General features: G+C 33.7%; 4 protein-coding genes, 4 long non-coding RNA genes, 1 other non-coding gene and 3 pseudogenes across 16 annotated transcripts; 8 read left to right on the forward strand and 4 right to left on the reverse strand.

Annotated features, from left to right (window-relative positions):
- Positions 1–234: 234 nt before the first annotated feature.
- On the forward strand, positions 235–10,031 carry LOC147392036 (organic cation/carnitine transporter 4-like). 4 transcript variants are annotated; one of them, XM_086417434.1, is made up of 3 exons: positions 235–867; positions 8,126–8,432; positions 9,166–10,031. In XM_086417434.1, exons 1-3 carry the CDS (start codon positions 453–455, stop codon positions 10,028–10,030), a joined length of 1,587 nt encoding a protein of 528 aa, XP_086273560.1. In that variant the 5' UTR covers positions 235–452; the 3' UTR covers position 10,031. The 4 variants fall into 4 exon arrangements, with proteins under 4 accessions (XP_086273560.1, XP_086273562.1, XP_086273563.1 ...); XM_086417436.1 differs by having other exon boundaries at positions 9,253–10,031; XM_086417437.1 differs by having other exon boundaries at positions 236–867; positions 8,126–8,420; positions 9,253–10,031.
- Positions 10,032–10,822: 791 nt separating this feature from the next.
- On the forward strand, positions 10,823–11,311 carry LOC147392037 (organic cation/carnitine transporter 4 pseudogene; annotated as a pseudogene).
- Positions 11,312–14,723: 3,412 nt separating this feature from the next.
- LOC147392038 (organic cation/carnitine transporter 4-like) lies at positions 14,724–18,847 on the forward strand. Its single transcript, XM_086459023.1, has 3 exons — positions 14,724–15,182; positions 17,445–17,739; positions 17,853–18,847. The coding sequence occupies exons 1-3, from the start codon at positions 14,765–14,767 to the stop codon at positions 18,709–18,711; spliced, it is 1,572 nt and encodes a 523-aa protein (XP_086315149.1). The 5' UTR covers positions 14,724–14,764; the 3' UTR covers positions 18,712–18,847.
- Positions 18,848–29,244: 10,397 nt separating this feature from the next.
- LOC147392039 (organic cation/carnitine transporter 4 pseudogene) lies at positions 29,245–38,308 on the forward strand (annotated as a pseudogene).
- Positions 38,309–41,493: 3,185 nt separating this feature from the next.
- On the reverse strand, positions 41,494–44,267 carry LOC147392040 (uncharacterized). Its single transcript, XR_015183369.1, has 3 exons — positions 43,957–44,267; positions 42,186–43,871; positions 41,494–42,093 (listed from the first exon to the last, which is right to left on the reverse strand). It is a non-coding gene; the product is annotated as an uncharacterized LOC147392040 (long non-coding RNA).
- A 2,764-nt stretch (positions 44,268–47,031) lies between these two features.
- On the forward strand, positions 47,032–54,004 carry LOC147392041 (organic cation/carnitine transporter 4-like). Its single transcript, XM_086457264.1, has 3 exons — positions 47,032–47,502; positions 52,614–52,908; positions 53,013–54,004. The coding sequence occupies exons 1-3, from the start codon at positions 47,061–47,063 to the stop codon at positions 53,872–53,874; spliced, it is 1,599 nt and encodes a 532-aa protein (XP_086313390.1). The 5' UTR covers positions 47,032–47,060; the 3' UTR covers positions 53,875–54,004.
- Positions 54,005–55,527: 1,523 nt separating this feature from the next.
- LOC147392042 (uncharacterized) lies at positions 55,528–59,202 on the reverse strand. Its single transcript, XR_015170320.1, has 2 exons — positions 58,493–59,202; positions 55,528–55,779 (listed from the first exon to the last, which is right to left on the reverse strand). It is a non-coding gene; the product is annotated as an uncharacterized LOC147392042 (long non-coding RNA).
- Positions 59,203–84,272: 25,070 nt separating this feature from the next.
- On the forward strand, positions 84,273–86,230 carry LOC147392043 (scarecrow-like protein 32 pseudogene; annotated as a pseudogene).
- A 6,612-nt stretch (positions 86,231–92,842) lies between these two features.
- LOC147392044 (uncharacterized) lies at positions 92,843–95,575 on the forward strand. The gene is made up of 4 exons (XR_015183261.1): positions 92,843–93,177; positions 93,261–93,404; positions 93,583–93,612; positions 95,300–95,575. It is a non-coding gene; the product is annotated as an uncharacterized LOC147392044 (long non-coding RNA).
- Positions 95,576–97,065: 1,490 nt separating this feature from the next.
- On the reverse strand, positions 97,066–100,208 carry LOC147392045 (uncharacterized). 2 transcript variants are annotated; one of them, XR_015183263.1, is made up of 4 exons: positions 99,862–100,208; positions 99,635–99,778; positions 98,196–98,305; positions 97,066–97,359 (listed from the first exon to the last, which is right to left on the reverse strand). It is a non-coding gene; the product is annotated as an uncharacterized LOC147392045 (long non-coding RNA). The 2 variants fall into 2 exon arrangements; XR_015183262.1 differs by having other exon boundaries at positions 97,066–97,383; positions 99,862–100,207.
- Positions 100,209–100,308: 100 nt separating this feature from the next.
- Positions 100,309–100,394, reverse strand: TRNAM-CAU (transfer RNA methionine (anticodon CAU)). The gene is given in 2 exon segments: positions 100,309–100,344; positions 100,357–100,394. It is a non-coding gene; the product is annotated as a tRNA-Met (tRNA).
- Positions 100,395–108,296: 7,902 nt separating this feature from the next.
- On the forward strand, positions 108,297–111,943 carry LOC147392047 (Phototropic-responsive NPH3 family protein). Of its 4 annotated transcripts, none has more exons than XM_086459920.1 (4): positions 108,297–108,420; positions 108,510–108,933; positions 109,983–111,086; positions 111,388–111,943. In XM_086459920.1, the coding sequence occupies exons 2-4, from the start codon at positions 108,868–108,870 to the stop codon at positions 111,841–111,843; spliced, it is 1,626 nt and encodes a 541-aa protein (XP_086316046.1). In that variant the 5' UTR covers positions 108,297–108,420; positions 108,510–108,867; the 3' UTR covers positions 111,844–111,943. The 4 variants fall into 4 exon arrangements, with proteins under 4 accessions (XP_086316046.1, XP_086316048.1, XP_086316045.1 ...); XM_086459921.1 differs by having other exon boundaries at positions 108,343–108,420; positions 108,855–108,933; XM_086459922.1 differs by lacking the exon at positions 108,510–108,933 and having other exon boundaries at positions 108,299–108,420.
- The last annotated feature ends 7,229 nt before the right edge of the window (positions 111,944–119,172 follow it).

Below are 119,172 nucleotides of genomic sequence, written 5' to 3' on the forward strand. Positions count from 1 at the left end.
AGAATCTATCATTCTTTGCGCATGACACATCCATGAGTTTTGAGTCCAGCTGTCAGATTGAGTTAAAAAATCAATAGTAAAAAAAATTTACTAGTCACAACCCTCGGTTGAGGCTCTCCATCAAAGAGACGGTTGAGATAAAATAAAAAACTCGGATTTCCTAGAGATCTATTCACCTTATTTTTCATGAAAATTCTGAACATCTGAACCGTCCTTTTAATGGAGCATCTCAAACTTTCCAATCCAAAACTAACACTACGTCTGCCACGTGTACATTTGAAGATATATTTACACGTTTTCCACGACTAATACATCCAGAAAATCTAAATTAATCTCAACCGTTTTTTGTTCACAGTGTAAGTAATATCGTTGGACACTAGAGTGAAATCCTATTTATATATAACATGAAGTGTGTTGTTCACGTAGTATTACTGTTGAGTTAGACTAAAACAATGTCGGCTTCGTCGTCAGATTCCGGCGAACATGACACCACTTCTCCGCTTTTACCGGTGGAAAATTCCGACACAAATAATGAGAAAATAAGTATGGACGAGATGCTGCAGAGATACTCTGGAGAGTTTGGGTTTTGGCAATTGAGGCACTTGGTGCTCACCAGCTTGGCTTTGGCTTTGGAGGCTTTACACACCATGGTCATGATCTTCGCGGATCGTGATCTGGGTTGGCGTTGTATTGGTACGGATATGGGTTGTTCGTCCATGACACGTACCATTTGTGAGTTGAAACCCGGGACGTGGGAGTGGGTTGAAGGCCCGGGAAGCTCGACTGTGGCTGAGTGGGGGCTCGTCTGTGGAGAGAAGTATAAGGTTGGCTTGGCTCAGTCAGCTTTCTTTGCAGGCTGCATGATTGGTGAGTTACTGTTCTATGTATGTTGGACCCATATACTTTTGTCCTCTAATTAGTAAATCCTAGCCATTGGATTTGGAGCATTTCTCTGCTCCAGTGGCTAGAAATCACCAATCAAGCTTATTTTTGGTGTTGGCCCACCTTTTATCGGTCGTTGGGCTCATGATGAATACATCTCCACGTGACATCTAAAAAATGAAGGGATGCATGAGGATGTAGAGAATCTTTTTACAAAGTTCAGAAAAAAATAGAAAGTTAATTTTTTCTCCATATTGAATTTTAATTTTAAATTTGGGAGTTTGACTGTGCAGAAAAAAGTTGTTTTTTAGTGCTATTTTTAAATCTGTCATAAAAAATGAATTTGGTTGGGGTGACAAAGTTAATCCAATGTTAGAAAGGTTTATTCACCTGATCAGATTTAAATACATACAAGAGTTTGCCCACGGTATTCTCTAAGAAAGAGGAGAGAAAATATAATAAAATTGAAATTGTTGCTTTAAATACATGCGAGATTGAATCTGAATTACTCTTATTAGAGATAAGTATTGGACGATTATTCAACTCATAAATATGGGATTAGAAGTTTTAGAATTAACTGATTTTTGGTGAGGATGATCTCCTCATCATAAAGATCATCTTCACCAAAAATCAGCTCAATCTAAAACTTTTAGCCCACATAGGACTAAACACGTTGTAGATGTATGAGTAGATATGTGTGTACACAGATCTTGATCCATATATATATATATATAGGATTAAGATCTGTATGCACATAAAACTACTCATAAAGCTACAACATGTTTTGTCTTATATGGACAAAAATGTTTGGAATGGGCTGATTTTTTGTGAGGATGATCTCTATGGTGAGGAGATCATCTTTGCCAAAAATCAGCACATTATGAAACTTCTAGCCTCACGTTTACAAGTTGAAAAATTTTAAGTCGTCTAATTTTTGTAAATCATTTTTGATGGGATTAGAAGTTTTGGAATGAAATGATTTTTGGCAAGGATGATCCCCTCACCATAGAGATCATCCTCACAAAAAATCAGTTCATTTCAAACTTTTTTAATCATATAAGACAAAAATGTTGTAACTTTATGAGTAGCTTTATGTGTCTACGGAACCCGACCCATATATATATAAACCCCAAATAAGCTAAGAAAAAGTAGTCACTTTTGATAGTAAAGAAATTGATCTTCTAGTAATCTTCTTTGTTTGATAAATGCATAGTGGAAAGGGATGCTAGTTGGCTTAAGTTGGATAATCTCATACTTTCCGTGTGTCATCTCATATGTGTGGAGCTAGGTCGTTTTCGATTCTAGCCTCCCCCTCTCTAATTAATGGCCCCCTGTTGTCTTTAGCTTTCGATTCCATCATGGTCTTATAGTCGTGCAGAAGGGGATAACTACCTAACTAAGGACAAATCTCTCTCTCAAGGAGTAAAGGCATGGAGAGCTTTTTTGTAGGGCCAGACAGTTCACCAAACTTACCTCCCAATGTCTAAACATGAGCCCGGCTTAGCTCATCTGGCCCATTGATAGCTCGTCTCTCTCTCTCTCTCTCTCTCTCTCTCTCTCATATTATTATTATTTTTTAAAGGTAATTAGATCTTACTTAAAAATAGATAAAACTAAAGAAGCAGATGAGAGAATATTCGTTCAATCCAGAGCCAGTTCTTGTACATTCCATCAATCTTAACAATTGGATTTCAATCTTAATTTCTATGCCAGTTGTTTTGAAGTTTATTTTGTTCTTATTAGCTTTGTTTAATACACCCAATAAAGAAAAATTCAAGGAGAAATACTAGGTTCATACTATCTCTCTATGTTTTTCTTTTATATGTTTTCACGCTAGAACAAGAATCTGTGGATAAAGTACAGACCTAGCCACGAGTCTTAGAATTTAGCTCATGTATCTATGTTGAAGAGGAAAAATAAGAAATTTTGATATTTAATTAGCTTTGCCAAAAGAGTACTGGTAATCTGACTTAGCCATGTGGCAACTCTATCACTCACCTAACGTGACAGGTTATGGAACGGTAGATGTGCTCTCTTTGGGATATAAAACTGCAATGAGAGCTCATCTGTTGTTTTCGAGCGTGTCATGTTAGGTAAGTCAATTGAGTATGCCATATGCCTAAGTCAGATTATCACGACTCTTGCCAAAAATCTTTTATAATTTAATAAGAAGTACTTTGCCTACTTAAGTATTTATATTTATATAATGGGTCAGGTTCAAGGGCCATATGAGAAAACATATAAGAAAACTTTCGTTTTTCAAAATAAGGGTTAGAGGTTTTGGATTGAGCTGATTTTTTGCAAGGATGGTCACTATGATGAGAAGATCATCCTCACAAAAAATCAGTTCAATCAGAAACTTCTAAATCCATCAAAAGTGATTTACAAATTAGTGATAAAAAGTAGTAAAAAATCGACGGTCCACATTCTAAATCACTTTTAATGGGGTTAGAAGTTTCAGATTGGGCTGATTTTTTTTTTGGGATGATCTTCCCATCATAGAGATCATCCTCACAAAAAATCAGCTCAATCCAAAATTTCTAACTCATATTTTAAAATTTTATTAAAAACGAAAATTTTCTCATGTTTTCTCATATGGCCCTTGAACCTGACCCTTATTTAATAGACATTATCAAACAAATTATTTATGAGATTGAAAAGTACTAAAGACTAGAACAAAAGTTGTTCTAACCCAATAATACTAAAATGCGATCTTTTTTCGGAAAAGAACTTTCACTTGAGCCAATCTGCTTTCATAGGACTCTTAGGACCAGTTCTGTTGTCCTTATTTGAGAAAGTGCCTAGTGGAGAGAAGGACCACTTTATCGATGTGGCAAAATCAATAATTTACTGATCAACCCTATGCATGTGCTTGGAAGGACCATTAAAGGTTAAACTTTTCAAAAAGAACATTGATGAATGAACGCCGTTTTGGTACGCGGCTGATGTGGTAAGGGCATAGAATCATAGATCTTTTTCATATATGCAATCATCACGACTCTTTCGAAAAAGGCTGTTAGCCCTTTTTTGTTTAATCGACAAGGGAGTTAGTTTGTTGCATCTAAACAGTACTATGGTCCATCATGGTGTCAGAATATGCCATATACGGCTTTCAATGGATTAGGGCTGCCAATGGGATGTCATCCAGGTTGGATTGGATCATCGTTGAGTTTGGACCAATCTTTGTAAAGGATTGGATTGGATTTGAATTTGATCCAATAAGAATAAGATTTCCCTTGCTGTATTGGTGTATATTGGATCTGAGTGTTAGTGTACATTTGATCCATTAATAATTGGATGGGTGTAAAATGGAGAACACGTTTTGTGTCTTCTCTTTCTTGAGTAAGACGAAATAAGAACCTTTGTATATATAGAGATATTATTACATCAATTTAACTAAGATTAGAAATTCTTGATGGTCAAGAAATCCTTCAATTACATGCGTGCAATTGAAGTTCCTATGATATACAAAATATAAATAAACTTCATACATTTAAATAGAGTATATAATTTACATACCTTTTCACGTTTGAATGTGCCCACTTAGTTAAGGTGGTAAAGATGTGTAGAGTGTTATTGTTCAAATCTCATTTAACCTACCTTCACATTGATCTCTAACCCCATCTTAAAGTAGAAAAAAAAATCTCACATTTTATTAGATTGTGACCTTAATGAATCAGGGCATGGTTGATGCAGAATGAACTGATAGGCTACCAGATAGGATTTTTATTGGGTTGGATCCTTGTTGAAACAAAATCCTCAATCCAAATCCAATCCATTGACAACCCTAATGTTGATCCGATCCATTGACAACCCTAATGTTGTTATAATGGCCTTTAAAGTGTCCTCAATCTCAGTATTATTATTATTATTTTTTAAAATTTATCAATTTATTTTTATAATAAACTTCTAATTAACACTTTAGGTTGTCAGTGGATACCTGTTTAACTGAAATTGATAGGAACCAAAATCTATTCAGTTCTATTCAAGGGGTACCGATGGATACCGTGAGCCAATTTGTTTTGTCATTTCATTTTATTTTGTTGATGGTTTAAGGTTCCCTACGTTTTCATATAAAATATGTATTCCAGCTTAAGTAGGCCATTTCTCCTGGAGTTCATTACATGTAAAGAAGATGACTTTAGTTTTTATTTTTTATTTTTAACTCTTCGTATATTTCTTATATATATATATATATATATATATATATATATATATATATATAGATAGAGGATGGCGTTATTACGACCCCCTTTGCGACACACCATTTTGTCTTATATGGGCAAAAATGTTTGGAATGGGCTGATTTTTTGTGAGGATGATCTCTGTGATGAGGGGATCATCTTGGGAAAAAAAAATCATCCCATTCCAAAACTTCTAACCCCATCAAAATTGATTTATAAAAATTAGACGGTCTAAAATTTTTTAACTTGTAAACATGGGGCTAGAAGTTTCATAATGAGCTGATTTTTGTCAAGGATGATCTCCCCACCATAGAGATCATCCTCACAAAATATCAGCCCATTCCAAACATTTTTGCCCATATAAGATAAAATGGTGTGTCGCAAAGGGGGTCGTAATAACCCGACCCATATATATATATATATATATATATATATATATATATATATATATATATGGGTCCCGTTCGGCACCCTAAGTTTTACCACACACTTTAACAAACGCGTTTTGTCCTACATGGGTTAGAAGTTTCGGAATGAGCTGATTTTTGGTGAAGATGATCTCTATGATGAGGAGATCATCCTCACCAAAAATCAGCTCATTCCAAAACTTCTAACCCCAACAAAATTGATTTACAAAAAATGGACGGTCCATGATTTTTCAACGTGTAAACATGGGGCTAAACATTTCAGAATGAGCTGATTTTTGGGGAGGATGATCTTCTAATCATAGAGATCATCCTCACCAAAAATCAGCCCATTCCAAAACTTCTAACCCATGTAGGACAAAAAACGTTTGTTAAAGTGTGTGGTAAAACTTAGGGTGCTGAACATTTCCCTATATATATATATATATTTATGGAAGAAGACTTGTATATAAAGAAGATGAAATTCTACTGTCACTATATGTTTTTATTTTATTTTTTATTACTACAATCATTGAAAATTTGGAATCGATGAGCAAGGGTGAACTCAGGGAGTGAAGGAGAAACTGCTCTCGCTCAATTTTTTTGTTTTTTGGGTGATTTAGACATGCTCTTCCCACATTTTGGTAAAAATTAGAGATGCTCCCTGTGTTCCCATCCTTTTACCAATAAAATATAAGAGATGCCCCCCTCCCCTATGTTTTCAAAATGATGAATTCCCCCATGAGATAGTTCTTCTTCTCTGAAATTAAAGAAAATGATTTAAACGCCCTCATCTTCGTATTTTCCCCTACAATTGATCATGTCCAACCTTTTTTATTTCTAAACCTTATGATTCTATCTTCAACCATCAAACCTCAAGAACAAGATATAATTTTTGTTGAAGAAGAAAGATTTGTTTTGGATAAAAAAAATCAAGGGTTTCTACATGACAATGAAGATGAGTTGAAGACGAGGTTGAATAGGTTACATATAATTACTCTGGATTGTAACGAGTTGGGGATACTGGTTTTTAGGTTGAACTCATCTTCAATCTTCAAATTCTATCATCTTCAACCCTCAATTCTCAAGAACAAAATAGAAGGATGGAGTTTTAGGAGAAAATCAAGGCAAGGGGTCTTTGGCAAGAGGATGAAAATGAGGGCATTTAGGTTATTTACATTAGTCTTGTAATTGAAAAACTAGATCAAGGTGGCAAAAGTATCATCATTTTGAAAACATAGGGAATGTCTTACTATCAATTAAAATGTGGAAGGGTATGTCTAAATCACCCAAATTTTTTGAGAACTTTTATTGGCACCATAACTTTTATTTCTTCAATCCCATTTTCATTTTATTTTGTTAAGTAACTTATCCTAAGGCTTTAGCTCCTCTTTTGGTGCAGTTGTATCCTATCGATATCAACCTTTGTTTTTTGATTGTTAAGTTGGGGCTATGAGAAGACCGATCCCTATATTAATGGAGTCTAAAGTCCTTGGAAATTACAAATAAGATCTTTTACAAGGAGGGCCCAAAGCTCAGCTATAATTCTAGGATCAAGAGAAACAATAAAACCAATAGTATTAATGGCCATGTTATCTGTTTAGGATGGGGAGTGGGGACCTTTATAGCTTGCTTACCGATCAAAAAGAAGAAGAAGAAGAAAACAACACAAGGGTGCCAATGGGTTAGCTCTAGTTCGGTTCTTGTGTTAAACATTTAGACCTAGTCGTCCCATTAAATATTTTTGTTTCATTTCTTATTCTAATTAGTTTTAGTTATAAAATAATTGGAACCAAAATTACGATCATCATGAACTAGGTTACCAGTAGGGCGTAGCTAAGATTTTTTTTTAGGGAAGGTGTTGAGTGGATATTTTCCTCTACTCTCAGGTGTGTCATACCTTAGTTAATTCCTGTGACCCTCTTATATTTATAGTTCTCCCCCTTTCCAATAGATCGGTCTTTTGGAATAGTTAGAGTGATTGCATTAGCACACTCTTTTTTAGTAATATTACCAACAAATTAGAGAAAACATTCTATTTTTTTTTTTTTAAAGAAGGCACCATTGAGAAGGGAATTAAATACCCCAATAAACAAAAAGATATACAAAATGATTTTAAAAAAATAAAAAATCATTTCTCATTTAACTGGATGCGCGTTCTCAAGCTGATGCTATTATTGCTTCCAACTGGGGTGGTGAGATGGTTGTAAAGCATACTCAATCAAAGATGGTGAAATGGATTCCGCAACTTGGTTTTATTAAGCTCAACACTGATGGTGCTCTTTCAAATGAAGGTGGAGGTTTTGGATTCATTGTTAGGGATACCATGGATAACGTTAAATTTTATGGATATAGAATCCATCAAGTTGGAAGCTATTGTTGAAGGATATATTAAGAATAGCAAAATCTCAGGGTTATTCATAAATCATCGTGGCTGCTAATTCAAAGTACGTGGTTCAAAGTATTAAAGGGTAAATAAGCTCAACATGGTATCATGTTCATCTATTGCGTCAGATTCATGCGTTGTGTGCAGATATTAACATTACATTAACGGCCATGTTATTGGTTTAAATATCATTGCAATTTAGTTACATTTCTTTGAAAGCCATTGAAATTCATACATTTCGTTTTTAAATGGTCATGTTATTTGTTTAGGTACGGGAATATTCAGTCATCTCTCGGATTCCTTCCTTGGTAGGAAAGGATCTCTAACAGTCGTTTGCATAATGAACGCTGTTTTTGGTATCTTAACGGCATTATCTCCCACCTATTGGTTCTACATGGTCATTCGTTTCTTCACAGGCTTCAGCACTGGGGGTGTGGGCCTATGTGCCTTCCTCCTTGCCACCGAACCAATTGGCCCCACAAAGCGTGGCACCGCTGGAATGTCTATCTTCTACTTCTTCTCCATTGGAATTGTCCTTCTCTCTGGAGTTGCCTACATTTTCAGGTTATATTTTTGGTAAATTACTATTTCGTGATAAACTTTTGAAAAATTTACCATTCTGGCTCACTGTTCATTTTATTACCAAAACGTGAACATGTTACGAATTTAGAGGTTTTAAAGTGACAATTTCACAGGTTAAAAGCAAAATTGTCACTTTAAACTTGCTAAATAGTCACTTTTAAAACTGCCAAATTCGTTGCTTATTCACGTTTTGATAATTAAAATGAACAATGAGCCAGAATCATAAATTCGTCCAAAATTGATCACGTTTTCGTAAATATCCTTTTTTTTTTTTTTTTGTTACATTAGTGCAAATCTTTTTTTTTTTTTGGGAAAGAGAGGGAGGGGGATTCCCAAAAAGGACACGAAAATTGAGAAATTCCAAAGACAATACAATATTCATTTTAATTCTGAAAACGGTAACTTTTCATTCTCGAAATTCAAATATTTTCGTTAAACTGGAATTTTGTTTTCCTATTCTATAAAACAGTAAATACTTCCACTATTTTAATTTCAGTAAAATGGTTAAAATAAGTTCTGTATTATAAAACAATTAATTTTACCCTACTTTAACAAAAATATTTTAATTTTGAAAATAATAAATTACCGATTCCGGAATTAAAATGAACAGTATGCCATTTTGGTAATTTTTAATTTTCAGTGCATGTTGGCAAATCCCCTTTTTTTACACCACTATAATTGTGATGAGATGTACTAAAATATAATGCACCTCTATGGTCTCATATAGGTCGTGGCGTGCACTCTACATTGCCACTTCCATCCCCTCAATCCTCTTCCTCATTGTTGTAATTCCCTTTATTTCTGAATCCCCAAGGTGGTACCTTGTTCAAGGAAAAGTCGATCCAGCTATGAAAGTCATGCATACAATCACACAATCCAATGGAAAGCATCTCCCTAGAGGAATTCTCCTAACCCTTGATGACGATGATAATAACAATGACAAGAACTCAAATGACGAAGTGCCAACAACAAAAGAAGCTGTAAAGGGTTCACTCATCGATGTTGTTAAATCACCCATCACTCGCATTCGCCTAGTACTGACAGTGGCTATCAGTTTCTTGTGTTCAGTTGTGTACTATGGCCTTAGCTTGAATGTCGTCAACCTTGACACAAATCTTTATCTCAATGTCATACTTAATGCTGTAGCAGAGATGCCGACATTCACATTAACCGCATTTCTAATGGAAAAGTTTGGTCGAAAGCCATTGGTGATTAGCACATTGTGGTTCAGTGGCATATTTTGCTTTGTAGGGAGCCTACTATGGAATAATGGGGCATGGAAGATATCAAGAATGGTGTGTCAGATATTGGGATTATTTGGGATGACGGGAACTTATGATTTGTTGTTTATTTATATGGCCGAACTTTTCCCAACAGTTGTGAGGAATGGTGCACTCGGGTGTGCGACACAAGCTGGCCATATGGGATCAATATTGGCGCCCTTGGTGGTTGTATTGCGTGGTGGATTGCCATTTGGGGTGTTTGGGGCATGTGGGATTGTAGGAGGGATACTTGCATTCTACTTGCCAGAGACTTTACATTGTCATTTGTACGATACCTGGGCTGGAATTGAGAAGGTTGAAAATGCATGAAGGGTATGTTAGAGTGTTTTGAGTTCAGAGAGTGTTCGAGTTTAGAGTGTTTTGGTGATGGATTGCTGTTTGGGGTGTTTGATGCATTTGGGATTGTAGAAGGGATACTTTCATTCTACAAACCTTGGCTTGAATGGAGAAGAGTGGAAATGCATGAATTGTATGTGATTGTTTGAATTTAGAGATTAGATACGTTTTTTCTGTTAATTTTGTGAGGCTTGAAATAAATGTTGAACTTATTAATCACCATGAAGAAGACATGGCTAACTTGATCAAGACAAGGTTCTCCAAGTTACTTAATTTCTTTTCCAAATTTTGAGCTCCAAGTACAAAAATTATGGCTGAGATTTGAAACACAATTTAACATAAAAAAAACAAACTCTTGAGCGATAGCTTGATTATTCCGGACATAAGTCCTACTAATGAGTAAAAAATTATAGGGTGTTCTAAAATTTAGAACCAAGTGAACCATTGGTTTTCTGATCAATTTAAAAATTCAAAAAAAGATAAATGTACTTTTTAGAGGGGTTTTTTTTTTGTCCATGCTAACAACTAACAAATCTTCTTTTGCTATCAGTGATTAGCAAACTACTCCTATGGAGAAGTACCCACGATGAAACAAGCTGTAAAGGGTTCCCTCATCGATGTTGTTAAATCACCCATTACTTGCATTCGTCTAGTACTATCAGTGATTAGTAGTTGTATTCAGTTCTGTACTATTGCCTTAGCTTGAATGCCGTCAACCTCGAAACAAATCTTTACCTCAATGTCATACTTAACGCCGTAGCGGAGATGCCGGCATTCACGTTAACTGCGGTTTTCATGGACAAATTTGATCGGAAGCCAGTAGCAATAGGTACATTGTGGTTCAGTGGGATATTTTGCTTAGTGGGGAGCCTAATAGGGAATCATGGAGAATGGAAGATGGTAAGAATGGGGTGTGGGATATTGGGGATATTCGGGATGGGAGGAACTTATAATTTGTTGTTTATTTATATGGCCGAGCTATTTCCGACAGTAGTAAGGAATGCTGCACTTGGGTGTGCGACACAAGCTGGACATATGGGAGCAATATTGGCACCGTTTGTGGTTGTTTTGGGTGGTGGATTGTCATTTGGGGAGTTTGGGGCATGTGGGATTGTAGGAGGGATACTTGCATTCAATTGTATGATACCTTGGCTGGAATGGAGAAGGGTGAAATTGCATGAAGGGCATGAGTGTTTGAGTTCAGAGATTTTGGGGGATTGCTGTTTGGTGTGTTTAAGGCATTTGGTATTGTAGGAGAGATACTTTCATTCTACCTAACCATAGACTTTACCTTGTCTCTTGTATGATACCTTGGCATGAATGGAGTTGTGCGAAAACGGGTGGATTTAGAGTGAGGGCAATGGGGGCACTTACCCCTGTAAGAATTTTCAAACCTTCTATGGAGTAATGAGCTATTGCGACAGATAATAGTTGCGAATAAAGAAATCTGCTGCTATTGCCCTCACAAGTTATTTTACACCCTTAATTGTCCCCACAAAAAAGTTTTCATTGTTATATTGCCCCCACAAAAAAAAATTAGTCTTTGTTGCCCTCACAAAAAAATTTCCACTCTTAGGTTGCCCCCCACATGTGTAAAATCTTGGCTCCGCCCGTGTGAAAATGCATGCATTGTATGTTGAGAGTGACTTTAGAGATTAGATTTCTTTTTATTTCTTTTTTTGTTAGTTTGTGAGGCTTGGAATAAATGACGATTTGATTTTTTTTTCTTTCTAAATCCTCTTACAGGTAAAATGACGAACTTGTTAAACATCAGGAACAAGATATGGTTAAGATGAGGAAGACAAGCTTCTTCAAGTTTGTTTATTTTCCAATTTTGAGCTCCAATTACAAAAATTAAGACTGAGATTTGCAAGTACACTATAACTTAATTAAAAAAATTGCCATTGGTAGGCCAAATTGTTGGGGATAAGGAGTGGATATTACTCAAGTAACAAAGATTTTCATTTTCAAGAAGTTTGTTGTGATGATTTTGAATTATATTTTTTTTAAAGAATTGGTGAAAGAGCAACGATAACAATAAAAATGGGAACCAAGATAAAGAAAATGCAAGACAATTTACATGATTCAGCAAGTTGTCTACATCCATGAGCCACGATGAGAACCTTCTACTATTTCTGTGAACAGTTCATTCTGTCCTATAATCAACCAACAAAATACAAAAGACAAACATAACAATTCCATAAAATTTGTTGAAGCATCACACCTAGAACATATTCAGTTTTTTTTTAGTGTTTTTATAGTAGACACAATGGAATAAAATCCATTGGACATAAAATTCACTTTATGGGAACCCAGTGGAGCACTTAAAAGTGGTTCACTAACAATCAGATTAAAAAAAGAAAAAGAAATTACAAGTGCATCATGAGGATCCACCATCACTGTTAGAAATGCATGAATGATATAATCAATGAGCCAAAGAAATCAAGAACTTTTATGATGGTCAAAAGCACTTTTCTTTCTCTCCACAGGCCAAAGTGAATAGATTAGAAATAATGGAAATCCAAGAGATGACATTCGAATATAAGTTCATATTAATTTTTAAACAAAACCTAAAGAGAGATTCGAAAAATAGTACCTTAAATGAGATTCAAAGAGAACATGAGTAAAATCAGTCACCATAAAAGTAAATCAAAAGTGGAGATCATAAGGAAAGTATAACATGAGCACAAAAAAAAAAAAAATACAAACTACAGGAAGATGAATAAATTTTAAACCTAAAAGTTTAGGTATTAAAGTGCGACTTGTAGGTTAACTGAGGCTATAAAAGATAGGATTTTTTTTTTTTAAAGTTGGGTGTGCAATCAATGATTAATGATGTGCAACTAGTCGGCCCCTTTTTTGTCTTTATAAATTACCTTGAACTCATCCTCAATCCTTCCCTCAAAACTTGAAAGTTATTCACAAGAATGCTAATTGTGGATTGTACAACAGATTTAAGTTCTCCATTTTTCTCCATCATAATGTTGTTATTGGGCCTGCCCAACCCCAACTTATCTTCCAAAAAAATGTGAAAATTTTACTTGTTCTATGGTTTGAGACTCACAAGAGTACCTTGAAGGGAGAAGTGAAAAAGTGAGAGATGGGGGTAAAGAATAAGAGGTAGAGGGATCATTTTATCCAAGATTAGGCTTTGTGATCATCCTACATTAGAATGAAGTTGCTAATTTGGTAGTACCTTTTCATATGGACCTATCCATCATGTTTAACTATCTTCTTTTCTCATTCTTTTGATGGAATACATAACAATCTTTTTAGAATGGAAAATGCTGAAGTAACATTGAAATTGACTTCGTTTGGAACATTGTTGACTTGGATGTGTGTACAAACCATAGATGCTTTTCATTGAGATACAAGTGAGAAGCATCTATGGTTCTGTGCACACCAATGTTTCAAACGATGTCAATTTCAATGTTACTCTGGCATGACTCTTTTAGAATTCTCCATAAATTTTTACTATAATGGTGGGGATTGTTGACATAGGTGGTCAATCAAAACTATATTGATTTATAGAAAGAAATAATTAATTTTTTGTTCGGATTTTAAGAAAGTTAAAATGATTGTCATGTCTACATTTAGAATAAATTTGACATGAAACATTTGTTTGTTTCGTGTAGGATTGAATAATTTTTTTTTTCCTGGTACAAGTGGACCCAAACTTGAGCGAACTGTATTCCAAAATACATCTTAAACTTAGAAATTATATAAATTTTACTTCATGTATCTGTTTAAACATATAAAGTTTATGTAGATTTTGTACATCAAATCGGGTATGGTCCAATTCCAACCCAATCCGATTGTCATTGTATTAGAATTACTTATTGGATTGGTATGAAATCGACCCAGATATGATCTGAACCCAATCCATTGACAGCCCTAGTTAATCTCAATTCCTATTCGATTGAGTTGTTATTGCCCAACACCAATGTAGTATAGCAACAACATAAAAATTTCATTACTCCCTTTAGAAGCAATCATACCCATTGATTCCATCATGGATAGGGCTGTTAATTGATCAAGTCAGATTGGATCATTGTTGGATCAGTTTTTATCAGATTTCAACATTTTCTAGGATCCAATTTACATATTTTTTCACATTAATTATATCTAATACATAGTTGATTCATAACCGATCTGATAGATTATCAAATCCAATACTTAACGGACCATATCATTATTGGACTCCAAATCTTTGATCCCTATCCAAAATTATTGGATCAGGTCTCGGGTTTGATCCGATCAGTGTTGTATAATTACCAAAGAGACCAACGTTTTATTAAATTATTGGATCAGATCTCGGGTTTGATGGTTATCTAAACAGAACTACACGAGACCAACGTTTTTAGAAGGAAAAAAAAAAAAAAAAACACTTCTAACGACGTTTAATGCCAAGAATCAATTCGACGGCTGATATTGAAAGATCTTAGATGGACGAAAATCTCTAGGAATCTGAATTAGCTAGAAAAGCATATACAAACAATACAAGCTGTCACGTGGTCTCGTACGTTACTAGGTATCTTTTAATATTTTCTATATAACCGAATCCCTAGAAAAACTAAGTTCATCTCAAACTACTAGTTGGACTCTGTGTATACAAGGTCGTTGGACTCTAAAATTTCTCCTCTATCTACCTATATAAGGGAAAGAGAGCCAGACAGGTCTTGTTTCAATTAGCCTTAAAAGAAAACCATGCCGTCTTCGTCGTCAGTTTCCGGCGACCTCGACGTCAGTTCTGCTCCTCTACTTCAGGCAAAAGATTCCGACGGATATGAAGAAAAGATGGGTATCGACGAGATGCTCGAGAGATTCTCCGGTGAGTTTGGGTTTTGGCAATTAAGGCACTTTGTTCTCACCAGCTTGGCTTGGGCTTTGGAAGCTTTTCACACGATGGTCATGATCTTTTCGGATCGTGATCCTGATTGGCGATGTACAGGTGCGGGTTCGGTTTGTTCATCCATGACCCGGTCCATTTGTGAGTTGGAACCCGGATCTTGGGAGTGGGTTGGAGGCCCGGGAACCTCGATTGTGGCTGAGTGGGGGCTCGTTTGTGGAGAGAAGTATAAGATTGGCTTAGTTCAGTCGGTTTTCTTCGCAGGCTGCATGATTGGTAAGTTTAATTTCTATCCATCTGATCTCCTCTATTGGACCCACATAACGTATATTTTGATTATTAAACCATAGCCATTGGATTTAAAAATCAACAATCAAGCTGAGTACGAGATATTGAGTTGGGGGTGTTAATCAACTCCTGCAGTAATGGAAGACTTGTTTGTTTTATTACGATCTTATCTAAGCCTTCACTTTTTTAAGAGACGTATTCTAATGGATCACTGTTTGTTTCCTGTGGTCTAATGATTAATCTAAAAGAATGCAAATGTGATTTTCGGCCCAAAAATATAAAATTGGAACTTTTGGGGATAATCTATAAATATTAGTGAGTTTGAGGTTTATTTATTAATATAATCCCACGTCACTTTAATAGCTGTCATAATAAATAAAACGACTCAGGATCCAATACGGTGTCCTGTACCTATAAAAATAGGTTACGTGTCTACGTGGTGCATTTTAATTGGTGGTTAAAACACCTGGGACTCCTAATCAAACCGTTCAGCAGCCCAATGTATTTGATTCAAAATCAAATTGTGCCACGTATCTATAAAAACGGGACACCGTATGGGAAAACATGATGCTGTGATGGACGTCATCATCATAATCATCTTATTCAATCCAGGTTGGCTGATTTTGAAAGAAAAATCAAGGCTTCATGGTCATTTTCATTAGTCTTTAAGAGGAGACTAGGGTTAAGGGCTTGTAATCAGTTTTGAAGCACATGGGTATCCTAAGTGTTGGCCATGTTAATTTGGGAACTGGCGAATTTGGACTTGTCTTGCTTTTTTTTTTTTTTTTTTTTTTTTTAATGAGGATATATCCTACTTTTATTCTAAATTAAATAGAGATCCACTGAGAATATGCTGGAATCAGTATTATTAAAATTCTTTCTGACATGTACGCATGTATTAGATTGGGATATATATATATATATATAATTGAGTCGTGATAATCTGACTACCCCACGTGGCGCACTCAATCGACTCTCCCGATGTGACTAGTTTGTAATATATTCAGTTTCATTTTCAATTCATTGTTTTCAATGTCACTCTTAAGTCGTAACCCTTCTTTAAAAATCATTTTCTTTCCATTTTGTTCTCATGGTTTGAAGGTTGAAATAGATCGAACCTTACGATTAAAGATATCCAAGGTGAAGGAGGCATAGACATAAGGGTGTCTCAAATATTCTCCAAAATGTGAAAGGGGTTATGTTATTATACAACAAATTTTCCAATAGAAATCGAAAAATACAATAATAATTGTGATTAACATTAGACGAAATTATTCATGGTCTAGTGACCCAAAGTGCAATCGTGAGTTTTGACTGAAAAAGATAAAAGATTCAAGAAAGTTAAAAAAAAATAAGATGGGTTGGGACATGTGAAAGAAAGGAAAGTGTCTTAATCCAATTGGAAGAAAAAAGCAGATATCCTTGGCACTATGTATATATGTATGATTCAGAATCAATTTCACATCTTATGAGTTTGAGTCAATATAGATTTAATTTGAATATCAAATTAGTCAAGCCAAATTAGATTTTGGTGAGGCAGTGGATTAATGGGTATCCATTGTCAAATTCTGAAAAGACGTGAGCTTTATTTTTCTTATTCTATATGTTTAAAATTTTGTAAAAAATACTAAGTTTTCATTATTGATATTTAATTTCCACAAAAGGACTTTTACTTTGGACAACTACTTTATATATTGGGTTGTTGCACTAAGAGGTGTAGATGCTTTTTATAGGACTTTTAGAACCAGACCCCTTGTCCATATATGAGAAAATCCCAAGTTTACCCTCCAAAAGATAAAAATCTCAAGTCCAAAGGTGGATCATCTTATCCATACGGTCAAGCTAATACTTTATCGATCAAATAGGAGAGGTGGACCCAATCGCATGCACTCCCAAGGATTCTTAAAAGTTTTCCAAAAAGGCTGTTGATTCCAAGCAACATTTCTATGGTCATCGTGTCTTGGCATATGTCAAATAGGGCTATCAGTCGATTGGGTCTTGATTGGATTGGACCGAGGTTGATTGGAACCGATTTGACAAGGATTCAATTGGATTCAGAAAGATCCAATAAGAATTGGATCACCCTTGTTGTCGGATTGGGGTTTAATTGGATCGTAGTATTATTATCTCGAATGGGTTCAATTCCTATTTGATATAAAGCATAGATAAATTGCATATATAATATAATTTACATACTTTTTCATATTTTATTGATCGAGCCCTTTATTAATGGTCTTGTTACCCTTTCAGGTGCGGGAGTATTCGGTCATCTCTCAGATTCCTTCCTAGGAAGGAAAGGATCTCTAATGGTCGTTTGCATACTGAACGCTATTTTCGGTTGCTTAACAGCATTATCTCCTACTTATTGGGTCTACATGGTACTCCGTTTCCTCACCGGCTTAAGCACAGGTGGTGTGGGCTTATGCGCCTTTGTCCTCGCCACCGAGCCCATTGGCCCTACAAAGCGTGGTGTTGCTGGAATGTCAAGTTTCTACTTCTTCTCTTTTGGAATTGCTGTTCTATCTGGAATTGCTTACATTTTCAGGTTTTTGAAACATGATTATTATTTTTGTAGATCACCACTTCCAATATTGTAATTAATAAGATGTGTAGGTAGTGATTGATGTACTAATAATGCACTTCTATGCTGTAATACAGGTCATGGCGTGCCCTATACATTGCTTCTTCTATCCCCTCAATCCTCTTTCTCATTGCCGTAATTCCCTTTATCTCCGAATCCCCAAGGTGGTACCTCGTTCGAGGAAAGATTGATCAAGCTATGAAACTCATGCATAGAATCTCACAATCCAATGGAAAGCATCTCCCTAAAGGCATTCTCCTAGCCCTCGATGACGATAATAATGACAAGAACTCAGAAGAGGAAATGTCCATGACGAAGGATGCTATAACTGGATCCCTCATTGATGTTGTTAGATCACCCACCACTCGTACTCGTCTAATACTAACAGTGATTATCAATTTCTTGTGTTGTGTTGTGTACTATGGCCTTAGCTTGAATGTTGTCAACCTCAAAACAAATATTTACCTCAACGTCCTACTTAATGCTGTAGCGGAGATGCCAGCATTCACAATAACCGCACTTTTATTGGACAGGTTCGGTCGGAAGCCATTGGCCATAGGTACATTGTTGTTCAGTGGGGTATTTTGCTTATTAGGGAGCCTAGTAGGGAACAATGGGGTGTGGAAAGTGGTAAGAATGGTGTGTGGAATATTAGGGATATTCGGGATGGCGGGAACTTATAATTTGTTGTTTATTTATATGGCTGAGCTTTTTCCGACAGTAGTGAGGAATGCTGCAATTGGGTGTGCCACACAAGCTGGGCATATGGGAGCGATACTGGCGCCATTGATAGTGGTTTTGGGTGGTGGATTGCCATTTGTGGTGTTTGGGATATGTGGGATCGTAGGAGGGATACTTGTATTCTACCTACCGGAAACTTTAAACCGTCGATTGTATGATACCTTGGCAGGAATGGAGAATGATGAAAATGCATGAATGGTATATGAGAGTGTGTTGAGTATAGAGATCATATGTTCTTTTTCTGTTAGTGTTGTGAGGCTTTGAAATTGGTGATGAACTCTTTGAACACCATAAACAAGACATGGTTCTTCAAGTTTGATTATTTATCCAATTTTGAGTTCTATTAACACAAATTATTATTCGAGACTTGCATTACTATTTAACCAAAAGGGAAAACAAATGGCAGGGAAAATTGTTGGGTAAGGGGTGGATAAATTTGCTCATGTAACAGAGATTTTGTTGTGCAATCGTTTTAAGCAAACATTTATAGGTTTTAGAGGACATTTCTATAAAAATCTGGGGCAAGAAAAGTGCTAAAGTCAAAAGTGCAATTCTAAGTAAAAGTTACGAGTTTTCCTGGAAGATGATGAGATCCTTTGGCTATTTCGGTGGAAAATAGATTTACAATCTCTTCATAAAATTTAAAATCTCCCTCGTAGGAATCCTAAAATGAATTTACAATTTGAATCTAACTGGGAAAAAAAAAAAAAAAAAAAAAACCTTCAGTGGAGTGGTTGTGCAGTGGGCTAGTTCGCAGCCCAACAAACGTAAGTCTTTAGTGTGCCATATGTGGCACGCACGAATGCGACATAAGCTGAGGGGTCCCCACACCCACAACCACAGCACATTCCCCTTGGATCTTGGCCTAAGAGTCTCATGTGGTATGGGATAGCCAATATCCTCCATAGGGATGTTTTAAGGATACCATGCATTGACCCAGGTACAGATTGAGCCTTGAGGCCCTACAGGTGCCACAATGCAGCTGTCCTACTGATACTGTCTCGAGGCATTCTCTGGTGCACACAAAGAACTCAAGACGACCCCTACAAGTTGCCCCAAGCTGGCCCTAGGTTGGACCAGGGGATGGTCTCTTGTGGCCATGGAGAAGGAGGGGGGGGGGGGGGGGGGGGGGGGGGGGGGGCAAGTGCCTCTCCTTAAAGAGTATGTTACGTCTTTCGACCATCCCCATAAGGAAACATCAAAACATGAGGCGAGTCATACTAGGCACTTTATGGAGGTCCAAACCTGGTCCAATTTGGCCGTGACACAAAAAAATTTCGGACTTATAGAGCCACTCCAGGTCTAAAGTCCATTTTACCCGTATAACACCATCAACATTATACAAGGCACAAACATAACCATTCCATAATAGTTGTTGGAACATTACACCTGGAAACCCGTCCAAGTTTTTATACATGCTTATTGGCTATGATTATTAGATAGACACAATGGACCAAACCCCATTGGACTTAAAATCCATTTTATGGGAACCCACTGGAGTATTTGAAATAAAGTGGTAGCTCGCAAGAAATCAAAGAGGCCTCTGCAGTAAATCTTCAAAGTTTAAAGCATGGTGAGTTAAAAAAAAGAGTCAGATAGAAAGAAACACTAAAATCTAATAGGCCTTGATCATAAATAAAGGGAGAATTAATAAACTCAATGACTTGAAATTGAAGAAGGCAAGAAGAAATGTAGAATTTTCATGATTGTTGAAAGACCTTTTCTTGCACTCCACATGCTAAAGTAATTAAAGATTTCTTGATGTCAGTTTATTGTGACTTTTCAACAGAGAACTTTTATTTGTTTTTATTCACATGTCAAACCTTCTAATAGATTCTTTTATTTAGTTTTTATTAATGAATGTTCTAAAATCATTCACCACCAAAAGAAAAAGCATTCTTTGAAAAAATGATTCACTTTCCTGTTAATACTTGAGTTAGTTTTCTGTTGGGGACTTAGATTTTGGTGACAAGAATGCCCACAATGTTATAGGGAGTTGAAAGTCCAGTGAAACTAGTTAACAGCAAGATTGGCTCATTTTTTATTCCTCCTTTCAAGATTGCCTAAGTAATGATTTTTTTTTATTTGTATAAACATGAGTTTAAAAATGCACTTTACATAGATTCATTGGTGGCTCAACTGAGTTATATGTCCATTGGTGTGAATGTTATAATTTGATTTGGGTCTAACAATTTCCTAACCCTAGTTTTGGTAATGAACATGCACTTTAGGATCTTACTCTATTATGAGGGTAGTCAACCACCCCTCACAATCAACTGTTTCATGAGTTTTCTAAATTTGACACCTTTCTCTTGATAAAATCATATATATATAACACCTCAAATAAATATAAGAAAACTCAACTTTGTAAGGGGTCCAATAGCAGAAAGACTTTCTGTAGAAACCCTAATTTTTTTTTTTTTAGTTAACTGGGTTGACTCATAATTTTTTTTTAGCGGGGTTTGTTGTAAAGATCCAAATTTTTGGTCCAACTACATTGGACTTAATTTGATTTAAACTATTGAGGGGTACCTAGGGACAATTTTCAATATTTAAAGATTTATGTCAAGGCATGTAATTAAGTTAGACTAAGGAGATACAATAAATATATATATATATATATATATATATATATATATATATATATATATATATGGGTCAGGTTCAAAGGACAACCATTTCAACACACATATAGACAACGTGTTTTGTCTTACATGGGCAAAAATGTTTAGAATGGGCTGATTTTTGTGAGGATGATCTCTGTGGTGAGGAGATCATCCTTACCAAAAATCAGCTCATTATGAAACTTCTAGACCGTCCAATTTTTGTTGAAAAATTATAGACCGTCCAATTTTTGTAAATCAATTTTGATGGGGTTACAAGTTTTGGAATGGGATGATTTTTTGCCAGGATGATCCCCTCATCACAGAGATCATCCTCACAAAAAATAGCCCATTCCAAACATTTTTGCCCATATAAGACAAACACGTTGTCTATATGTGTGTTGAAATGGTTGTCCTTTGAACCTGACCCTATATGTATATATATATATATAGGTCAGGTTCAAGGGCCATATAAGAAAACATATAAGAAAACTTTCGTTTTTCAAAATAAGGGTTAGAGGTTTTGGATTGAGCTGATTTTTTGCAAGGATGGTCACTATGATGAGAAGATCATCCTCACAAAAAATCAACTCAATCAGAAACTTCTAAATCCATCAAAAGTGATTTACAAATTGGTGATAAAAATTGGTAAAAAATCGACGGTCCACATTCTAAATCACTTTTAATGGGGTTAGAAGTTTCAGATTGGGCTGATTTTTTTTTTTTTTGGATGATCTTCCCATCATAGAGATCATCCTCACAAAAAAATCAGCTCAATCCAAAATTTCTAACCCATATTTTAAAATTTTATTAACCGTCGAAAGTTTTCTTATATGGCCCTTGAACCTGACCTATATATATATATAGGGTAGCGTTCAATGGCTAACTTTTTGGCAAAACATTTTTCAAAACATGAGTTAAAAATTTTGGAATGGGCTGATTTTTGGTGAGAATGATCTCTACGGTGAGGAGATCATCCTCACCAAAAATCAGCCCATTATAAAACTTCTTACCCATGTTTACAAGTTGAAAAATCGTGGACCGTCTATGTTTTGTAAACTATTTTTTATGCGGTTAGAAGTTTTGGAATGGGCTGATATTTGGTGATGATAATCTCCTCACCATAGAGATCATCCTCACAAAAATCAGCCCATTCCAAAACTTCTAACTCATGTTTTGAAAAATGTTTTGCCAAAAAGTTTACCAAAAAGTTAGCCATTGAACGGGACCCATATATATATGTACTGTAAAATTAATTATTAATGGCATTGTGTCGTAATTAGCTTCAGAAGAAAGGGGTTTAAATCTAATTATATGTTGATTAATGAGTCATCAATCCTATTAAGAAAGGTCAAATCATTGAAAAAGAATGATCTTAATTAAGTGATTTAATGACCTCTTTTGTTAAGTTTTTAATTTTATTTATTTTATTTATTAAGGTAAGATATTTAAGTAGAATTATTTTAAGAGTTGTGGTGAAGTAACATTGAATTCACATCATTTGGGACATTGGTGTGCACCGGTGTGGTACCTATCTAACACTCTCAAATACTAAATAAGAATAGATTTCTAGTTAGTTACAAAAAATGAGGGCTAGAAAATGGTTCTCTTTCACCAAATCCTTTCCTCCATGGTTCTCTATCTTGTTTATAGGTTGACTCTTTTCCTTAACCTCCTTCTTAACCACACTATCTCTTTCCTGAAGGGGATTTGAGATTATCCTCCCACAAAATCTTAGGGTTAGATAACATAAAGTATACACAAAATTGAAAGTAATCTGCTTAGGAAAGAAAGTAATGGGCGTAGTCAATCACTCCTAGATTCCTAGGATACTCTCTCAATTCCAACTCGAAAAAAGGGGGGCTTGTCCCAGAAATCTGCTTTGCCCAACTCTTCCATGACCACATAAGAGTTGATACCCAGCTTGTCTCGACTATTCTATACTAAGCAAAGTTGCCTAGCATTTGAGGTACCATGGGTTGGGTTGGGCTGTGCTGGAAGCTACCGTACTTTGCTATGAAATCCTTATCAGATTTAGACATGTGTAGGGTGTTGTTCTTGTTTAGTTCTATGGACGTAGGTACAATGTCGAATCACGTAAATCCTTTCGTGCGGCTTTTTATCTCTTGTTGTTTCGTTTTATTTGGAGTCCAATTTCAATCTACTTCTGCTGTATGGAAAGAGCTTTTCTCACCCTATAAAAATTCCAATTTCAAAATCCTAGCCACTAGATTTGGAGCATTAATCTCTATTTCAATGTCTAGGAATCACCAATCAATTTGATTTCAGTGTTTGGCCACATATTATTTGGTCAATGGGCCCGTGTGGTTGTTGGTAATATGGAGTTGGGGTTAATCAACGCCTATATGCTCTCCCTTTAAGGTTTCAAGCCATATTAATTTTCTATTTTTGTTTTATATATAACAATCTTATTTGATCTCGCCCATATTAAAAAACGTACTGAGATGGGTAGTTCCTTTAAACTTATTTGATCTCCCCAATTAATTTTGGAATAAATGTTTCTTTGAGAGTATATCTCTATATAAAGAGGTCAGTTTGGTCAAGCAAAGACATTAAGTTTAGCTTTTTTGGAAGATGTATTTGTGTATCAAAATATATGGTTTGGGGCTAAATGGGACTATATGTTGTATCCTGAAGGTAAATACACTAGAATGGCCTAATTGCATGTTCCCTTTTCAAGCGGAGTGGGAGTGTTTGATGTCTATAGAACAATTTTTGTCAAGTTTGTGTCTTAGAACAATTTTTATTTATTAATTTTCTAATCCTTTCCCATTACCCACAATATATTTAAAGATTTTTGGGATGTAGTCCTTCCTTTCTCTTCAATCATCTTTATTTTTCTTTATATAATCATGTTCTAAACCAACAACGTCATGTCGTCGGTCAGTTTAATTATCTCAAAGGGAGAGAGAGGGGATCTAAATTATCCATTTTTGACCGAAATAGGTGTAATCAATGTAACTGCATTAAGTTGTAGCGATAGAATCAAAACGTTGGAATTATAAAATAAATTTTTTATGAAAAAAGAAATATAGAAAGGAATTCGTGGAGCCATAAAAACTTGGTCCTTGTCAATATATCACAACATCAAATCTTCCATTAAATGAAATAATTGCCGTCATGGAAGCTCTGTCAAATTTGAAATATTGTTTTCAAATGGGCACTAGTCCATATGGACGCAAATGAGGAGGATGTATAAATATAAGTTCCATTCTTATTTCTTTCTTAAAAAAGAAAAAGAAAAAAAAAACACATATGACCCTAGACCACTCTTTGATGGTAGGTTTTGTGGGTGTCTAAAAAATTTGTCTTTAGTTTTGACCGATGTCTGTCAAGAGCTTGTAGTCATGTTTTTGTTTTTTTTTTTTCAGCCAATTTTGTTCATGAAGAAATGTAATCATATCCCATTGCTAATGTTGCTCAAATGGATTACGACATTAGCAATCCAACCCCACAGTGCTGTTTGTTTTGCTGAAAAACTCAGATAAAAAATAAATAAATTAAAAAAAAAAATTTCTTTTGAGTTTGATCCAAGGTTTTGAAAATGGATGGTTAAAGAATTTCCGCATAACCATCAAACTTAAAATTGAAATTCAACAATTAAAAATAATTGTTCTTGGAAATTTTTTATATTTTAAAGTTCATAGAATTTTGTCCTCCACAAACCAAATGCATTGGATCATGTTTTTGGATGCTAGAAGGTAAGCCTAAGGACCTTTAGTAGGGTGAAATCCTTACAAACTTAGTAAGGTTAGTTGGCCTCTATAAAAATTTATAATTTTGTAACTTTGGAATATTTCAGTCAAGCCAATAAATTTTGTTTTTTTGTTTTTTAAGATTAAATCATCAAATTTGTGAGTTGTAAGTAAAACTTGTTGTGGAAATAGAATATCTCCTTTTTTTTTTTTTTTTCTTTCCCTTTTTCCTCTTCAGTTATTTTTGTAATTATTGGGTAGATTTTGTTGTAGGGAAATCCTCGAGTGACTGAAAATTGACATTGTTTCACACTTTTCTAAAGTGAATGAATGTACAAAATCATAAATGCTAGCTATTCATCGAAAAGTCGTGCTGGGGTGACACAATGACATGATGGCTCGCAAACGTCGATGTTTTTCCACAACATACGAGTAAAAAAGCATATACGGTTAAGTGCACACCACCACGTCATTTGTGTCACCCCTACGTCCCCATTTGTGTCACTCCAACATTAGGGTTCATCAAATACTTTTTGTTGTACGATCCTTTTTTAATACAACATTTAATCGGAAATTTTTACGACATTTTTAACAATTTAAGAGTTCTTTTAAAAGAAAATTATAGATTCGAGATTCGGTGGGGACAACTTCTCCTTAAATGATTATCAGCCAACCAAAATGGATGGTCGATGATTTTGTTTTTTTTACACTAATGCTGGAGTGACGCAAATGGGGACATAGGGGTGACACAAATGACTTGGTGTTGAGCACATAACCTTAGATGCTTTCTACTTGTATCTTACGGAAAAGCTTATACGGTTATGTCCACGCCACCATGTCATTGTGTCACTCTTGTGTCCTCTTTTGTGTCACCCCAGCACAACTCTTTTTTTATTATCTTCATTAATTTTTTTATTTGATTAATTATTATTTTTCATTTTGTTGATTTTTTTTATTATGTTTTTGTTGGAAAATTTTTCCAAGGAACCAACCCATCTCATGCATGTGGAGTTTTGCCAATATATACGGGGCTAAGTGAGTGTTTGTTTGCTTACAGCCCAACACCATTTTGGCATGTGGCATTGATGACATAAGTAATAATAGAAGAATTTTTCTCTCTCCTGCCTATAGTAAAAGAAAATAAAATTTACTAATAAGATCACCTTGTGACATTCAAAAACATGATCCAAAACAATAGTCCTGTAGATGATGAAATTCTATAAATTTTAAAAGAAAAAAGTTATTTTTTATCGTTGTATTTTAATTTTAAATTTGAGTGCTTGGTAGCTATCATTTTCAACACCACTGATCAAGTTTGAAAAACGTTAGTTATTTATTTTTTTTACCATGAGTTTTTTCATGAAATCTAAAAGGCTATGATGTTCGATTGTCAATATAATTATCTATATGGATCCCACGATTCTTTTTAAGATTTGAAATCTAAAAAATAAGATTTCTGAGATAGTGGATAACCACTTATTACATAAGTGATAAACCCCACATGTGAAATAGGTGTTTGGGCTGTGAGCAAATAATCACTTAGGGACGCACAATTTCAATTTTAAACTTCTTTTATTTTCATAAATTTATCTTTTGATTTAGTTGATTTATGATTCATAATTTCATATTGCACGAGCTTTCGAGTTCTCACTCACTTGGATCCTATAGCAAGTAGTAGGGTAGCAAGTTAAAAAGCTGTCATAAGAAATAAAACGACTTAGGATCGTCCTATTCTATAAAATAGGTTATTAGTCTACATGGCGCATTTTAATTGGTGTTTAAAACACCTCGGACTCCTGATCAAGCCGTTCAGAAACCCAATGCATTTGTTTCCTAATCAAATTGTGCCACGTAGTCATTTAATCTATCTATAGATACGGGACACCGTATGGGATCTCGACTCAATAAAATATGATGCTTCTTCGTTGCTGTCATGGATGTCATCATCATAATCATCTTATTCAATCCACATTGGCTGATTTTGAAAGAAAAATAAAGGCTTCATGGTCATTTTCATTAGTCTATAAGAAACGACTAGGGTCAAGGTCTTGTCATCAGTTTTAAAGCACGTGGGTATCATAAGTATTGGCCATTTTTAATTTTGTGTACTGGCGTGTTTGAACTTGTCTTGTTTTTTGTATTTTTGTTAATGAAGATATATCCTACTTTTATTCTAAATTAAATAGAGATACACATAGAATATGCTGGAATCAGTATTATTAAATTTCTTTCTGATATGTATGCATGTATTAGATATATAATTGAGTCGTGATAATCTGACTACATACCCCATGTGGCACACTCAATCAACTCTCGGGACGTGACTTGTTTGTAATATATTCAGTTTCATTTTCAATTCATTGTTTTCAAAGTCATGCACTTTTGAGTCTTAACCCTTCTTTAAAAATCAATTTTTTTCTTACTCCAAAATATTTTGTCTTTTAATTCTCCAAAAATCTCATTTTGTGATTAAAGATAACCAAGGTGACGGAGCCATAAACATAAGGGTACCTCATATATTCTCCAAAATATGGAAGGGATTATGTTATTATACAATAAATTTTCCAATAGAAATAAAAAAATACAATAATAAATGTGATTAAGATTAGACGAAATTGTTTATGGTCTAGTGAGCCAAAGTGCCTGATGATAATATGGGAGGAGGGGATGTATTTGCTACCAACACCTACTTCAGCAATCAAGAGATGAGACTCAAAAAGATAAAAGATTATATATATATCAAAGATGGGTTGGGACATGTGAAAGAAAGGAAAGTGTCTTAATATAGGAAGAAAAAAGTAGACATCCTTGGCACTATGTATGTATATGTATGATTCAGAATCAATTTTATATCTTATGAGTTTGATTCAATATAGATTTGATTTGAATATCAAATTAGTCAAGCCAAATTAGATTTTGGTGAGGCGTGGATAAATGGGTATCCATTGTCAAACCTTAAAAAAGACATGAGCTTTATTTTTCTGATTCTATATTTTTAAAATTTTGTAAAAAATACTAAGTTTTCATTATCGATGCTTAATTTCCACAAATGGTCTTTTACTTTTGGATAACATATTATATTGTGTTGTTGAACTAAAAGTTGTAGATCCATTTTATAGGACTTCTAGAACCAGACCCCTTGTCCATATATGAGAACATCCCAACTTTACCCTTAAAAGGAAAAAAAAAAAAAATCTCAAGTCGAAGGGCGGATCATCTTATCCAAACAGTCAAATCTGCTAATACTTTATTGATCAAATTGGAGAGGTGGAACCAATCGCATGCACTCCCAAGGATTGTTAAAAGTTGTCCAAAAAGGTTGATGATTCCAAGCAACATTTCTATGGTCATCATGTTTTGGCATATGTCGAATAGGTGTTTCAGTTGATTGGGTCTTGATTGTATTGGAACAAGGTTGATTGGAACCAATTTGACAAGGATTCAATTGGATTCAGAAAGATCCAATAAGAGTTGGATCACTCTTGTAATTGTCAAATTGGGGTTTGATTCTTGAATTCGATGAGCTTGAAATGAAATGACTTTGTTCATTTAAGCAATTGAGTCGACTAGTTCAATGTGGATCAATTTGAGTTTTGATCGACCATTTAATCTCATCCTCCGATATTTGAGTTTAAATACATTGAGGGAAAAATAAATAAATTAAAAAAAAAAAAAAAAACTCACATGATTGGGGGAGAAAGTGGTGAGATGTAAAAGGGAGGAAAATCAGAGGTTTTCCACTCACGTGGAACATATCCAAACAAGAAAAAAAAAAAACATAGTGAGAGCCTTCAGAAATTTGAAATTTGATGAAGCTTTTTTCACATGACTCAGTTGCAGGTTAACGTTTTCACTTCAAGACTTTCGATTATCTAAGTGACTTTGAGATCTTGGATTTTTTTTTTAATGAGGACAAAGTTGTAGAGAACATAAAATTAAAGTTAGGATATTTAACGCTCTAGATATAATTTTTAATATTTGGATTTGCCCTGTTGGTAAGTACACTTCTCTTAGTACAGACAATTGAAATCCCTAGGATTCTTTACTACGGAGGAAAACTCCATTTATTATGTCAACTGCATTATGTGAAAACTAAAAAATTCAACAGAAAAAATTGACGGGTCAAGGCCCACGAATTTTAGCAACTAAATTTTGATGGTCTAGGACCGTCAAAATTCTTGATGTTCCCAGATTTGACGATTTAAAGTTGTCGAATTTCTCCCATCTTTCATTAATTTGACAATTTCAACCCGTCGAAAATAAAAATTTGACAATGAAAAATTCTACGCCAATTTGACCCCTTTGTATGTTGAATTTTATGAAATTGGATGGCCTAGGCATCACATTTGGGCTTTTTTCACATTGTGCTATCCGTTTTAAGTTACAAATCCACATTTATAATCGTCCAAACACTCCAACCCTAAAAACAAGAATTGCAGGCTGTCAAGGTGTCTATTGTTTAATCAGGTAAGGTAATCCCTAGGAAAAGTAATTCAATCTCAACCGTTTATTTGGCATTATATTCAAGGTCGTTGGACATGCACCGAAATTTCTCCTCTATACAATGAACTGAAGGAGAAGAGAATGTCTCGTTTAAATAGCCTAAAAAAATGCTGATTACGTCGTCAGATTCCGGTGAATATGACATCACTTCTCCGATACTTCCTGCAAAAGATTCCGACAGATGTGAAGAGAAAATGGGTATCGACGAGATGCTCCAAAGATTCTCCGGTGAGTTCGGGTCTTGGCAATGGAGGCACTTTGTGCTCACCAGCTTGGCTTGGGTTTTGGATGCTTTTCACACCATGGTTGTGATCTTTGCGGATCGTGATCCGGGTTGGCGTTGCTTACATACGGATTCTGGTTGCTCGTCCATGACCCGGTCCTTTTGTGAGTTGGAACCCGGGTCTTGGGAGTGGGTTGGAGGCCCGGGAAGCTCGACTGTGACTGAGTGGGGGCTTGTCTGTGGAGAGGAGTATAAGATCGGCTTGGCTAAATCAGCTTTCTTCGCTGGCTGCATGATTGGTGAGTAAATCCATCTATCCATCCATTAGATTATCCTGTACTCCACTTTAAACGTTGTAGATGATGATCCACCTCTCCACGTGGCACGCTCTCCTATGTGGACAGTGGTTCTAAAATTCCATAAAGAATAATGCTGGAGTGACCTCATGATTGACCTCAATTTACACTTTCTCGACGTGGATGTGTGTACGGAATCATAGATGATGTTCATCGAGATAAGAGAAAAGCACCTATGATTCTGATTTCTGTGCTCACCTCCACGATTGATTTGAACTTCCAAAGAATAAGGAAAGAAAGGGATGCAACTTATTTTTTTAGAGTAAAATCATGCAATGGAGTAGTAATTTTTTAAGCGATGAGGTGCAATCTGTACTAGATGATCATCTTGTACCTAATTGACCTCAATATATTGCCCTAAAGTAAAAGACTTTTAGTAAAAAAAAATCACAATTTTATATATTAATTTGACAAAATTACTACTATCATGACAAGAACAGCGACGTTGATGATGAAAAAAATAGCATTTTGAAAAGAAGATATAATTTACGAGTTGAGAAAACAATGTCTGTATTGGGTTAGGGGTGTCAATGGATTCCCATTTAATCATTCACCAAACTACATCAATTTTAGCTTGGCTTATTTGGTATTCAAAACAAATTCAATTTTTCCTTTTTCCCTTCTCATGTCCTAACCTATGTTTTTTATGTCTCTTTTTATTGAGTCGTGATGATCTGACGCTCTTTTTTTGTATGCTATTGTTAGAGAACCCTATGAAACCATAAATATATGTTCTTGTGTATTTCAAAGTAATGAATCTAGAGTTCTATGAAGGGAGTGTACGAAAAACAGTGTCAAATTATCATGATTCCTTTTTATTTTTAAGTTGCTTTTCCCTTTTCATTTCCATTTCTTGACCATGGTTTCAAAACTCGTCCAAGACAGAGACGTATCGTCCAAGTCGTCTTGATATCAAGCCTGGATGAGATGGAAGGACAAGTCAATTTTTTGGACGAGATTTAACACCTCACGTTCATTTTTCTCTTTTTTTAATTAGACATCTCAAACATATTGAAAAACTTGTCCAAGATGACTCGGTATCTAGCATGGACGAGATGACATATGAAATCGAGTTTTAAAATAATGCTCTTGATTTCTCAAAGTATTTTATTAAAAATGAGAACATGAGGTGTGGCTCGCAACTACATTCCCCCCTTTACACCAAATATTATCATGTGGCACATTATTTTGGACCACTGTTCCATGGACTTTGGGTTTGACTTTTTATTCAGTCGATTGACAGAGAATCAATACGATTAATGTTATATAGTAATAAGAGTGTATATTTTCCTCCACTCTCGGATGTGTCATATTCCAATGAAGTCCCGCAACCCTCTTATATTCATAGTTCTCCCTCTCTCCAACATATTGGTCTTCTGGAGTAGTTGGTTGGTTGATATGGTTTCAAAGTTCTAAGTTCGTATAGATCATGAGTTTGATTCTTTCCACCCTTATGGGTGAGGGGGAGTGTTGAGTGTTTATTTTCCTCCACTCGCAGGAGTGTCATACCCCAAACTAAGCCTCGTTACCATCTTATTTTTATATAGTTCTCCCCTCTCCAAATAGATCGGTATTAATTTTAGAATAGTTAGTTGGTTATATAAAAGAATTGGGAAAAATACAAATAAAGACAATCATTGGTCTCTACTGCAAGAAATAGTGTGGCACTTGTGTCGGTGTGTGTCCACCGGAAGGGACAAATATTTGTATATCACCTTAGTTTCCCCTTTATTTAAAGAGTTTAAGTAAACCTTTCTCATTCACATACACATTTATAATTAAAAGTAAATTTTAAAAAACATTACGGCTGTCTTATCTCTTCCATCTCTTCTCTGATCTCGAATTATTCAAGAAGGAATCCAGAAGAAAGCACCAAAAATCATGATTTTATTAAAGGACAATTAATTCATGATGTTGATATATACTTTTGCATTTAATATTAGGTAGATCTCATTCAATAATTGTCTTAGTTCTATCGTATATTTGTCTTATCCTTCGGCTGTAACAATTGCAATCATTTTTTTAACTATAGATCCACTTTCAAAAATTCAATATGTAATCTAAACATTTAATGTGCACTTCTGATCAATCTAATTTTTCAATTATTCAATCACTTCTAAGGCAAAATTAGCCAAAAAGTGCTCAATTCTAATTTTAAATTTAAATTTAAAATTTAAAATCCCATATCATTTAATTATTCAACCATTCATTTAATACAAAACTAAAATATAATAATATTGAATCATATCACTACTGTCTAATATTGCTGTAACATTGATTACACCTTTTTCGTTCAATTTTTTTTTTTTTTTCTAAAACTTATTTAAATTCCATCAAGTTCAACCCAGCTTTCATTAAAATGGATTGGTCTAGATCCTCTGATCCACATTTAACAATACACATCCATATTTTACTTTCCTGACGTCAATTTAAATAATGTGGGGTTGGTTATAAGACAATAGGCCACATTATAATTCAAGTATTTTTCATCTTCCTTGAAATCAATGATCAAGGAGATTTTTTGTGTTTAGAATTGACTAATGATAATCTGACACTCTTTTTTCAGACGCCCTCATATGCTCCGTGACCTAGTAGTTACAGAATCATAAATCTTTTTCTTGTGTATCTCAAAGTAAAGGATCTACGATTTTGTGATGGGGGCGTCTAAAAAAAGAGTGTCACATTATCACGACTGCTTAAAATTTTAGATACACCAAAGGCAGGCATAATTATGAGGGAACATTACTCAAACGACACTAGTGGAGGGATTTATTTTTAAATAGCCCCTAAGTTTTATGTGGTAGCTTGATAGGACATTTAATAAAAAAATTATTTCTTAATGGTCCCTCATTATTGGCAAACTCACCACTTTTTTATTTATTGTCGAACTTAACGCTTTTTTATTTAGTATCGAGTTCACTACTTTTTATTTATTGTTGAACTCGACATTGGTAAAACCCACATATTTTTAATTTTCGAATTTTTTCGATTAAAATACATGGAAAGAACAACTAAAAATTAGGATAACAACTTGTTTAGATCATTTCAATCCAAAGAACCATTCTTGATTGATTTTCATTTTAAAATTAAGAAAAAAAGGGAAAAAAATCCTAATTTTTTACATACATTTTCAAAATATTTGAAAATAGTTTCTTCTTCCTTCTTAAATCCTTTCCGATGGAATATAGTCTCTAAAATTTGATTAAAATGTTAAAAATCTAATTTTTTTTAGATAAAACTATTGAGTTCAAACAGTTAGGATATTCAATCATAAGAACTGCAGGAGATGAGATGCAAGGATTGTTAAGAAAAGAAAAATTTACTAAATAAATTATTAAAAGACCATCCAAAACTTAGGGATTATTTAAAAAAAAAATTCCCTCTGCCAGGGTTTTTTTAACAAAAACTTTCAAATTATTAATGTCTATTTTTAGAGGTCACGGGTCCTGCCATCTGTTTGAGGGTATCTAAAAATATTAATCAAAACGTGGACAGGTACGTCAAAATCCCATTTAATGTTACCTAACTGCACACTAATCCAAACAAATCTCATGTAGATCCCCTTGGATCATGTACGCACTAACAAAGCTCAAGCCCACTGCCACTACAAAATTATAATCAGCATGATTGGTAATTTCTAGCACTATAACCTCTAAAAATAGAAGATTTGGCGTCTGGGTCCAACTTAGGGGAGAGAGATACGAAAAGAATCGTGATAATCTAACTACCCCAAGTGGCACACTCAATTGACATTCCTACCATGACAAGTTCGAAATCGTAGATTTGTATGTCTCAAGACGCAAAATTGTATTTTGTCATAAAAATATGTATCCTAAAATGTACAAATCTACGATTTCCCGAACAAGTCATGTCAGGAGAGTTAATGGAGTGTGCCACATGGAGTAGTCATTTTATAAAAAAAACACCTGGAAACGACGAACTTACTTCAAAGAATTGAAGGAAGAGTCATGAAAATCGGACTCCCCATGGGGCATATTAAAAATACCCTTTTGATGTGGCATGTGCACAAACAATATATTTTTGCCTCGGGATACACATATGTACATCCTTATAAATATGTGCAGTTGTGTATCCCGATGCGAAAGATCTATAGCTCTAGCACACATCAAGAAAGTATTTTGAGTATGCCACATGGGAGACTCAGAAAATCATTACTCTTGAAGGAACCTTCTCTTTTGAGTGGTGATAATATGATGCTCCCACCATGAAATCGTAGATCATTTGCCTTGGGATATGTAAAATGTCAGAAGGAGTGTTAAAAAATCATTATTCTTCTTTTTTACATATCACGATGCACTTCACACATGTCCATAGATGCGTTTTACTCATATCTCGAAGAAAACGCATCTATGAGCATGTGTGCCACCATGCCAAGATATCCTCCCATGTGTCTCCTACTGAGGTGACTCTAGCATTAATTGGGAGGATATTTTGGGAACTTCTATCCTTGGTCTTTTTCGTAGATACATGAAAAATAGCTTAACCTTAGATTTTATTTATCAAATACAGGAGGTATCTTCTCATAAGAGTCCTCTTCAACCGATATGATGATGAGGGTCAAAGGTCATGTCATTGGATTGAAAATATGGGGAGGTATCTATAACATTCACCAAAGTGTCTCATTGAACGTCAAGCAAAGGAAAGGGTCTCCAAGATTTTGAATAAGGTTAGGAGAGACATGCATTGCATATGATTGGAGTAGGATAATGTTAATCAACTCCAGGAACCACAACTTCTCAGTGTTTTCGTAATTAACAAGTACTTTTGTAAATTAAAATGCTCTTCCATACATGTGGGTACATATGATTGGTGGATCCCACATTTCTGTGAGCAAATTTTTTTTTCCCCCAAAATCCCATACATTCTGATCCAATAACGTGTTATTAGTAAGATGTTAAAAAAAAGTCCTTATGAACGCACGCGTTCTTGCTACACGATATGAATGTGCGGTTCTGTAGTCTTGCCACGTTAGCTGAGTATCCAACCGCTTACCAAGATCACGGCATGCATTCATCATTATTTTATTCAAGAAAAGAAAAAAAAACGATAGCTGCATTCTATGCACAAAAGAGAAAGAGTTGTGATAAAATGACGTGCTGCTTATACGCTGTCAATGTGGCAAGTGCACATCAGCATAGATCTTTTCTTAGGGATACACACGGAAAAAGATCAATCGTTTTGTGCACTTGCCACCCGTGTACAGATAGTGTATGTGTCAACACATCATTTTATCATTAGTCTAAAAAAAAAAGAAAAAAGTTTTTGACAAAAAAAAAACTACTTCATTTTTTGATTTTTCCACACATTTGATGGATCTAGATTGAGGATTTGAGTTTCGATAGGGATTGGATCTAATAAATATTCCATTTCACTTATCAAATATATATATATATATATATATCAGATTGGTTTTGGATCAACCATATTGCAACCCAATAAGTATGAGAAAATATATAAATTATATTATATATTTTACTTAAATTTATGTTGATTATTTTTCTTTTTAAGTATCAAATCTGATTGATCCAATTTGGACTTGATCCAATGGTCATCAAATTGGATTTGGATCATAATACTTTACCCATCAAAAAAAGTAATCCAATTCTCATTGGATTAGCTCCTCATCTAATCCGACCCCTTTTCTCCCAGAAAATTAGTTAGTTTAAACTAGGGGCAGAGCCAGTAAGGAGTTGTTGGGGACAATTGCCCCCACAGAACTTTGAGACACTCCTATATTTTCAACTAATTACATGCCCCATTTGTCCTCCACTCCCTCACCTCCCACAAATTCCCTCCCCTTTCAATTTTCTGTTGATGACATTGCCTCTTGAGCAAGCCTTCTCATATACTAATTGGAAATGACCTAAATATCATTTTCTTCAATTTCTAATAACAAACCTTTGAATTTCTCTTTTAAATCATTCATCTTCAAGTTCTACAACTATACAACTAACCATTGTTTGCCCCCACTATAAGAAAATCCTAGCTCTAGCCCTGGTTGTGAGCACTGTATTTAGTGTCTTAGCCAATCTATCTTTTGCAATTTCATTTAAAAAATTCCTTTACTTTATAAAGTTTATTACTGAACAACCCTTACTTTAATGAATCAGGCTCGCATGATTAATTCAGTAAGACTTCAAATCCTAGTAAGGGTTGTTGGGACACATTGATTATCAAATTGGGAGTAGTCCAACATCAAGCCTTCTAGATTTCATGGAAAAACTTAGATTAAAAAAAATCCTTTTAGAACTTGATCCAAGGCGTTGAAAAAGGATGACTACTGAACTCCCAAATTGAATATTAAAATTCAACCATGAATATTAACTTAGAAATTTTTTTTTTTTATAATAAAATTTGTAGAATTTTGTGCTTTATAACCCTGTGGCATCAGATCATGTTTTTGGATGCCACAAATTGATGCGGTTGGGACCCACTCCAATGTATGTTAAGAAACAAATTAATCGCATCAATTTGATTTTATAGCGTGGATCTCCACTCCAAGGTTTGCTGGGTAACAAACTCCAAAAATTAAGGTTCTCTTGGAGTTTGAGTAATAAAAATGCAACAGTTTGGTCAACCGGGTGAATCTCTTCTATTATTATTATTATTATTATTATTATTATTAAAACAGTACTTCAAATTAATTGTTGTTTTGTTTTTGTGTTTTTGCAGTGGACCTGATCGATTTTTCATATAGGAACTCTATCTTTTAAAATTTAAATTTTAAAGTTGAATATAATTTCATTTGGCTTCTATATTTTTATCTTTGAAACGCATGCATAACATGTCTAACGGTCCTTTGAAGATGCAGTCCACCGTTAAATCAAACAATGACAGTGGTTTTAAGCTCTGATTCTCGTCTAGCCTTGTCCACGAACAATATGTAAAACAGATACAATAAGAAAATGGTGAATCTTGGCAATGGCATCTCATCTCGACTCAACTTAGATAGTTCCTCAAGCCAATCCTTGGTCTCATATGATGTTCAAAATCATAATAGTGCTTAACAATGATAAAATCTAACAGCCTTATATAGCAAAGCCATTACAAGTAGTTGCATTGAATTAGAATTTTTTTTAATGTTCATGTTAGCCTATCAGGTGCAGGAATATTTGGTCATCTATCAGATTCCTTCCTAGGAAGGAAAGGATCTCTAATCGTCGTTTGCGTAACGAATGCTGTTTTTGGATGCTCAACTGCGTTATCTCCCACCTATTGGATTTACATGTTACTCCATTTTCTCACCGGCTTAAGCAAAGGTGGTGTCGGTGTATGTGCCTTCATCCTTGCCACCGAGCCCATTGGCCCTACAAAGCGCGGTGTCGCTGGAATGTCAACTTTCTACTTCTTCTCCACTGGAATAGCCATTCTATCTGGAGTTGCCTACATTTTCAGGTTTTTCTTTTTTTACTTAGAGCAAATCATATTTTAAATTACTAATTGCCATATTGTAATGAAATTATTAAAATATAATACACCTCTATGATCTAATATAGGTCGTGGCGTGTCCTCTACATCGTGGCTTCCATTCCCTCAATTCTGTTTGTTATCCTTGTAATGCCCTTTATCTCCGAATCCCCAAGGTGGTACCTCATTCGAGGAAACATCAACCAAGCTATGAAAGTCATGCATACAATCACAAAATCTAATGGAAAATATCTCCCTAAAGGAATTCTCCTAGCCCTAGATGGAGATAACAACGACAAAAGCTCAGATGAAGGAGTACCCACTATGAAAGAAGCCGTAACAGGTTCCCTCATCGATGTTGTTAGATCACCCATCACTCTCATTCGCTTAGTCCTAACAGTGGCTATAAACTTCTTGTGTTCTGTTGTGTACTATGGCCTCAGCTTTAATGTCGTCAATCTCGGAACAAATGTTTACCTCAATGTCCTACTTAACGCTGTGGCAGAGATGCCAGCATTCACAATAACCGCACTTCTATTAGACAAGTTTGGCCGGAAGCCATTGGCGATTGGTACATTGTGGTTCAGTGGGGTATTTTGCTTGTTGGGGAGCCTGATAAGGAACAATGGGGCATGGAAGATTGTAAGAATCGTATGTGGAATATTGGGGATATTCGGGATGGCAGGAACTTATAATTTGTTCTTTATTTATATGGCTGAGCTTTTTCCAACAGTAGTGAGGAATGCTGCACTTGGTTGTGCGACACAAGCTGGACATATGGGAGCAATATTGGCGCCGTTGGTGGTGGTTATGGGTGGTGGATTGCCATTTGGGGTGTTTGGGGCGTGTGGGATTGTAGGAGGGATACTTGCATTCTACTTGCCAGAGACTTTACATTGCCACTTGTATGACACCTTGGCTGGAATGGAGAAGGGTGAAAATTCGCATGAAGGGTATACATGAGCTACAGTGTTTGGGTTTAGAGATTTGATGTCCTTTCTTTGTTAATTTTGTGAAACTTGAAATAAATGATAAACTCTTTAATCATAATGAACAAGATATGTTTGCCATGAGCAGCACAACGTTCTTCAAGTTAGTTTCTTATCCAATACTGAACTCCATTTAAGTACACAAATTATGGTTGAGAATTGTTACAATATTTAACAAAAAATATAAAGAAGGAATAGGTAGTGCGATGTTGCTGGGGCAATAAGGAATGGAAGGAAAAATTTCTCAACAGAAAGAAACATTTCCATTATCAAAGAGTTTGTGGTGTGATAGTTTTGAACAATATTTTTATTTAAAATTGGCATGAGAAACAATAACAATAAAAAATGCAAATCAAGATAAAGAAAGTGTGCTACAAAATATACTTCCAACGGGCATGATGCGATCCTTTCACTATTTCAGTGAAAAATACGGTTACAATCCTTTAATCTCACTCCATTTCAATAAAACTTAAAATTTTCAACCCTAAGGGATTGGTCAATGGTAATTTTAGACTGATAAGTGTTTAATGCACTTAAGTCGTGAGTTCGATACCTAGTATGAGCATTAATTCCTTAGGGCCACCCATGAGGGCATTGTTGGCTTTTGATTTAAATAAACGAATTTGTAGAATATTAAATTGAGTTTTAAATCTCTTTTCAAAGGGAATTTACGGTGTGTAAAAATGAATCAAACATGATCATTATATCTAGTCCAAACTTAAATTCATGAACCCAAATTAATGGACGTAGATACATTGATTAAGATTCATGACATTTTTGTTGGTTCATGAATCAATATTCATTCATTAATTCTAAATGAATGAATTTAAAGATGAACCTAAGGTTGAAAGGTATTTTGAGACGTGTATTTACTAAATATATTTACAATGCAACTTAGTTGGAAGGATTTGTGGGACATGTATCATTTAATTATGATACATTTTTCTAAGTTCATCTCCACCATTATATAAACTCCTAACACCATTGATTTTAGTATCTTACTCATTTCTCATATCTCTCAATTTTCATTCCACTCTTTGTGAGAATTTTTCTTTATTTCTTCATCTTTCTTTTGAGCATCCTAAAGAAATAAAATACAAGTTTCTACCAAGTAGTGCAAACTTGTAGAAGAATGGGATCGAGTTCAGCTTAGGTTGAATCCCAGAGATAGTGTTGTCGTGCTCCCTTACACAAACGGGAAGCTTCAACTATCTTCAAGAAACGTTTATGCGCCTCTTAGCCAAGTTGATTTGATCGGGGATTATAATTTTTTGTTTATTTCTTATAACGAAATCAAGTTTTGTGCTCGATTTCTAACAATTTGAATATATGTCAACTCCTTTGTCAATTGTGTCTCCACTCAGTCTAGTTCCTGTTAATACAAACCACTTTGGATAACAACTAGAAAATCATAATTAACCAAAACTTTGGAGATACCACGCTACTGCAAAACGATAAGACCTTGAATAATTGCATTTTATTCAATATAGTTAATGTCTATGTATGACAATTTACCCATGCTCGAAATAAGAAGGTTTGCAAGATGGTCCCTGCCAACAAACCCGTAAGCAATGCCCATACGTGAAAGAGATCCATCGGTATTCAACTTTATGACACCCTGGATATGAAGAATCCATTTGATATCGCATTGGATGCATATTAATTAGATGCCATAACCCATCTAATCATTTCTCACATTATTTTGGTTAGGATTCTTGTGAACTGTCATTTTTTGTTTTTAGAATCCCAAGTCAATACTTGAGGCTTACGGGGCTTCATGACAACATACTTAACAATACCATAACGATTATTACACCCCACTGGAGAGTGATAATCTCACATCGGTTGTTCAATGAGCTCCTACTACTTGTTATGTCGTGATAAAGGTGTTAGTGAGGATGAGTGTAAGTGATCGAAAGAGAAGGATCGAGGATAATAAGATAAGAGAGAAAAATAGAAGAAAAAAAATTCCCACAAATACAAAAAATGGTAGGTTATAAAATATATTGGTTTTCTTCTTCTTGCTGGTAGACTTGACTTTAGCTCTTGGTTCTTGGAGCTCCTATGACAAATGCACTAACATTCAAGTCACACTTTGACAATGAAGTGAATCACGATTTTTACAATTTGAGGGTAATTTTAGTGGGAATTGTAAGAGTAAATTACCATTTCGTGAGTTGAATATGACGAAACTTCGATTACAACTAACTGTTCATTTTAATTCTCAAATATGAAAAAATCGAAATAGCAAAGACAACACAATCACACAAACACACAAGGATTTACATGGTTTGACAGTGTGCTTATGTCCACGGGACAGAATAAGAACAATCACTAATTTCTCGTAAGTTTTATAGCCTTAGAGATCTCTATTTATATATTCGAGAGTTACCAAAATATTTAAAACTCCCCAAAACAGAAAACCTCTTAAGAAAATATTACACAATTATCCTTTTCTTACCCCATAAAAAATTTGGATCTGGGTCTCCACCCCCGCCCATTGACTAGGCAATGGGACCCCTGGTAGGGACGCTGCCGTCTGCACCTTGGCTGATCAAAATTTTATTTTCCTTAGCATTCAAATGTCAAGAGCTAAATATGGGGTTTTTTAAGGGAGCTTTCATAAAAAAAATAAAATAAAAAATAAAAAATAATAACATCATTTGTATATGGAAGATCCTGGGGGATTTTGTTTTTCACTGTGATTCTATCTGTGTTGATGTGATGGCCATCCATGTATTTTCTCGAGATACAAGCATCTACAATAATGTGTGCACCTCCACGTCAGAAATGTGAGAATTGCAGTAAATCCCAATGTCACCCCAGCATTACTCTTTGTATATTCTCCGAAACTTTTTACCCAAACTTATCCGAATCAACCCAATTAAACTCCCCCAATAATTACCGTATCTGAGCTTTTTTACTATGCTATATATATGCTCTGTTTGGAAAAGTTGTATGTAAAGTTGCTGATGCTGAATTAAGTTGCTGAAGCTGAGAGAAAGTTGTTGTTGCTGTTGCTGAAGCAACTTGCTGAATTGAGTATATTGTTTGGTAACATACTGTCTAACTATGCTGTTAAGATGTTGAATTGTTTGGTAACCTGCTGTTTCTAAAAATTGCTGGATGAAATTAAAAATAATATTAAAAAAAAAATTATTTATCTTATATAAGTAATAATATGTTAACAATAAGTATAAACATAGGATTTAATATTAAAAAATAAAAATAAAAATTCAATTTTATTTTTTCTATACTAACATATTTAATGTCTATCAAATAAATAATTAAATAAAATTTTACATCATGTATATATGGCATTATAAATTTGTTGAGCAATCTCATCTCGTACAATATTCATATCAGCAACCAATTCATCATCAACTTCATTTGGTGTCGTATTAGATGCGCCTCCTCTATCAATGTCAACATTTTCATCCTCATATTGTGTAAACCAACTATCAGTAACTGATTGTTGTCGAATAAAGTTATGTAAGGCCATGCACACACATACAATACGTATCTGAGTCACAAAAGAGTATGAAGCCATCCGTTTCAAAATCGAAAATCGTTTTTTCAGTACACCGAAACAACGCTCAATAACGTTTCTGCATGAAGAGTGATAATAATTGAACCACTCCTCCTTCGTTCTTGGTCCATTTCCTCTACGAAAATCATGAATGTGATACCGTGTATTACGATATGGTGCAAGATATCCTCGCATATTTTGATAACCCGCATCAACCATGTAATATTTTCCTAAGACAATTAAAATATTTTTTTCAGTAAATTTAAATTACCTTAATGGATATAAAAAATATCAAAAATAAAATAAAATAACATTTCATTACCAACAGGAGGATGTGGGAAATTCAAACTCGGATCGCTAAGCGCAGATTGAAAGACTCGCCAATCGTGTGCTGAACCTTCCCATCCAGCCAAAACAAAAGTAAATTGCATGTCAAATGAACAAATAGCCAAGACATTTTGTGTACATTCGGTCTTTCTTCCTGATCGAAATGGTATTTGTTTGTCAAATGATATAACTACAGGTATATGAGTCCCGTCAATTGCACCCACGCAATCCTATTTCATTTAAAAGTAAACATTAAACAACTATTATGTTATTGATTATATTAATTCAAATATTAAATAATCAATTACCTTAAACCATGGAAAATATCGTCGATCTGCTAATATTTTTGGTGGTGTGACGCTCAAGTCAGGTGCTTTTATTAAGTCATGGGCAAAATTATATAATGCTTGTAATACATGATGAAAATATCGACTTATCGTTTCACCAGAATGTTGGAATCTATCCTGATTATTTCTATTTCTAACATTATGCCCAACTGTATATAAAAAAATTGCAATTTGTTCTTCAACTCTCACTGCTCTACTATCTTGAAGTAATCCTCTATCTCTCATAAAATAACATAATCTATTGAAGACATATTTATCCATACGAAAATTGTCGTAACAAGGCACTAGATTGTCTGAATCAAGTATTTCTCTGACATATGAATCACCAGAAAGTAGTGAAGTTCGACATGGTTGTTTCATGCGTCGATTCCTTGTACGGTAGTAATGCCACAGTAAAATAAAAAAGAAAATTTTCTTCTTTGTGCAAACATCCATCTGATATTACATATATGCAAATCACATAATTATAAACAGATAATAATTCATAATTATCCAATCATATAGAGTTTAAATGAAAAATAAAAAAATTAAACACAAATATTTCTACCAACCATAACGTAAAACTATTAAGTAAAAAATGAATTTAAGAATTCAATAAACTAAAATAATGTCTTCTAACAATTATGGTAATAAAAAAAAAATATCACTATTCTATTATAGTATTTAATATAATTTGGAATCATAAATCTACCCTATCCTTATAAGATTGTCCATTACGAGATCCCATGAGCCTCTTCAAACTTCATTTTAATCCACTCTGATGCAGACATATGGTCAATATCCATCAATCCAACAAAAATCTCCCTGTTAGAAGACTCTTTGAATAATTTGTCCACTAAAAACATCCATACTGGTCCACATCGATCTATGTCATTGAAAGTACTCAACAAGTTGATGCATGAGATAATAGACGTGTCTTTCTTTGCGTTCTGCGTCATTTCTTATTTTTTCAAATCCGCCTCTATACTATCAGCCATTACAGAAAGCATTCTATGGATTTCAATATCGTCTATTTTTGCATTCCTTTTCGCATTCACACTTGTGGTAGAAGAGGGGTCAAACTCACTCGATCTCTTATGACGTCTTTTAGGCATATCTTCAATAGATTTTTCAACTGGATCAATTGAAGTATTTGGTATTGACCCTTCATTCACTTCATCAATATCTGCATCCAAATCATCGAGAGAAACACGACTATCTTGCATAATTGAAGAAGACGTCTCGTTTGGAGTCATACAATGTTTTCCAGTTGCAACGATCCCACCAAATATTTGGTCTAGTTCATCTTCATACTCTAGTGCCTTATATCGAAATTGATTGGAATGTTTATTTAACTGATAAAAAATATAAAACATAATCAGGAAAAAAATAATTAACTAACTCATTTAACTTCAATTATCATATGAAAAAAAAAATTACCAAAACATATGACTTCCATTGTTCATCAGTTGCTTCAAAGGATCCCGTATTCACATCCCATCCTAATCCAGATTTCATCCTAAGATTCTTCCATGCTTTCCATCTATCCTTCACATAATCCCAGCGATGCTTGTATTGAACTTTGGTGTAAGATTTTTTTGACTTTTCTTCAAATATAGTTATAAAATAATCATGTCCTTTTGAGGTTAGACCCCCTCCTCCTTTACCATACTTTTGAACTACTTCAACATAATATTCCACCCAAATTTTATGTATTGTTGAATCCCAATATGCCTTTACTGATGGTTAACTAGACATTATCTAGATAAAAACTACAAAAATAAAATTTAAATTTAAAATAAATTGAGATAATAAAAACATGATAACAAAATCTAAGAAAAAAATAAATTGAGATAATAATAACATGATAACAAAATCCTAAAAACATATATAAACACACTTCGATTTCTTAGGGAATATCTTTACATCTCAATGATTTATTGGACACTACAATTTTCCAAGGAAAATTAAAGAACACGAAAGTGTTCACTTTTAAAAATAGAGAGCTTTTATTGCCACACCAACTTTTATTAAGAAGAATGCAAGATGGGTGCTAATTCCTTGTTGATATCATAGGAATGGTGGTGGTGTTAGTAAAAATTGTCGAGACAATATAGTCTCTTTAAAAATAATATTATTATTAGTCTCACACGTGCTTTGATAATGTTCATTAAACAAACGGTTGAGATGGGTGCATAGTCCCAAAGATTTTCAGAAAATTGCAGAGCTAAACTAATTCCTAAAAAACAAGAACTCATTTTTGAAAAATTTTAATCTCTCCACATATCTCAACCACCCTTTAATGGAGATCCTGGGCCTAGCAATGAATTGAATATTTTTTTGATACCCAATCCGATCCGATAAATATACGAACCATCGTGTTAGATCCTTCTCAATTCAATGGTTGTAATGTCAAGTAAAAAAATATGTCACACCCACATTTACTAAATGCACACCAATTCACATTGTCACTATTAAATTCCATCACTATCCCTAAATCTATAGGAAAATGACAAAACCATCAAATTGGATAAGAAAATAATCTAAAAATAAACTAATATCTAATCAAATTTATCCTAATCTCACCCAAATCCTTAGGGACAGAACATCATATCTTAATATTCTAAAATCTTCCCTCAAACTCATGGCGATCAAAGACTGATATGAGTTAGACAAAATCAATAACCCCTGATTAAGAGTCGTCATGTTGCAAAAAGGAGTTGTTGAAGGGAGTAACTGAAAAGATTATTGATTTTGTTGATGAGATAAAGTTTTGCAGGTCGTTGATGATTGATGATACACCCACATGTGTAGAAGAGATGGAGGAGCAATAGCTCAACTCAAACGAGCTTTCATTGGCCATCATCGGTTTAAGGTAGATTGTTCAACCTATGGGATTGTAATCCAAAAATGAAAAAGGCCTCTATGGGCCATGATGAACTTGATCATGAAGGATTCAAAGATTCAAAACAAATAAGAAGGAGTTTGATCACTATGGATTTAGGGCCATGATGAACTTGTTCAACTTACTTGTACCTATTTCAATGCCCCCTTCAAGGGTTCAACGTAGTTTGACCAACTTGACTTGCTCCTACCCCTTCATGTGGACCTAGTATTTGTAATTGGTGTAAAAAAAAAAAAAAAACTCTACACAAGTTTCTTTATAAATGATTAACATACAATTCTCTAAAAATTTCAAAATGATATTCATGTAACAAATTCTTGAAATTGAAAGGCAATTGTAATTCAAACTTTTTTTATTTTTTGATAACCACTACTTTCTAACTCTCCACGTGAGGGTCATCCATCTCATGGATGAAAAATAAGACAAAAGTTGGCAAGCCCTACCCACACAACTCTTTAAATCAACTAAAAGGTCAATGTCAACTATTAGACAAAAGTTGGTGTGGCAATATAACTCTATTTTTCTTAACTCTGTTTCTAACCACATGTTTCTGTGGTTGTAAGAGAACATTGCTGTCTCAAGTTCAGATTCAAAGAGTTGTGTGGGTGAATCTTGTGGGTGCTGTCGAGAGCCCAAAGGTGAGTTGAGTGTGACGAAGATGGGTTCCATGGGTGAGTCGTGAGTGAGAGAGTGTGTTGATACTGCGTTGGCCATTAATGGATGGCTGCGGTGCTGCTGTGCAGGTGAGCATTTGGAGTTAAAAGGAGAAGAGATGATGAAGGTTTGTGAGTGATGGGTGAGAAGACAATGATGTTTGTGTGTTAATTGTGAATATGAGTGAGGGAGGGAGATGAATATGATGCTCTTGTAGGTGTTGGAACGAAGAGAATGAGGGTGAGTTTGGGTTCGATTGAGTTGGAGAAGATGACAATGGTGTTGAGACCGAAGGTTTCTCTTTTTTCTCTCTTTTTTTTTTTTTTTTCCTTCTAGATTCTCTTAAAATTTTCGATGAATAACATGCTGTGGGAAGGATTGATTTAACACACAAATATTGAAAAATAAAAAAAAATTGCTTACCTGAGGGAGTTGCAGAGATGATTTCTTATTGTAAAATCTGAGAGAGATGACGCCAAGCTCTTCAAGCACTCTGTTTTTGTGGAAGAACCACGTGATGTTGCGGAGACTCGTTGTTGAAGAGTTGGAAGTCGAGAGATTTTGTTTTTGCGGAAGAACCGTGTGATGTTGCAGAGACTCGTTGAAGAGTTGGAAGTCGAGAGAGTCGGCTATTTTTGACGAAGGAATCGGCAATTAAAAAGAGTTCCACTCCATCCCAAACACTAAAGTTCGAAAAAACCAAACGTGTTCGGATGAAATTAGCCTCCAACCGGCTTTTCCAAACAGAGCAATAGAAGTCCACATTTGAGATATTCCAGCCCAACATCCACATTTGAGATATTCCAGCCCAACATCAAGCATTACTCTGTCACGTGTTAATTTAAGGGTATCCAACCAGTTTAAGTACAGACAGTATAATTAGAGAATCCCTAGAAAACTTAATACAATCTTAGCCGTTAGTTGGACACTGTATACAAGTTCATTGGACACCTGAATTTCTCCTCCTTAATATAAGGAGAGTAGGATGTCTTGTTCCATTAGCCTAAAAAAAATGCCAACTTCGTCGTCGGATTCCGGCAAACATGCCATCACTTCTCCACTTCTTCCAGCCAAACATCCCGATGAACATGACACGAAAATGGGTATCGACGAGATGCTCGAGAGATACTCCGGTGAGTTCGGGTTTTGGCAACTAAGGCATTTTGTGCTCACCAGCTTGGCCTGGGCTTTGGATGCTTTTCACACCATGGTCATTATCTTTGCGGATCAGGATCCGGCTTGGCGTTGTATGGGTAAGGATTCGGGTTGTTCGTCGATGACCCGGTCCATTTGTGAGTTGCAACCCGGATCTTGGGAGTGGGTTGGAGGTCCGGGAAGCTCGACTGTTGCTGAGTGGGGGCTCGTATGTGGAGAGAAGTATAAGGTCGGCTTGGCTCAGTCAGTTTTCTTCGCAGGCTCCATGATTGGTGAGTCATCTATCTATCTATCTATCAATTTGATCTCTCATGCACTCCTGGAGTTGATTAACGTTATCCTACTCTAGGCATTGTTGGACCTACAACTACAAACCAAATCTTCTGATTAGTAAATTATGGGCATTTAGATTTGGAGAAGTTTTATTGCATTATGGACTAGAAATCCAAGCAATGATACTTAAAAAAAAAAAAACTAAAAAATCTCTATTCCAATGCCTAGAAATCACCAATCAAGCTGATTTTGGTGCTGGCCCACCTTTTCGGACTGAGTCAGTATGTTTGTTTGATTGTTAGTAGATATGCAGTTGAATGGTTTTAGATAGAGAGCTTCTTTTGCCACACCAACTTTCACTAAGAGACCAAAAGATGTTTGCTAATTCTTTGATGGATGGTATCGTATGAATTGGTGTTCTACTAGTAAAATTTGTTGTGACAATTGAATCTCTCTTTTAAAAATCATCAAGATGTAAGGCACTCAACCACGTTATGGCATCGTCAATGAACTAGCGAGATTTACGATGTGAAATGTCTTTCACTTTGTATTTTATGATGAATCATTATGTATATTCATAGAAATATAATCTTGTGACTAAGCACCTTCTGATTTGAATCATTTTACTGTAATATATATATTTATTTAAATATAAATATATTAAATTTCAAACAAGACGAAGGTCAAGACAAGAGTACTGAATAAGTGTTTGACATCATATGCATTAAGTATTAAGACATACCCTCCATGATGTGGTGAAGAATAAGGATTCTCTGAATCCCCACTCCCACCCCTACCCCTCTTATTTTTCTCTAACATACCCCCCCCCCCCCCAATACTATGGGGATGTGTGATTTTATATCTCGAGGAAAAATCTATGATTCTAACACATGCCACCACTGGAGAGTATAGTGAGTATATTAGAGGGGGGAGTCAAAAAATCACGATTCTTTGGTGAATATTTGAGATATCATTATAATATGATTCTTGACCTTTGTATTGTAAAAAAATCATAATAGCAAAGATAACACAATCACACAAAAAACAAGGATTTAAGTGGTTCAGCAATATACCTACGTCCACGAAACAGAACAAGAACAATCACTATTTTCTCTCTTAAGTTTTACTGTCTTAGAGACCCCCACAACTCTACGCAACGCAACAAAATACAAGACATTTACACAACAAGTATTTTATTATAGATTAATCCAAAAATGACTTAATGTATTTATCTTTAATCTCTAATCAGTCATCTTCAATTTTCTATTGATTTATAATAGGAGACTGAATTCAAAGGGGTCGGTGGGAGACACTCTTTATTAAGGTGACGTATTCCTGCAATTTATTGGTTACTCTAAACATGCCACCACCTACCATGGATGGTAGGCCCACTATTGATTAAATTCAAGAATGATGGAAAATATTTTAAATAAAATGGCTATAAACCTATATTAGAAAAATGCAAAGTTGCCTGTTGATCACAGACCCCACAGGACAGAGGTGTCGATAGAGAAAATTAATTTGGTTGAGTATAGCCCTAACATCATTTAAATCGATGTCAGAAAATTAAAAGTGAGATTGATACTTGTGGACTGGAGAATCAGGACTTGTCGACCAGTCTATTTCTTAAAATTATTCATTAATGAGAGATTTTGTTTTTATTATAAATTATTGTTTATGGACTCTGAGTTATAGAATCATTACTATTAAATTTCTTTCTGATGCGTATACATGTATTAAAAAAAATTGTAATATTTTAATTTAATTTGACTATTTTAATAAATTTAAATAGCTCATCAAATTTTACATCATAGTTTATACATTTCGATATTACTAATTCATTTTTGTGATTAGAATATATTTATAAAGGCAATTTTGAATTTGCATGAAACCCTTATCTCATTATAATATTGAAGGTGAAAAAGGATAATTTCTAATTTTAAAATTTTAAATAAAGTGATTATAAACTTAAACTAAAAGAAAAAATGATTCAGAATTTTTTTAATGAAATCTGTGTAATCAGTTTAACAGCATTAGGATAGCTGATATATTAGTTTATCCAACAAAAATAATGAGAATGTCTGCTGCCCGGGTCCAACATACCTCCAAACATATAATCGAAGTTAGGGCCATAATGTCAACTAATTTTTATACTTTGGTATTTATTTTAATTTGTATACGTATTTGAATAGAAAGATTTACCTAGAATTGTTTGAATAAAGAAGAAACGGGAATTTTATAGCACACTTTCTAGCCACTGAACCCATGAATCTGAACTTTAAACCAAAATATCAGTCGGATTGATTTCTTTGATATCCTTACATTTGACCCATGTTTGTCAAGAGCTTGAAGCCCTAATTCAACATTTCACTCATATTTGTTCACGACGAAAAAACTCAAATCCCATTGTTAAATGTAATTGGTCAGATCGATTTTTCATTTCTAGGCTGAATTTAAAGAGTCAACACAAAGTTCATGGTCCAATGAGCCAAAATAATGTCCGCATTATCATCTTTGGCATGAAAGGGGGATAGGAGGGCACGTACTCGCGAGCAATACCTCAAGTTTTTTTTCTCTTTCTTTAAGAAAATACTTCATGTAATCAAAGAAGAGAATGAAAACGGGAAAGTGGCATAAAAAGGAAAATAGAAATATAAAATTATGGGTTGGGAGACAGGAATGTAGTTGGGGGAACAACGAAAGCATTTTAAAGAAAATTTGACAAGATTGGCAATATCTATACGGTAGTCAGAGTCAATTTTATAACTTGAGCCGTGATTTTCTGACTCAAAAATTTACACTTGGTCAAAGTTGCAAGGGCACAAAAGCATAGATATTTTTCTTTGGGATACATAAGGAAAAAGATCTACGGTTTTGTGCACTTGCCACATCAACCGAGTGAAGTCAAAGTAAAATTTTCGAGTCTGAAAAACGTTAATGTTATAACTTTATGAGTTTAATTTAATTTTGATTTTATTTGAATATTAAATTACCCAAGCTGAATTTGAGTTTGGTTAGGTGTTTGATTAGATGGGTATTCATCATAATAAATAGATATGAATATTATTTTTGTCAACTCCTATTATTGCATTTTTTCTTGTCCCATCATTGTCGTGGTCTTCTTATCCATGAGGACGAAGGTCTATTAAACTTTTTCGAAAGTGTCATTTAGACATGCCTTCCATGTTTTGGTGAATATTTGAGATACTTTTGTGTCTTCATCACTTCTGGGTTTTCAAAGTGATGACATGTCCTTGACCGCAGTCTTCTCAATAGACTAATTCAGAATAACCTAAATGCACTCATCTTCAATCTATAACAAAAAATCCTTGAATTTTCTACCTAAAAAAAGTCATCTTCAAGCTCTTCAATTTCTACGGTAGATAACTTTTAATTTATTGAATCTCGCCTTCAATCCATTGTTTTAAATTTTATTTGTTTTTCTACTTAATTTTCATCATTTTCCACTTCAAAATCCTATCCTATTCTCAAAATATGAAGGTTGAAGTAGATGGAACCTTCTGGTTGAAGAAGATGTCAAATATTTATTTTCTAGTTTGAAATAGTTAGAATCTTAAGGTTGAAGACCCAAAAGGTTGAAGACGACTTTTTTGGGGGAAAAAACACCTATAAAAGATTTTTGATTGCAGATTAAAAATTGAGAGGAAGGCATTTAGTTAGTTTTGAATTGGCCTATTGGAGAAGACTGAAGTCTAAGAAAGGCATTCATGCAACGTTTCCATAGTCCATCGTTTTAACACTTATTTTATTATTTATATAACAGAATTTTGTCTTTGTTTTATTTGTTTTTTATTTATTTTTTCCTGAAAATAAATGAATGAGGCTGTTTTTCCACTTTAGCGTATATTATCCAAATTAGGAATTTTATATTTTAAATTAAAAGTTCAAATTTATGTGTTATTTTCATTTTCTTCTCTTTTTTTTTTTTTTTTTTTTAATACTATGACACTGGCCACCAATTTAACAGTAATGTCATTTTAATTCTGTGTGATTTGGACGTACAACCTACCAGGTTTTGAGTAATATTTGAGATACCTTGTGATTTCAAACTGATGACATGCCTCCCTTGACCTCAGTCTATTGAAAATGATTCAAATACCATAAACATCAACTCTATTCCAAAATACTTGATTTTTCTTTCTAGAATCAGTCATCTTCAACCTCTTCAACTTTTCCCCGAAGGAGAGATTATTGCTTCCCAACCGATGGGGGGGTAAGCCCTCTCATGGGATGAGGAATGATCGATGGATTGGGAGAGAAAAATCCCGCCCCAATATCATTGCTGCTTCTGCTAAATTGTTATCCACCGACATTAGGGGCCTTCCCTTTTGCTCTAGATGTTGTTCCCGCTTATGGGAAATCATTGTTAATCTATTTAACCTTTTATTCAATCCATCATTTTTAACTTAGCCTTAACCCTTTGTAGAAAATCCTAGATTTTTCTATCCAAAATTTCATAAGCTCTTCAATCTCTATGTTAAATTGTTTTTAATAATTAAACATTTTTTTTAATCCATCATTTTCAAACTAGGTTATAATACTTCTTAGAAAACCCTTTATTTTGATACCTAAAATTCCATCATTTTTTTAATTTTCTAGAATTATTATCTTGTCTTGAGGCTTGAAGGTTGAAGTAGATAGAATCTTAAAATTGAAGATGAGGGTAAAATTTTTTACCTAAGAGGTTGATGATGCTGGTTCTGATGAGAAGACAAAAACAAGGGTTTTCAGCTAGAGGTTGGCATTTGAGTCAATTTTTATTAGTCTACCACTGAAGACTGAGTTCCAAGAGGGCCTGTTATCATGTTTGAAAACACACGGAGATATAAAAAATATTCACCAAAACGTGGTGCACTCTTTTGGATCATTGATTCATTAGTATTTGGTCCACCTACTCTTGGACCCTATTCATTAAAAATTATCAAAATCAATATTGAATCTCAAAAAATCTAATAACTAAAGTACTTGTAAAAAATTCATTAAGGTAGGGGTTCGAAATCACCAATAGGCAAATCTTTTGTGTGCTGATCCACCAAGAATTATAACTGATTTTTTTTTCGTATGTAGCTGAATTTTTGTATGTTGGCAGGTGCAGGAATATTTGGTCATCTCTCAGATTCCTTTTTAGGAAGAAAACGATCTCTAACGATAGTTTGCATAATGAACGCTATATTCGGCTGCTTAACAGCGTTATCTCCCACCTATTGGGTTTACATGTTTCTCCGTTTCCTCACCGGCTTAAGCACAGGGGGTGTGGGCTTATGTGCCTTTGTCCTTGCCACCGAGCCAGTTGGCCCTACAAAGCGCGGTGTTGCTGGAATGTCAACTTTCTACTTCTTCTCCTCTGGAATCGCTCTTCTCTCTGGAGTTGCCTACATTGTCAGGTTCTTAATTTAATTAGAGTAGAATTTGTTTTGTTTTTACACCACAACTTTCCATATTGTGACGAGATATACTAAAAATTATGCACCTCTATGCTTTGATATAGGTCATGGCGTGCTCTCTACATAGCCTCTTCCGTCCCCTCAATCCTCTTCGTCATCTTTGTAGTTCCCTTTATTTCTGAATCCCCAAGGTGGTACCTTGTTCGAGGAAAGATAGACAGCGCTATGAAAGTCATGCATACAATCGCACAATCCAATGGAAAATATCTCCCTAAAGGAGTTGTCCTAACCCTTGATGACGATAAAAATGACAAGAACTCAAATGAAGAAGGAATGTCGATGATGAAAGATGCGGTAACAGGTTCCCTCATCGACGTTGTTAGATCACCCATCACTCGAATTCGCCTAATACTAACAGTGTCAATCAATTTCTTGTGTTCTGTTGTGTACTATGGCCTTAGTTTGAATGTCGTCAACCTGGAAACAAATATTTACCTCAATGTCCTACTTAATGCTGTAGGAGAGATGCCAGCATTTGCAATAACTGCACTCTTGTTGGATAAGTTTGGCCGAAAGCCAATGGCAATAGGTACATTGTGGTTCAGTGGGGTATTTTGCTTGGTGGGGAGCCTAATAAGGAACAATGGGGCATGGAGGGCAGTAAAAATGGTGTGTGGAATATTGGGGATATTTGGGATGGCGGGAACTTATAATTTGTTGTTTATTTATATGGCCGAGCTTTTTCCTACGGTAGTGAGGAATGCCGCTCTTGGGTGTGGAGTGCAAGCTGGACAGATGGGAGCAATATTGGCGCCGTTCGTCGTGGTTTTGGGAGGTGGATTGCCCTTCATGGTGTTTGGGGCATGTGGGATTATTGGAGGGATACTTACATTCTACTTGCCGGAGACTTTATACTCTCAATTGTTTGATACAATGGAGGGAATGGAGAAGAGTGAAAATGCATGAAGGGCAACTGAGAGTCTCAGTTTATGGATTAGATGTTCTTTTCTTCTCTTTTCATGTTAGCTATACAAGACTAAAAATAAATACCATGAGCAAGTAAAAGAACATGTTATTTCTTGCACTTCATGTAGTAAATTGCAAATGAGTGTGATTTAGTAGTAACAACTATGAATCAAGCTGTATTGACCTCAAGATTGTACCTCATATTGCACATCCTGACGTGAAAGTGTGTAGGAACCATAGATGCTTTTTGAATTATATCTCAATGAAAAGCATCTTCCTACACTTTCACGTTAGGATGTGTGATATGAGGTACAATCTTGAGGTCACTTCAGCATTGTTCAATAACTAAACCCCAATCAATTTGGTCCTCATTTTCCATAAGGGATAATCAACCCCTCCAAAGTGATCATATAATTAGGGGTGATATTCAAGATAAAAAATTGTTAGGTAAAAAGGACATTTGAATGTTGCATTTTTTCTTTCTTTTGAATATTTCATAAAAAATATGAATGAGAGGTGTTAAGCATCATCATGGGGTCGACCTATTTTTCTAAAGGACCTCACCACAGAAAATTGAACACCAAGTTCGTTATTGATTGCCATGGTTCCTCTATGCCTAGGAGTAGGATACCACAATATAGAACCATAAACAAATAAAGGCATGAGAGAAAAGCATATTGGCTACGTTGCGGTATTAATTGATCTTTTGGGAAGCAAAGCGAATGGTATGCCATATTAATTGATCTTTTGGGAAGCAAAGCGAGTAGTACTTCAATGCAGTTTCACCGCACCATAAATTCTGCCAAAAGACAGGTTTTGGGGCCATTCTTCACTAGAATCCCTTTTCCCATCCAGAATGGTGTTTTTGCGTACTTATTTTCAAATATTTTTTATCTGTTGTTCATAGGAAGCCTTAATTTGATATCTTCTACTTCCACCTACAACTAAATGGACTGACTTCATTTTTTGCAACCATTTTATTAGAAATCCCTTATGCTTTTCTCAATTTCGTCTTCAAATATGGTTTTTAAGCAGGGTTTGATCACTAGTTATAGATCATCCGGAACATCTTCGGGTTGTCACAACAATATAGAGAACTCTGAAACACAAGCTTTCCACAACATTATGGAGCCATTAACATCAGTGGAAGATGGTATTGCTGGGATTAGCCTATTCGACCTCATCAACCGATCCCATAAACTGGTCCTTGAAACCATATCATCCAATGGGTATATTGGAAAAAGTAGCTTTCGCATGGGAGGGACTACTGGTATGTCGACCTTTCTGAGTTTCAATTTGCTTCAACTCTTTTAAGAACAAGTTCCAGAGCTACACTTTCTTTCAAGACAGTCTTCCACTTCGAAAGTGTAATTGAGTGTTTATTTCCATCCACTCTCGGGTGTGTCATAGCCCAGTTAAATCCCGTGACCTCTTATACTCATAGTTCTCACTAACAGATTGGTCTTTTGGAGTAATTAGTTGGTTAACATGTTATCAAAGCACTAGATTTCTATAGGTCACGGTTTCGATTCTTTCCACCCTTATGTGTGACGGGGAGTGTTGAATGTATATATTCCTCCACCCTCAGGTTCCCCCCCTCCCTTCAATCGGTTTATAGCACATAATTCTTAAATGAGAGAATAAGACGGTGGATGGCACGTTTGAAATTCCTTAGACTTAATTTTATCCTTTACTTCATTTGCACATGAAGATCATTGTGTATGGAAATGAGACTCCATTGAAGATAATTAAGATAAACAACATCAGAGGATTCTCATACTCCTTTACTAACAATTTACAATATTTATCATATACAAACTTTAACATAAGCTTGATGACGTCTCCCATCAAAATAAGAATGTTGCTGGAGAGAATGCTGGAATGATCGCTGGAACCGGAGCTCTCCTACAGAAAGACCCAACTTATTAGACAATCGTTCAACGAAAACAAGAAAAATTACAAATTAAAAACTTTCATCTAAAAACAAAATCTTCCAAGAAAATTTACTAGAAGTATTAGTCGAACCTACATGTAAATTAAAAGCATTTGTAAATGGGCAATTTTAGTCAGTCTTAATGGGTGCAAACAAAATCATACAAAATCCAAAAAGGAAGTAAAAGGGAGAAGGTGGCCCGTGACATCTGATATATGCTGTCCAAGTCAAAGTTCCCAGATTTTATTATTAGATAACCAAGATAACCCTATCTTACCTGATCTATTGACCTTTTTTTTCCTAATATTATGAGATGACATGCACCATTTATCTAAGGTTGGAAAATTTTGAAGGGATTTGGACATTTTCTTAGTCACTCTCAAGAGTAAGTACAAAGCACCATCGGTTTGGACTTTCAAAAACACATGTGGTAGCTTTAATTTTCAGCAAAACCTAGATGATCTTTGCTCTAGTGGTGTGCTTTTAATTATTTACTCAACCCGAAAAAAAGAAGGAAGAAAATAGGATCTTTTAAAGTGTTGTATTGTTAGAGAAATATTTTCCTTACTAAAGATTTCAAGCCTTACTAAGGGTCGTTTTGCTCAAATGAATTATCACATTAGCAATCCAACACCACAGCCCTCTAAATTTAATCGAAAAACCCAGATCCAAAAAATTGTTTTTTTCAAAAAACAATTTTTATTGGACTTGATCCAAGGTTTTGAAAATTGATGGTTACCTAACTTCAATCTTACTCCAAAATTAAAATTTAAATTAAAAGTGAATTTTTTATTTTCATAGTTCATCGAATTTTTCCTTTACAACCTTAAAAAAGCATCGGATCATGTTTTTTGGACACTTAGTAAGGGTGAAATCCTTACTAACTTAGTAAGGCTAGTCAGACTCTCTTTGCAAGCTAAGGGCCTGTGTGGATTGACTTTTCTAAGTACTTCTGACTTTTGCGGGGAGTCAGAAGCACTTTAAAGGTGTTTGGATAAATTACTCCTAGAAAGAACTACTTTATTGTGGAGTCATTTTAGTGCTTTTTCACGGAGTACCGATGGTGCTACTTCTCTAAACTACTCTTGCGCGGAGCCACAAAATATTGTCAAAATGACGAGATTAGGACAAGTATGCTCCTCATAAATTTCAAAAATTACAAATCTACCTTCAAAAAAGCAATTGAAATAATATTATATTACTATCCATTGATATGGTGGTAGCCTTTTGGTGTAACATTTGGGACAAGTATACCCCTTATAAATTTTGAAAATTACAAGCATACCCTTAAAAATGCAATTGCAGTAATACTATATTACTATCCATTGATGTGGTGGTAGCTTTTTGGTATAGCATTTGGGACAAGTATGTCCATCATAAATTTTGAAAATTACAAGCATACCCTCAAAAATGCAATTAAATAATATTTTATTATTATCCATTGATGTGGTGGTAGTCTTTTAGTGTAGCATTTGAATTTGAATTTCTAACTCCCCCAATTGCTTACTCAATGATTTATCCATGAGCATTCCAACTATGGTTGAAATTTTCTTATTGGAAAATTGATGTGAACAATTACACACAAATTTACTATCCATTGATGTGGTGAAAACTTCTTCATATTTTTAGTGGTTGTATATATTTGCTCACAATATTTTCTATTTATTTATAATTGTTGGGTGTTTATATTAGTTTTTATGGATAAAAACAATAACTTTTATTTCTTTTGAAGAATAATTTGTTGAGTTATAATGTTAATAATAGTAACTGATACTTATAAGGGCATTTTGATCATTTAAACAGAATTCAAAATAGTTTCCAAACACAAAACTCTATCAAAAGTACTTCGAACAGTACTTTTCAGAACCTGCATCCTAACACACAACAGTTATCCACTTACTCCAGACAGTACTTAAAAAAGTACTTATGAAAGTACTTATGTTCTAAGTACTTCTGGCTCCTGTATCCACACGGGCCCTAAGCTTTTAATAGTACTTTATTTTTACGTTATTTACAGAGCAGACCAATCTGTTTGCATTTTCTTACAAAAACTCTTTTACTTTATAGAATTTATTGCTAGCAAGAATTACTTTGTGAATCAGTCTGACATAACTACCTTAGTAAGATTTCAAATCTTACTAATGTTTGTTGGGACCACATGTGTTATCAAAACATCAATACAACCCTCTAAATTTCATAGAAAAAACTCGGATTCAGAAGAAAAAAATTCAAAACAAAATCCTTTTGAAGCTTGATCGAAGGTGTTGAAATTGGATGGCTATCGAAAGGGTTGAAAGTTTGCCACGTATGCCCCGTTCCTATAAAATAGACAGATATAGGGATGGATCTCGGATTCAAACCGGTACAACGGACATTTAACCTATACTCATCAACCAACTTTTTAATTCGGATCTGCTAGAAGATCCAAACCTACTAAATTCGATTTTTTGATCACTCGGATTTCAGATGAAGTCCTACCTATTTTACACCAATAAATTGAAAAGCATCTGTAAAATGCAAAATTTGATGAAGGGTATTTTCGTTATTTGAGAAAGTATTAACGTTTAACGTTTCGAAGAAGAAAACTAAAAAGGAGAGACTTCAGAAATAATTCATGAAACTCAAATCAAAAGCGAAAAAATCACGAAATCTAATCTAAAAAGAGTAAAGCAACAGGTCATTTACCGGTATTCATCCTCTATTATACGGTCACGAGCGCGAATCCTACCAGTTGATCCGGTTTTTCGGTCTAATTTCTTCTCTGATCTAACCGACCGTTCCGGTTTTCCAGCCACAATAGAGACGATTGTGTCTTCAGATATCGCGTTTAGCGATGGTTTCCACTGAGCCGTAGAGACCGAACCGGACCCGGTTCGCTTCCTACGTTTCGTACATGGAGAAGGATCTTTCCTGGCGCAGGATAGCGGCATGATAGACTGTGTCTCTTCCGTGCGCGGAGGGGCTGTTGGAACAGCTGAAAGTACGGAGGGACCGCAACAAGAAACAAATTCTAGGAAAGACTTCATCTTTTTGAAGATTGAAGGTTTAAATTTTTTTAAAAAAGGGGAGCTTCGTTTAATAATAATCAAATGTTTCGCCATTGATGAAGCACTCCAAGGTTTCTCTCATTCTTCTTCTTCTTCTCTGTCTCCTCTTTCTCGCCACGGTTCTAGAGTTTGTTACAAATAATCTGAGAGAAGCTGAAAAGCCATTTTTTATAGAATATTGGGTGATCTAGATAGCCCCTCCAACTTTATAAATATATGAGAAACCCCTAAACTTTTAAATTGATGAAATACACCTTGACTTTGGTATTCTCTCATGGACTAATGAAAATGACCTGAATGCTCTCATCTAGATATCTAACTAAAGAACCTAGATTTTTCTCTCAAAATTTATCATCATAGGTTCTTCAATGGGTAAATTAATTTTTTTAGGGAATTTTATTTACACTGCCCATGAAATGGGCAATATTATACTCAACCCTTTAACATACAATGTCAGGTTTAATTTGATGAATTAATGGATACATTTTGATTTTATTCAAAATATCTTTTAAAAACTTAAATTATTAAAAAAAAAAAATTGGAAGAAAATAAAAAATAAAAACTTTACCTATAAATCATCAATAAAATGGTGCATTGAATTTCAATTAAGAGGTAAACTTAGCCTTGCATTTTGTGGTAGAGCTAGTAAGAAGCTTGTGGGGGGCAATTGCCCCCACAGAACTTTTAGATAACCCTTTAATTTTTGAAGATGACATTGTCTTGTGATTGACCTTCTCTTATAGACTAGTTGGAAAATACTTAAATATCTTTTTGTTAAACTTCCAAACAAAATTTCTTAATTTCTCCTCAAAATCATTCTTATGAGTTCTTCAATTGTGCCACTGACTATAATTTGCCCTCACTATAAAAAAATCTTGACTCTACCCCTATTTGCAAGGGATAAATCAAATAACATCAATATCACAAGGAGTATTATTAAGATTCTCTTATATTAAATTTATTTTAACTCATTTTTATGTCTTTGTTTGTCGACCTCACATTAACCCTTGTAAAAATAATTGATTTTTTATCCAAAATTCTATCATATTTTAGTTATCCAAAATTCATTATTATAAGGATGTTTCAAGATCGAGAAAAAATCTTAAGATAATATTTAAAGTAAAAAATTTTACCTAAGAAATTGAAAATGACTGTTTTGGGAAAGAGGACATTTAGGTCTTTTTATACTAGTCTATTAGAGACGACTGGCACCGAGGAGTACATGTCATTTTTAGTAATAAAATATGTGGGGCACACAAAATATTACAAATTAAAGTAGAGGGCTATCTCTAAACTACCCGTAATTATTACTTTTGGTTCAGGTGTAACAGTGTAAAAGGCTTTTGTCTTCTATCAAAATGGACTTTCGAAAAAACCAAAACTTCGCTTTTTATTACTACAATACCCTCGATGTTTGGGTCAAGTAACCTTGAGGCCTAGACTGTCAACGGAAAGGCGGCTCGCAATCATTTTCACTTTCTCACCTAACCTGCACATCCCATAAAAATCTCATCTTCTCGAGGGTATAACAGCCATTTGAATACCCATTTACCCGGAAACGAAAACCCCACATTGAAACCAATTAGAGCCGGGTTTACTATGAACCCAAAAGATAGTAACTAGAACCAATAGATTCTATCTGATGGGCGTCTGCAGAGACCCGAAATTAATTTATTTTCTCATTCTTATTTTTATATTATATGTGATTTAAGATTTTCTTATATTTTAAATTTAACTTATATTATGTAAAATTTTCAATTTTTCATATAAACTAAATATTGAAGTTTAAAATGATTCACCTTTTTGTTTAAAGTTTATTACTTGTAAATAATGCGAATTTTAATTTTATATTAAATATATCATTGAATCATATTTTTAATAGAAAAAATTATAATTAAGTTAATATTTTGTAGATAATATATTTTTTTTTTTAAATTTATAATGATTTTAAAATACCTTTTCCTAATTCTTGAAAATTGTAACCGACCAACGGGTACTCATAATTCTTGGTTGTTCCCATTCCACATACTTTACAATTGGAATAGAAAATATTTAGTGGATGGTGGTTTTGTTTTTCCTAGGAACCGACCCATTGACACCCCTGGATCAATGTTAATCCAATCTAATATTTGTCAAATTGGTCGGATCATAGTCGAGCCTTGATTCAATTATGTTGGGTTGATATATGTTTTTAAAAATACTTAAAATCCTGAATATATTTTTTCTAAAATATATTTATTTATATTCATAAAAAGACAATACTGACAAAAATTGGTGGTTCATGACCAAACCAATTGTATTACAAAAACTGATCAAACCCAACATGACCCATGGATATTTCCTATTTTTAGAGCATTGTTTTGAATTAGCTAGAGTGACGATTCTTTGAAGGCTTTGTAAAATTAAAATTCCTTTAAAATTACTCGAGCTAGTTGTAGAAGCAATTTGTTGGGTGGTTCTACCTTGGGATTTGCAACTTGCTATTGATCCTTCTTTTGATTTGTTATTCTCTAAGATGGACCTGCACCATAAAGCCTTTGATGCCTAAGTCAAATCTCCAGAAAAATTTGGCAAAGTCTTAGTATATTAAAAATTGAGTACCTTTGATCCTTCATATGCCCATTTTATAAAGGATAGGTTAGAATCCTTCAAATCACTGTTTCTAAGTTCTTCCTTATCCTTCTTACTTAGGATTCTATACCATTTTAAGCTCCCTTTGATTTGATATCTTTTTGAAAAGATGTCTTCCATATATCCCACTCAAATCCTAACAAAAGTAGGGATTTGTTGGGATGTAGGATGCCTTGGAATATCGTGCCTTCCACGAGATCATTTCTCAACCTAGTAGTCCATGAACTCGAATTGATTTCAACCTGATTTTTCTCTTGATCCACAATTCACAGTGCTTTCAATTCTCACTCGAACCATTGAACCACACTTTCCCTTCTAGTCTAGAGGTGCACATGATTTGGATTTGCAGCAAAATTGAAATTGAATCAAACATGATCGGTTTTATAAATTTGGAATTGAATCAATCCAATTATCCTATAGAACAGAATCAATCCAAATCAATCTTAATTCGGATCATTTCTCAATTTTCATACTTATTATTTTCAATAGTAAAATTAAAATAGTTAAAATTTAAAATTTAAAATTAAGCAAAATAAATATAAAACAAAGTATCGCACATAACACATAACACACATAAACAAAGTATCAACATATTTATTATTTCAACATAAACAAAATATCATGCATAACACATTAAAAATGAAAATCATGAAAAAATTATAAAATAAATGAAAGAAACTAAGAAAGATGGCGAATAACAAGGTGAGGGAAACGGACGAATAGATTTTCTTCAAAGAACTTGAAGAGAAAATAGATGAAAGAAATTAAGAAAGGGATTTGAGACTTCGAGTATTGTTTGAATTTTTTTTTTTTTTTTTTTCATCTTTTAAGATTATATATATACCCCTAATCCAGAATCGAACCAAATTAGTCAATTTTTTTTTACAATCCGTACCCTAACCAAACCATGCTCAATCCAAATCAAACCAATCCAATCCAAAAGGTTTCTGATTGGTTCGATTCTTGGATTTACCCGATCTAGCGTGCACCCCTATCCTGACCTACAAACTGTGCAAATCTCAAGGTGACACGGGTGTCTTCTTATGATCTACATAATTTACCCCTCCACATTAGTCTTAACTATTTTTTCTTTTTTTGTTCAGTTCATTTTCGTCCTTTGTTATCCTCATTATTTCTTATTGACCAGGTGATAAGTAACTTGATTCAAACAAATTGGATTCACCACATTGATCAATCTCTTAATTAACGGATAACATTATATACTCATCATTACATAACTTATTTCATATATGAATTTAATCTCTAGGTATGAAGAACGAAAATCAACATTATCAAACTTATCATTAGGTTGGCGGCCATCAAAAATCTTTTCTAGCTATCTCCAAATATAGTTGGCTTACACCGAGTATAAAATCGATAGACCTATATTAGATCAATGGAAAATGCAGGAATGACATCAAAGTCGACACCATTACACACATTGTTAATGTGGATGTGTGTACAGCACCATAGATGCTTTTCATCACGACACGAGTGAAAAGCATCTATGATTATGTGAATTCCTCCCCATCAGCAATGTGTGAAACGATGTCGATTCTTATAGGATTTTGTGTCACGTGTTGAGAGCATAAAATGCAGACTTGAAGGTGCAAGCAACTTGTTATAATGGCGGGTATGTAGAATCCAGTTAAAATATAGGAGTACCCACCACTTAGTGGTGTGTAATTAATGTTAAAGCGAAAGATGCAAAAGCAATTAAATAAAGGAATTGGGTTAGTTAGAGATAATTATCAACTTCAAATCTGGTGTTGTGCTCAACTGGTAGCCAAATTAAGAAAGGGAAACACTTTCCTTACTAAAATAGTAAGATTTTAAGCCTTACTGAGCCGTTTTACTCAAATGGATTGCCACAACAGCAATCCAACATCACAACACTAAGTTTCATTGGCAAACTCAGATCCAAAATAATAAATTTAAAAAAAAAAATTCTTTTGAACTTGATCGAAGATTTTGAAAAAAGACAACTATCAAATTTTCACATAATTCTCAAATTTAAAATTGAAATTCAACAGTGAAAAATAACTTTTTTTAGAAAAAAAATTCAAAGGTCATGAAAAATTTTCCTCTACAACCCTAAAGTACTTGATCATGTTTTTGGAAACCACAAGGCAAGCTCAAGGACCCATAGTAAGGGTTAAATCCTTACAAACTTAGTAAGGCTAGTTGAGCGCATTAAGAAATTCAGTGAACTTAGTTGGCTGCCTTCTAATGATGTTGTTAAATGACATAAATACCCTTCAATAATTCAATTATAAAATACTCTCACCACGTTTCACTTAATAGTTTTAAGAAGATTATTATTGATTAAGTAACCATCAACCTTATTTTTGTGAAGACCATATTCATCCAACCCTCGAGATTTCGTTACATTAAATCAAGTGTTTACCCACCTTTTTTTCATAAAAAATAATTTATTATTCTAATTGCAAGCACGAAGTTGCCCCGTCATTTGCGGTATCATTAGGTGCTAGTCAAGTCCTATGATGATTTTCACTTTGGAAATATTCTTAAATTGCCAAACTTAATGGCACTTGGAAAGAAGTCTGAGATAAATTAAGATAAAGTCGACGCTCTTCCAAGGTCCAAAGAGTTGTCTTGCTTCTCTAATTTACTTATAATCAAAGTGTATACCCTATTAATCTAAGCTAGTAGTGGAGTGGACCTGAAACACTGAGCTGGTTTTTGCTCACAAACTCCTCAGGGATTGGCATGTCAAGCATACAAAGGTAGTTTTTAACAAACAAGGGTACTTTTGTAAAGAGTCATGATAATCTAACTACTCCCCAATAATCGATTATCTGACGTGACAAGTTTGGGAATCATAGATCTATGTTCCTCAATATACACAATTCTCTCGAGATACACTTTTTTATGAGAAAGTGCAATTGGAATATATATTGAGGAGCACAAATCTATGATTTTCGAACTTATCCAGGATAGTCAATTGATTGTGCCATGCGGGGTAGTAAAATTATTATGATTCTTTAGTAAATTAGAAATGCCATTCAATACACGTGGATACATGTGATTAGTAGACCCAAGATTTCTGTGGGCTCTGAGAGAAAAAAAAAAATTCCTTAAATACCATAAAGATAAAAGGTGTACACGTCAATATGCAAGCATGGGACCTATGCACACCCTAATTCCCAGGCAAGAGGGTCCTCATAACAAGAAACAGTTGGTACTAGTATACAATGAGTCCGATGATGGATGACAATTATCTAATTTCCTTGGAGATCTACTAGATTCTATTCTTCCTTAAGAGATTGTCTCAGTTCAAGGGTGTGTATGATTTGAGAAAATAAAGTTTTATCAGTGGAAATAATTTACTAGAAAACTGATCTCCAAAAATGGACTTTATTAGAAAATTAGCTAATTAATTTTAGAACAATCAATTTGCAGGTAAAGCTGCATTTGCATGGATTTTCTTGAAATTAAAAGTAAAATTGTTCCATTCATACCATTAAGAGAACTAGATGCTGACAAGGCATGCTTAATGCAAGGAATTAATAAATGAAAATTCTAGCCCCGACCATCAAATGATTTGTTAAGAGGGAATAATCCTAGAGATTCTCTAGAAAAATATGAATCTCTAAGAAACTTATGAGTTCTAATTTTCGTCACATCTCAAAGTAACTTTGACACGTTGGGTCTTAATTTAATCCAGTATACATCAATAAAAATTTTAGAACAAGAGTTTTCATGATCAATCGAACTTATGAACATGACTTACATCCAATGGTAAATTAATGATGAAAGGGATGTCCGGACCTGTAGGCCCGACCAGTTGGGACAAGGTAAGTGACCTCTTAGAGTATCATATCTTGCCCAAATCCCTTAGGTACATGATATAATCAATAAACCACACAAATCAGATAAGCCAAGATGAACTCAAGACTTCACTTCTTTTTTTTTTGGAGAAAGAGACCCTGGCCACTACACTCAACACTTATTTGTTTACATACAAAGTTGAACACCCTAACGTTTGTTTTCTATCACGAAAATAAGAGTTTAGGTAGAAACCACTATTTTAATAGAAAAATAAAACCCATAATAGTAATTAAAATCTCAATTAAATAGTCTACTAAAAAATTCTAATTATATCTTCATTGTGTCCAAAGAACCTAAATCAGGAAAATAATATTTAAGTAGGATCAAGGCCGAGTTGTTTTTTTTCTCACAGTGCTCGAAGGCTCCTCGGTGCTTGTCATGTCAAGAATACAAGGGTAGTTTGGTAACGAATAAGGGTACTTTTGTAAATTGAAAATGCCATTCAGTACGTGTGGGTACATGTGACTGGTGAATCCCAGATATCTGTGAGCCAAAACCAAATCATCAAAGCCAAGTAGATTTTTTTTCCTAATTTTATAAAATGATAAAATATCAGTAATACCTATAAATTGAAAACTTTCCGAGTTTGACATCGTTTGAGCCTTTGAGGTAGGTTAGAAAAGTGAAGAATAAATTATCAAAGAAAACACTCGTCTCAACCAATTGTGTGAGGCTCTCCATCAGATTAATGGTTGATGTGAGAAGGAATCCAAAGAAAATGGTTCCCTAGAAAGATCTGTACTCATCCTTAGCAGTTCAATACTAATCTCTAGGAAATATGTGTGTCTTCTCTCATCTCGGTCATATGTCTCTTATGTCTAATGAAGAATCTCAAACGTTGCTTGAAGATAGAAAAGTTCAATTATATATATCAAAGAAGGGTCTTGATATAATACAGCAACTCTTAATACATCGATGTAAAATAATAAAAAATTTACTCAACGAGGCTTACTTGATTACCTCTCCAAAAGATTGGCCCCTCCAAGAAATGCCCAATCTTTTGTGAGACACTTGGTTGTCCTCCATCCATCACAAATTGACTTCCTATCCCCCTCTCCAAATACGGACAATTTGCTGCCATGCCATTGTCTCAGGCAAGGCCACCTGGTTTGGATTTGGCAATTATTAGGAGGGGTTGATTCAGTTAATTTAATTAGATATATATGGAACTTTTCAAATCAATTAGATGGGAAAATTAAAATAAAAAAAATAAAAAAATAAAAAGAAAGAAAGGAGCGGAAGGAGTAAAATATTGCCGATTTTTAAATAAATTGCTGATTATTTATCAATAATTTTTTTGATTGACTCAAATTTTTATTTATTTTTTATTTTTTTATTTTTAATTTTCATGAAAATGTGGCATTTTTAAGACTGAATTTCATTTAGCTCATCATAAATATTTATGGATACAAGATCCATAGAACAGAAAAAGAGTACCTTCTCGTCTTTCCATCAAACCCTAGAAGAAAATAACCCCTCAGCCAAGTAACAACCCACACATTTTATCGGGCCCAGCGTTCTATTTCTCGAAAGTGATCGAAAACTGTTTGAAATTGAAGTTTCATTCCATTATAACTCTACCAATAATGACTTGGTAATTTGTCGGAATTGGATGGTCAACATTGAAAATATCAAACTTGTTACGTTCCTTTCCTATGTTAAATATTTCAGATTTCCTGAGCACAATGCCCACGTATCTGACCACGTATCAAGAATCAAAATATTTAAATATAAGGCAGGAACTAAAAATTTAATTCTCTCTAAAGTCATCTCTTCTCAAAATGTTGGTTTCGGATTCTAGCCACACAGGTGGATCATGAGCATTATTGAGAAGACTAATGATAAAATAATGCGTTAAAACGTACATGATTGACGTGGCAAGTGTACAAGATCTTTTTCCTTGTGTGTCCTGAAGAAAAAGATCTATGGTTCTCTGTACTTGCCATGTCGTCTGCGTACATCTTAACATGTTTGTTTATAACTACTCTATTGAGAATATTTAACTACTCCCCTTGAGATGTCAAACCATATCAAAAATAAATTTACCATTTATTTTAATCAAGCAGATACCGTTTTATGAGTCATCTTGAAACAAGATTTAGATGTGAGACTTCCTTCAAGGTCCATATTTTAGTTTCTGCATCATACATTAATAATTTCATTAAATGATCTCCTATTTCTTATCCTCAAATATAGGGAATTCAAGGAAAGATTATATGGGGAAGTTAAAAAGGGAGCAGATCCTTTATGGCGTAAAATCCATGTGGCACTCTACAAATGGGAGAGAGCCATATCATAAATAATTTCTCATCCCTCTTTGTATTCATGATTTAGACTTGATTTAAAAATAAAAGGAAGACTCTTTTGGGCTGATTCAAGTCTTTAAAAATGAACAGTCACTAAACCCCCAATTTTTTAAAGGTGGGATTCTAATATTTTATTGATGTCGCGCTCATTGAATTGTCAAAATTGCCTTACAAAGAGCAATAAGGATATTGTGCTACAGAGGATTCACTCTCAATAGAAAAAAAAATGTAGGTGTTATAGTCGTCTCCTCTTCTTCATTTGCAAAAAAATATTTTTTAAAAGGTAGAATGGCAATGATAATATATTGGGATTTGAAAATACTTGTATTATTATCATTTATTGATGAATTTTGTTGTTAATGGGATAAGTAGCGTAGATGTAAATAGGTAGAGTGACAATATGATATTATAATGAGATTTGATGGATGAAAAGACTTGTAAAGCTTGTACAAAATCAAATTCAAATTTATGGTGGAAAAGAGAGAGATTGAGATATAGAACAGGATTTAAAAAAGTCATTGTGGGCTATTTTTAGTCTTTTCCTCCCCAAATAAAGATAAGAGGAGTATTTGAGGAGACCGTTGCATATGCTCTAATGGCTACATCAACAAATGTAGTAGATCTTCCAACTCAGTTTAGAAGAAATCAAGCAACAAGAAAAATAATATTACCATTTAAAATCCTATACTTTAGTTTCAGACGAGCATAATTTTACAATTGATCACGATCACAATCATCAGTCATTGTTATGAAATAGTATTGGTGTTTGTAGACTTATACAAAATATGCAATCTCAAAACATAAAATCCAACTATCAGAATTTATTCTAGGGATATGTCATATGTGAGTATCATAGGCATTAATATCTTATCAAGATCATTGAATTTCATATTTTACTGGTTGGGATTGCATGTTTTTTCATTTTTCATGAGTGCATGGATTTTCCTATAAAATATCATTGGTAAACTAATTAATGATGTGATCAAATCTAGTCCACTCAACAAGTTCTAAAAATATTGCCACTAATTAACTCCATTAACCCACTTGCCTTAAAAAATGTTATTAATACTATATTTTAGCAAGTTTTGTTCTCGAATAAACATTATCTTATATTTTATCTACCACCAAACAAGAAGAATCTAGGGGAAAACAAGAAAGAAAGATAATATAAAAAAAAACTCCATACTTCAGATAGTTGGTTGTTGGAAATCAAGCACAGAACTTGATTTCTTTGTCAAAAGCAAATAAATAATTACAATTCCCAATCAAATCAACTTGGTTAAGAGATACATAAACCCTTCTTGAAAATAGTTGAAGCTTCCCGTTTGTATAAGGGAACACAACAACACTATTTTCAGGATTCAACCTAGCTTAGACTCAATCTCATTCCTTTACAAATTTGCACTACCCGATAGAAACTTGAATATGAAGTTTCTTTAAGATGCCCAAAATAAATATGAATATGAAGAAAAAAAAAAGTCTCACAAAGAGTAGAGTGAAAATTGAGAGATGTGAGAAAATTGAATGAGTCATAAAAAATCAATGGAGTTAGGAGTTTTATATACTAATGAAAATGAACTTGGGGAAATTAATCACAATAAATTGATATATATCTCACAAAATCTTCTAATTAAGATGCATTGTACATATATTTATTAAATATATGTTTCAAAATATCTTCCAACCTTAGGTTTATCTCTAAATACATTCATCTAAAATTAATGAACTTTAATTTATGAACTAACATAAATGTTATAAATCTTGAACAATGCACCTAAATCTATTAATTTGGACTTACGAATTTAACTTTCAGACTAGATACAATGAACATCTTTGATTCATCTTTACACACTAAACATCCCATTTCGAAAGAAAGTTAAAACTCAATTTAAACTTAAATTTATTTATATAAATCATAAGTCAACATTGGTAAGCAAAACCAACTCCATATGAATTAAGGCCATATGTCCTTACTATGGTCTAAAGGAGTTGGGTTTCCCACATCTGACCCTCATTTTTAAAGAGTTGGTTTTGCAATTCAAGATCCTAGAGTATAGGACTCATAGACATTTAACTGTATTATGTTAATTTGTTTGGCGTACTTACATGGTAGCATACTTATAACAAAGAAAGAATGAATGATTATTTATTGGTGAACTTTATGTTAAATGTGAACATTTTTTGGCTGTAAAGAAATGTTAAGTTCCAAGCCCATTATAGAAATATCTTGAATCCAATGCTTTGAAAGAATGACGTGAGTGCGAAGATCCCCCATGTACTTAGTGGATGACACATTTCTAGTTGAACTATTTTGTCGATTGTGAAGGTCAAATTTATGATTGACCTCAAGATGTGGTTCAAAGTAAGATCATTCACCAATAAATCGCAAGAATAATGAAAATAAAGAACGAAAAAGAGAAAGAACACAAAAATATTTTTTCCGTGACAAACATCCTTTTACCTTTATTGCCTTGTACAATCATATGAATTTCAATATACATCGAGTTTTAATGTGTATGGATATACCTTTTTTAAAATAAAATTAAAAAAAAAAAAAAAACCTTTTTTATGACAGATTTAGCTAAAGGATAGTTTGATTTTCGTAAGCTTCAAAATTAGTATAGTGCAAAGTACCAAATTTATCTCAAATTTCCTTTACCTTTATAACTTCTTAAATTAAATAAGATGTCCTATACATCAAGAATGATGCATAGATAAATCACCAAATTAAATATTTTAAAGTTAAATATACGTGGAAACATTAGTACTCCTGTTGTTGTGGACCCTTCTTTGTGAAATCTTTGTTACGGTGTATGCTTGACCTTGGTGTACCCTTTTTTGATGTATACCCTACACCCTTTAATGTGGAGTAGACCTACTCCCTACCCTTCTTGGTTAAATTTACATCTTTTAACCTAGAAACCATGCCTTTTTTTTTTTTTTTTTTTTTTAAATATAAAATTACAATCCACATTCAATTCCTTGTTGTGTATGCCCAACATTTAATTGCCGCCTAACCTACTCAAGTCTCTAATTACTTTTCAAATGGAAATAAAGGGATTTCTGTATCAAGCACGACGTACATGCCTAGAACCTAATCAAACCATCCTTTTATCCTTACCTTTTATATCGGGACTATGGGGAAGGCCGAATCTGAATCAACTCCAACGCGTGGATGTAACCCTAATCAAGCAAGGAGCAATGATTTGCACATTCACCATGGATCTGAACCAAAAGGTTTAGCCAGCAAAGGTAACCCATCAATCTAACCCCAATTGAACGATTGAATATCGCACATCAGATGCATTTACCCAGTTCGAAGCACTGCCCATCCTTACCTACCTATCAACACATAAATCGCAAATCCCTCTCTACTTATAGGTGGATAAACTGTGAACATATTGCTTTGCCCTTTCTCTTCATCCTTATAGACTTGCTTTCGACAATATCCCCAAGATGAAAGATAGCAAATCAATATAAAACATCTCGATGGATGACTCTACCATGCAAAGATCCATTACTAATGCCACTACTATAGATGTGGAAAATATAGATTTGCACAACATGAGCCATACAAGAATCCGATCAAAAAAAATTATCATCCATCTTGGGATAGTCCCCAACCCATCATTAATCATGGTTAATCATGTTGTTTTCATTAGTTTCCAATGGACGGTACCAATTGCGAAGGTCAAATTTGTGATTGACCTTAAGATGTGGATTGAAGTAAGATTATTCGCCAATAAATTGCAAGAATAATGAAAAAAAATAACAAAAAAGAGAATGAACACAAAAAAAATTTTTTACGTGATTCGACAAACGTGCATACGTCCATGGGCTCCGAGGGCCTTTCCACTATAAATCTGATTTACATGACTTCCTATCTTTGGTCCAACTCGTCCTTCCTTCCCCCTCATTCCTTCCTCTTTTACAATGGCATTAGTCCTCTTTAAACAGAAAATCCTAATCCTAATTCTAATTACATTGAAAATATTTTTTTTATCCCTACAAATAAAATAATTATCTATTAGGAAAGAATCCTCTTAAATTGAAATTCGTCCTTAATTACATAGAATCCTACTCAAACTCTATCATGTATTTGCCTCGATATACATGTTGATGATGCGAATGAATGATCCAAATGGGAGAATATTTTATTCCTCCACATTGATCTATAATGGTGTGTGTTATAGGTGGCAAAGCCATGATGGAATTTATAAATATGAGCTCAGCCTTCAAAAACCAACATTTTATAATTCGTCCGCCACTCTTATCTGCCTAATGTGGAATTGGGTTCACTCTTCCTTGAGTCAATTTTAATAATCACTTTGTTCTTTAATTAGGTTCTTCGAGTCAATTTTACTAATCATTTTTTTTTTTTTGTTGTTGTTGTTGTTTGTTGTTGTTGTGCAACACTGAATTACTGACACCTTTCCAATGGGATTGGGTCTTTTTACTTTGTCACGTTTCTTTTTCTCTTCCCAACTGATAATATTCTTATATATGTGGATTGTGAAGTATCATCCATTGGATAGTGCCACGTAGGAAATCAAGCATATAAATGCCTAATTTCAAGACTTCTCTAGAGGTCATTTAAGAGGTGGCAAGCATTAAAGCATCAGACCACAATCCCTTGATAATGAAGAGGTCATCATTGCTATGGTTTGTGGAGCCTCATAGTACTGATCAACAAGGAGTCATTGTAAAACAAGCCACACGCTCATGCCGGTCCTCTAGATACAAGTTAGAAAAGTAACAATTCTCTATGCACTGCTAGGTCAACTCAATGTTAGACCTGATGTCGAACGCTGGCAGTAAAGCATTTTCCAATTCTGAATCCTCTTAAGATTACTTTAAAGTGTCATTATTCGACTTCAAGGTCCTTGAAAAAAAAAATTCAAGGGTATTTTCATAATTTCACTAATATTATGTAAAATCCTAATTAAATTTTTTAAGATATCTATATTTCTCGTTTTTGGTGGAAGGTTGTAATTAGTAACTGTGAGTTTTCTTTTCATAGTGAAATCATTATGATCCGTGAACCTATCTTATCTTGAGGGAACCACGTAAAATCCTTGTGTTTCTTTGTGTGAATGCATCTTGTCTTATGTTTGTTTTTCGATTTATTTTCTTGGTTCGATTGCACTTATTTTCTTAACAATCATTTCTTTATCTTAAAACAATGTGTGGTTTATCAAATATTTATACTTCGAACTTTTTTCTTATTTTTTTGTGTATCACCGAGAGGTAAGACTTAGTCAATTAAGAGTGGTTTTGATTAAAAGAAATGCCTGATTTAGTCCATCCATTAATTCAACTTTTTAGATCTACACTTGACAAAGGGTCATGATACTTGATCGACTCTATGATTGGCCTTCTCGAACGGTAACAACTGATCCATGTGCACAAATATACTTCTACAAGAGCGAAGAGCTCCTTCTGGTACTTTTTTTTTTTTTTTTGGAATCGAGGTATCCGGGTGTCTTGGAGCACCCAATTAATCCTTGGGACACATGAAATCTCTCTCTCCCCCTCCACACACTAGGTAATTTTTTAGATAAATCTTGGGGGGTGATTCGAATCGCATACAACGTGAAAAAGAGGTAAATCAATGCCAAAATCCAAGCAAATGTGATAGACCTTGACGTAAAATTTAATCCTTTTTCAGTGTCAAGTGGTAGAAATGACTCAGCTTAGGTGAATGGTTGTATCTTTGCTGGGGTCATGAAAAGACTTGGTTATAACACCCTTGAGATGGCCATTGCGCTTAGGCAAGTAAACAGTGCACTACGTGAAAATTAGAAAATTTGACAGAAAAATTCAACAGGCCAAGCTCTGAAATTTTAGTAATCGAATTTCGACAGCTCATGACCGTCGAAAATTTTTTATGTTCCTTGATTCGATGGCCCTGAACTGTCAAATTTCTCCCATCCTCCATTAATTTGACGGTTTCGACCCATTAAAAACAAAAATTCAACAATGAAAATTTTGACGTCTTGGTCCGCTGAATTTAATGAAATTTGACGGTCTTGGGCCATCGAATATGGCCTTTTTTCATGTTGTGGTAGCACTGTGCCTTGTGCTTGAGCTGTGCTTATGGTGTTGTAGTACTAAATGTTTCAAGATGGTGCCACCCTAGGTAAGGCTTGTGGAGTGTTATACGACATACGACTTGGTGTTGGATTGAAATTCCGTCAATTAACTCAGTAACTTCTTTGTAGAAAAAGAATCTGAGTATGTTTCAAGAGGCTAAATGGTAGAACGATAGAATGAGATCTACAGGTTATGAGCTAGAATTTGGGTCTTATGGACAGCCCCAAGAAAGAAACTCGTCAAATTAAAATAGATATTATTGGTTGGCCTTACAAGCCCATAAGAGATAGCATCTATAGAACTAGGCTTTCAAGTTCAAAAGTTTGCCAACATATATCAAAATCTATGTAACAACGAATACCTTACTCTTTATTTAGGTGCAGTATGGTAGTGAAGGCGTTCTTTCGACCTCTTGACTTAATTTTCAAGTATGGGTAATGGGAAGGTCCTTGGATGTAACATGTAAGAAGACTGTATCGAGGTGATCAACTGGGTCTCCCAAATCTAAGAAGAACTAAAGAGATGATGCCCCAAATGATTAATGTAAATTCCCTGATTTTTTAATCAAATTCTTTTTTTGGCTTAGCGGAAAAAAAAAAAAAGCAATGGGATGGTGTGGACCATAGTTTTAAAACTTTTCGAGGTGACTTGGCCCCAAAAATTAATAGAACCAACTCATTGAATCAATCCATTAACTTGGTTGAGTTAGATAGAAATGAACCATGTCGGGTTAGAAACTCCATCATGATATTAGGTTATATATAATATTTTCGTGCAAACCAAGAAAAGAACAACTTTTATTTATTTTATAATATTGAAAATTACTTTTAAACATTTATAAATTTAATATACATTTGCTTGAGGCACTTGGGTTGGCTTGTAGTCTTTACTTTATTCTACTATTTTAGCATTCAAGTGAGTTTTAAAACTATGGTGTTGACATGTCATGATTGGGATTTTGGTTAGAGTGGGTGCAAACAGCATTTTTCGATGTGTTATAATTGCGTTGGTGCTCATGGTCACCAATCAGATTGATTTTTAGAGTGTATGATCATCAACAGGTTAGTCAGATGTTAATGCTTGGTAACACTTTTGAAGTCTGAAGTATGGAAGTGTCACAAATCAGAAAACTAGAAATCAAACTTTAGAATTTGGGTTTTATGGACAGGCCCAAGAGATCTGTAATCTCTCCATGTGCTTGCATAGCATCAAGTGAAGGTTGATGACGTGGCAACATTCCATCAATTTTGGTACCATAATATGGTTAATAATTTAGTAAAATTGCAACTATTATATGAACATTTTTGTGAAATCTCGCTTGTGCACAAAAATTTGCTTCCTGTTTGAGGTTGTTGTGGGCTTTTGGTTCAAAGAACCACAGAAATGGACACGCAGTTGTAAAAGGAAAATGCTGGAGCGACAATAAAATTGACATCGATTCACACATTGCTGATGTGGATGGGTGTTCGGAGTCATAAATGCTTTTCATCGAGATACGAGTGATAAAACATCTATGGTTCTGTGTGCATCTCCACATTAGCAATGTGTGAATCAATGTCAATTTTAATGTCACTCCTGACACGACTCCATGTAAAATAGTCATAGTGATCACAATTTTTTAAAGAAAGATAATGAAAACCTGTATGGATTTAAAATATACATATGGGAAGGTTTTACAAAAAAACTTTAATCCTTTTGTGTTATTTTATCAACTCATGAAAAGTGTATATGTAGAAATTTTCATTTTTGTTTTTCTCAAGTTTGATTTTTTTTTCTTTTTTTTAGATACTTAAAAATTATTTAATAAATACAAATCAGTTGATTGAATTGAACCCTGGTCCAATCGTTATGAGCAAAATTTTGATTTGATTATCGATCTGATTTTTAATACATTAATATTTTGAGTTTCGTTATAAACCTCTTACCACTTCTGGCTGTATTCTGTTCTCACTTCTCAGTAGAAATTGGAAGTGCCTGTTAAATTTTTAGGAATGATAATTTCGCTTCAAAAAAAAAAAAAAAAATTTAATTAAGCATGGAAATTAAAGAAGTTCAAAAACACAAATCTTTAGTGCTCCATCATAAAATTTTTACGAGAGATGTAAAATGTGATCTACCTTCATTAAGATATCAATCATGCTAATGAACATAGCTTCTTTTTTTGTTTTTTTTAGTTTGGCTGACCGCACGTACCAACCACCCTAGTATATGTTCAACAATTAAATATAGTCATTTTTTTGTGGAAGGACATATAGAGATTTGTGATCTGGGGAGCAAATTCAGTAGTCCTTACCATCTCAGTTAACTCCCGATGGTGAACACAGCTTCATTATGACCATATGACAAAAATCTTCAACTTATGAAAAGTTGATTAATTCACAAAGTTTTGAAATTTTCATATGTTTTTGGAAAAAAAGAAATCTTGATTCACAAATTAATCATCGAATTTGAAGTTGAACTATATTATGATTTTGTTATTATTTTAATATATTATGTTTTATAACATATTTAATATATGAAACATTCATTTTTATATTTTTCTAATTGATAGAGTTTTCTATTTTCTCAACTTCGACACTTTTTTCCTTCCCAAACTAATTTAAAAGATCCAACTTATGGTTATATGATGCAACCCACATGATAAAATATTTTTTTTTTTCCTTTATAGTATAGGTTTAGTTAAAATTTCAAATCATTTTTATTGGATGTAAATTACTATGTTTAGCTTATATTATATTATTATACTATGGCAACTTTGGACCTACTGTTGTTCAGACATGGATGATATTTGGCCTACCGCATCATCTTGATTTGCAAATATTCCAGTTAGTTCGGATGCACTTCACATCACCACAAAACAAAATAAAAGATAAGTCAAGCGCTTGATATTGTTTTCTCAATGCTTCCCATATAATTGAAATGGAATATGGACATTATTCATTTTTTTAATTGATTAATATTCAATCCACTAAAAGCATCTAAGTGTTAATGGTGTAAAAAATTAAATTACTATCATTTTAGAATCGTCGTATATTTCCACTATACCCTGTAGCCGTGACGGTAGATATATAATGGGCCTTGTAGAAATCTGGGCTTCTAGAGCAAATGCTAAAGAATCCTTTCCCTCTCTTCACAAGAAGAGATTTCCAACTCTCATAGACCGAAAGGAACACTGAAGGGAAGCAGTGAGGATATTGAAATAGGTAATGAAATGGGACCACACATGTTATATCTTTCAAAAAAGAGAATAAATCAGTCAGAGTCCTCTTTAAACCAATTTAAAGTGTCAATATTCTTTAGTCTCCCCATGGTATACAAAACAATAAACAATTCTTAAAATATTAAAAATGAACATTCTAGATTCTTTTCTACTGCATTACTAGAGTTTGCTCGTCCTACAACATGGTCACATTATGTGAAAACTAAAAATTTTGACAAGAAAATTCGACAGTAGGCATGGTGCATGGGACCAACCACTTCTTTCAATCATATATTCTACTTCGGGACAAGTCCGATTACTTGTTTTTCTTTCTAGTTCAATTGGGGATTTTCTTTCTTAAAAGGTCGGCTTATTACTCCGTTTACTTGCCTAACATATACGCTTCTCTATGCTTACTCACTTTCTTTCAAGACAAAGAGGATAATGTGCTTCTTACACTACCACTTCTAAGAGACCACTCTTCCTCTTTGAAAGCACAATAGCAAACTGGTTGGGTCAATGCCCACAAATTTTAGAAAGCAAATTTTGATGGCCTATGGGCGTTGAAATTTTTTATGATCCCCAATTTGACTGTTTAGAGCCATCAAATTTCTCCCATCCTCTATTAATGTAATGGTTTTGATCCATCGAAAAAATAAATTTGACAATGAAAATTTGATTCCTTGGTCCGTCAAATTTTATGAAATTTGACGATTTTGGGCCGTCAAATATATGGCTTTTTTCACATTGTCTCATCATCTTTGGACTTAATGAGGTAAAAAAGGAAAGACAATAAAATTATAACGGTATTATTTAAAAGATTAGAAGGGCAAAGGAAATAAAGTTGGAGAGGTGTTATTGAAAAAGAGAAAAGGGGGAGTAGAGAAAAGATAATAAAGTTGAATAAATAATAAATTTTTTATGCCCCCTCTGACATACGCCCCGATCATAGAATCGTAGATCATTTGCCTCAGGATACACAAAACCAATATTTTAAAAATCGGACTGATGATCAGACCGATTCATATTTATTAAATAATAAATTTAAATTTATAAATATTAGAAACATCTGCAATTTGGATCAAAATAATGGATAAATTAAAATTAAAAAAAAAATTATGTACTTAAATTCTTTTAAATAATATGACATCTTCTTTTCATATTATTTATGTTAATCGCTAAGAACTAACAATTGATTAAAAAACAATGAATAAAAAATAAAAGAAGAAAATTTAACATAATCAAATATTATTCATAAAAAGATAAAGAAAATTTCATTCAACATTTTCATTAACAATCATTAATAAATCTCTAATAAAAAATAACTCAATCAAATCATATCTTATTATAGGATTTCAAAAGTCTAAATTTAAGTATAAATGTAAAGTCTCTAATCTTTTAACTATTGTTCGTGTAGTCATTCTAGTAATCATCATCATCATTTTAAGTTTTCCTGTCCCTTATAATTGCGATATTCTTTCTTTGTTTTTCCATCATATGCAATAATCCCATCATGCCTATATATATATTATTTTAGGCTTGTGTTTTAAAACTCTCACTAGAATATTCATTTTCAATCAAATCATTTTTTATTTACATTCATTTTGATAAACTTGGTCTCTTATTGGTAGTTGATCTATCTCAAATCAATTATCTATTTCTTCATCTTGGAATACAGGAGGCGTAGTCTCCACTACCCAATCCCCTAGTATGTCCATATTTTCGAAAGATATAGAACCATAGCACTTATTTTTCTTGGAACCCCTGCAAAAAATAATTTTAAATCAATACATTATGAACTATATAAATATGTATTAATATAAAAATTCAAGAATAAATTCAAGTATTAAAAAATACTGACAATCAACGTACTCACATAAAAACAAATAACTACTTACTGATTTGCTAAATGAAGATATTGAACAAACACAAAATCATTGAGCCTGTGGTGCTCTAATTGATTTCTTCTTTCCATATGTATTCGTTCAACAATGCTCCAATTACGTTTACAACCCGATGAACTACAAGTTTGGCTTAGAATTCATAGTCATTTCTTGCAAATTCGGTGCACTTCCTCCAAAGTTTTCTCACTAATTAACTATGCAAAAAAAAAATTTACTATACAAAACATGCACCATAAAATAAATTAGTCAAGAACCTAAATTATATATTAAATTTAAAAATATAAAGATTAAACTATTTGATTTGTTAACCTGGAGGCATTTTATTATGTTCATTTATTGTCATAGATCGCCCAAAGTCTTCACTTGCTTCCTTGTAGAGCTTGATTTCTTTATTGATATTTTCTTGTTTTAACTCGTCATCAACAAACATTCTTTTGATACAATCCAAGAGTTGAGACAAAATTCTATAGTGGGAAGAAAAAGTATTTTTATTATTTAAAAAAAATTCAGAATTCAACCAATAGCTTGTTGCATGTAACTTTGCATCAAGTTGATCTTCCCATCGACGATCAATGATATCAAAAAATGGTAAGTACACTTTTATTTTATTTTTAAATTCATTTTTTATTGTTTTCTTTGCTATCATAATGCCTTCAAATATGCATCCCATTGCAGGTTTGTCATCACTATCCACAACGTAAGATTCTCACCAATGATTCACCAATTTTAACAAGCATCTCACATGAAGTCCAAAACTCAGGTAACAAAATTGTATTTTTGAAATCCTTCCCATCATTGATTTTTGACCATTTACTTTCTAACCACTCCTTGCTGGTGACCATATTTTGCAAATCATTTTTATTATTGATCAAACTTTGTAATGTCAAAAAGTTAATTGCAAAACAAGTAAAAGCAGGATGAACCACCTATTTTCCATTTGTATGCATTCTCATCAAATTTAGAACGACAAAATGGTTATAAATGAATTTTGAAATATCTCGTGCTTTATTTATAATCAACAGCACATCTTTTAACTTGTCAAATCTTCAGGCCTTAAATCAATTGAATAGGCCACATAAAAAGATCAAAATACTCTTGCAATTTCTTGGACCAATAATTTTCTTGGAGTTATTTAATTAATTGTATTATCAGTTATCAATTGAACTACATTTTCTGGTCCAAGAAATTCCACCACTTCCTTAACAAGACCAAATAACATTTGAACGGTCTTCGAATGTGTTGTCTCATCAACTGATTTTAAAAATATAATTCCTTTAAGACAATAAATAAGAAAATTAATCAATGTCCCACTTCTTTTATCAGTCTAACCATCAGTCATGATTGTGCAACCTTTCTCTTTCCAATTATCTCAAATGATGTCAATAAACTATTTCACTTCATTGATATTTTTCTTCAAAATAGAACCCCGTATGGCATGATATGAAGGTGTTTTATATCCTGGACCAATAAAAATAACTACATCAAGCATAGGTTGAAAATAATGCGAGTTAATGATATTGAATGGAATGAATGCATCATACATCCATTTTTCAATGGTTGAATCTGCCTTTAATACCTTATCCTTGGTTGCCAATGCACTTTTAATTTTCGATTGTTCACCTGAATTTGTTCGTGGAGTTGACAATCCCTTTTCTTCGTATTAACTTATTGCTTTTCTTATTCTTAGTAGCATGACTAACAACATCATGATCTTCTTCACTTGACTCATCATCTATTGTCACAAGACTTATTTCTTATTCATCGTATTTTCTTTTTTCCATTTTTTTTTTCTTTTCTTTTCTTTTCTTTTCTTTTTCTTTTGAAACATTTCTAAGATTACAATCAATTTGATATTATACCTATCTAGGTATTCTTGAGCAAGTCTCAGCACCCCCTTCTTACGGTCCAGACATTCTTTCATTCGATGTGTCCCACCTCCACAAAATGTCTTTCCGCAATAATTGTATTTCAGAATAGTCATTCTTTTTCCAGTTGGATCATCTAAAATTTTACGATGCTCCCAAGTATCATCTGTCTTACTTCGAGTAGAATTAAAATTGATAAAAGTGGAAGCTACACTTGGACTTGACATTCTAACAATTAAAAATATGAAAAAACAGAATAATAATTCAAATTAGAATCCCAAACAAATATAATTTAAAAAAAGAAATGATTTATTCAAGCACTATAATTGAAATGCCCACTATGTTTACTTTGGTATTAAAACGTTCTAACATTATTAACACAGACAAATCAATATATGAGTATAGATGTTCTATATTTAATATGAAACATTGACGTGATACATCCGAAATGTTAATAACATTTAGATCGACTTACCAATAGATCTATTTGTTGTAATTTTATTCCTTGCTTTATCAAGCTTGTTATTCTTACTTTATGAATCTGACAAACATAACTAACTTAGTAAGATTTTAATTCTTACTAAGAGTCATTGGGCTTGTAGGGATAAACAAATTGGCAATCCAATACCACAACATTCTAGATTTCATTGGAAAAACTCATATTCAAAAATTTTAAAAAAAATTAACTAATATTTTTTAATTTGATTGAAGGTGTTGAAAAGGGATGGCTACCGAAGTCCCAAATTTAAAATTAAAATTCCATAGTGAGAATTATTTTATTTTTTTCGATTTTTGTTTTCAAAAATCTTAAAATTTTATCGTTTATAATCTTGTGGGCTTGTGGGCTTGTGACATCTGATCATGTTTTTGAATACCACAAATTGATGTGGCTTGGATCCACTTCTGTGTATGTTAAGCTACAAATAAAAACCTCAATTTAAATTTTATATTTTTATACTTTATAACGTGGATCCCACCTCAGGGTTTGCTGGGAAACAAACTACTTGGTAAAGTAAAGTTTGGTTGGTGATTAACAAACTCCATACTTATTTAGTAAGGTTCCCTTGGATAACTCCAAGGGAGTTTTGTTTAGTAAAAATGCAGATACTTGTTGATATGCAGAGAAGATGAAGCAAAGAACTGTACCTGTAAACCAAAATTAATTTGAAAAAATATATATAAAAGAAAAATTTGTAAATCCTTTATTTGATCTTCAATTTGATGCTTAACTCCCTAACCTCAAATCTATCACTACACAAGAGAAGAAGAAGAAGTGATTAAAAATCAAATAAAAAAATTCTGAATTTAAATAAAATTGAAGATTAATGGAAATATGAATTTTTTTTTTCATTAAAATTCAAACCTTTTCTTCTTTAATGGACGGACTCTAACTCAACTTCTTCAATCTTCAAATCTTCTTTAACTTGATAAAACCCTAATAAATCAAGTTTGGGCGTTTTTTTTTTCTTCTAATATTTATATTTAAGTTAAAAGTTAAAACCCTAATAAATCTTAACAAATCACGTTTTGGCCTTTTGGGTGCAACTGCAATGCAAAACTGCAAACCCAGCAAATCAATCTGTGGATTTGGCGATTTGCATTCTAATTTAATTTTATCATATTAATGAATCGGTTTTTGAGAACCAACGGTTTTGGTGGTTAAATAGGAGATTGTCAAAAAACCGATGGTTTTGTAAAAAACAAATCAGGTTCATGATGAACCAGATTGATAAAATTGAAAAATCCGATCAGACCAGTTGGACTGTCAGTCTAGTCCAATTTTTAAAACACTGCACAGAACCATAAATATTTTTCTTGTGTACCCTGGGGCAAATGATTTACAGTTCTGTGATGGGGGCGTAGGAGGGAAGTATGTCAGAGGGGGGCGTAGATTATCACAACTCAAGTTGAATAGATACTTTTGGAAAGGAAGGAGAGAGAAGGGAATAAAGTTGAAATTATTTTTCTAGATTCATAATGAGATTAAATCTCAACCACTACTATTGTTAGGGATAAACATTAGGATGAGAAGTGTTGTGTTCATTATATAGACATTCTTTCCCAAGCCCTTTTGGAATTCTATAGATTACTCTAGACCTAGTGAATGAAAAATGCCTCATGTGGCCCCAAAGAATGACACCAATTTCCATTTTCAATGTGGTACATGTTCACAATTTTCCACGTTCTTTTTTAGAAAAAAAAAAAAAAAAAAAGAGAGACCCTCCAAATCAATGGCTTTTCAAAATAAAAGGCCAAGCTGGGGAGTGACAAAAATTTTGCATGTGTGGATGTTTTAATAAATGAAGTTATTTGCTATTGAAACCAAGCACTAAACTAATAGGTCAAGTTGGGTTATTTGGGTCCCCATATAGATTAATCTCCAATGACATGACCATTAAAAAAAACAAGGATTATTATCATCACCCTTTAATTTATCATCATCTCTTCATCTGAAATCTAAATACCCCCAACGGACGCCTTAGGATTCTCATTAGAAGGTTGATGTTATTGTTTTTTCCTTATCGAAGTAGGATAATATATGTTTCCACACAAACCCTAAATGTCATTCTTTTGTTTTTGTGCTCACGTGTTTCTCCCCACTAGTGTCTTCTAATAGAAATTAGGTGTATTTGTCTTATGCGGTGTATTTGCATGGCACAAGCAACAAAATTCATCTCATCTATGATGTTTGTGGACTGAGAAATACCCATCAATCATTCAACTCAAAGAGAAAGCCAAATTGCTTAAAATTAATAATGTTGAGTCTGTCTTTAATGACATTTCAAGAGCACACATAAAACAAAAAAATGGCCGGCTAGGACTGCCTCTTTAACCTACTATCTACCTTCTAATCATCTGATTAAAGCAAACAAAAATGGAAAAGATGGAGGAAATCAACAAAATAGCCTAGGAAAATTCTCTTCTTGTAGTGACTAAACTAAGGATTATTAGAGGGAGTGTTCTTCATAATGACAGATAACTTCACAAAAAAAAAAAAAAAAAACAGGAGCATTTATGATGTACATGAAGTCCATCATCTTCAATGGACCCTAATTCTAGGACAGCATACATATCTGGCCAAGTCAACAATCAGGGACCATCCTGGGAACAGACGGGCCACAGTAGAGGCTTTAATTTTCAGATCTAGAACCAAATATTTGATGGTTACAGCTAATTCAATTCAAGTGTCCAATTTCTTTGTTTTATGGGTTAAGGATGATTCAATATGTGGCTCTGATCACCAATTATTTTGGTCCAGATCAATAATCAGAAGGGTCATTGGGATGATTGAATCAAGGTCTATCATACAATATATTGTCTCTTAATTATAAAAGTAAATCTCTTCTTTTTGAAACTGAAAATATGTGGTCTTAAAAATTGATGAATGGATTTAAGTAGGGGGTAATGGATACCCTAACAGAGAAAACAAAAGACATAGGATTGGAAGGATAAGAGAGGCTTGGTTGTTTTCAACTATATTTTTGGCTTAATATTATTATGATATTTATAGATCAAGGCCTTGTGTATATATGGTCCCTAGAAGAAAAGAGACTACCTCTCTCTCTCTCTCTCTCTCTCTCTCTCTCTCTAATGTTCACAATTAAAACACCAATTCTCCATCCAGTAAACTCAAATTTTCAGAAAGATAGACCCTAGCTCTTCAATCCTCATCCACCAATCCTCATCAGCCAAGTGTCATAAAATACCCACCATTTGCACAATCACCACCTTCTCTCGTTATCTTCCCCAAAACCAAGCCCCCCCATCATGCACGTAGAAGCAAAACAAAACCCAAATTTCCGTCCGTCGTCCTTGATAGAGATGAAAACTGAACTAAGAGGTACAACTACAGCTACACCCATCTCTCTACCAAACCCTAATCTTTTCAACACCCACCAAAGTTCTCTATCAGGTGCACTCAAAGGGTGTCTTGGCAGCTTAGACGGAGCTTGTATCGAGAAGCTTCTCCTTCACTGTGCAAGTGCCCTAGAAAGCAAAGACATCACCTTAGCTCAACAAGTGATGTGGGTACTCAACAACGTCGCTTCTTCTATAGGTGACCCTAACCAAAGGCTCACTTCATGGTTCTTAAGGGCACTCATCTCTAGGGCTTCTAGGGTTTGCCCAGCTACAGCCATGAATTTTCATAGCACAGCTACCTTTCAGAGTACTAGAACAAGATTGATGTCTGTCACCGAGCTAGCAGGGTATGTTGACTTGATTCCTTGGCACAGATTTGGTTTTTGTGTATCGAATAGTGCAATTTTCAAAGCAATTCAAGGGCAGCCAAAGGTTCATATATTAGATTTTAGTATCACACATTGCATGCAGTGGCCTACCCTAATTGATACCTTGGCGAAGAGGCCTGAAGGTCCACCATCACTTCGAATCACTGTGCTTTCTTGTAGGCCACCTGTCCCTCCTTTGCTTAACGTGTCGACTGAAGAAGTTGGTCAACGTCTGTCAAATTTTGCTAAGTCTAGGGACGTTCCTTTCGAATTCCATGTGATCAGTGGCTCTTCCTCTAGGCCTAGTGATGTCTCGTCGGTGGATTCATCTATCTTTCACCTTGAATTGTTGTTGAGTCAATTAAATCCGTCCTTGCTAAACCTAAGAGATGATGAGGCCTTGGTCATCAATTGTCAAAATTGGTTACGATATTTGCCTGATGAACCTGGGGGGAGCATTAAAGATCTATCTTTCCGAGACTGGTTTTTACAATTGATTAGGGATCTTAACCCTTGTCTCGTTACTGTGGTCGATGAGGATTCAGATTTAGATTATCTGAGCCTCACATCTCGGATCCCTGTATGTTTCAATTATCTATGGATACCATTCGATGCCTTGGAGACTTTCTTGCCCAAGGATAGCAGCCAAAGAATAGAATACGAAACTGACGTTGGGCATAAGATTGAGAACATCCTTGGTTTCGAAGGTTTGCAAAGGATTGAGAGGTTAGAGTCAAGTGTTAGATTGGTGCAACGCATGAAGAATGCTCACTTTCTTAGTGTTCCCTTTGGTGAAGATACTATTGGGGAAGTTAAGTTTTTACTAGATGAACATGCAAGTGGTTGGGGAATGAAGAGAGAAGAAGAAATGCTGGTGCTCACATGGAAGGGTCACAACTCTGTCTTTGCTACAGCTTGGGTTCCAAGTGGATTTGATGATTGAAAGGGTTTAATCTCTGGAGTTGAATGTACATAGACTGGCTTTGTTGGGCAAACTATGGGTATGAGATTAATCTCTTTAGTGGTGGTCCAAGGGAAGAGCTGGGACAAAATAAGGTATCTTTTCTCTTTGTCACAAGGCTGGAAATGGGCACAAGACAAGAAGGGAGAAAGGAAAGAATTTGAGAATATGTTCATTTCACCTTTATGGTTTAATTGGAGCCTTAGCTATGTTCATATGAAAAGGCAAAGAGAAAAACAAATGTACATGTTATCTTTGTTTGAGACAAAGCTTTTCCCTTGTTTATGTTTCTTTGTAGGCTATATTATAGGAAGTTGAAAGTAGCTTTTTCTTTCTTATTTTACTTTCTATGTGCGCTATCATAAGATTTTCATTTTTAACATGGACAATATGACTGTCCAGATCATTGGATGATTATCAAGATCCGAACTCGAGGACCATACAATCCTTTGGATCATGGAACAACTTCCATCTTGACTGACTAAAACATTGCCCTATTAATATTTAGTTATAAGGCTTATTCACGTATAGAAATCCGTTAATTAAGTCCCCGTGTCAATTGGTATCATGTTCTACCGATCAGCATATGAATGGACTAAAGCATCATGGTGATACTTACTGTAACTTCTATCGTTGTTCAATTTAGTGGCATAATACACAAATTAACATTATTTTAATGGTATACTAGATGACTCAGTACATTATAATCGCATATTATCCCATGATAAACAAAGTAGTTGACATGGTGGTGGAAAATAGAAGCATGGATTTGTTAACAAATCTCAACTTTGAGACTAATTAGTTTTCTACAATTTGAAGTAAAAAATAATAATAATTTTTGTTGCACTTGGATAAGAATAGTACTTTGGTATAAATTGGAGGCTCTTAAAAAAGGAAAATAAAGTTGAAGTTGACATCAGTGATGATAAGAAAATATCTAAAAAGCCACATGCCTTGAATGAAGTGGTGAGACAAGATTCATGTTACAGACCCCAAATATTGATAAGACCTAGATGATATTGATGTACAGTTTTTATATGAGAGATATCCTTGGGATGTATTGAAAATGGTGGTCGATATTGAAAGCAGTACAAAGTAAGAAAATAATAAAGGTTTTGAAACCAAAATAGCAAACCCATCTCCATCATATGGTGAGGCTTGAATTTATCTTGTTTGTACTCGAAGTTTTAAGCTTAAAGTGCATTATGGTTACTGACAAAGAAAATTATGTATTATCATCTGCATCATGTCCACTAGAATACATTGACTTCAATTCTGTAAACAACTGAGGTAGAATGAGTTGCAGAAGATTATTTGGAAGTGAAGGACAAAAGAAGATCGGTCGAAAGGCTAATCGTTCAACTTAGCTTCAAATGGACTTAACTTCACGACCATAAATCAGAACGACGATTATTATACAGATTGTTTCTGCAGTCAAAAGACTCGTTTTGAGTTACAATATATATATTCAATAAATTCCTTTTTAGTTTAATTTGAGGTAGTTTGAATCAAAATTTGTTTTAGATGGATTTTATTAAGTATTTTAAGATTAATAGGAAAGTTCTAATTGAAATAATTTTTTACGATTTTGAAAGTTTATTATTTCAGCTATGTTTTATTATTTTTTGTAAGTATAGTGGCAATACAAATTACTTAAAATCTAAAAATATATTTATAGCGTTGTAAGTGAGGGATGTTTTGATTCAATGAAGTTATCAATTAAGTTTTATAATTTTTTTCTAGAGAATTAATTCATCTTATTTTTTTCCTTTGTGGATTCAAGGTTATCTTTTGAATTAGAAGATAGTGATCTTCCTCTTGTATTATGCATCTGCTACATAATTAGAAAATTATGAACACAGGACAACTCAACAATTCAGCAAAAATCAAAATCACACAAAACTATCAAATTGATAAGATATGAATACACATGAGTTTCTAAATTAAAAATTTTTAATATTGCCTAAACTTACCAAATTGATAAAATATAAATATACACGAATCTCAAATTTAGCAAAAATCAATATCATGTAAAATTATCAAATCAAAAATATATGAGCAGACTTGAATCTCAAAATTAGCAAAAAAAATCAAAATCATGTAAAATTATCAAATCAAGAAAATACAGACATACATGAATCTCAAAATTGGAGGAAATCAATATCATGTACTATTATCAAATCGGAAAAATATGAGCATGCATGAATCTTGAAATTGGCAAAAACCAATATCATGTAAACTTATCAAATTGAGAAAATAGGAATATATATATATATATATGGGAAATGTTCAGCACCCTAAGTTTTACCACACACTTTAACAAACGTTTTTTGTCCTACATGGGTTAGAAGTTTTGGAATGGGCTGATTTTTGGTGAGGATGATCTCTATGATTAAAAGATCATCCTCCCCAAAAATCAGCCCATTCCGAAATGTTTAGCCACATGTTTACACGTTGAAAAATCGTGGACCGTCCATTTTTTGTAAACCATTTTTTATGGGGTTAGAAGTTTTGGAATGAGCTGATTTTTGGTGAGGATGATCTCCTCATCATAGAGTCATCCTCACCAAAAATCAGCCCATTCCAAAACTTCTAACCCATGTAAGACAAAACACGTTTGTTAAAGTGTGTGGTAAAGCTTAGGGTGTTGAACGGGACCCTATATATATATATATATATGGATCTCACAATCAATAAAAATCGATACCATGTAAAATTATTAAATCAAAAAAATATGAACATATATAGATCTCAAAATTGGTGAATTATGAACATATTATCAAATCCATGAACTGGAGATTTATACGTATCAAATTTCTCAGTTGGGAGCATCAGGGACACATAGCAAATTAGTGAATCGAGAATTCATACACACACACAAAATTTTTGAACTAAAACATTATGAACATGTGGCAAATCAACGAATCAGAAATTCATACCTATATATAGAATTCTTGAATCCAAAAAGTTACATGGCAGATCAGTGAATCAGAAATTCATATATACATATAAAATTCTTAAACTCGAAGAGTTAAGAACATGTGATAAACATTATGAACACATTAATAAAGGTCGGACGATCATTAACACAAAATAAAATCGGGAAAATGAGGAGAAAAAAAAAAGTTCAACAAAATAAAACCAAACTTACCTCTACGACAGAATGATGACTGTTGTGCGTTCCTTCGAGTGCAATCCTAGACGGTTTGCAAGTATTATAATGATAGAAGATGGGAAGTGAAGATGACTTTTGTGTTAAGAAGGTATGTTGATTTGCTCCCTTCCTTCTTCTTTTCATTTCTTCCTTATTTTTTCTTTCTTTTTCTTATGGTTTTTTATTATTATTATTATTTATCTTTTGATGTTGTTATGGTGTCAAAGAGAAGGAGTAGAGAAAAACACGCGCAGAGAGAGAAGGAGAGAGAACATCTGAAGAGAGAGGGAAAGTACATAAAAACGTGGGCAGAGAGGGACTGCATTGGAAAGTTGGAGAAGAAGGTGGAGAGTGAGAGAAAGGGAGAACGTCTAGAGAGTTTTAACTAAAAATGTGGGAGAGAGAGAGAGAGAGAGAGAGAAAGGGGGTAGTAGAGACATCCAACCTTTATAGGATTTTTCTTTCTATTTTCCTTTTCATCTATTTTTTATTTATTTCAATAATGGGACATCCTCTTTAAGACATTTCCATATTTTTTTCTTTTTAATTCTCGTTATTCTCTACGTTTTTTGTAGAACAAGGTAGGCATTGATCCCATGTTTTGCACAACTCGATAGTCCCCTATTGATTGGTTTTGATTGAATGATTAAGAATATGTTTAAATTTGGATGGTTGTTTTGATTTGAATCTTATGAATCAATCTTGATTTGAAATTTTTATTAGTCGATTAAATTTTAGTTTGACTTCTATTGATCGATCAAATTTTACTTTGAATTTGATTAAATTGATTTTGAATTTTAATTTATCGATTAACGTTTAATTTGAATTTTTTATTTGGTTTTAATGAAATTTTAATTGGTTGATTAATTTGAATTTTAATTGTTTGATTAAATTTTAATTTGAATTTTTTTTATTTGATTGAGAATTTTTTAAATTTTTTAGATTTTCGATGTGCATAATCCTATTGATAATTTGCTATCATGTTTTTCCTAAGAATCAAGGTCTTTATGTCAAAGTCAAACATTAAGGGGCGTTTCGATCATTATTATGATTTTTCATAAAAAAAAAAATTATTTTGTATCGATTTGGGTCTTATTAGACTCGAAATCATATTCTGAAGGCAATGAAGACACTTTCGAAACTTCTAGAGGAATGAAATTAGGAAGGACTTTTTCACCATTTTGTTAATTTTTGCAAATTTAAGAATTTTGACGTGAGATTTTTTTCAATATTAACGTGATTATTTCTAAGTCTTGAGGTCATATTTTTCTAGCGTCGCAAAGTCTTTAGATTATCGAAACGTATAGCGAACCTAAGTGTGCTTACTTTCTAAATCAGGTGTAAGATGTAGACATCCTAAGCGTGCATAAATTTCTATGTTGAGTCATAACAAATGAGGGAGATGAAAAGACTAGAAATAAAAAAATCAGGGACAGTACTCTCAAGTCTTCTAGTTCTTTGCACTCATCATTAGGGATTCATAACAACCAAGTGACGAAATGTCTAATTAGGCAAATGCAAAAATGGGATGTCTACACGACTAGTGATTGATGGATATTACTCTACTAGAACTCTTTTTTATGTGCATTTTTCACAATTAATTTGTTTTATATTCATTGTTAATATGAGGTAATCGATCCTCTTTTTTAGATGAAAGCTAAGAGCCTAGAGTTATTCTTTTAATAAGTTTCATATCCATCAAGTCTCTTATTTATCTTAAGTAATATTAAATATTCTAACGATATTGGGATTCTTTAATAATGATATATTTTATATATAGAATCGGGGACAGTACTCTCAAGTCTTCGAGTTATTTGCACTCATCATTAAGGATTCACAACAACCGGGTGACGAAATATCGAATTAAGCAAATGCAAAAATGGAGTGTTTACACTAGTGATTGATGGATATCACTCTATTAGAACTCTCTTTTATGTGTGTTTTCTACAATTAGTTCGTTTTATATTTATTGCTAATATAGGATCGTCAATCCTCTTTTTTAGATGAAAGTTGAGGGCATAGAGTTATTCTTTTAATAAATTTCATATCCATCAAAGGCTCTCACTAATTTTAAATAATATTAAATATACTAATGATATTGGAATTATTTAATAGTGATATCTTTTATATATAGAATCCTTGTGCAATTAAACTATAAAATCGTTAGGTCAATGGACCACATGATATAGAGTTCTAACACAATATACTTCTGCTCATTTAGCAAAAAAAAAAAGGTCAAATTAACTTTATGTTGGTCTAGAATTGGTTTTAGAGAAAATATTTTAAATACCCAAAATAGCAAGCAAAAAAAAAAAAAAAGAATCGAAAAAGTTACTTGATCAAATGATCGTCTCCAATTAAGCTAGAATTCACCTATGTACTTGATGTATTGATAATATTTGGGAGTCAACCTCGTGAGATTGACCAATTTTGGTCTTGAGAAGACAACTTTCTTAATCTTAAGATCACAATGAACTGAACGCTAATACAATTGAGATCTCCAAATATAAAATGGGACATATAATTACTGTAAACGAACACTTAAAATGAGAGTAAAAGTTGAAGTGGGAAGAGAAAATAAAACACATATTTGATGTGTTTTGTATTTGAAGGTAGATGTGCTTGCAGGTATCACTAGGGTTATGGGCTCCACCCTTTGTTTGCAAGTAGTAGCTAAGAAGTCAATAGGCCGATTAGCTTCTCTCTAATAGAATTCAAATAAGTAAGAGATTATGTCCCTTGCAGCTTTAATTATCACAGGTAATTCTGTTAAAAAATGAAGCAGCAAAGAGAACAGAAATCGCACACGAAAAATACAAGGATTTACTTGGTTTGGCAGTCCATAGATCAGATCAAGAACAATCACTATTTTCTTTTAAGTTGTATAGCCCTAGGGATCTTTATTTGTAAAATTGAGAGTTGCTAAAACAAGTCTATCTCCCCAAAAATATAAAATCCTTAGAAAATATTACATAATTGCCTTTTTTGAAACCTTAAAAAATTTGGGCAAGGGCACCTCCTCAATTCAACATACTGCCAATAGAATACAAGACATTTACAAAGCACATTCCACTCATCCCAGTTGAGTCATCATTAATTTCAATCTGATATCAAAAGCCTTAGAAAAAACTTATCAATTTCAAAGTAGGGTAGGTGTGATGCCCTTGCAACTCATACGATCAAGGATCATCAGAGTCATTGCAGATGAATCGTCCTTAATTTCAACCCCATCAAACTCACGACAAACATTTGTGGTTATTCTCCTTTATCTATACATTCTAAAAAAAATGTGCTTATTCTCCTTTATCTTCAAATGTGGTAAAAGGAGGCCCAAAAAGCTACATATGTGATATCATAATTCATAACAGATCATGGGTAACTAGCTTTACCCATTAGGGCAGCTAACTCTGAACATGCTTGCAACTTGTAAGTGAATTAGTTTATGGATTGAACGAGATTCAAGTTGGGGAAATGGTTGAATTTGCCAGGAAGTGATACTCCTATAAAAGAAGGAAATCTTGTTAAGCACACTGGATCTAGTGTGGATGTTCTCGTAGGAAAGACAATGCTAGGTCATGTGGTCGACACATTGGGAGTATCTATTGATGGAAGAGGGGCTCTTAGCGATCACCACGAACGCAGATGAGTGGAAGTGAAATATTGTGTTTGTAAAGCTTATCAAGATCAAAACGTGTGGTTGGGTGATAGAATCATCAGACCAATCCAAATCTTTGGATTATAAGAAAGGAAAATGGCAATCCATTAAATAAAATTGGGAGGCGTTCGGCGCAAAACCGTATGACAAACATTTTGGCAAACATTTTCAAATCGTCGGATATAACGCAAATGAACGGATGAGATTGAATGTTGCAGCGAGAGATTGAATAAGTTATAACTTATTAATTATTTACAACGCTGTCCTTCAATAAAATGAGTTTTAGAGCTACCTCCCTAAATCCTTAAAACCCAAACGAGCAAAACAGAGACAGAGAGAGGAAAGTTTTGTTCTCGTTGAAAACTCTCTCTCGTCTCCTCGCTGAAAACCCTCACTCTCTCTTTGATCGAACGGCTCATCCGCTTCTCTCTTCGTGATTTTTCACTGTGAACCCTAAGGAAAGCTCAACGTCAGGTAACATCTCTTCTCTCTCTCACAATTTTCTCTCTTCTTCTCCTCTTTTTTGGCTCATAGAACCCTAAGAACCCCTATCTCAGATTTGTAGATCTCAGACGAAGCTCACGGCTTCATCTTCCCTCTATCAAACGAAGAAAAAGGTGAAGAAGATAAGAATCTCAGCCGATTCTTCCTTCTCTCTAAGCTCACGGCCTCTTCTTCATTCACTCGATTCCCCCCTCACAGTATGTTCTTAAGCTCCCCATCTCTTAGTTTAAATCATGAGAATTGTTTATTCCATCATGTAAATGTAAAAGGTTGGTTCGTGCCCACCACCCACTTTGATATTGATCCATCTTCAAAACTTCTGTTGTTTCTGTTATAGTTCTTCATCCATTATTCATTCGTTTACTTCACTTTCAGGGTTGTCACAGGAAGGTCATGTATGTAAAGGTTAGTTCTGTACATACATAAGTTGTAGAAATTAAGCATCATTTTTGTATTAAACTTAGATTGTTACAAAGTGCAATTACTCAATTATTTTGTTTATAAACAATTAAACATACATTGTCCCTTGTAACAGAGTCATTACTTCAATAAACTCTATGTAGATGTATCCTTATTGTATCTAATGTTGTTTTATCTGAACTGAAACTTTTATTATCTTAATCAAAGCTTGAAAAACAAACAATGTTCCACTGTGGTCGAAGTTGTCAACTTATGTGTGGAAAGTGTTCCCACGTCTTAGGTTTGACTCTCTTAGAACCCAACTTCACGATTACCTTACAAAAGAAAAAATAGTTTGACCGTGGTCTTTGCTTGATCTTGTCAATCATATTAACTATTAAGAGTTGTTTAAACTTCTCATTCAAGCACTTGTTGAGCAAGGTTGAGAGGTCTCTTTAGCTCTTTATCTTGAATGTAAATTGCGTCTTTAAATGCCAAATACCATAGTTTAAAAAGGATTATTATAATGACTTAACTTTAGATACAATAAAAAAAAACCTACCACTATAGATTTGTTGTTGCTATAATGCTATTGTAACTACTATTATATTTATAACCCATTTTTTCTTTCAAAAATGAACATGAGAATTGTCACTACAAATAACAAGAATGAGTGAAGTTTTTTAACAGATGAAGTGTTTGTTGTCCTAATAAAATTGATGTCTGAATTTTGAATTTTAAAAGCCAAAATTCAACATCTTAATTGAAACAGTTAAAATTCTATCTCATGACTAAGACCTTGCCTTGAGACAAGATTTTAAACCTTGACAAAGATAACACATATGAAATATCCTAAACCAAGCTTGAATTTTGTTCATTACTTTGTTCACTTTTGAAAACATGAGTTCATTCTTGTCAAATTTCTCTGCAGTATGGATAACAACATGAGTTTATTTAGAGATCTTTCATGTGCAGTCTAAGATCCCACTGTATTATAAAACCTTGCAAAGGTAGTTCCCATTATTGACATTAGTTCTTTGGCAATTGAATTTGATATATGTTTCATATCTAGACTTGCATCCGCAATGAAAACCATGGAAACATAGTTTCAAGGGTAATAACATGCATCTCTTTTCAATTAGTGTTTTTTTTTTTTTTTGGTATTATCTCACATTTGTGGGATGTTGATCTACTACAATATTAAACTTTCGCCACCAGCATTTGTGCATAAGATGAACACCATTGACCTAAGGCATTAAAAATATGTAAGTTATGAGGTGTTTTCCTTCTTCAAAACCTGTAGATATGTTCTATGCATTTTGAAATAAGATGCTTTTATTCACCAATGTTTCTTCTCTTTTATTGTTTGAATCATTAATTTTGGTTGATTTTCATAGGAAACAAACGAAACTAGTGCCAATTTGTATTCTTGCCAATTTTATAGCAAACCGACTGTTGAGAACATTTGTAAATTTCTTTGGTTGTTTACATGTTACTTCATGTAGCTCCAAATTTCTTGGGTTGTTTACATATAAATTTCTTGGGTTGTTTATAGGTATTTGTATACTTTTTACAGGTATTTAGGATCCTATAGCCTTTTCTACAAGAAAAAAAATATTTATGAATGATCATAGACATACCCTTTTCATGTTTTTAATATTGATTCCCTTATTTGTGTTGTCGGCATGTGCAGACCACTGTTTTCTTTTCTTGTGGATATCTACCTGCTTGGAAAAACATTCTTGCCATACTTTGAGGTCGTGGGTTCAAGGCTGTATACGTTGTGTGGAGTGTTCATCATTGGGATTTTAATAAATATGTGTTGAAAGCTACTTCTTTTGAAGAATCACCTTGTTGTGATAGAAAAAGAAATTTGGGGTTCATAAGAATTTGTAAAGTTTAGTTTACTAATCGACTTTGTTACATTCTTGGAATCACTAATTTAATTGTATTTCTATCAATTCTTGGATCCACCGTCTACATGTTTGATTTGTTAGTAAATGATTAGGCTTGCTTATCAACAACTTCAGTAGAGTTCTTTAACCTACTTTAGTAGATGTATGAGTTCACTACAAGTTCCATTTTTAGATCCACATACAACTCTTTGTGGTCTTACCAAATTCCTTCAGTTATTACAAATGGTTCTAATAGGAAATAAATTAAGGTAAAGTTGTTTGACATGGATGGAGGCAGCTAGAGAAGATTTGAAGGAATATGCGGCTCATAAAACATTAAATGGTGAAATAGGATTTGTGTTGTCGACTGCAATAATTGGGATAGGGTATAGACGACGATGACCTATGGCTCTTTTGTATTCCGATTTTAGTAGCCAGTTGATTGAAGAAGGTGAAAAGGAGTTTCTTGTTAGCAAATGAGGAGAACTCGCGCAACTTCCATCTTATTCATTAGGATCATGTCTGCACGCCAAAATGGGGAAGGGAAGGGGGGGTCTTGGATGAGGCACTAGAAGAATATGAGTGAGACATTGCTGGAAAATGGACGTGGAGGAGGTATGGCAAAGAGAGAAGTATTCTTTGATTGGAGAAGGTGGACTCAGATGATTCTACCTGAATTTGGAAGGATTTGGGGAATCACCCTTCTAAAACTTGATTTCCCTTCAATGTGTTCCCTATCAACTTTTAGAGTCGTTATTCTTAAGTGTACAAATGTTGATTGTATACCACAGATATATCGCATTATAAGAAACATTAGCTACTTGGGCATTGATATTATGATCAGCCTTTTCGCCAAGGGAATCATCTAGTTGAACCAACCGGGGTTGGGCTTGATGGTAAGACTAGGTGTGCTCCCCAGGTCTTGCCTTCAAATCCCTTGCTCACCACCTTGTGTGGCACTTAAATGGGTTTGGATTTGTCCCCTTAAAACTTGTATGGGGTTGGTCATGCGGGGCCCCCAAGGGAGATTAGTCTGTCATGCTTACTTGAAAGTGTTGATAGGATACTCCCTTGGTTACCCAAAAAAAAAAAAATTTCATCTAGTTGAAGCTTTATGAACAGATGCATCGGTGGCTTTAAATTTCACGATGAAAAATGTTGAAATCCAACAAACAAAAATTCACTAATTAGGATGTCATCCACCAAAAAATAGATGTTCATGATGGACTCGAAACAAGTTTGCTACATTGGCAAAAAAGTGATGTGTTGTACCCAATAACTTTAAGATCGAAATATCAAAGTAATAAAAAATAGAATTTAATACATCCCAATTAATAAAATTAATGGATGCCCAAAACGAAGTTAACCATTATTTTTTTTATCAACACCCATTAGCATTTTCTTCTTCTCCAAAGGCCTTCGGATGAGAACTCGCTATTGAGACTAGCTATCCTACAATGCTTGAGTGGAGTGGATAGGAGACAACAAGAAGCAACCAATTGAACCTGATGATAGCAACTACCACCTTCACAAATCCATAATAAACTGAAATCTTAAAGAGGAAAAAAAAAAAACTCAGTTTTGAAATTGAAAATTTCAATTATATTAACATCGACAAAGATAGAATATAATCCCAATCAAAAGAAATATTCAATTTGATGTGGCATTGAGTGCCAACATTTGGCAAATCAACCAAAGGAGAGATGCATCAAGGGCAAGAAAAGCAGCTCCCCCAAAAAATCCAGTCTTCACTGTGGGGCATCCATACTCAAGATTGTGATGAACATTATTGATGTGGTGAAGGCTTTCAGTTATTGTTGCCTAAAGCATCATTGCTCCACAAAACACAGATGTGTCCCTATTTCACAAGTGCACAAAAAATCTGAAAGCGTCAAGAGACACATACACAAAGAAACACAGGCTTAGACCCATAGCTCAGTTAGTTTGATACAATGCAAAGCAATTTTGAGGTCGTTAAAAAAGAAACACGAAAAAAAATATTGGTGTGCATGTTTTTATGAAGAAGTCATTTAGATGTTTTTATGATGAAGTCATCTAGATTTCAAAACATCATTATTAAAGCCTTCCCAGAGATCCATTCATAAATAAGCTAAATATCAAGTAAAACATTTGGATGATTGAATTATTCTATAAAAGTTCAATGATTTTATTCATTCAAATGACCAAAACAGGTGTGTTTTTAATTGGAATGATAAAAACATCTCAAGTTGGTGCAGATGCAAAGGGGTCCTCAGCAACTATTCCATGGATACGCAGTCAATCTCCTAGGATAAATATCAGCCTGATTTGATAATCCAATATATTTCATTCTTTTATATGGAAAAAAAATCTTGAACCATCTAGATAGAAGTCTACTATTGTATGGCTATAACCTCACCAAGCTGATTTTTTACCCAGGAGATCTCCTAGGTGGAACCAATTAAATGGGTTGTCCAAGCACCCTTGAAGTGCCCACATGTACAACATAGGGAAGAGGAAGGCACGACCAATCTACAAAATCTGATAAGGGTATCCCTTTATGCAAATGCCACAGTGCAAATAAGGCATTCAAGCATCCACGTGTATAGTACAAGTTCTATTGGGAATATAAGACATAAAGAATGATACATTGATAAATAAATAGCATTAAAGAAACCACTGTAAACATGAGCGAAAGGAATGGCATTTGACTACCTTGATCCACCAGACAAAGGATCATAATCCATTATAATTCGATGATGCCAACCATTGAAGCTACCTGTTACCTCCACAGTCTCACCACTACCTCAGTAATCAATCTGAACCTAGAACAATCAATAGAAAGTGATCCCATTCAATAAGTATAATCAGATACCAGTTTTAGTGTAAACCTATGTACGAGAACAAAAACAAGAGAAGGGCCTGGAAATTGAAATAATAGATGAACAGCTAACAGGAAGCATTATAGACGGGACACATTAATTCCAGATGAAACATCTCTAAATGAACTCATTTTGTTATTCATACTACAAGGGAGTTTGACAAGAATGAACTCATATTTTCAAAAGTGAACAAAGTAATTAACAAAATTCAAGCTTGGTTTAGGATGTTTCAGATGTGTTATCTTTGTCAAGGTTTAAAATCTTGTCTCAAGGCAAGGTCTTGGTCATGAGATAGAATCTTAACTGTCTCAATAAAGATGTTGAATTTTGGCTTTTAAAATTCAGACATCAATTTTATTAGGACAACAAATGCTTTCTCTGTTCAAAAACTTCACTCATTCTTGTTATTTGTAGTGGCAATTCTCATGTTCATTTTTGAAAGAAAAAATGGGTTATAAATATAATAGTAGTTACAATAGCATTATAGCAACAACAAATCTATAGTGGTAGGTTTTTTTTTATTGTATCTAAAGTTAAGTCATTATAATAATCCTTTTTAAACAATGGTATTTTGGCATTCAAAGACGCAATTTACATTCAAGATAAAGAGCTAAAGAGACCTTTCAACCTTGCTCAACAAGTGCTTGAATGAGAAGTTTAAACAACTCTTAATAGTTAATATGATTGACAAGATCAAGCAAAGACCACGGTCAAACTATTTTTTCTTTTGTAAGGTAATTGCGAAGTTGGGTTCTAAGAGAGTCGAACCTAAGATGTGGGTACACTTTCCACACATAAGTTGACAACTTCGACCACAGTGGAACATTGTTTGTTTTTCAAGCTTTGATTAAGATAATAAAAATTTCAGTTCAGATAAAACAACATGAGATACAATAAGGATACATCTACATAGAGTTTATTGAAGTAATGACTCTGTTACAAGGGACAATGTATGTTTAATTGTTTATAAACAAAATAATTGAGTAATTGCACTTTGTAACAATCTAAGTTTAATACAAAAATGATGCTTAATTTCTACAACTTATGTATGTACAGAACTAACCATTACATACATGACCTTCTTGTGACAACCATGAAAGTGAAGTAAACGAATGAATAATGGATGAAGAACTATAATAGAAACAACAGAAGTTTTGAAGATGGATCAATATCAAAGTGGGTGGTGGGCACGAACCAACCTTTTACGATTTACATGATGGAATAAACAATTCTCATGATTTAAACTAAGAGATGGGGAGCTTAAGAACATACTGTGAGGGGGGAATCAAGTGAATGAATAAGAGGCCGTGAGTTTGGAGAGAAGGAAGAATCGGCTGAGATTCTTGTCTTCTTCACCTTCTTCTTCGTTTGATAGAGGGAAGATGAAGCTGTGAGCTTCGTCTGAGATCTACAAATCTGAGATAAGGGTTGTTAGGGTTCTTTGAGCCAAAAAAGAGGAGGAGAAGAAAGAAAATCGTGAGAGAGAGAAGAGATGTTACCTGACGTTGAGCTTTCCTTAGGGTTCACAGTGAAAAATCACGAAGAGAGAAGCGGAGGAGCCGTTCGAACAAAGAGGGAGTGAGGGTTTTCAGCGAGGAGACGAGAGAGAGTTTTCAACGAGAACAAAACTTTCATCTCTCTCTGTCTCTGTTTTGCTTGCTGGGGTTTTAAGGATTTAGGGAGGTAGCTCTAAAACTCATTTTGTTGAAGGACGGCGCTGTAAATAATCGATAAGTTATAACTTATTCAATCTCTCGCTGCAACATTCAATCTCATCCGTTCATTTGCGTTATATCCGACGATTTGAAAATGTTTGCCAAAATGTTTGTCAAAATGTTTGTTGCTGAACATTTCCCAATAAAATTATATTGAGCCCAAGCCCGCCCACGTTCAAAGTCCCAAAGCTGAGATGGATTACTTCCAATGGTAAAAGAAAATATGAATTTTGGGGTGAGAGAGGCTCGAACTCTCGACCTCAGGATAACTCAAGAAGCTATGAGACCTACGCGCTAGCCAACTGCGCCACCACCCCTTTATTGATAATATTGTAAGACGTTTATTTTATATAACTTCGTTAGTTATAGAGTCCTCCTTTGGAGATAAACATACCATATCATTTCCCACACATAAAGCCACTCCCCCGTCGAGCTTTGGACCACAGTGACCAATAAGAACTAAACCGATAGAACCATGGACTCAACTTAATTTGTGATGTCCCTCCCTCACTAATACTAGTAGTAGGGTTCAATCGATGAAATTTGGTTGCCTACATATGGTGTGCATGGAAGCATAATGTGGTTCCACCTTATCCCACTTAGTATCACCTTCCATGACTCAATGATTTGTGGATGAATTACCCTTTACACCTTATCCCAATTACTAGGGAAACATGCATGAATATACTCTTACTCTGCTAATTAGTAATGTCGTTTAGCAAATTAATTGAAGCAATATATAAGAGCAATGGATTTATATTATTTTATCTATTTTCACAATTTTGCAATAATATCCGAATCTCAGTTATGATAGAAGTACGTTGCAAGTTAATTAACACACCGTAACAAATAAAAGCATTCAAGTTTTGAAAGAAAAGCAACAAGATACTATTTAAGGCCATTGGGGTAAAATTTGCACTAAGTCTAAGTCAAACACTTGGCACTTGAAGATACGTGTTTTTGATACATAAGAATCAGAAAAAAAAATTTGAATGCTAAAAGTCAGATAAATGGATACCATGAATTTCAAGATTGGATACACTACATGAAAATTTAAATATAAAAAAATCGACATCCAAGGCCCATGAATATTAGAAACCAAATTTCAACAATTCAAGGCTATTGAAATTTGTTATGTTCCCCATATTCAACAGCATAGAGCCATTGAATTCTCCCATCCTTCATTTATTTGATGAATTTAGTCCATCAAACACAAGCATTTCTAGCTCTCTTTCTTTTCAAAGGATAGAATATGAACATGAATCACTTGTTATGGTAACAAAAGAATACTGGTTTGAATTTTAGTAGTTCGAAATTGATAACAAGGTTTCAAAACCAGGTATCTCATGTAGCCTCTTTCTTTACTAAGCATAGAATACGAACATGAATCACTTGTTGTGGTAACAAAAGAATAGTGCAAATTTGAATTTTTAGTAATTTGAAATTTAGTCCAAATCATGTGCAGCCTCATGTGATTATAGTTTCCACCGTTAACTTTTAAAATAATTTTGATGGGGTTAGAAGTTTTAGAACAGACTGATTTTCTGTGAGGGCTCTCTATGGTGAGGAGATCATCCTCACAAAAAAATTGGTCATTCAAGAACTTCTAACCCATATAGACAAACATTGTCAAAAGATATCAACTTAATATATGTAGGGTCAAGTTCCGTGCACACATATATCTACTCATATATTTATAACATGTTTTGTCATGTGTAAGCTAAAAGTCTCAAATTGAGCTGATTTTTTATGAGGATGATCTCTATGACGAAGAGGTCATACTCACCAAAAATCAGTTAATTCTAAAACTTGTATCCCCATATTTATGAGTTGAAGAATCGTGGATTATCCATTTTTTGTAAACCACTTTTGATGAGGTAAAAAATTTCAAATTGAACTGATTTTTGGTGAGGATGATCTTCTTATCATAAATATCATCCTCACCAAAAATCAGCTCAATCCAAAACTTTTAATTCACATAGGACAAAACACATTGTAGATATATGTGTACACGGAACCTGACCCATATATATCTATCTATATATATATAGGGTCCCGTTCAGCACCCTAAGCTTTACCACACACTTTAACAAACGTGTTTTGTCTTACATGGGTTAGAAGTTTTGGAATGGGCTGATTTTTGGTGAGGATGATCTCTATGGTGAGGCGATCATCCTCACCAAAAATCAGCTCATTCCAAAACTTCTAACCCCATCAAAAATGGTTTACAAAAAATGGACGGTCCACGATTTTTCAACGTGTAAACATAGGGCTAAACATTTCGGAATGGGCTGATTTTTGGGGAGGATGATCTTCTAATCATAGAGATCATCCTCACCAAAAATCAGCCCATTCCAAAACTTCTAACCCATGTAGGACAAAAAACGTTTGTTAAAGTGTGTGGTAAAACTTAGGGTGCTGAACATTTCCCATATATATAGTGACGGGAGATTGGACTTGGTTGTGTGTTAAACCATCCCTATAGAGGCAATTTTACTTAGATTGGTCCTAAACCCCTATTGAATCTAAGTCAATTAATCTTAAACCCGATCTTAAGAAGTCCGGATTATTGAGTTTGAAAAGACTTACCGACTTTATAAAAAATATTAAACTTATGCCTCTTTCAAAGTTGTTTGATATTACTTTTCATCAAAATAGGTATTCAAACTCCATCGTAATTGAAAAATGGTTAGGGATGAGTGTGAAGTTGTCATTTTATAAAATACTTTAGATATTATTTGTTATAAAATAGTATACATATACGGATAGGATGAGGTTCGGCATTGTTAAGTTTTAATAACTTGATTTAATGAGTTAAATTTTTTTGACCCCTAACCTATCTTTAGGAATTCAACCTTACTTTTTTTGGGGGTCGGGTTAGGGGCTAATGGACCCAATTGACAACGTTATAGATATGACAACACTAATAATAAAAATAAAATCAATTTAATTTGATTTCATGAATTAAATTATTCTTAGATAAGAATTAGTTGTTTTTCATTAAGTTGCTCTTTTGGTAGCACACTTTTTATTTTGTCTTGATAAAAGGGTTACATGTTGATCCCCACATCTACACTAATCAAATGGATTTGCTAAAGTAACATTAAAATGTACATCGATTCTCACATCGCTGATGTGGATGTATGTACGAAATCATAGATATTTTTCATCGAGATACAAGTGGAAAGCATCTATGATTATGTTTGCACCTAAAACAAGGTAGATGTAGGTAAATCCCATATGATGGGAAAAAAATTTATAAAAAAAAAATTCCATTTCATATTCAAATTTGCCAAAGATTAAGATGTGATCATAGCCAACAACCATATAGATCCACGTGGCACATATTTTGGGTCCACTGATCAATGAACCTTTTGCCAGCCAAGTGATGGTTCTGATGGAGGATTTCCAACCACTTGATTTGATCACTATAACCTAAAAATGGGCCACCAGACCAGACACTGTTCTTCACGTCTTCCTATCTTAAGGAGGAAACCTTGTGAAGTGGGATACGTTAGTAATTAGGGGAATAGGTTCGGGCATTTTGGGACAACGTATATTACAGGTAATCCAGTCTGGAAAGGGAAATCAGAGAGAGAGATGATTGAAGAATGATTATAATTCACCGAAACTACCCTCATAGAAATGTAAAAATCCCTTTATGCCCACTACCACATAAAGGGTAACTTTGTCATTTAAAAAATACTTGCAGTTGCCACATTTGTGGCCAGAGTCCAAATGATTGACAACTTCAGCTTTCATGGGCAAACGTTCACATCAAATCATACTATGACACGTGGCACATTTTTAGCCACCACGGTATCTGGCCCACACCTTGGTGGAGGAATTAAATGATGAAACCATCCTTCATTAACGATGCAGAGGTTTTAAAATTTGGTATTTGCTCTCGTCTCGTCCCAACTGGAAATCGAGTTAACTCGTTTGAATCATCTCATCTTGGTGTGATTAATAATTTAATTGAAAAATTATTAAATTTATGTTACTTATTTTATTTTATTTTTTCTCAAGATCACATTGTATTTAAATAGTATAAATTTTAAATCATAAAAAAGATTAAGTACTTTTATCTTAAAAAAAATACAAAAACTCAATTGACTCGGGCAATATTTGAAATATGTCGAATGAGTGATCTTGAATCGTGGGCAATTCAATGCAAAGGAAGATCCACATCAAATGTCCCCCTCATTCAAGAAAGATATCGAGATGACTCGGCGAGTCCTATCAAAATTTTACCAGTGAATCTGACTTAAACATCATAACATTTTCTGACAAGTATAATATTGATGAGTGCCCTGAAACAGACGTTTGGGTTGAATTGATTGTGCTAATTAAGTTTCTTGAGGTTATTTACAAAAAAATCCTCCACAACCATATTCATTAAAATGTTGGATCGAGTAGTAAATAAGGAAAAATTGGTTACGATAATTTAGTTTTAAACCACAAAGATCTATAATGAACCTTAATAGGGAAAAAAATATGTAAGTTGAAGGTTTTAAAAGAATGAGATGATAACCACAACAACAACAACAACAACAAAAGATGCACAGATTGTAGAAATGAGAATGGATGCAAATAAATTTGAATTAAATGAAGAAAAAAAATAACTTTAGATAAAATTAACTGGAGCGACAAGATTTGTTTATCCATGGGAAGACATTAAAAAAATAGAGCTGCTATGGTCACACTAACTTTTACTAATGCCACACCAATTCCTATGTAAATCAAAAAATTGCACACAATTAGTGTGTCGTTAGTAAAAGCTCGTGTGGCAATAGTAACTCTCTAATATAGAAAAAAGTTTCATTGAGGAGAATGTGAGTTAAAACAAACCAAAACAAAAAATTAAAAGAGAGGTCCAAGAGATTGAAATAAATTAGACAGTCTTAGGGCAGACTTGAGGAAGCTCTGATTCTATTTATGTGATTCACATGAAATCAATTGTCGTTGAATCAATTCTATAACAATTTTGACTGTGACATCAATTATTTAATGATAATTTTCAGGAAATACATTTTGGGGTTATAATCTGTTCATGAAATTGTGGGGCATTTAAATTATATTTGATTAATCATATAACCCTAGAAACACTTTCGTGGTATTTTATTAATCGTTAACTTAAAAAATGAGGGATGTTTTCTTCCAAAAAGTAAAACACATAATTTGCATCATGTCTGAATTCTCGCAAAAGGGAGAAACTAAGAGTGGGTCTAGGTAGGGTAGCTTAGGCTTCTCGCTTACATTTGACTTTTTGATTTTGGCTTTCATGAGAATCTAAAAGTCGAGTGCATGCCAAATTTTTTGACCTAAAGTTGCCTTTGACATGAGAGAAGCTAAAATTTGTCCACTCAAAGGGACTCCAAACGCGGTGTTAGGATCATTTGGGGATGTACATCTGGTGGAATTGTGGTTGCACAATTGTTTTGAGCTGCTTTTCACTTTTGCTTGTTTGTTGGCTTCTTGTTTTTGTAACATGTGCTTCTCAAATATGTGGCCAAGCGCTAAATAAAAGAACAATTTTGAATGCCAAAAGTTTGAGATACACTCTCTATGTGAGTTCTCAAACACTACCTTAGGTCTCATTTGGGAGTCCAATGCATTTCAAAGAAGTGCTTCTATTAGACGCATTTCTGATGGAAAGTGCTTTTGTACGATTAGTTGCATGGTAACAGTATTTAGGATGTGTTTTTCCAAATATATTTTTGAGTGTTGATAATATGAAAGACTTTTTATGGACAGACTTGACACACGCTGACATGAAAGCACATAACTTATTAAAAAAATAAAAAAGAGAATTTCTCTTTCCTACCCATAATGCAAAAAAAGAATCTTTCAGCTCTGATCATCTTGTGACATTCAAAATCATGATCCGATGACATGGGATTATTGATGATAAAATTATATAAAGTTTAAAAAAAGAAATTAAAAAAAAAACATGTTATTTTTAAATGTAGGTGCTTGGTAGCCATCCGTTTTATACACCATGGATTAAATTCAAAAAGTAATTTTTTTTAAATTTCTTTTAATTTTTTAATATAAATATTTTAATGAAATCTAGATGTCTGTGTTGTTGGATTGTCAATGTTATAATCAATGTGAGCACTACAATCCTTTTTAAGATTGAAAATCTAAAAAATAAATATGTGGATAAATATTAAGCAAGAGAGAAATTTTCTCTTTTTTTTTTTTTTTTTTTTTTTTTTTTTTTTTTTTTTTTTTTTCTGATAAGTTATGTACTTCCATGTCAACTTGCGTCAAGTCTGTCCACAAAAGTCCATCGTAACATCGGCACTCCATATATAATTTTTTCAAAAGTTTGACTTTTCTGTCATTTACTTCCTTGAAAATACTTTTAAGGGGCACTTTAGTTAAAAATTAAAAGTACAAGGGGCATTCTCACTCCAAATAAGATGTAACTTAAGGTTCCACAGATTCCCTCAAATGTTGGAAGCCAAAAGTGGGTCTCAGCCGTTTCTAATTTCTAATTAATTTTCAGTTTTCAACTTCTGATGGAAGTGCTTCTCATCAGATCTTTATTAAACATTATTTTGAACTCCAAAAACAAAAGATCTTTTGACTACTGAAAAGTACAAAACAAATATTCTCTAAACACATTCTCAAACGCTACCTTAGTAATCCTTTTGCACTCTGTTTTGGCAACCATTAGTAATCCTTTTTAGTCAATGTTGGTCTAAGAGATACCCTAATTGAGATAGTGTGCTTCAAACACTACATTTGCATCCATACTTGATTAGTAGACAATGCAGCTAGACATGTACCCCTCCAACTACCTAATAGTGGATCATGTGGAGGACATGTGGGAGAGGGTGAAGATGCTTTGGTGTGTCCCACTTCCACACCATACAAATCTCAAAACATAATCTACTTAGATGATATTCATCCAATTGAATTATATTTGGGTAGTAGAAAGTGGATCTCCCATTAAAAAAAGGCAAGATTCAAGTCCTTTTCATTTACATCCATTAGACCTCTAGTAGACCCAATTCAATGGTAGTTTAAATATCACAATCTCCCTCCACCCTTCCCCCTAAAAAATAAAAAAGTACAAAAAATATTGTAGGACAATTTAACTTTGTTCTATTGTTATCGAATTCGAATGAAGAGCTGCCAAGTATTCATACATATTTTACTAAAATTTATGTTTAGAGTTGAATTAAAAATTGCATAAAAAATAAAAAATAAAAATAATGTGGAATCATTTAACTCTTTTTTTTTTTTTTTTTTTAGTTATTAAACTTTTGATCTCTTGGGAGTTAGAACTTCGGAGTAGCGAAGTGTTCATGTATATTTTTTTTTTTAAATAAAAAATAATGTTTAATTGAAAAAAAAATTCTCATTTCTTTGTTTGCTATACCATCTTCATCTCTATGTTTCATTCCTAAAATTTTCATCATTGAATGTTATAATTTATTTTTTTTATTACGATTATTATTATTATTACTAGAAGATGGCATGTGCAGAGGCACGTGTATTAAAAGGGTTTATTTATAATTTAAAATATTAATTAAAGGGTTTTAGAAGATTAGATTGTAAAAAATGATACTTTAATCATTTTGAAAACTAAGCAATATGATTATACTATCGTAAATTATAATTTTCTAGATTTTTCACTAAAATGATTCTAATTATATTAAATTTAAATATAACAGTGGAGACATTTAAGGCCACTCCAATTTTGGATGTCGAATCACTTCTACTCCGCCTTATCTAAATATAATAATAAAGATTATTATTTTTTGTTTTTAAGTAAGGTAAGGTGCCAACTTAGCTAAGTTCATAAGGTTCATGAATTTGAGTTCAATGCTCATTGAACCCCCACCATCACCCTTTGACCACCAACCATCTTGCCTAGAAAAAAAAAATTAGGATCTGGCTAAAATATATTAGAATTAAAATATATTTATGATCTAACGCTACTAAAGGGAAGGATCTTAATATCTTATTAACATCAATGAACGATAAATCATAAATCAAACCATCGATCAATGAAATGATAAAGTTTGATAATACCGATATGCTTTTTTATTAGCTAAATTAAGTAGCTAACATCCCAACTTTAGGTAAAAATAAATAAATTTGGCAATTACAACCAACATCACGAAAATGGAGGGAAACAAAATGGTTGAGGGTAATTTTGGAAACATAATCTCACATGGGAAAGCAAGAAACTTTAGGTACAAGAGACTAATGAGAGAGGGAGTGTTATTTGTATGTTTTTTAATTAATATAAAATTGCAGAGGTGAATAGTGTGGGGGCTGACTGAGAGACTTGCAGAGGAGAAGAAAATAGAATAATAAGAGAAGGTAATAGCCAACAATAAAGCTTGGTTTATAAGTTTTGTATCCCACAAAATTTCTTATATTTATCATCTCAAAGTAGAAATTGGTTGCAGATATGTCAGAGAGAGTGGGTTGGACCATGGCCACTGTTCTTCCTCTCTTCTCTACTCATTTCTATATTGCTTCCACTGTCTTTTAGTTCTTGGCTTGCTTTGTCTCTTTATCTATGTTGAGAACCAACCAATTGTTTCTTCTCCCATTAACTCATGAGCACTAACAGCAGAATCAAAGAGACCTCTTACTGTTGTCTTGTTACCCATCTTAGAATATTGTCTTGTTATGTTTCTTTTCTTCTTGTTCTCTCTATTGGGTTGATCTAGAAGAAGTCAAGACTCTTTTCTTTTGGTGTTTTTGGAGAGATTTTGAGTGGGTATTGGGTTTTTTTTATTTTTGTTAAGTTAAAAAGAGGAGATGGAGGAGGTAGGCTGTGATCTTGAAGTGGATGTTAATGGGCAAGAGATTTTCTTGGTTAATAAGGTAATTTTTCTTCATTTTGGGTTTCTCTGCAATGGGATTTCCCTCCCTTGTGCAAGGTTTTGTTAAATTTTACGCAACTTGCTAGTTGGGTTGGCTTTGTTTGTTTACTTCTTTGATTGTTAGTGGCTGTGATAGTTCCTGATATTACTTCTCTTCAATTTTATTTTTCTAGTTTGGTATTGAAGAACTTGGGATTGTTGTGATTATTGGCTTAGTTTCTTCTCCTGAAATCTTTATTGTGATTATAGTTTTGGGGATGATTTGGGTTTGTTATGAAATGGGTTGTATTCTCTTTTTTTTTTTAAATTAATTATTATTTTTACCATGATTACTACAATCTTCTCTGTTTGTACTTCTCCATGATACCTTCAATAATTTTCCATTCCAACCCCCCATTTAATTTTTACCTATTTTGCAGGGATGTGGGTCTTCTTAAATTTCTTATTCTTGTATGCTCTCTCTCTGGTTTTAATTTCATTTATCATTAAGTACTGACCACTTATTTTCACCATTTTTTCTACAAAAAGGGGTTGATAGACTGGGCATCTTTTGCTCTTCTCACATTTATTAGTCTTTTGTGGGATTTAATGTTTATGCCTTTTATTTATTCTCCTTCATCCCTTTTGAAAGGGATTAGTGGTTTCTCTCATGTTATTTATTACTGTTTTATTACCCCATTATTTTTGCTGGATTGATTGACAGACATATTTTCCTGATTCTCCTTCTACAATTAATTATTTATAATGACCTCTCACCCTTCTTTTGCACTAGTCGGTGCAAGATTCTCCTTTTTTTTTAATCTCATATAGTATTTGCTAAATTTCATGAATTTAATGGTTTTGGTGAGTAGGGTACCACTGAAAATTTCTAGATTACTTTATTTAACTCATTATTTCTCAGTTTGGTTACATTTCTTCTGATTTTCTTCTAATTAGTGTAGTTCATCTTTACTTTTTTTTTCTTTTGTATCTCATCTTGTTTTCAATGAATTTTTATTTTCTTTCCTTTTTCTCAACAATTTGAATTTATTTTCTTATGGGTATTTGCAGAAAATTCTTTCATTATATTCGGGTAAATTAAGCAAATTATTCGGTAAATCAACAAAGACGACACGGAACCTTAAGGTTATATTCCATGACTTACCAGGAGGAGCAGAGGGTTTTGAGCACATAGTAAGGTTCTGCTACAACAATGGCAGAATCGAAATAGCGCCCTCTAATATTTCCCTCCTAAATTGTGTTGCCCATTTCATGGAAATGACCAAAGACGTCTCTATGCCACAAAATTTAATCGAATTTACTGAGAAATCCCTCGAAGAGATCGGTCATTGGAGCTGGTCCGAGCTTCTAGTAGCTTTGAAACAATGCGAAGATTTTCTTCCGGCTGCAAATTCTTCGGATCTCCTTCAAAAATATTTGGATTCCTTGGTATTAAAATTGGCTTTGGCCAGCGACGAGAGTCCATCAACTTCTTCCCCAAATAGCTCCGGTTTCCGATTGTCGTGTGATACAAGAAGCACCGAAAGCACAAAGAACAGTTACTCTCGACCAACTTGGTGGTTTGAAGATATTGTGGTATTGAACCCTGACTTGATTGAAAAAGTGATAAAGGCCATAATTGTCCGAAAATTCGACCATGTACTTATCTGTAAGTTTCTCTTATATTACCAAAAATCAAGATCATTTGGTGCCAGTTCAGATGAGAAGCACAAAATCACGGAGACAGTCATCGACTTGTTGTTTTTGCTTGATCGGAGCTCTGTTTCTTGCAAGAGTTTATTTGGGATTCTTCGGGTGGCTTTGAGTTTGAACTTAAACAAAAGTTGCCGAAACAGGTTAGAGAGTATGATTGGTGCACAGCTCGATCAAGCAACATTGGATAATTTACTTGTTCCATCCCCACCTGGGGTGAATTTTCTTTACGATGTGAATTTGGTCTTGAGGTTCTTGAAATCGTTTCTTCTTGGAGGAGACTCTTGGGTGCCATCAACAAGATTGAAGAAAGTAGCAAACTTGATTGATTTGTATATTGCAGAAGTGGCCCCTGATTCTTGTTTAAAACCTTCAAAGTTTGTCGCACTAGCCATGGCCCTTCCAGATACTGCAAGAGACTCATACGATGAGATTTATCGGGCCATCGACATGTATCTTGAGGTATGGGATTATATTCATTGAAATTCCTCTATATGTAGATTGAAGTTTGGTTTAAAAATTCGAGCTTTAAATATAATTGGTTTCTGTGAAGTTGGAATGATGCATGTCTATTGTAATATTTTTTTAGTTGGAGTATACAAATCTCTATAAAAAAATTTAATGGGTTCTATGAGATTTGTATGTTAGAAAATATGGGATAATGGGTTTTTGCAATTTGGTCCATTTAAAGAATTTTCCCACATTTTTGAAGCTTTGGTTGTGTTTGGAGTTAGTATGATGGATTGAACATGAATTTCAACAGGTTCATGTCGGATTATCCGAAGAGGAAAAGATGAATATCTGTTGTGCGCTAAACTACGAAAAGCTCTCATCGGAAGCTTGCAAACACCTTGCTCAAAACTCGAAATTTCCATCAAGAACATCAGTCCAAGCTCTCATCTCTCAGCAATCCAAGCTCAAAAGCTTACTCCAAGATACCAACATTCCCAAACCCAGTGTTGATTCCCCATATAGTTACTCAGAGACAGGAAATGAGGAGCATAATAGCAAGGACATTGATCAAATCGTGCTTTATGCGAAAAAGCTCGATCTTTCAACAGAGAACGAGAAACTCAAAGTGCATTTACAAGGAATGCAGTGGAGGGTAATGGAATTAGAGAAGGTTTGTAGGAAAATGCAAACCCAAATGGCAAAAATCATGAAGTCTAGAGTATCTAGCCCCAGTACTACAAGATCCTTACCACGGCTTTGTTCTTGAAGGAAATTTAGCAATTTTTTTTTTTTATAAATTGTATCTTATATTCTTCTTAGATGTTTCTCTTATATTTTGTATATTATAAGAAATTGGTCCTGCTTCATTTGACAGTTTTTCTTTCTTTTGCAAAAGTAAAGAATGATTGAGAGCAAATTTTCTTTTACAGATTAAGTGAAATCTTGGTTGTATAGATAGAGACATATCTTGGGCATCTTTTACATGAATATTTTATAATCTTTATCCTTTGTTTTAATGGGAGGTCTCTTAAGGTTTAGTCATTTTCTCAGAAACTTGTGGAAATAAGTGTGTTTAGTGCAACCTGACAACCACTCTGCATCAAAAGGGACAAATAAATTTTGATAGAGCTAAAGCTGAGGATTTTTCATGAATATCAGAAATATGTGATAGTTATCTAAAACACAATATATGTATGTTGTGAACTGTAAAGTAATTAGCTTTTTCAGTGGGAAAAGGGATCATCAATTGTGTGGGGGCATCGACATCGATTGGTATTGTGGTGTTGCATTCCCACCAATCAAACGTGTTCATGATTATGTGACTAAACGGGTTTTGCTGAAATCAAACGTGTGGAATTGGTCACGAACAAGAACTCATTGAGATCCTAATTCCGATAAAAATTTCATTCGTTTAGATCCATACAAAATAATGTAGTTGGTTGTGTCTAACAGTGAACAAAGTGAATTATTGGTTTTTATTTATTTATTTTAGTTTGGTGAGTACTTCAACCTCTTATATCGTCTAGAAACATGGACATTTTCAGGATCAATGTTTCGTTTTGCTCCCAATTGATGCCCATACATCTTGTTAGATATACATTTCTTCAATATTTTGAACCATAAGACAACTAAACATTATTGTGGGATAACAATGAATTTCATGTGATAAGCTGAGATTATCGACAATTGGATAATCAGACTATTGACATGGGATAGATTTCATGCTATTAAGCGTAGCAAAGATGAGGATGTTAAGGTGGATGTAGAATTTGCTTCAATAAACATAAAATAAGAAAAATTCAATTACTGCTATGGTTTGGACATGTTCATCGAAGATCTATGATAATCTTATTTAGAAGAAATATTAAGTTGAAAATCCTAAAAAAGAGACAGAGATGAACTCATTTTCAATGATAGAAAACTTGTATTGGAACAAAGTAGATTAGAGGACCATGATTCGTACGTAAATCATCAAAACATTGTCCCAAATGTTTATACAATGAAGATCATCATTATCTTGATCTTACAGCCGAGGTTTAAATCTCGTTGAATCCACTTTCACCTTTGTTGACCACTTATCCCTTGCTTGCAAGGCAAAAACAAAATTTAAAAAATCAAAAAATCAAAAAAAAAAAATGAAATTTAATCCATGTATTTAATTGTAAAATTATAATTTGTTAAGATAGTATATAAAAAAATCTTTAAGTAGCTAAAATGATTAATATGATAATCACTGCACACGTTACAAGTAGAAGTGATATTAATAACGTTGCATATACACATAAAAGAGAGGAATGGGCATTAAGTAATTTAAGTAACCGAGGAGGGTCTTAATAAAGTTGGAATATTGGTACTGAGCACAACTGACCTCGTCGGCTTGTAACGCGGCAGATAGGTCCAGTGTGGGCCCATTGAAACACCCACTAGTGGTTTACCTATTTAATATAAATAACAACAACTATTGATCAAAGCAGAATAGATTTTTTTTTTTTTTTTTTTTTTTTTAGGGAGGTACTAAATGTCCAAAACAGTTATGTTTTCAACATTTTGAAAAATTATTGAACTAAATTTTTTTTTTAATATTTAAAAAATGTTAATGTACCTAATTTCATAATTACATATATTTTTATAAAAATGAGTTGAGTTGAATGTGAGTCTACATGAAGGATAAATAAATAAAGAGTCAAATTTTGTGATCATATATGGAATAATCATTTTCATAAAATAAAGGGGCTCAATTACGAGATCAGATATATGTTCATTTTGTCATTATTAGAAAATAGTTCAGTAAGTTATGCAAAATAAATAAATAAATAAATAAAAGCAAAGAACATAAGAGATTTTTCGAGGCTTCATAAGAGTCATTCCATTGTAATTAAATAAAATAAAATAAAAATAATTATTACATGATATTTCCTTGTTACAAGACAGCCTTTAGACTTCCTCTTTTAGATTCTCATTTTTTAAACAGATTTCACAATTAAGCATGATGTACATTTTTCAAAATGGTTATTTATTTATCTTTTTTTTTTTTCTTTACTAAAAGCATATCTTATTAAATAACAAACCGATTTGTCTCACGACATAGGATTCCTTCTCGTGAAATATAAAGTAAATAAAAAAATGATTAACAAACTTAGATGCTAATCCACATTAAATTGGTTCTAAGTTAAAGTGTTAATGGGGTTCCTTTGTTTATTCTCTTGGATTCATCAACTCGATCACATCACACCACTTCTTCTTTTACAGTAAGCAACGTGTCACTATAAAACTGATTAACAAACGTAGATGCTAATCCTCATTAATTTGGTTCTAAACTGAGTTTTTAAATGATTTTTTTATCTTAATTAATTCTCTCGGATTTATCCATTGGACAACATCACATTTTTACAATAAATAAAGACTCTTTAAAGGAAAAATTACTAAAAAATCTTTGGTGAAAGGTTTTGTTTCTTATTAGTCATTGACTTTTAGAAATTAGTTAAATAGTCATTTAGTAAATTCTTCTTTTTTAATTTATCCCTGAACCTCATTCTAGACATTTCTCACGATTGAAATGGTGAAACCGCCCTAACCATTTAAACTCACCATTTTTGTCTTAAAAAATTAAATTTTCGGCATCCCAATTGAGTTTTGGAGACTTCATTCCAAGGAAAAATATTTGAGAATGAAAGAAAAGTCATTTTCAATTATTTTGAAGATGTATGTAAAAACTAGATTTTTCAAGTATGGTTATTTTTGTTTGAAATACACAAATCGTTATGTCAAGTTTCCCGTCAATCTTTCCATGTATTAAAGTTGAGGAAACACGAAAAAATGAAAACGGATGGATTTTACAACGTCGAGTATGATAATTTTTATTTTTGAATTCAATATTTTTATTGTCAAGTTCGATATTTAAAAAAAAAAAATGGTGAGCTCGACAATAAATAAAAATTGGTAAGATCGACAATGAAAAGTGATGAGGTCGATAATTTATTTAAAAATAATGTCGAACTCGGCAAAAAAAAATTATTGAACTCGATGTTTCAAAATCCACTTATGTTCGTTTTTTTTTTTCAATTAAAATACATGGAAAGATTGATTTAAACTTGACATAACGACTTGTGTAGATGATTTCACACTAAAATAGCCATGCTTGATCAATTTTCATCTAAAAAAATGTAAAACATTTAAAAAAATCCTAACTTTATTTTTTGTTATAAATCATTGAAAAAAAAAATACATTTAAAAGTTCAAAATGAGAAGTATAACATTTCATTCGTTATTCATGATAAAAATTTGTCAAAAATGATTGGAATCATCATTGGAAAACTTCAGTATAAGAAGAATAGGAAAAAGGAGTAATTTTGGTATTTCAAAAATATTATAATTTGATATGAGGTTGAGGACCATTAGAAGAAGAAAGTTTTACCAAATGGATTATTGAGAAAAGTCCTAAAATTTAGGGATTAATAAATAATTTTCCCCTCTTTTAAAGGGTCAAAAAGATCCAATCAGATTGATTGATTCCTGACTCTATCTTGTTGGTCCAAGAGACACCATTAATGTATGAAGAGACAAAATGCAAGAAGCTTTCCCTTGAACGGTACTTCTTAGAAAAAGAAGTTTCCATCTTAAATATTTAACTCTTCAAATATTTAAAAAATAAATAATAATAATATAAGGGTATTTATGGAAATTAAAATTATGAGATAATCCATGACCGACAATAAAAAAAAAGTACTTAAAAATAAAAGAAATCAAGAGAGGGACAGGTGCATGTCATGCTCTAGGGATTTGCGAAGGCAGAAAAACCTCGAGATTCTCAAATGTAGAAGATGACGTAATGCATGGGAGACGTGAATTAAGTAAAGGGTGGAGACTTTTGTCCAAGAAATTAATTGTGTCGTTCGAATTAAGGTTCGAGTCTCGTCAACCTCAACGTAAAGCAACTTCTACTGACCTTTAAAAAACTGAAAAAGCGAAAAAGAATCTTTTTTACTTCCTCTTCCAGGCTTCTAGCGCGTAAATTTGGGAGGAGGGTAAGAAGAAATCTGTACCACATCATCCCAAGGTCTACACCGTTGATATTCTTTGAAAATTACTATCTAATAAAATCCAACGGTTATAAGATGGGGAATAGGTTGCATAGAAGGCGGTCGTTTTCGATTTTACCATTAATGCCCCCAATAATTGGAGAATGTCCTGTCCTTCTCTTTAACCGTAGGATTAATCTTGTTAGCAGGATAACGACCTCTATGGAAGATAAGGGTCTAGAATTAGACACGTCATCTCAATCATAAATGCACACGTGCAGTAAATGGGCCCATAACTCTTATACGAATTGCATTTTTTGGGCTATAAATTAGGTGAAGTAACCCAGCCCAAAATAGAAGTGTTAGGGCCCTGATTTCGAAAGAAAACATGGATTATAATGAAATAATATCAATCAGACGAATTAATAGAATGGCTTCCATTTCAGAAACCAAAACCTTTTGATCCCACTAATTACTATGTTACCACCCTCAGTTGTATAGTAAAACTAACAAAATATTAATTTTTTTTTTTTTTCTATTTTGATTGCAAAACAAATTGATTTCTTCAAAATATTGGGGTCAGGAACATTAAGATTGTTTAAAACACTTATAGTCAGTTTGACGATCTCGATAATGCATTTCAATCCTTTAGCCCCTCCATGTAGGCTAATCTTTCATAGAATTTAAACTTGCCCAGTTATGCTAAAATCATCAAAGTTCCTTGTAAGGAGATCGATCTAAAAACAGTACATAAAGAAAAGTAAATCAAGATGCATCACGCACAAAAGACAGAGATTTTTACGTAGTTCCCTCAATATTAAGATACGTCCACGGATCACACTGATTTTATATATTACCAATGAAATTACGAAAATACCCTAAAAAAAAGTATCTCCTTATTGACTAGTACTATCAGATTCCACAATCCACAACCCTCTCTTAAAACAAAATAGAGAAACTAGGATTTAAAAATACTAACTTCTAAATCAAGAGACTTCTATATGTTGGAGATGAATAATTTTCAGGAGGTGACTGTTGTGGTCCTGGGCCTTGAATACTCTGTGAAAATAGCCCAAACCTTCATAAACTACACAACAGAATCAAAATGAGAGGCTTTATCATTAGTAAACAATGGAGACCAAAGAATTTGTATCTAGATTTGCACCAATATAACATGATGTTATAGAAAATGGAAATGGCAAGCACACATATCTCTAGTTCTATAATATATGTAGATGACCTTCAAGTATAAAGAACTTTGAAAAGGGAAGAATTCAGTAGTAAATCTAATGGTGGGTAGTTTAAAAGCCCAAATAGCTCAAAATATTTCCAGTCTTACATGCATTTGGCAATCTTTCAAATGCTTTTATGGTCTGGATTAAAAAAAAAAAGGAAACTAGTTCCCATGCTCTTGTTAAAATTCTTTCCAATTTCAGGTAACAAATTTCCTTCAATCAACTTGGAAATGGTATCCCAAGACGAAAACAAGATTTGTGCCTCTCCAGGTATGATTCAATAGGAAATCAATCCAAACACCCCTAAGGGTTGCATGGTGAACATGGTTTTTGGGTTCCAATTAACCCTATAGATTCCAGGCCACAAATTAACCAAATTGCAAATTTTGGCCTAGTCATCTATAGAAAGCGGTAAGATATTGTCATTCCACAGTATTAATTTATTAAATTTTGGACATATTTCCACAAAGGGAAGGTTTCAGAGGCGCTGCAGAGAGTTAAACATTTTTCAAAATAAGGGTTAGAAATTTTGGAATTGGCTGATTTTTGTGAGAATGATCTCTATAGTGAAGAGATCATCCTCACCAAAAATCAGCTCATTTTGAAACTTCTAACCCTAGTTTACAAGTTGATGAATCGTGGACCGTCCGATTTTTGTAAATCACTTTTGATGGGGTTAGAAGTTTCGGAATGGGCTGATTGTTGGTGAGGATGATCTTCTCATCATAGAGATCATTGTCACAAAAAAATCAGCCCATTCTGAAACTTCTAACCCATAAATTGAAAAAATGTTTGACTCTCTTTAGGGCCTCGAACGCCATCCTTCCACAAAAATGTTTTAAAATATTTCTATTTCCAAAAAGTCCATAATGAAATCAAACAAACATGTTGTCCCAGCATCATATGTAATTAATAATTGCAAAAATAGAGAACCATGGAACCTTTGATGCTCATCACAGTTATTTGTTTTACTCCAAAGAGAAGTCTTGGCGCTTATCATAATCCAGTTCAATGACATGTTTCCATAGTATTAAATTTCGACATAATTTTACTTAATATATCAAAATATTTTAATTTCCACATGGCTTGACACAAAAGTTAACAAAAAAAGAGAACAAATAAGAAGGCAACTTCATTAGATCCCAAAAACAGAAGGAGACATTAGTGCGTTTTTTTGACCTCCATGTTTTCTAAGACACACTTCACTAAAAAAACTGCAAATTGTTGCATCTCCTTCTAAACACAACTTAATCCAAATGTGATAATCTCCCAAACAGTTTTTCAATTGTCATAATAAGCAGAATTCTAGCAAGTTTCCTACTCTTTTTCAAAGAAACACTTTCTATTTACAAAATCACATGTAATGATCAAAGGCAACAAGAGATATCTAAGAGATCCTACAGATTAAATCTCTTGAGAGATTTTTTGCTCACAGAATGATTGGTGGAACCCAGATTTTGTGAGCATGGATTTTGATTCATGAGAATATTTTGTGGTTTAATATAGAAGACTTAGCTCTGGACAAAGTGGAATAGACAAGTAAAATTCGTTTAGTCAAAACCAAATCTTTGTTGTTGTTGTTGTCGTCGTCGTCGTCGTCGCAAGTGTCCAAAATACTTAAGAATAAAAAAAAAAAAAAGAATAACTATCCTATTTGCCATCATCAATTTGTATTGTTATTCTTATATGTAAAATTGTGTTAAAAAAGACAAGGGTGATGCCAGGATTTTCCTGTAGCGGGGGGCAAACTATGATTAGTTGTATAGTGAAGATGAATGGTTTTAAGGATAAATTAAGAGATTTTTAGTTAGAAGTTGAAGAAAATGATATTTAAGTCATTTT

This window comes from Akebia trifoliata, chromosome 11, assembly GCF_017979445.1.
Source record: "Akebia trifoliata isolate Shusen 1 chromosome 11, ASM1797944v1, whole genome shotgun sequence".
Taxonomy (NCBI): domain Eukaryota; kingdom Viridiplantae; phylum Streptophyta; class Magnoliopsida; order Ranunculales; family Lardizabalaceae; genus Akebia; species Akebia trifoliata.

Excerpts from the sequence above, each read along its gene's own strand:
- LOC147392036 (XM_086417434.1), top strand. The coding sequence starts at position 453 with ATGTCGGCTTCGTCGTCAGATTCCGGCGAACATGACACCACTTCTCCG. Across the intron at positions 868-8,125 it reads CTTTGCAGGCTGCATGATTG|GTACGGGAATATTCAGTCAT; the intron begins GTGAGTTACTGT and ends TTATTTGTTTAG. Across the intron at positions 8,433-9,165 it reads ATTTTCAGGTTATATTTTTG|GTCGTGGCGTGCACTCTACA; the intron begins GTAAATTACTAT and ends GGTCTCATATAG.
- LOC147392047 (XM_086459920.1), top strand. The coding sequence starts at position 108,868 with ATGGAGGAGGTAGGCTGTGATCTTGAAGTGGATGTTAATGGGCAAGAG. Across the intron at positions 108,934-109,982 it reads AGATTTTCTTGGTTAATAAG|AAAATTCTTTCATTATATTC; the intron begins GTAATTTTTCTT and ends GGGTATTTGCAG. Across the intron at positions 111,087-111,387 it reads CCATCGACATGTATCTTGAG|GTTCATGTCGGATTATCCGA; the intron begins GTATGGGATTAT and ends GAATTTCAACAG.
- LOC147392041 (XM_086457264.1), top strand. The coding sequence starts at position 47,061 with ATGTCTTGTTCCATTAGCCTAAAAAAAATGCCAACTTCGTCGTCGGAT. Across the intron at positions 47,503-52,613 it reads CTTCGCAGGCTCCATGATTG|GTGCAGGAATATTTGGTCAT; the intron begins GTGAGTCATCTA and ends GTATGTTGGCAG. Across the intron at positions 52,909-53,012 it reads GGAGTTGCCTACATTGTCAG|GTCATGGCGTGCTCTCTACA; the intron begins GTTCTTAATTTA and ends GCTTTGATATAG.
- LOC147392038 (XM_086459023.1), top strand. The coding sequence starts at position 14,765 with ATGCCGTCTTCGTCGTCAGTTTCCGGCGACCTCGACGTCAGTTCTGCT. Across the intron at positions 15,183-17,444 it reads CTTCGCAGGCTGCATGATTG|GTGCGGGAGTATTCGGTCAT; the intron begins GTAAGTTTAATT and ends TTACCCTTTCAG. Across the intron at positions 17,740-17,852 it reads GGAATTGCTTACATTTTCAG|GTCATGGCGTGCCCTATACA; the intron begins GTTTTTGAAACA and ends GCTGTAATACAG.